General features: G+C 43.7%; 2 protein-coding genes, 1 long non-coding RNA gene, 1 other non-coding gene and 1 pseudogene across 7 annotated transcripts; 3 read left to right on the top strand and 2 right to left on the bottom strand.

Annotated features, from left to right (window-relative positions):
• Window positions 1–28919: 28919 nt before the first annotated feature.
• On the top strand, window positions 28920–83796 carry Cep68 (centrosomal protein 68). 4 transcript variants are annotated; one of them, XM_060365201.1, is made up of 7 exons: window positions 28920–29389; window positions 44767–45121; window positions 46652–48160; window positions 48835–48957; window positions 51537–51633; window positions 56370–56539; window positions 83041–83796. In XM_060365201.1, exons 2-6 carry the CDS (start codon window positions 44810–44812, stop codon window positions 56537–56539), a joined length of 2211 nt encoding a protein of 736 aa, XP_060221184.1. In that variant the 5' UTR covers window positions 28920–29389; window positions 44767–44809; the 3' UTR covers window positions 83041–83796. The 4 variants fall into 4 exon arrangements, with proteins under 4 accessions (XP_060221184.1, XP_060221183.1, XP_021504137.1 ...); XM_060365200.1 differs by lacking the exon at window positions 83041–83796 and adding an exon at window positions 73385–73606; XM_021648462.2 differs by lacking the exon at window positions 83041–83796 and adding an exon at window positions 57499–60389 and having other exon boundaries at window positions 28921–29389.
• Rab1a (RAB1A, member RAS oncogene family) lies at window positions 60216–88764 on the bottom strand. Its single transcript, XM_021648463.2, has 6 exons — window positions 88532–88764; window positions 72775–72847; window positions 69826–69921; window positions 64020–64115; window positions 62624–62755; window positions 60216–62444 (listed from the first exon to the last, which is right to left on the bottom strand). The coding sequence occupies exons 1-6, from the start codon at window positions 88552–88554 to the stop codon at window positions 62247–62249; spliced, it is 618 nt and encodes a 205-aa protein (XP_021504138.1). The 5' UTR covers window positions 88555–88764; the 3' UTR covers window positions 60216–62246.
• A 5871-nt stretch (window positions 88765–94635) lies between these two features.
• On the top strand, window positions 94636–94742 carry LOC132646964 (U6 spliceosomal RNA). Its single transcript, XR_009585286.1, has one exon. It is a non-coding gene; the product is annotated as a U6 spliceosomal RNA (small nuclear RNA).
• Window positions 94743–102229: 7487 nt separating this feature from the next.
• Window positions 102230–102783, top strand: LOC110565702 (small ribosomal subunit protein eS7-like; annotated as a pseudogene).
• Window positions 102784–119976: 17193 nt separating this feature from the next.
• On the bottom strand, window positions 119977–124424 carry LOC132646771 (uncharacterized). Its single transcript, XR_009585016.1, has 3 exons — window positions 124342–124424; window positions 121745–121924; window positions 119977–120326 (listed from the first exon to the last, which is right to left on the bottom strand). It is a non-coding gene; the product is annotated as an uncharacterized LOC132646771 (long non-coding RNA).
• Between the last annotated feature and the right edge of the window lie 19755 nt (window positions 124425–144179).

Raw genomic sequence — 144179 nt, forward strand, 5'->3', positions numbered from 1 at the left:
TGACTAATCAAACCAAATCATCACGTTTTCTGGGTGTAGGACCCAAATCCTTGTGTTTTCCAAGCTACCAGGATTCCCATGTGTATCTAAGGTTGAACACTGCTGGGTCAGTAGCCATGTGGGTAGGCTGGTGAGCTCTGCATTCTACAAGCTCTCCTCTGATTCTTGGACATGTGACTATTTGGGCACCACAGATCCAGAAGCTTCAGCACCTATAGGTGCTCCCGGCTCATGGTCTTTGCTAGAAAACTCCATCCCACACAATCCTCCAAAGGCTCCTAACTAGGGTAGCCAGGAGTGGGCTCATTTGTGGAGGCTCTGCTTGTTTTGCACCTGGCCACCAAGCAGTGGTTCTTGCTGGAGAATGGAGATAACACTATGGCGCAATTCTACCCTGTTTTTTTGTTGTTGTTTTGCTTTTTGTTTGTTTGTTGTTTTTTTAAGACAAGGTTTTTCTCAGCCCTGGAGCTGGCCAGGCTGGCCTCGAACTCAGAGATCTGCCTGCCTCTGCCTGTTACCTCCACACGCAGCTTTCTACCCTAGTTTTTAATCGTAGGATAATTATGTGCTCATTTTCACTTCTCATCTTGACTGCCTATGGTTCTGTGAAGAATCAGAAGGTCCCCAGCCTGCCATTGTGTAAAAGCATCTGACCTCTTTCCAGAAAAACTCTTTGGCTAAGAAGCTGCCCTCTTGCTACAGATGGTACTAACTAGGAAAACCTATGCAGCTGCTTCCTCTGAAAGTCTCAAAAGACACCTGTGAAGAGAAAAGAAAAAGCCACATGCACAGAGATTTAAAAAAGGACAGGACAGAAAGCTCCAGCCAGAAGTTCTCTGCCTTGAAGACCCATTAGAATAACCCAGGCTCAATGGCTGCCAGTGCCTGCACATAAAGATTCCAGTCCAATGAAGTTAGGCTTGAGACTGAGCACTAGCATTCCAAGAAATGTTCTGGGTGGCCCTACCATGCAAACCACGGGGCAGGCCACTCTAAAGCGGCTTTGCAGCTCACACAGGGGTCTTCTCTCACTGGCCAGTCAGTGCTACTTGCTGTGGAAGCTCCCAGGAGTTTTCAGCACCCACACAGCTGCATTTCCAGCCATCTGCCCCCTTTGTGTGTCAGTGCAGTAAGTATTGTCCTGGGCCAGTGGTTTTCAACCTAATGTTTGTGACCCTTTAATACAGTTCCTCGTGCTGTGGTGACCCCAACCATAAAATTATTTTTGTTCCTTCATAACTGTAATTTTGCTACTGTTATGAGTCATCGTGTAAATATTTTTGGAGACAGAGGCTTGCCAAAGGGGCCACAACCCATAGGTTGAGAGCCACTGTTCTATCCCAACCCGGCAGTGGTGTTCACCTGAGACATTACAGTATTAAATAACAAGTTTAGCATAATTTTTAATACTATCCAGCAGCTAGTATAACAAGCATTACTGAGATCTCTGACCAAGGCTCACTCGCAGGTGGTTTCATTGTGATTCATGCGACTTGGTATGTTTACTTCCCCATGATTTTTGTTTCTGTGGTAATGGCTATAAAACAACAATCACACCGAAAACAAAACATACAGATGGCAGTCCCACGAAGGGCCAAGTAGACATGTCAGGCAGATGTCAAGATGACAGCCTCCAAAAAACTGCATAAAAGAAACAGAGGATAAGAACCAGCAGTCTAATAAAAAATAAATTTAAAAAAAGAAAAAAAAAATGAACCAGCAGTCAGGAGGAATTCAGGAAACTGATAAACATCTGGGCAAGGAGGAAGAGGTCTCTTCTGGGAGGCAGAACTCAGGGCAGTGGGCTGCAGTGGGCCGGGTGACTCATCGCAGCTCAGAGACTGAAGGAGAAGGAAAAGCTACGCAGTGGGTTCTCTCTGGTGCCTTCTCCCAGGCTCAGAATGACGTAACTGGTGAGACCCAAAGTGGACCTTGAGCAGTAGCTGCAGCATCTGGTGTCCTTCTATCTACGGGGCACATTCCCTTTTCTAGACAAGCCCTGGGCTCCCTTGAACACTACTGTGTGGCAAATGTAGCTTTTCATGAATGCACCATGACTGCTTCAGCCTCTGCCGATGTGCTGTGGTATTGCCACCATGTTTGGTGAAGATGTTTGTATTACAGCTCTTTGGTATCTTAGTACATATGCCACACACACACCCCCTACTTCAAATGATTGAGGAACAGGGAAGTGAAGTAATAGCATTTATAATGGAGACCATAGGTCACACACACTTAACAGAACTCCAGCCAAGATAATTGTAGTCAGTGCCTAACTCGGGTGATCTCAACAGCCTCAACTACAGTGATGCTGGGAAAAGGATTTCCTCACATGCCAAGAATGTGCTTCCGATGCTCTGACTGTCCCTGGAGAATGTGGCTGCTAGACACAGAGCCCTGAGGAGTCTTATAAGGAAAGCTATTTATAACTTCTGTATAGTCTCACTTGGATGCCATTTCCCAGGTTTCATTAATGCTTCAGGCTTCACTCTATTCTGTAAAGTAAGAAAACAGAACAGGTCCAGATTTGGGAGAGGAAGGCTTGGAGCTTGGGTCAGTCTGTGTTGCTTCACCAGGGTTCCTAGCACTCACTATTTGGGCCGAGCAGCTCAGCTCCATCTTCTGGATATCAACACAATGGTAGTGTGACAGCCCCAGACTGTGGCCCTTAGGGCCACTGTTCCTCCATCTTTGTTCACCCTTGTTTAGCTGGGTAAACATAGCAGAGAAGAGCAGCTGGAAGCTGAAGGGAAGGCTTCTTGTCAGTGTGGGGCTGAAGGTATCATTCCAATGGTGTGTGATCAGTACTTGCACAGTGCCCACTGTGTAGAGGGACCCTGGACTGCTTGTGGATGGATGTTTGTCCCAGGTCTGGGTCCACCTTTGGGATTTCGATGAAGGCCGGGGTTCTGTGTCTTAACTTACAAACTTATTTTCACATATCGTTTCCAACCAACCGCAGAGACTTCCATCCAAGCACAGACTCACATTGCCAAGGAAAATGCGAACATGACCCATTATCATGTTGGCCTGTGACAAACAGTATGCCCATCTGGGATGAGGAGGTTGCTGAGTAAGAGTGCTTGCTCTCTAAGCTTGAAGACCTGAGTTCAAATCCCTCAGCACCCATGTAAAAGTCTGGCATGGTTCCTTATGTCTGTAACCTCAGCATTTGGAGGTAGAGAGTCGAGGACTCACGGACTAGCCAAATGGCAAGTTTAGGGGCTAGTGAGAAAGCTCAGCCCAGCCAGGGCAGCAAGGCAGAATGACAGAGCATGATGCCTGATGTCCTGCTCTGAAACTGTATAACACAGTGGTTTTTCAGCCTTGCCTGGAATAATCCATTCTTCAAAGAGCTTTTGATGCCTATTCCTGTGCAAACACAGACCCAAGATAACTCTGTACCTTGCTGGGTACCAACAGTGTCTGTGTAGCACCACACACATGGCACAGATCATAAAAGCCCATTCCTAAAAGTAAAAAGGGTGCTTCCCTAGAAATTTATCAAAATGCAGTGAAACGAACGTATGAGTACCTGGACTTATTAAAATTTTGTCAGGGGCCTGGAGAGATGGCTCAGTGATAAAGAGCACTGGCTTCTCTTCCAGAGGTCCTGAGTTCAATTCCCAGCATCGACATGGTAGCTCACAACTATCTATACTGGGATCTGATGCCCTCCTCTGGCGTGCAGGCGTACATGCAGATAGAACATTCATATGCCTAAGATAAATAAATAAATAAATACATACATACATCTTTAAAAATTAATTCTATCAGGAAGCTGGATGTGGTGGCTCATGCCTTTAATCCCAGTGGAGGCAGGCAGGTCTTTGTGTGTTCCAGGCCAGCCAGAGTGACCTAGTGAGACCCTGTCGAAACAAAACAAAACAAAACAGACTGAAACAAAAAGGCTGTGCTTTCCTCAGCTAGCTGGCAAGGGAAATTGAGATTACTTTGCAAATTGCTGTCAATAAATCCAAAGTAGTATTTTTTTTAACAAATGTTTTAATAGGAAAACCAATAAAATTAAGATTATAGGTTGTTTTAGCCTTCCATACAATTCACCAAGTTGTGTGTGTGTGTGTGTGTGTGTGTGTGTGTGTGTACATGTTCATGTGTGAGGATGTAGGTGGGAACCACAGATCTCATCCTTTCTCCTCAGGCACTATCTACCCTGTTTTTTAAGACCAGGCCTCTCACTGGGATCTGGGGCTCACTGATTAGGCTAGGCTGGTGGGCCTGAAAGTATCAGGGACCCACCCATCTGGGGCCCCCAACACTGGTGTTGTGAGTTCAGCTACACACTTCTCACATGGGAGCCAGAGACTGAACTCAAGGACTTTACAGACTGAGCCAATTGTTTCTCCACCCCTCAAATGCCTTGTTTTTGTTTTAGACAAAACATTTTATCCTTTTGTTGTTTTAGACTTATTTTTATTATTTGTGTGTGTGTCTGTGTCTTTGTGTAAGTATATGCATGTGTGTGCCAGTGTCCACAGAGGCCTAGGAAGAAAGGCATCAGCTACCCTGTACCTGCAGTTTTAGGCATCGTGAGCTGCCTGATATGAGTGCTGGGATCTGAACTCTGGTCCTCATGGTAGAGCAGCAGCTCTCTTAACCACTAAGCCGGCTCCCATCCCCTTAACTTCCTTTTACCGCAACACATTGGAACTTTTCAGTGTTGGATTCCAATGACAATACTTTTCTATACTGTTACCTATCATGAAACAGCGGCTATTCTTAAGGTGGTTGGGGCTGGAGAGAGGCTCTTGCAGAAGCCTGCAGCTGGGTTCCCAGCACCCACATGGGTGGTTCACAACCACCTACAACTTCAGTTCCAGGGGATCTGATACCTCTGGCCTCCAGGGGCACCTGCTCGAGCACCCCGCCTCCTCCCCACACACACACAGAGGCACGCATGCCCACAAAATTAAAAATAAATGTTTGAGATGATTGAGAGCTACTCTTCATGACACATGTAGATATGAGATTCTTTTTTGGTTTTTCGAGACAAGGTTCTCTGTGTAGCCCTGGCTGTCCTGGATTCACTTCGTAGGCCAGGCTGGCTTCAAACTCACAGAGATCCGACTGTCTCTGCCTCCTGAGAGCTGGGATTAAATGTGTGCAGCACCAATGCCCTCTGAAACAGGATTCTTTCATCAACATCTACTTTTATTTCCCTGCGTACAAACCAGCAGCAATTATGTCTGTGTGCAAGCACATTTAACATAGGATAGAGCCTTACTGCCATTCAGTGGTCAGTCTCAACCATTTACTACGCAGGTATGTGTGGATTCCCAAGCCACACTCAAGGGCTTCAGGCATGTGTGTAAAATTAAGGTTAATGATTTAACAAGTTTAATTATACAGCTTCCTCTGGCAATCACCCAGGCTTATCTAATTCAGTGAATGCCTGAGTGCAGAGAGCGCCCTGTTAGACTTTGATGATGAACGGGGAGAGAGACAGAGCACAGATTGTAATTCCATGGCAGGCAAGGGAAGCAGACACACTATTGCAGCCAGGAAGGAAGCAGCAAATTCTCCAGAGAAGTCTGAGCACTGAAGTGTTTGTGACAATTCCAGATAATGAAATGGCGCCCTCTACTGGATCACAACTGGGATGGTTGCCTGAGGTTTCATAACAATGACTGAGCCATTGTAAAAAAAAAAAAAAAAAGAAAGAAAAGAAAAAGGAAACAAGTAAGATGACTCAGTGAGTAAAAGTGCTTGTCATGCCACCCAAGCCCGAGCTCAATACACAAAACCTTCTGTGGAAGAAGAAACCAACTCTGGAAAGGTGCTAACCTACACACACACACAATATTTAACATTAAAAAGTGAAACTGTAGTGACTTGGGTTTCCTTTTTTCTTTTCCTTTTTGTTGTTGTTGGTGGTGGTGGTAGTGTAGTCTGGAACTTGCTCTGTAGAGCAGGCTGGACTTGAACTCACAGAGACCTGCTTACCTCTGCTGAGTGCTGAGATTAAAGGCATGCGCCACCACCGCCTAGCTATTGGCCCAGTTTTCTATGACGGGCAAATATAAAACACTTTAGGAAAAGCAATAAAAACAAGCAGCATTTAACTTAAGGGGAGCATTTTTAGTGACCTAAAATTACTTACATCTAAGCTATCTCATTCACGGTAGGCTGTCATTGTAAATATGTCTAGAAAGTTCTATAAAATATGGCTCAGAAGCACCTGGACCTGGTAGTGCATTCCTTTACTTCTCAGCACTCAGGAAACAAAGGCAGGGAGATCTCTGTGGGTTCCAGGCCAGCCACAGCTACACAGTAAGACCCTGTCTTAAAATCACAGAGAGAGATGGAGAGACCACTCATTGATAGCATGCTTACTTAGTGTGTACATCCCAAGCCTGATTCCCCAAGCCAGCCCTGACAAAGAACAACAACAGTGGTGCAGTGGTATTCGAGAGTTATCCTCAATGGCTTAGCTCAGTGTGGCGGCTCACACCTATAACGCCAGCAACTGGAGTTCTCAAAAAAAAAAAAGCAACAACTTTCTGTGAGTTCAAGGCTAGCCTGAGCTATAGAGTGAGACCCTGTCTCAACAATAACAATTGATAGTCCAGTGTGCTGGAACACACCTGTTATCCCAGCCCCCAAGATGCTGAGGCAGGAAGATCACAAGTTTAAGGCCACCTGGGCTACATAGTAAAAACTTGTCTCAAAAGTAAAAATTGAGATCGGCAACTGGCTGCTGTGTCTTCCAGTCTAGTGTTTCCACTTGGCTAGAGCGCATCCTGCAACTGCATTTTGTATGTTACAGCTCCTTAGTGACATCACTGGGGATTCCCCTCTCCTTGCCTTCAATCTCTATAAACCACTGGTGGAAACTAGAGGCTCACTTAGATGTGGGCCTGCTATCTCTGCAAAGGTACTTCATGAGTAGTGTGATGTGTTCTGTCAGAGGATCCTCAAGCCTGGCAGTGTTCCTTGCTTCTTAAGATGACAAAACAAACATCCTGTAATACATGATGGCCCATGAAATGATGACAGTTTAACATCATCTCTTACACATCGTTAAGTAGAAAGCGCCATGAACTATTTATACCCAGTGGTACACTCCACAGAGAAAAACAGGTAGGGACAATCACATGCAATCCCAGCACTTCAAAGGTGGAAGGAAGAGGCTTCAAAGTTACAAGCCAGCCCAGGCTAACATAGTGTGAACCTGTCTGAGAGAAAGAGAGAGAAGAGAAGAGAAGAGAAGAGAAGAGAAGAGAAGAGAAGAGAAGAGAAGAGAAGAGAAGAGAAGAGAAGAGAAGAGAAGAGAAGAGAAGAGAAGACAATAACCAGGATAAATGCTTAGATTTTCATCTATTAGTTTTCTGAATAACGAGTTGGTTTCTCAGCATACTCTAGGAAAGAACAATACATCTGTTCTAGTTAGGACTGCTATTGTTGTCATGAAACACCATGACTAAAACAACCTAGGGAGGAAAGAGTTTATTTGATTTAGGCTTCCATATCTGAAGTCCATCACTGAAGGAAGTCAGAATAGAAATTCAAACAGGGCAGAAACTTGGAGGCAGAAGCTGATGCAGAGGCCATGGAGGAGTGCTGCTTACTGGCTTCACATGACTTGCTCCGCCTCTTCTTTTATAGCACCTAAGGCCAAGGGTGGCTCCACCCACAATGGGCTGGGCCCTCCTCCATTAATCACGAATTAAGAAAATTACTCTGGGCAGTGTTGGCACATGCCTTTAATTCCAGCACTTGGGAAGCAGAGGCAAATGATCTCTGAGTTTGAGGCCAGCATGGTCCACAAAGCAAGTTCCAAGGCTACACAGAGAAAACTCCGTCTTGAAAAACAAAAACAAACAAAAAGTGGAGAGCAACAGAAGCAGACATCCATGTCAACTATGGCCTCTATGTGTACACATGCACACACACATGGGTATGTACCTACACACATGTGTACACCACATACAAACATGTATACATAGAGAGCATCCATTGTCCAAAAATGGGATGATTTTAAAATCAATAAGGGCAAAAAGTGCAATCAATTAAGTCACCAAGTATATTTAAAGCTTCAAATTAATACTATTCCTAAAAAGAAATGTTGTCCTGGCTAGTTTTATGTCAACTTGACATGTGCTAGAGTCGTCAGAAAAAAGGGATCCTCAACTGAAAAAATACCTTTCTAAGACTGGGGCAGACTAGCCTGGACGGCATTTTTGTTTTGTTTTGTTTTGTTTGTTTGTTTTTGTTTTTTGAGACAGGGCTTCTCCGTGTAGCCCTGGCTGTCCTGGAACTTGCTCTGTAGACCATGCTGGCCTCAAACTCACAGATCCTCCTGCCTCTGCCTCCACAGCCCGGCTGCCACTTTTTTGAGACAAGGTCTTTCTCTGAACCTGGAGCTCATCATCTGTTGACTCACCTGGAATTCTGAGGATCTGCTGTCTGTCTCTGCTTTCCCTAATATGGGAATTACAGGCATGCATCACCACACCCTGCTTGCTTTTTTTTTTATTTTATTTTTTTACCTGGGTTCTGGGATCCCAACTTGAGTTCTCGTGTTTGGATGGCAGACTCTTTATTGAGCTGTTTCCTCAGCACCAGTGAAGTTTTTCATGTTGGCTCACAAATCCTTTTTGGATGGATAGCCCCATCATCTTGGCAAGCTTTCACACTCAGGCCTAACAAAAATTCCTCCAGAATCATCTTCCTTCCCAAGATCTAGATGCAGTGATGTCTCCAAAGGTTCCTGGTTCCCTTTGGTGAGAAACAGTCATTTCAGCCCATGATCTGGAGGCTAGGATATTGCTTTAGGCTTGATCTTTTTTTCTCTTTCTCTTTCTTTCTTTCTTTCTTTCTTTCTTTCTTTCTTTCTTCCTTTCTTTCTTTTCTTCCTTTCTTTCTTTCTTTTCTTTCTTTTCTTTCTTTTTTCTTTCTTTCTCTTTCTTCTTTCCTTTCTTTTATGGAGACAGGATGTCATGTAGCCCACGCTGGACCCTGAACTCCTGATCCTCCCTCCTCCATCTCCTGAGTGCTAGGATTACAGATGTTTGCTACCTTGCCTAGTTTTTACGTGGTTCTGGGATTGAACCATACACCTCCATGTGCTAGAGAAGCACAACACCAACTGAAACCTCTATCTCTTCATCCCTAGAGTTCTAGTTTTCATTGTGTTAGGAATGGCAGAATTATCAGATTACATGTCACATTGCTTTATCATACCATAACAGATAGCTAACAAACACAAAATGCAATTCTGCTAGCAAAATTATGATTGTTTCTTCAAATGATCTTTTTAAAAAAAATGTTCTACATACCCTTTTCTATATTATTTTTTTAATCTCATAATAAACTTTAGAAATTGCCCCTGGTAGCACTTATAGACGTTTTTCATACATTGTTACTTAGCTAGCTGCCAACTGTGACCAAGTGTTTGCCTGGTGACAGCCACGGCAGTAAGTGGCTTATGCTGATGACCCCATCTACTCCTCAGAACAACTAAATGAGGCAGCCACTCTCATAGTTACCCTTTTACAAATGAGCTGTTGATGGCTTCATAATTGTCCATGTTCATCAATGTGCTACTTTACCTCTAGTCAGGCATACAGAGACACTAGGAAATTGGTAAATTATTCTGGGACATCAGTGTTACAGAATACTCAGAATTCTCAGGGATTCATGATGAAGTTTCCATGGGTGCAGGTGGTACACCCAGCAGGCAGAAAGCTTAAATAGAGACAGGTAAGATAATCTGGGAGATATTTTAAAGAGCTGTTCTAGTGAGATGAAAAGCTGTTTATGCCATACAGGTGGCGAGATGACTTGAGTTGAGGGCAGAGCAGGTGCAGCCACTTTGGGGTGGTCAGCTTCAGGGGTGCTGAGCCAGGTGTCCTGCCTCTTACTTCCTGTTTTGTTTCGGTCACTGGAACTCCACCACTTCCTGCAGCTGCCCCTGCCCCTGGGTGGGTGGAACCACTTCTTGAGAGAGGAAATGGCATGTAGGCCAGACTTCCAAGCTTCACCTTTTGCTTTCTAACTACCTAGCTCCTACCACCTCAGCCAGGTCATGGATAGGTGGCCACCAACCAACCCGGGGGAGCCTTTCAGACTCCTGGAATGTGCTGTTAGGACCCAGAAGTGATCTTTCTGGCCAGTAACCCCCTGCCTTTCCCCATAACTTAGCATGCAGGCATGCAAGCCAGCTACTGAGGAGCCCATCTCTGTGCTTTCACCTCTGTCCTCCATGCACCACCACTTCATCCACCTCTGCCTCAAAGTGTTAAGATTGTTAGGGCTCCTCCATGTGCACAGCTGCTGCCCTGTCTGGGTTCCTGCCCCACCTGTTACCTGGACAGCACAGTGTCTTCCTCCTGAGAGCCCATACAAACAGAGTGATTTTAGTATGTTCTTCTTAATTTAAAAATTATGCATACTTGTGCTTGTGTGTGTACATGGGTGGAGTGGGGGCCTGCCTGTAAGTACAGGTGACTGGAAACCGGAAAGCAGAGACTCCCCTGGAGCTGGGGTTACAGGCAGTTGTGGGCCACACCACATTGATGCTGGGAATTGAACTTGGGACCTTAACCACCGAGTCACCCCTCCAGCATAACATAAACCAGATTATCTCACTCCTGCTTCCGATCTTCAGATTTTTCTCTGCACTGGAAGGGAATCCAGATCCTCATTCTGGAAGCCCTTGCCTTCCCCTCCTGCCTCATCGAGGTGGCTCTTCCCTTTGCCCACCTCAGTCCAGCCACTACTGCCTTGAGTTGGGCCCATTCTTGAGGCTCTGTGTAGCAGGATGCCTAGAATTCCTGCCCTCCCTCTTCACCTGTGGGTCCCTTTTCCTCTTTCTAACCCCAGCTAAACATGGTCACCTCAAGAAAGCCTCCCCAGGCCACAAGATCTAAGTATTTTCACCCTTGCAACTTCATTGGTTTGCCTTCCTAACAAATAACATGTGTGCTTATTCTTCATGTACTTACTTGTACATGCACTATTCTAGAAGGAGACTTTCCTGGTCAGGTATTAGGCTAAAAGAGCAAATGATGAAAACATTTCCTTTGAAAAAAAAAAAAAAAAAGTTTCATGTAACCCTGGCTGGCCTGGAACTCACAACATAGCTAAGGCTGTCCTTGAAATCCTGCCTCAGCCTCCACAATAGTGGAAATACAAGCTTCAGTTTGGCCATTTGGGTTGGTGGCCTTTTACTCCATCTGCTGGGCTTAACAGTATAAAAGGATAACAAACAGAAAAGTTTAAAACTGTCTGCTTTGCTCTCTTAGCCTTAGCACCAGCTTTCTTGAAACTGCTGCCATGAGAGGAAGTGACAGAAAAAGCACATGCACAGGCCGAAGCACAAGAGAAGAAAAAAAGAGGCAGGATAAGTTAGCTTGTGCACGCAAAAGGTCTGCAGGAGCAGGAATAAGGGATGCTGAAGAATGGGATGCTGAAGAATGAGATGCTGGTACAGCATGCTGGGCTGTGTGTTGTTAGAAATAAGTCTCAGTGGACATGAAACACCGTTTCGCCGAGACCACCTGAGAAACTACACAAGCAAAACAGTCCCACTGGCCCTCTGCCCTGGACCCGTGGCTTTCTGGACTAGCTCTGTTCTCACTTGTGGCCACATGTGACTTGTGTAAAATAAATCATCTTTCTCCCCACCTCAGCTGAAGGGGGAAAAATGCCTACTTCAAGCTGGGTGTGGTGATGTACTCCTATCATCCCAACATTTAGCTATGTGAGATGTAGTCCCAACGAACCAACCAACCAACAAAGTAACAAGCAAAAATAAAAGAAAAAAAAATCTCTAAATCCAACTGAGATGCAGTCTCAGACAAGTCAGGGAACCTCCATGTAACATGGCCCCAAACCATAGCACAACTGACTCCATTATGGAAGTACCATTCAGGCCGTAAAACTCAGCACATGGACAGCAACACCTGCCAAAAATGAAAACAAAGACCTAATCTGTCAAAGTTCACATAGATCTGGGAAACCTTGCTTTTTAGCCTCTGCAGTTCCAATTCTAGCTAACTGCTCTTGTTAACTGAATTATGACAACCCAGAACATGGTTTTTATGCTTAAAAGCTCATCCCGAGAAAAGCTCAGTGCTACACCCAGTGCAGTCACTAGCTGGCTAATAAAGACTAACTACTGGCTAAAACCCATGTCCGAGCAGCCTTCTCTGGCAAATACAACAACCACATTTTTTGAAGGTTCCACTGAGATTTCGGAGATCAGACCTTGAAACACCGGGGTTCTCAAAGCCCCTTTGAAGCCAGAGAGAGTGTGGTGGTCAGGGGAATCCTTGTGGGTGAGCAACCTGAGGTGTTTCAGGTCCCCAGGAATGCTTCCAGGGGTCTGATACCTCCACCCAGAAAGGAAACAAAGTAGGAAGTCCCTTGGTCTGCTGCCTCCAGAGCTAAGCCTGGTGAAGGCGCCTTCTGTTTGGGTACATGGGTCAGACATAGCTGCTGCTCCTGTGTTGGGGATCCTTGTGAGGTGTCAGTGGATTCCTCTGTCTGTTCAGGTGTGTGACTGTATGGTGGCCACGTGGTTGTCTCTACTCTGTCTTCTGTGCATGTGTGTGTACCTTTTTATATGTTTCTGTCAGTTTTGTTTCCCTGTATTGACCAGTGGCTTTCTCCCTGTACTGACCAGATGTCTTTGCTTGTTCTGTTGCTTGACTCCTGCTCATGGCCAGGGTTGGTCCCTGTGTGGAGGTAGGAAGAGGCCAGGCCTCTCATCCAGGGCCCCTGACACCTAAGTGGAATGCACACAGGGAGTGGAAAATAGTTCCCCCAGGTGAGCGTTCCTTCTGCCCTGTGCCTGCTCTAAGCAGCCTGGGGAAGGGGAAAAGTTCCCCTGGGCTGAGCTTGAAGGAAAAGAGAACATTACACTCCACTCTCTTGCATGATTGATGTCTTTTCCAGCCAGTAGTCTGTAAAACCCACCATTCTCTGAAAAAAAAGGTAGGAAAAAAACAAAAAAACAACCAACCAACAAAAAACCACCCCTGGCCAGGCACAGTGGCGCATGCTTGTGATCCCAGCAATTGGGAGGCAGGGGCAGGTTGTTTTCTTCGAGTTCGAGGCCAACCTAGTCTACAAAGCAAGTCCAGGACAGCCAAGGCCACACAGAGAAACCCTGTCTCAAAAAAACAAAAAAACAACCAAACAAAAAAGCCACACCTGGGCTGGGAGGAGCCTTGCTGCCAGACAACACAGCCTGGACAAAACAGATGTTCCCTTTTCTCCAGCACTGACCAAGGAGACTTTAAACAACTTTTGCTAGGTCTTATTTAGAGGATTAAAGACAGCTGCTAAAAAGATTCCCTTTTTTGTTACCCCATTGGCCCCAGATATTAGAAAAAAGTTATAAAAAAGTTATAAAAAATTTAAAATTTAAAGATATAAGTAGATCCTAGTTGTTGGAGGTAGCTCAAAGGTGTTTAACAACAGATAACAAGACCTGTTACATACAGTGAAGTCTCTGTCACCTTCTCTGATGATGAGGCGCAGCAAAGTTTTGGTGTCTTGCCCTCTGTCATAAGACTATCTTCTAGCTGAAGGTTCTGTCTCCAATCAAAAGATACAGTTGGACTACCTCTTGGATGGACAGCAAAGATTCCTGGGGTACAGGTAGAAACCCCCTCCCAGGACTGGCCCAACACCACACTCCTGTAATTGCTCAACTAACCAGTTCAGCTGCCTCCTTGCAGACTAAGCAAAAGGAGGAACAACAACAAAAGGGAAAAGTGCGGTCTGTACTGCCTGGCTTGAAGAGACAGCGCCCTGGTGTCCCGCCAGTCACCCTGGAAGATGCCTCTCCTGCCTGTGAAGAAACCTAAGACCTCTGATTCTCATGAGTCTTATTCTTCCAAAGAGGCAGATGTACACTGTCTTGGACCCAAAATATCTATTCTTCAGCCTCTCGTTAGCAGAGGTGAGTCAACCCATCTTTACATTTAAAAGGACACACCCAAAAAGTAAACAATACCTGGACCACTAGGTTGCCCCAGGATTGAAAACACTAAATGCTGACTCCTGCCCTTCCATCAGAGATTTCCTGAGAAAACAGATTATAACAAGGTCACTGAGGGACTGCTGTAAGAGCTACAGACCTTGGGCTACAGAATGCCCGATAAGAAAGCCCAGTTTTATAGAAGGCCACGTATCTTGGCTGACAGGAAGTAAAAGGGGCCTGTCTCAGAGTAGGACTGCTGCCATCCTTCAGATCCCAAGAGTAAGAGACAGGTTCCTAGGTGCCTCTGGATAGTACTGCCTCTGGATACCAGAGTTTATGGAGATAGCAAGAGCCTCTATACACCAGCACAAAGGGGTACACGAGCCCCTAATCTGCACTGAGATGAAGCAAACAACATTACATTGGGGTCATGGAAATGCCCATGACATACCTGTCCAAATGATTGGACCCTGTAGCCCCAGGATGGCTCACCTGTCTAAGAACTGTGGTAGCTACTGCTAGTTCAATGGGGAGGAAAAATGCAAACAAGTTAACTCTGGGTCAAGATCTTAAACTCATAGCACCCCATGATATGGTCAAGGCCCTCCTCAGAGGAACATTAGAATGCTGGCTGTCTAATGACTGTGTGACCCAGTACCAGACCTTACTCTTGGCCCCCACACTTGAGTCCCATTTGAGAAACCTACCAACATCAATTTGGCTACCCTCTTGCCTGATGACGCAGGTGATGACGCAGGTGCTCATCCAAATGACTGTCAGGAGATGAAAGATGAAACCAGGTATGTGGGAGCTGCAGTTGTTACTTTAACAGAAACAGTTTGGGCCGAAGCCAGGTATCTCAGCCCAGAGAGCAGAACTGATTGATCTCACCCAGGCTCTCAGATGGGAAGTCTGCTAACATATCCACAGACCACCAGTCAGTATGCTTTTACTAGCAGGCATGTCCAGGATATGGTCTACAGGAAAAGAGGGCTTACCACTGTTGGGGAAAAAAAGGACATTGAAAAATCTTGGCTGTCCTAGAGGTTATTTAGCTTCTCCTACAAATTTCTGTCCTCTAATGCAGGGCTTCTGACCTCTCTGCCTGACAAACAGCCCAAAGACCAGTGGGGCCTATAGATATCCTAATGATATACCATCACTGGGTGCTGCCTGAGACTCCAGGAAATAGAAATAGATGTCTCAAACCCACAGGCTGATGGAAGACACCAAAGGAAAATATCATTCTCCCAGAAACAACTGCCAGAACTGTTGGTAACTAACCTATGCCAGGCTACTTGTAATGAGCATAGAAAAAAAAAATTTTAAACATGTTAAAAGAGCTTAGTCAGGATCACCACTATACCAAAGGCTGCACTGATAGCCAGAACACAGTGACATCACTCACTCAATATAACCACAATCCTAGAACCCCATGACTCTCACTGCACAGTATATAAGCAGAAACCACAAGCAACACTCTGCTCTGCACATCTGGAGACATGCCTCCTTGATCTGCCTGGTGCCTAGAGAGTCTCCCCTGAGGATCCTGACCCTCAAATCAAAGATTTCTGTTAGAGACTGGGGGCCCAAAATTCAGCTAAGACATGGTGAACAGGTGAGCAGCCTGGGGAGACAGACTTAGGAGCATACATAGTTGGGAATTTAGAGTGTGAGCCCTGTGTGATGACCCTCTGCATAATAAAACATAACTTTTGTTATACTAACTACAGGTATCTACCCTCTTGCTTGTGCCATCTGGGGTCCACAAAACTTTCTGAGTTGCTCAGACAAGGTAATGTTATACCTAGACTAAACAGCCTAGCATGGATGTCTCAGCCAGATGCCAGGTTTGTGCTCAAGTAGATCTAAAACAGCTCTTACCTAGGAAGGGGTCCAAGTAAGAAAGCAACACTCCGGCAAACTCAGAGAAAACTGACATCACAGAGATTGGCCTGCTGGGGGAGGATAAAAGTACTTGCTAGTTTCTATAGATATCTTTTCCAGGTAGGTAGAAGTGTTCTCCATCCAGACTGAAACTGCTTAAATAGTAGCTAAAATGCTCATCCAGGAACTGGTCTTCTGATTTGGCCTCCCCTAACAATGTGGTCCGACAATGACCTGGCTTTCATAGCCCAAATCTCTCAATTAATAGCTAAAGTTTTAGACATAGACTGAAAACATTAAACATATAGACCTCAAAGTTCTGGCCAGGTGAAAAGAATAAACAAAACACTGAAGGAAAAAAAAAAAAAAACTCAAATAAAACTCTCATTCAAGTCCAGCAAACAGTGGCTAGAGCTCCTTCCGTTGCTTTGCTTCAGGCTGCTGCACCATATAGGGAGGGCTTTCCCCACTATGAGATTATGTGTGGAAGACTTCCCCAACTGCAGCTCAGGCCCAGAGACCAGCAGTTGGCAAAGCTATTTCTTTCTCAAGTCACTTCAGGCCCTCCAGTCCCCTATACAGGCTATTCACTGGACTATCAGAGAGAGCCGGCCGACCTCCAACTCCACCACTGGCTTCAGCTTGTTCCAGTCTGGTGATACTGTCTGGTTCAAGCAGTTAGTCAAAGGAGTACTATAACCACCTTGAAAAAGACCTACATGGTGATTCTGTTCACTCCTGTGGCTGTGAAAGTAGCTGACGTTACACCACGAATCTACCTCCTGCCGTTCAAGAAAGCAGAAGTCACAGACACAGCTGCCAAATGGACTGTCTCCTGGACTACGGACACATTAAAATTAAAGTTTCATTGAGCTCCTTCCACTCCTTTGTCCCTCTACCTCCTACTGAGTCTTGTGTTTTGCACCATGGGTGTGAATACAGGGTCATGGTCCAACCCACACTGCCCTCAGGCCTGGACTAGGAAGACAGATAGAGGGAAAGTAATAGCTACCATGACTACAGACCAGCAACCCATCTTGGCCTATACCTACTGATGCCCACTCAGTGTCCGGTTATATGAAAAAAAAAAAAAAAAAGATATGGAAATTTCTCTTTTGAAATAAGAATACAGACTTTACAATTCTATGCATTCCTTGCTGCTGAGACCCCTAGTTACCAGGAACAAGGGAGTTTCCAATGCAAAATCTGGGGTTGTAAAACTGAGACTTCCTGAACATTTCTGTTAAGAGTCTGGTATTTGGGAACAGGAAAAACCTGGGGGAATCGGACTGTATAACACCAGAAGGGACCCTGGGGATAGAGTTAATCATTCCAAGCTAAAAATCAGCCAGGTTTGTTGGTTGTGCTTATACACCGAGCCCCTGTACTACACAGGAATAGGAACTAACCAGATTGCTAGCGCATTGACTAACAAAACTCACTGTGACTAGGGGCAGCCCAAATTAACCTCAGAGGACTTGTAAGGGGCTAAAACTTGTTTACGATCCAACACTTTAAGCCCAGGCACTTCCCCTAATTTTGATGCCTGCTCTTCTACCTTATGGGTCAGTTTTCTGGACAACAGCAATATAACCAAGTACCTGAGATTGTGTGGCGGGCATGGACGAATGGTCTGACTAAATGCGACTTTTCTGAGGCTTTCCAAACTAAGCAGACAGGTTGGTCAGGACCTAGAGATAGCAAAATGACAGTCATCAAATCCCTTACAGAAATGACCTACAAAACTGGAGGGGCTTAGACGAAAAACAACAACAAAACACCTATGTCTGGCTTTGGGAAAAATCTGTTGCTTCTTTACTAAATGATTAAGGGTAATTTTAAAAATCTTGCCATAATTGGTGCCAATCTCTGTTTTCTCGGCCTCCCTGCTAATGATTCTGATATCAAGCACTGGCTGAGCTCTAATTCTCATTCTGATTAGGTTAACAGTAGAGCCCTGCATCTTAAACCAAAACAGTATAAGTCCATGATTTGACTCATTTACTAAAGCCAATTGGGAATGTAACAGGGACCCAGACCTTAGCACAACTTATCCCGTGATGGAGGTGCCATTCAGGCTGTAAAACTCATCACATATGCAGCACCCCCTGCCAAATATGAAAACAAAGACCTAATCTGTCAAAGTCCATAGTTCTGAGAAAGTCTCTGTCTCAAAATGGACTGACCTTGCTTTTTGGCATCTGTAGTTCTGCCTCTGGCTAACTATTCTTGTTAACTGAAGTATGTCAATTCAGATCATAGTATTTGTGCTTAAAAGTTCACTCTGAGAAAGGTTGGGCCTACAGTGGTGTCCCAAACACCCAGTGTAGTTGCTGGCTGGCTAATAAAGACTGTGTATTGGCTTAAACCCATGGGTCTGAGTAGTCTTCTCTGGGGAATAGCCCACAACATTTTGGAAGGCTGAGTGTAATACAGGTAATCTTCCAGGTCCAGGTGTCTTGCACTCGTGTACTGAAATTGGTTGCCAATGTAAACTTTTTTTAATTAATTTTAATTTTTTTCACAATTTATTCATTATATATCTCGATTGAAGCCTCGTCCCTCAACTCTCCCTACTGCCACCCTCCCTTCCTCTCCCCCCAATGCCCTTCCTCTAGTCCACTAAAAGGGGGAGTTCTCCTCCGCTGCCATTTGCCCATAGCTTGTTAAGTCTCATTAGGACTGCTTGGTTCCCCATCCTCCGTGGCCTAGTGAGGATGCATCACCAGGGGTGAGTGATCAAAGAGCAGTCAACCAAGTTCATGATAGAGGCAGCCCCTGCTCCCCTCACTCGGAGATCCACACGGAGTCTGAGCTGCCAATAAGCCACATCTGAGCAAGGGATCTAGGTCTTCTCCATGCATGGTCCTCCCATTGGTGCATCAGTCTCTGCAGGACCCCCTGGGCTCAAATTCTTTCACTTTGTTGGTCTCCTTGTGGGGCTCCTGTCCCCTCCATGTCCCTCTATCCCCACCTCTTTTCTTCCTCCCTAAGATTCCCTGCGCTTTGCCCAAAACAAAGTTTGGTCTTGAGTCTCAGCATCTGCTCTCTTTAGGATACAATGGACTCCATCTTGTGGTCATATTGTAGGACTGCACCATGTTCTTATATCCCAAAGAACAGCAGGTTCTAGCTGTCCTATATGCTAGTCCTGCATCCCTCATACCTTCAAGTCTCTTAAAAAAAATAAAGAAAAGAAAAAACCTATTTCACAGAATTTCATGCACCTTAAACAGAACTGACTCAGAACCAAATGTGTACACACATAGATAGATAGATACATAGATACATAGATATCCCAGACTAGCCACAAATTCTCAGCAATCTTTTTGCCTCAGCCTCCTTGGTGTTGGAATTATAGGCATCCACCCAACTCTAAGTTCTATACATCTTCTAATAATACTACACTTTCGTTAACTTCTTCAACACCCCATGGACTGCTGCCACATTGCTGTGACAAACACCATGACCAAAAAGCAATCTACAGAGGAAAGGGCTTGTTTGGCTTACAGGTTACAGTCCATCTCTGAGGAAAGCCAGAGCTAGAAACCTGGAGGGATCATGAAAGAGTGCTCCTTACTGGCTAGCTTAGAGAGCTTTAATATCCAACCGAGGACCACTTACCAGGAGATGCCCTGCCCACAATGGGCTGGACCCGCCTCCATTAATTACTAAAGGAAAAACTGCCTCACAGACATGCCCTGCAGCCCAAGCTGATGGAGGCAAGTCATCAATTGAAGGTCTTTCTTCGCAGGAGACTCCAGTTGTGTCAAGTGGACAGAACCTTACCAGAACAGCCAGTTTCTTAAACAGTTTCAACACAATCCTATCTGTAACCTGGAGATGATGTTCCTATCCCCATTTAGGCCCACAGACTCTGAGTGTCAGCAGCGGAGCCACGACCACGTGTCCAATTAGTGGGGAGGTTGCTATTTGAGTAAGGCGTTTTAAATTCGCATGCATTTATGTGTGGGCTGGGGCTGCCTGTGCACGTGCCATGGCACGCACATGGTAGTCAAGGATGCTGTTCAGGGGCCTGTTCTCTCCTTCCACCATGTAAGCCCCTGCAACAGAACTCAGGTCAGCAGGTGTGACACCAAGTGCCTTTGCCTGCTGAGCCATCTCACAAGCCCAAGAGGTATCAACCAGAGCCATAAAATAGGGTCTACCAACCACAGTGCCTTTTAATTAGTGGGCTTTTCCTCTGCTCTGATTTACATGCAGGATATTACAAAATGGGACTTTGATTGTCGCCTGTTTCATTCATCTGCAGAAATGGCTTCATGATATTACCTCCTGGAAGACAGTGGGATCTCTCTTTCCCCACAGCCATAACCTCACTTTGACCCTGTCTATCTCACTTGAAAAGGGGAGAAGGGATCTGTGTGAAGTTTTAAACTTAGAAATTACATTTATTTTATTCAGTTTGTGTATGTGTGTGAGTATAGACCAGGGGACAACTTGAGGGAAGAGAGTTCTCTGCTTCAACCACATGGATCCTGGAGATTGCTGTGGTTGGTTTTAAGGTCAACTGACCACAAATTAGAATCATCTGACTAGGGTCCCTCATCTGAAGAATTGAACTGACTGCCTTGATGCTGTGGGCAGCATCTTCAGATAGCATCCTAGATTAAAAAAAAAGGGGGGGGGTATTTCAGAGAGAGAAGTTTATTCTGACCTTTCACTGCTTAGGTCTTTCCTCCTGCGGATGAGTCAGTTCACCCTGTTGTTGATGGCCCTGCTGATTCCTTTGCTGATTGCAGAATCAGCATTTCTGAGTTTTCCTCATGTAATAGGCACCAGTTGCTCTCTAAGAACTTTATGGGCTGGGACTCCAGAGGCCTTTCGCCCTCCCACCACACCTCCCCCCATGACAGGCAGCTAGCTATTCTGGGACTAGCCATGAGTGTTGAGACACCAAACTCAAGGACTGAGTACCAGTTTCTCAACATCCCAGGTGTTATTCATTATCATTTTAAAGCACTTAATAAAATTATATTTACATTACACACACATGTATATACATACATATACACAGACATACATACACACATATATATGAATATAAATTCATCCCCTTGATTCTGTTCCACCAAATGCTAAAACAAATTGGTACCAAGAGTGGTTCTGGAGAAACAGAATTTTAAGGCTGAGTTTCTCCAGTGGCCTTAGTGGTACCTGGAACTGGGTCTTTAGCTGGATATATAGAACCTATGATCACAGAAGACTCCATAAATAGTGTTTGGAGCACTGAAAATGCAGTGTTCACTATTTAAAGAACCTATCTAAGTCAGGCGTGGTGGTGTACCTTTGATCTCAGCACACAGGGGGTAGTGGTAGGCAGATCCCTGTGAATTCAAGGCTAGCCTGGTCCACAAAGCTAATCTAGAACAGTCAGGACTGTAACACAGAGAAACCCTGTCTCAAAAAAAAAAAAAAAAAAAAAAGTACACAGAACTTATCTAGATAGATGTGCTTGATCCCAATCTGCCTCTTGTGAGGTGTGAAGAACTTGAAGGTCTGTGGAAAATGCTGATTGGCTCTTTTTTTTAGCATCTTTGAACAAAGCTACAAAAGACAATGAGCTGAGTAATGAAACTGACTGGCTCCAGATGCCCATAGTCTAAAGGTTTCTAAGTGTGCCCTGGAAGAGAATCTTTTCTCCTGCAGTCACAGAGCTCAAGTTTCAGAAAACCAAACCCAAACCCTCATTATACAATTAGCAGAGTTACAACATATCTAACTGCCAGCTTCACTGAGTGTCAGCAGTTAAAGAAAGGACACTGCTTTTTTTTTTTTTTTTTTAAAGAATGGGATCTTTCAGATAGTGACATATGGGAGCACCCTAACGTGGCTGAAAGTGCTGACTCCACAGATTCTGAGGGCTCCACTCTGCCTGAGGAAACAGTCTCTCCACCATTAGCAGGAGATGCATCTGTGTCCTCAGGTGGTGCTGGCCCTCTGCCTTTGCCTGAGATAATTAATCCTGTTCCCTAGGTAGAGCAGACAACAGCCTTCCCTGAAGATGTCAGACACAATGCCGATGTCTCTCAGAATCACCTGCCATCACCTCTAGACCTGTAACTAGACTCAGGGGTAAGCAAGCCCAGGGGTGGAATACAAAATGTGACCCTTGAGGCTGCACTACACCACAAAGAACCTAATGCTTTTGCTAATTCATCCAAGCAGGAGTCTGGGTGATATGAGTGGCAATAGATTTTAAGGGCATGGGATAATGTTGAAAAGAACATAAATCTGGATCAGCTGAGTTTATCATCAACAAGGGGCCATTGAGCAGAGATTCCAAGTTTGATCTTGAAATTGGCACAGTTAAAAAAAAAGGTACCAAGAGTTTGAAGTATTTGTGAAAAGATGGCCTACTGAAAATGAGCTAAAGATGGCTATTATGCCTTGATGGAGGGATTTTTAAGGCTTATAGAAATTAGAATTCTGGGGTGAATTCTCTGCATAAAACCTAATCCTCAGGGCTGGAGATATGGCTCAGCAGTTAATAGCACTAGATGCTCTTCCTAGAGGACCTGGGTTCAATTCCCAGTACCCACATGGCTGCTCATTACTGTCTATAACTCCAGTTTGAGGGGTTCCAACACCCTCACACAGGCATGCCTGCAGGCAACATACCGAAGTATGTAAAATTAAAATTAACAAAATATTTAGAAAAACAATGGGAGGGTCCAGAAGACAAACCTTCTACTAAAAATAATGAGAGAGGAGCCAGCACATTTGAAGAGCTTTGTTGTCACCTTTTTCCTTGTGCCAGACCTTAGGGTGGGAGATGCTAATGCCCAAACTGGATGAATTAATTGTGCCCCAGAGTAGTCAGAGCCAGATGGCAACACCAAGTTCCCAAAGGTAAGGTGAGCAGTTACCATCATGGGCAGTACATGCAAAAAGACGTTTATAATGTCATGATTCATATGGAACTTTGAAACTGGTTAATCAATCATGGTTTTCTGGAATGAAATAGATAAGATTACTTGTTTTTTGTTTGATCTATATATGTGGAAAAACTCAGAACAAATGAAAGGCTACATTGGATCATAGTAACTAAAAACCACAGCCAAATAATTTCCAGACTGGATCCAGTTTAAGGGCAGTCCCCCAGAGGAAGGACCTTGCTAATGGCCTTTCTCCATGCCACTGAAGGATCTATAGTGTTTTACTAGAGTAACTGTACAGTGGGAAAAAGGATTGGGGGGGCTTATTGGATACTGATTCTGAGTTGTCACTCTTCCAGGAGCCAAAACATTGTGGCCCTCCAGTTAATGCCAGCCACAAGTAGCACTGTTCCATGAATTCTGTTTCAATTCACACCTCCAGATTCCTGCAAGAGTTCCTGCTCTGACTTCTCTGGATAATGGACCTCAAGCTGGAAGATGAAAAAAAGCCTTTACTACCCAAGTCAGTTGCTTTAGGCCATGGTGTTTTATTACAATAAAAAACCTAACTAAGACAGAGATCAAACTCAGGTTGTCTTGGCAAGAAGCATCTCTACCCGCTTAGCCATCTTGCTATCACACTCATGAGTGTGAAGACTTTTGAGATAAAGTCATATATAGCCCAAGTTGACCTTGCTCTCACTACTCAGCTGAGGCTGTCCTTGAACTCTTTCCTAATCCTCTCGCCTTTCCCTCCCAGTGCTGAAATTACAGGCAAGTGTGATAACTCCAGATTCATATGAGACATGAAATAGCTCTTGACAGGTTCCCTGTCCCCCTGCATGACATGATTCCCGCAAAGAGAACATTCTAGTTTTATTTATATTTATTGTTTTAGCTTTCGGAGCCTGGATTGTAACAAGTAGTTCAGACTTGTCATAAACTCCAGGTATGGGGCTTACTGACTATGCTAGGTTAGCTGGCCAGTGAGCTCTAGGGACTGTCTCTGTCTCACCAGTGCAGAAATTGCAAGCATGTACCGCCAAGTTTGGCTTTATTTTTAACTTTTTTAGAGTGTGGGTTCTGGAGGATTGTACTCAGGTCCTCATGCTTTCACAGTAGGCACTTTACTCACTAAGCCCACAATGGTCAGTCTTCATTGTCAACCTGGCTGGACTTAGAATCCCTTACAAGATATTGAGACATGCCTTTAGGTGCCTCCATGAGGACAGTTCCAGAAAGGATTAACTGAAGGGAAGACCTGCCCTGAATGGGGGCTCATAGTGAACAGAGGGGGGAAAGAAGAAACCCAGCTGGTCACCACAAAAGGGGGAAAGAAACCCAGCTGGTCACCACCAACCCTTTCCTCCTTCCTGGCTGCCAGGATGTGAATTGTCCATGTCCAAGGCTCTGACATGCCCTTCATGCCATGATGGACTGACACTTCTAAAAGCATTAGCCAAAATAAACCCTCTCTTTGAGAGAGAGGGAGAAAGCAGCCACAGCCAGGAAGTTGTTTTGCATGGACCTTCAGCTTTTAGCCTTCCATAAAGATCTCCTGAAGAAAGTAAAGCAAACCTGCAGTCTGCTGGAGTTAGGGAAAGGGAAAACTTGGGGAAGGGAGAATTCCAGATTTGTAGCTCAAAACATTGCTCAACCTCAAGAAGCTTAATAACATGATATTGTGAAACGTGGATGTTAAGACATGCAATCTGTGGGCTGTACACGAATTCTGACAGTCTGATACCATACATTCAGCAAAACCAATTCCATTTGTTCCAGATTTAAATTTCTAAAGTTATTATAAAAATGGTTGAATAAGTACAACTCAGCAGGTAAAGGTGCTTGCTGCCAAGTCTAATGACTGGAGTTCAGTCCCTAGGACCCAACTCTGGTCTCCACACGTGTGTCATGGCACACATGCACACACACACACACACACGTTTTAGGAAAAAAGTTTTGACTATACCACATATATATGTGTGTGTGTGTATATATATATATATATACTTTTTTTTTTTAACTGTACTACAGCACCTGCTCATGGCTTTTTCCGCTTTACATTCTTCTCTATCCCTATGGGGTCTCTTTCCTGACTACAGTTCTGTTGTATCGACATGACAGATTGCTCACCTTCATTTCTCCAGCCATGACTTCTAACTTCACCTTTGTGTCTGTGGTGCAGACACCACAACATCTGAGCACCCCACTCCCCCTTTGTATCCTAACCCCCTCACCTTCTTTCCTCAGCTTTCTCCAGTCACGACCTTGCCAGTGAGACAGCAGAGTGAAGTTCATGCCAAGTTTGTTCCACCGTGCTCACAACTTTGAGAGGTGTCAGAATACCTGCTAAAGTCCCCAACACAGGGCTACTTTGCAGAAGTCAACTCTATTGGAGGGAGCACTAATTCCAAGGGATCCAAGCTGTCAGCCAACCTGAGCCTGAAGTAGCTCAGAATGAAAACTACCAGTCAAAGGGGAACAGCCCAACATTCAGATCTTCCTTGGGACTTTAAGGAGAGAAGGAGGTTGACTTGAGCTGGGAACAGAAGGACAGATAACAGCTGAACTTCCACTAGGAACTCTTGATCTTCCTCTTCACAAGGCAGAAGGGCTTTCCATGTAGGTGGAGGAGAAAGTACAGCAAATACAGATGTTTCTCCTTTTCCTTCCCTTCTTTTTTTCATCTTTACTTCATCTATTATTTGGGTGATTTTCCCAGTGTTTACAGAATGCCCATTGCATGAATCTGGCACGTTGCAGGGCCAGAATTCCTACTGTGGAAGCGTAGGGGACCAGATACTTTATGTCTCTCTCCACACCCCAGAGCCTGAGCACATACTGAGCTGAGATTCAAGTCAAGAAGGATGGAATTTACTCTGGCAGCATCAAATGTCAGCAACAGCAGCACTTAGTGTCTAGTAGTCATGGTGCCAATGGCTGTCACCGGCCAGGTTGTCCCTGTAGCAGTAAAAAAAACCTGCAAATTTATATAAGGTGAGTTCAGATTTAAGGAAATAAGTGACTTCTGAAATCGGATAAGGATCAATGAAATAATGTTTCCATTATAAATAACTCTTAATTCTCTGACATTTCATTCACAAAGTTGCTAGAATATGTGACATAATAAAAATGTTATTGATCTGCAGGGCAGTGGTACTCACACCTTTAATCTTGGAAGGCAGAAGCAGGTGGATCTCTGAGTTCAAGGCCAACCTGGTCTACAGAGTGAGTTCTAGGACAGCCACAGCTACACAGAAAAACTCTGTCCAAAAAAAAAAAAAAGCAATTGACCCATTTGGTCTAAAAAGCAAGTTCCAGGGGCTGGAGAGATGGCTCAGAGGTTAAGAGCACTGGCTCTTCCAGAGGATCCCAGTTCAATTCCCAGCACCCATATGGCAGCTCACAACTGTCTGTAATTACAGTTCCAGGGGATCTGACAGCCTCACACAGACACACAAACAGGCAAAACACTAATGCATGTAAAATAAAAATAAATGAATTATTTTAAAAAATAAAAATAAAAAGTGAGTTCCAGGTCAGTCAGGGCTCCACAGTGAGATCCTGTTTTAACAAATAAATAAACATGTAGTTGATATAAAATAGTGACTGTGGGATTAAGACTTGGAAGGCAGGGACTGGGGAGATGGCTAAGAGGTTAAGAGCACTGGCTGCTCTTCCAGAAGTCCTGAGTTCAATTCCCAGCAACCACGTGATGGCTCAACTATCTATGAGATCTGGTGCCTTCTTGTGGCATTCAGGTATACATGATGACAGAACATTGTATACATAATAAATAATCTTCAAGATTTGGAAGACAGGACTAACAAAATGGCTCAGAGAAGAAAGACCACTGCTCCAATCCTGACGGCATGAGTTTAATGCCTGGGACCCACACCATGAAGGAGAGAATGGACTCCTGAAAGTAGTCCTCCGCCACCTATACTCACATTGTGGTGTGTGCCCCACACAGATAGTACGTGTCATCAAAAAGAAAACTTTAAAAGACTTGGAAGACAGTGTGAAATATTACTTGTACCTATACTCAGCAAATATCAATGAATAAAACAAATAAGAGATCAAGATGAATATAGCATAGGAAAAAATGTTTCACTAAAAATTGCAACTTTCTGTTTTGGAGAATGTTCAAGTTTCATTCATTGGTTTACTCGACTGTTTTGGCCTTGATCATGTATAAATCCTGGTAATCATTAACATACTCCGCAGTAATGTCTGAAAGGCTCAGAAAGTCAACTTACCTTATTAAGACAACCAACAAAACTCTAATAGATTATTTTTATGCCAAGATTTAATAGAGGGTCTGGTGATGTAGCTCAGGTGTCTGAGTGCTTTCTGAGCGTACATGAGGCTCTGGGTTCACTGTCCACCAGCACATCAACCAAGTGCGGAGGGTTAAATGGCAGGAGGACCTCGGACGTTCAAAAATGATTTCAGACTAGCCTAGGATATATGAGACCTTGTCCCAATAACAACAACAACTTTGAGTAGAGCATACTGAGTAGAAGGTAAGAGAAGGGCCACGAGCAAAGGTCAAAGAAGGGACTAGAACACATCTGGTTGAGGCTATTTAGACGCTCAATTGCACTTACTGTATTTACTGCTAACCCCATTCATCGGTCCTTCATTTTTTCCTTTAAACAGGTAGCTGGATGCATGCTGGTAAGTGCTAACTACCCATTTTACATGTTTCCGTTCTGAATTCCTTTTTAACTTTTTCCTTCTGGGCTGAGACGTGAACTCATGGCTTGGCATACACTTTTACTTAGTGTAGCCCAGTACTACGGAGACAGAGACAAAGGATCAAGAGTTCAAATTCTGCCTGGGCTACGATGAAATTTACTCTCAACAAAAAACAAAGCCAAATAAAAAGCTGGGTGTGATGGGGCTGTTAGGGTCTGAGAATCATTCAAGAAGGACCCTAGACTCAAGTAGTATGCAAAAGCAAGGAGCGTTTATTCTGCAGAAATTTACCAGCATGCTGGGACCACCATTCCTTAGAAAGGGGCCTAGAAGAGAGCACACATGCTCAATTTAAAGGCAATTAGGGAGATTTCCAGGAGTGAGGTAACCTTTCATTTGATTGGTTATAGTAGTGACTGGGGGGGGGGGGGGTACGGGGATTAGGGTTGGCTAAACATTGTGGAACTTTCCAGAGTTGCTAAGGTCTTTTCATCAGGTTTGCTAAATCTTAGCTCAAGCCCATATGCTAACCTTTAAGTTGATTGGCTGCTTCAAGAGCTGTGGGTTTTAGCCAGATTAGCCAAACAGATTGGGGCCTTCTGGGGTCTTTCAGGGGCTTTGGAGTTATCAGACCTCTCATTTCCTCCTTAAGAAGTAGTCCATCTCAGATCGTTGAGACGTGACTTTGGGTTGGTATTGTTGCTTTAAAATTATTAGCTGCACAGGAGAAACACGCTCCTTAACTGACTAAAGCATTGATAATACATGGGCCACAAGTGAGAGGAAGCAATAGGATAACAGGTCCAGGAAGAGCTGTGACCAGAGTGGTTAACTAAGGTGACCAATTTAAAACATTGATTCATACCAGCTTTGGGATTGTTCCCGTTCTATCTTTTTTTTCCTGTAACACCAACGTCCCAGTTCCTATGGCTCCTACCATCCCAACGCCTATAAGGGACAATAAGAGTACAGCTGTAATAGGGTTTTTTGTTTTGTTTTTTTTTTAACCTTATTGCTGACCGGCTCTAGATGAGAACAGACCTCACTGTCAGGGTAATAGGTTACTTTAGGGAACTAGAACACAGAAATCCTTGGTACCATTTAGGATCGCGGTGTGCACACAAGGAGTTTATTCCAGAAGCACAAGCCCACCAGCAAGGGAACGTCGAGGTAAGCCTTTTGGAGACCCATGGGGAATGGCAAGCGACTCCTACGACTCCAGGAAAGGCCGAGGCAAGAGAACCACCAGTCTCCGAGCAGTCGAGGCAGATTCAGCCCAGCTCCTTCTCTCCCAGTTCTGTCCTGGGAACCGACTGTGGCAGTCGCTTCTCCGACTACTGGTGTGACAGGCTGAGCCTCCTACGCCTCAAGGTCTCCGCACCGCAGCAACGTGCGCCGGGACGCACGACCCACACCTCATCCTCCCGGGGCTCCCACGCGCCGCACGGATTCCCCGCCTCCCGCTCGCGCGGCGGCCACGCCTCCGGGGAAGCTAAAAGGAAGCACACAAAGCCTGGGACCGTCCTCCCTGCCTCCGCGAGCGCGTCGGACCGAACGTAAGACCGAGCCCGCGGCGACCCCCGCAGACAACCCGCGGAGAATTCGCCTGCCCACCCGCGAGGGCGCCGGCGCCGCGAACCACCCAGCTGGCACGAGCATCAGGGTGGTGGAGAAAGAAGGTCCGGTCTCCTATAGGCCAGGACGCCGCCGGAGGCGGGCTCTCGTGGCAGGAGCGGGCTGAGGATTGGCGAATCCTCCTCGCCGAGGGCTCGGATTGGCGGCTTCGTCGGGCGTCCTCCGCGGAGAAGCGGCACGCGCGAAGGGCGTGGCGGTCGCTCGGCCCTCCCTCCCTTGGAGTGCGGGCGCCAGCAGGAGCCCCGCGGTTGGCGCTTGGGAGCCCCGGCCCAGCTACCCGGGCAGCTCGGGACGTGCGACGGTTCAGAGTGAGGTAACGAGACCGTAGCGGGCGCGAGTGCGCGGCGCCGAGACTCCGGGGCGGCCGGGAAGCCCGTGCGTGCCTGGGGCTCCTCGAGGCCCCCCACCGTGGGAGGCCCGCGGCCCCGAGGGCACAAAGGCTGGCCGCGGCGGGGGCGCCTCGTGCCTTCGCCTCCATCTTGCGGAGGCGAGCAGCGGGCCAGGCCGTGGAGGGCGGGCGCGGCCTGCAGGGCGCGCGGGCCCGCACATCTGGCTGTGCGCGCGTCGACCCTGGTCGTGGGGAGTCGGCGGGTCACGGCCGCCGCTTCCCTGGCGCGCTGGACGCCGCCGAGGGGGAAAGCAGAGCGCCTCGCTTTTCATCTTGAAGATTTACCCTTGTCAGCTGTCACCTGTTAACCAGTCTCCGCCGCCCGGGGACGCATGGCCCAAACTTGGTAGAAGCCCTTTGAAATGACCACGCTTAATTCAGCGTGATGTCCCTAATAAAAACGAGCGGGGAACGGCCAGAGCAGAGCAGACTTCGCTGGGGATTGATGAGATCCAAAACACGGAAGGAGGCCCTTACCTCCTGACAGCTTGCGACACTTTCTGGTTTGGTCTTGGTTAAAATAAACCCAAGCCACTACTTCTCATCTTGTTCTCTCTAGCGGGGTGGGTTAAATTCTGCACCACTTAGGAATGGGTTATGGACCTCGACTTCACATCACCAGAAGAGCTTTTAAAAAAAGTTTTTCCCTACTCCCACAACTGAAAAACATACCCTTCTCTGGGCAGCCTTTATGGGCCTCTGTTTTGACACATGGCACTGTATTGTGGATTTCCCCAGCCCCTAGAAGGATGAGAGGTCCGTAAGGGAAGGAAGCCAAAAGAAAACAAGAACAGTAAGTGAAGCCAAAAGTTGAGAAAACAGGAATTTCTAAAAGCCTTTAAATTGTATTATTTTTACAGGTTAGGGGAACAGCTGGGCCCTCCAGACTTCAATCCCTTCCATACTCCTAATTCAGAAGAAGTTAACTTCTCTTTACCTTAGTTTTCTCATCTATAAAGTGGAATTCAGGCCCAAAAATGATGAGGAAAAAAAAATCTTGATTATTCATGGTCTCTGCCTTACCTGAGGCAATCCTTCAAGCCTTTTATCGTTGCTGCTCCAACCTGCCAAAGTGTTCATAGAGTTAAGTTTCTAAAGTCTTACCAACCATTCAAGATCAGTTAAGTTGAAATAATTTCAAGTTTTACAGTAATGTCTTATTCTGAGGCAGAGGCTTCCAGGGTAGCCCAAGCTGGCCTGTCTGGGCCTCTTCCTGCCTCAGTCTCTCTAGTGCTGGGGTTGTAAGCATAGATTATCATGCCTGGTTTGGTGCATGATGTAGCCCAGTCATGTCTGGAACTTGGGAATCCTCCTGCCTCAGCTTCCCAAGTCCTGGGATAATAGGCCTAATGCCCAGCTTGATTCCCTCGTAATTGGTCTTTTACTTGGTCATCATGTAACAACAGAGGGATGGTATATATCACTTGTCTGTCTTCTGCCTAACATTGAGTATAGGAGCATAAAGAATGTAATTTGACTTAAAAAAATCATGAGGATGAGAACACACAAAAAAAGAGAACCAACACGTGAAATTGAGCTCTGAGTAGTTTCCTGCCTTATATTAGTATATTCATATGAAGAAACTGTCTTTTTCTCTTCAAAGTTCCTTACAGACGCCATGAAAAGTGGAAAAAACTTTCTCTTTGCTAGGCAGTAATCCCTGGGGATTCCTTTTGGTACTCTTGTGTCACAGGAAACAGAATGAAACATGTATTTCCTTCCAGCTGTAATTCCCTTTGACATGTCCTTCCTTGGCAAGATGGCTCAGTGGGAAATAGCACTTGCCATGCAGGCCTGAATCCCAGAAACTCATGGTAGAAGGAGATGTCCTCTGCCTTCTTCACTTGCACTGTAGTACACTCAGAATGCAGTTCTGGTTTTATTGCACCAAATTTTACCTTGACTCCTTTCTAAGGAATCTTACTGTTTCTGGGGATTCCCTTTTAACAATCTGTAGTTAACCATGAAAAACCTGCCATAATGTGTGAGCATTTTCAGGTGTCCATTGCAAAGGGCATATACTTCTTTCTATGTCCTGTCCTGTGCTAGTCATACAGTCCATAGTCATAAAGCCATCACAGTAAATCTTTCTACGAGGCTGAACCAGCCCTACTTACCACCCTGGTGTTTCAGAAGCAGAACTCTGTTTAGCAGCTCCTCTGAAGATCCTGCTAAAATACGGGTTCCCAGCAAGCTCTGAGGTGATATGGATACCTTGTCCTAGATCACACTGTTTTAATTTTTCACTTTACAGCTGAGTCTGGCTTCAAACTCATAATAATCCTACCTCAGCCTCGAGATGCCAGAATTAATAAACATGAGCCACTGTGCCTGGCTGTAGCTGACACTTGATCAGGAGATACCTACCTAAGGGTCTGCATTTGCCTTATTTAAAGTTGTGGTTCAGTTTTATTTTCTGGTATTGAAAGATGCTTCATTCCATAAGCCATATTCCTTTTGTGTTTAGCTTTAAGAATTATCCTGGTAAACAGGATAATTAATTATTGTTGTTGTTGTGGGTATTAAGCATGTATTCTACCACTGAGCTATACTAAAAATTTGTTTTATTGTGTCTGTGTATGATTATGTGGACCACAGTGCATGTGTGGCAAGTAGAGGGCAGCTTTTGAGAGTCATTCTCCTTCCACTTTGAGTTCCTGGGATTCAGGCCTGGGATTCAACCACTATTACCTACCTAGCCATCTTTCCAGTGTTGTTTTTGTAAGACAGGTTCCATTTTTTAGATCAGACTGGCCTGTACTTGAGTTTCAACTACTTCTCTGCCCTTAGTTTACTTAATTCTGGGGTGTGGTCCCACACCTGGCTTATGTTTTTAATTTTTAATTTTTCATTTTTGAGACAGGTTTGTTTTTTTTTTTTTTGTAGCCCTGGCTGTCCTGGAAATCAATCTGTATACCAGCCTGGTCTGGTCTCGAACTCACAGAGATCTGTCCTCTTCCTGAATTCTGGGATTAAAGGCTGTGCCATTATGCTCAGCTAGGTTCTTTGTCTTATTCCTAAAAACTATTTGAGCAATCTAAGGTACTGGCAAAACTGACCACGCTGGCTTTCAAGTCTCCTCCTGTATCAGCCTTCTAAGTGCTGGGATTATAGGTATAACTATAGGCACTACCACCCAAAGTCCCTTTAAGTCTTACTTCTTAAAAACATATAAGGTCTGGAAAGATGACTAGGTAGTTAAGAGTGCTTTTAGAAAACTGGTGTTTGGTTCCCAGTGTCCAAGTCAAGTGAACAAGTGGACAACCTCTTGAACCTTGCTCCAAGGGGCTCCTCTAGCTTTTGCAGGCACACACACATTTGTACACATACACATAAATAAAAAGTAAAGCTTGAATATGTATTCATTTGTGTTTATGCTCTGTGTGTCCGTGTGTGTGCGCGCGCGTGCGCCCTGGTGTTCATGTGGAGATCAGAGGACATCCTTGAATGTTGCTTCTTGCCTTCTACCTTGCTTTCAAGATGGAGTGTCTCTTGTTTGATGCATTCATACACCAGACTTACTTGCCCATAAGCTCTGAGGAGATTCTCCTGTCTGTTTTTCTCATCACAGAACTGCTGGAATTACAGACATGCACTATCATGTCCTGCTTTTACATGGGCTCCAAGGGTCCAGTGTCTGGTGGTCAGGCTTGTGCAGCAAGTACCTTTACTTGTTGTTCAGCTGTTTCTCTGGCTTTTGTGGCAAGAATTTTTGTTTTTATGTGTATGTACTTGTCTGTATGAATATCACGTGGATGCAGGAGTACACAGGAGGTCAGCAGAATTCACAGCTCACTGTGAGATGCCCAAGGTGGTGCTGGAAACCAAGCCCAGGTCCTATTGCAAGAGCAGCAGATTCTCTTAAGAGCTGAGCCATCTCTCCAGTCCCTGTAACAAGATTTCATTTAGAAGATTTTCCTTTATGTGTATGAGTGTTTTGCCTGCATGTATATAAGTTTGCCATGTGTGTGCAGTGCCCATGGAGGCTAGAAGAGGGTATTGTATCCTCTGGAATGGGTTTCAGATCACAACTGGATGGTTATGAGCCACCATGAGATGCTGAGAATGGAAGACAATTCTTAGAAAGGGAGAAATGACATAATTTGTCATTTGAGACAGGGTTTCTCTGGGTTTTTTTCTGTTTCTCTGTGTAGGCTTGGCTGTCCTAGACTCAACTTTGTAAACCAGGCTGACCTTGAACTCACAGAGATCTGCCTGCCTCTGCCTCTGCTGGGATCACAGGCATGTGCTACCACTCCCAGCTGAAATGACGTAATACTATAATCTCAAAAAAAAAAAAAAAAAAAAACGAAAGAAATTTAAAGGGGTTTGGGGCCAGAGAGATGGCTGAGTGATTAAGGGCACTGGACCCAGATTTAGTACCCAGCATCGACAGGAGCTCGCTACCAAGGGCAGCAGGTGCTCCTGGCCACTGAGCCACCTCTTCAGCACTCCAGTGACAGGAGTTTTAATAAAAGCAACTGGGGCAAAAGGGTTGAAAGGAAACATGTAGTTAAGTTAATAGACACAAAGGGGGGGGGAGGTTTCTGCCTTCTGTTTTTTTTTAGGTAGGACTGTCTGTTGAGCACTAAGCTTCCTGGAAGTAAAGCAAAGAGGGATTTTGTTTGGTTGGTTGGTTTGGGTTTTTTTCTGTTTTTTGTTTTGTTTTGTTTTGTTTTGTTTTGTTTTTGAGAAAGGGTCTTACTATGTAGCCATGGCTGTCCTGGAACTCACAGAAATCTATCTGCCTCTGTCTCTTGAGTGCTGGGATAAAAGGTGTATACTACCACCACACCCAACTCAAAGAGGGACTTAAAATAAAAAACAAAAAACAGGCATTCTACAGACTGGGCAGGTTTTGTGTGTGTGTGTGTGTGTGTGTGTGTGTGTGTGTGTGTGTGGTATGGTATGTTTAGGAATGTATGTAAATATGTCTACATATATGTATGTAGTAACTTTTTTTATGTAGCAACAATGAAAAAAAGAGGCCATTAATTTGAAAGAGAGCAAAGAAGGATATATGGGAGGATTTGTAGGGAAAAGAAATGATGTAATATTATAATCTCAAAAAAAAAAATCAAAGAAATTTAAAAGGTCTTGGAGCTAGAGAGATGGCTCAGCGGTTATGGTACAGACTGAATTTCCAGAGGACCAGATTCATGTCCACAACCCACAGCTCACAGCCATCTGTAACTCCAGGAGATCTGATACCCTCTTCCTATTTCCCTCTTCCCACCATGTGGGTACCAGGTACACACATGGTGCACAGACATACAGGCAAGCAAAACACTTACATAAAATGAAAAATCTTGAAAAACAAAAATAGAAAGTGATGGCTGCCCAGGAGAAACATTTTCTGTCAACAGTCTCCAATCGGGTCTGAAGACAGGTGCCGATGTACCATGAGTGCCATTTTAATATTACCTCTTGAAAAGCGCTTTTCTGCTTCAAAGGCATTTCACAGATTTATTCAGGCATACACACCTTTAATCCCAGCAGCAGAGGTAGGTGGATCTCTGGTTCATGACTAGCCTGACCCACAGAGTGATTTCCCAGGCCTCCATAGGCTGCATACTGAGACCCTTTCTGGAAAAATAAGCCGGGAGATAGGGAGGAGGGAGAAGGGGTATACTTTTGCCACTGAGTCAATGTGAAAACAAAATGTCCTATCCCTTTGATAGTGGTTTAAATAAAGGAAAACTAAGGGGCCAGAGAAAGAAGCTGGTAGCTCAGGGACATGGAAAGCCCTCCTTGTGGAACCAGGTCTGGCCACAGGGTGCCCATTGTTATTCCTGCAATGATATTGCTGGGGGAGCAGTTGTCCTGCGGGAGCCAATGGTCACCTGGGTCAGGACCCTTACTTCTTGGATGTGCTCTGTCAGCTTTTGCATGCCCCAGATCTTGTCTAGTGGGCCTAGATGAAGGCCCTGTGATCCAGGGAGCCTGTCACTCCTCCACATCAGTCTCCAGCTCTGGGATCTTCTCTTCTGGAAGTTGTGGAGTCCCATGAGCTGTCTAAGCTTAACTCCTGCAAACACTTGTTTCTGTAGCCGTCTTACTTGGTAGTCACCTTCCCTTGCCGTCTCACCCTGCAGCTTTCCTTGTGTGCTGCCCAGGCCTTGCCTGCTGTGGCAGGAAAAGGCTCTGAAAGTATATACCAGGCCTGGACCACCACTGCCTGCCCCGTTGTCAGGGCAGCACAGTGCTCCACCACCATCCACCCCACAGGGCCACTGGACCACAAGGTTGGAACTTTTTTTTTTTAATTTTTTGAACATTTCCTGTGGGGGCTGAAGAGATGACTTAGCAGTTATGTGCACTGGCTGCTCTTCTAGAGGGCCCAGGTTCGATTCTTGACACCTGCATGGCCTCTCATAACTGTTTACAACTCCAGTCCCAAGGGATCCAACCCTCTTTTGGCTTCTGTAGGTACTGCACACATGTGGTAAGACAGATATACATCCAAGCAAAACACTCATAAAACAGAACAAAACAAACTTAAAAAATCAATTCTAAAATGGAAAATTTCATGTGTATACAATGTATGTTGATTGTATCCATTCCTCACTGCAGCTTTCTCCAGGAATCCCCATCACATCAACCATTTATTTTGTGTGGGGGTCAGAGGCAACACACATGCTTGTGGTGGTGAGAGGACAGTTTGTGAGAACATTTCTCTCCTTCCTGTTTGGGTCCTGGGGATTAAACTCAGGTCAGGCCTGGTGACAGGTGCCCTTACCAGTTGAATCATCTTGCCCCACCCCCCTTGCTGGCCTTTAACTTAGTGCTGTGACTACAGAAGCCTGATAGAGTACAAGTGGGTCCTATGAACTACAACCCATGGTCTGCGGAAACAGCTCCAGCTAACCAGAGCAGCTTGTGTTCAAGGAGAGCAGTTTTTCTGCTCTGCCCTGGTGGCCAACTGAACAGGTTGATCACGTGTTCAGCCCTCTGCATCACTGTGTTTGAGCCTTGCTGGACAGTCTGCTGATTGGTGAGGAGGCTGGAGAGCTGAGGCTTGAGGGGAGTCTTAGAGCTTAGCCCAGCTCCTTACAGACTGGCAGTTTCATATCCCAAAAGCCATCTGTGGAGTTCTAATGAATTAGGAGATTGACCTGCTATGAAACTGGTAATTCTATTCTTCCAGCCAAGGTGTCTGACAGGCTCTCAAGTAACCTGACTTCTGACCTTGCCAGTAGTGCTTTGTAGAGATCCACAGGTTCCCCTAGGGCTCTGGAAATTCTTCCATTCTCTCTTCTTTAAGAAAAACTTGAAGCAGCCCCTGGAGAGAGTGTGACCCATTGTTGTGCTGCAGGAGACATAGTCATACTGTGACTTTATTTGCAGGGTCCCAGATCACTTCCCCCATAGGGAATGACCTAAGGGTTCTAGGACCTTCCGTAGTTAGGAGAGGAACAGTGGGAGGGACAGCAGCTGCTCTTGACCACTGATTATCTTAAGGCTATGACCGTACTTCTCCTGGTGTCCACCCTGCATGCAGCCAGCTTCAGTACCATCTCAAACCTGTTTTCTCTTTTGTCATTCTGGATTTTACCACCTTTTGTGTTGCCATCTTGCCTCGCTTGGCCTCTACTTTGACTCTCCCAGAAACCTCAAAGCCACATGCCCTGCTGAGGTCCATCTTTTCACTCATTCCTTTTTTTCTTCTTTGCTTGTTAGACATGATCTGCCACTGAGTATTTATGGCATTTCTCTCTGTACCTATGAGTCCTATGAAGTTTCACTGTTGAGGCCCCAAACTGAAAGAGGCATCTGTGCCAGCATAGGTGGCTGTCAGTGGCCATGGGTACTGGGATAGCCCTTGTCAGAACAGAACTGTTGACAGATGGGGTAAATGCAGTTGTTTCCAGGGGAGTTGTGATTTTAATCATGGAGGGGATTTTTCTTTTCCAGTTTTTGTTGTTGTTGTTGTTGTTGTTGTTGTTCAGAATTGCTTCTTGGTGAATCATTCATCTATTTGAATGAGTTAGACAGAAATGAAACAGTGCCCTTACCCCACTTGCCAGTCCTCTCCTCTTTGGTCTAAACAGGAATGTGTGGGAAGAAGCCAGACAGCTGGGACAAGCTTGCTTGAGGGTGACTCAACAGATACCAGAAAAGGTCAGGTGTCCCCTGGTGTTAACATGCACATGGTGCTGAACACGGTTTTATTATGAGACAAGAGAAAGCCACTTGGTCGCTCCTAGTGCTTTCTGATGGCTCATATAACCTTTGCAGGTTCTGGAAACTAATTGAGGGGTTTAATAGTGAATTCAGGTGGGCCCTGGAAGATGCTAACGAATGGGTAATCCCTCGATTAGCAGTTCTGTGTACAGACCTTTCTCAAAGAAAGGGGCAGATTTCATTATTTTCTATGCTAGCAATGGCTAAGACCATGGTACGTCCACAAATGTGTATATTGTTATAAAAAACTAAAATCCCAAATCATTTGATTTGAAGCCAGATGCTGGGGTGAAGACCTGCTAGCCCTGAGGGGCAAAGAAAGCACCCAGCTGACTTTCCTACTCAGTTCACACCCCAAAGGAAAAAGCCAAAAGCTTGCTAGATCATAGCCCAGGAGCAAAAAGCTAAAAGCCAAAGAGCGCCTCCTCCACGCTCTCTTAAATACCCCTCTCTCAAAGTCCCTCCTTTCTGCTTAATCCCTGTCAGCTGGTTGCTTGCCACTTCTTGACCTATGGTTAACTTTATTAAATCCTTAGTACAGAAAGTTCTTGGATTAAAGGCTTGTGTTGGGGCTGAACCACACCAAACAAGAAACAGGTTTTTACAGTTCACAGTCTTGGGGTTCACAGTGGGATTAAATATCCAGCAACAGGTGTGGACTGGAGCTTACTCAAGAAAGGTTGTGAAGCCAAGCATGGTGATGAACGCCTTTCATCTCTTGGAAGGCAGAGGCAGGCAGATCTCTGAATTCGAGGCCGGCCTGGTCTACAAAGTGAGCTCCAGTACAGCCAAGGCTGTGTTGAGAAACCTTGTCTGGAAAAACCGAAAAGGAAAAGAGAGAGAAAAAAGAAGAGGGGGTTCATCTGGAAGGGCAGGGCTTCCCAAGCCCTTTGCAACCCAGAGTATTCCATGATGTGTCCCATGGAGCTGCAATCTTTCATGTTTGTCCTGCTATGTTTGGTCTTGCTTTGATCTTATTCCTTGCTATCAACCTCATTTCCTCCCTTTGGCAATGGGACTGTATATTCTATACCATTTTATACTAAAGTATGTAACTTTGTTTTTTGTTTGTTTTGATGGTACAGGAGCTCACAGTTCAGAGATTTCCTGAGTTTCAAAAGAGACTTGGTGGCTACACATTATATATGTGAGTGAGTGGTTTACCTGCATGTGTGTGTGTGTCTATACATACATGCCTGATGCCTGTGGAGGCCAGCGGAGATAATCAGATCCCTGGGACTGGAGTTTTAGATTGTCGTGAGCCATCATGTAGGTGCTGGGAATCAAATCTGAGTCCCCTGGAAGAGCAGTCAGTGCTCTTCACCTCAGAGCCATCTCTCCAGTTCCCATGTTTAAACATTGTTGGAACTGTTAAAGAGTGTTTTTTTTTTCTTATGTTGAATGTATTTTGCATTATGAGCTGGCCATGAACCTATTAGTGGGTGGGGGATGAAGGAAGGAAAGTCATGGCTAACAGTGGTTAAGTGTGTTTGGGTGTCGAGTTGGCAAGTAATGGGTTATGATGGTTACTCTTGTCAGCCTGCTAGGGTGTGGGATCACGCAGGAGGCAGTCTTCTGGGTGTGCCTATTGTGAATTATCAGACTAGGTTAATTGAGGTGGGATGCCCCACCTTAACTGTGGCTGGGGTCCCAGAATGGATGAAAAGGGAAGAGGTGTAAGTAAGCAGTATCAGTCATCACTTTCTAATCCTGCTGCACGTGCAGTATAACCAGCAGCCCAAGTTTCTCCTACCAAGATTCCTGACTGTGATGCCAAAATAATCCAACTTCCTTAGTTGTTTTTTTATCAGGCAGATTAACAAATTAGATTGTAAAGGATTTGATTATCCAAACTGGGAGAATAACCACCCATATGCTATCTTCAGAAGTACGATTTCTGGCTGGCAAGATGGTTCAGAGGTTAAGAGTTGTTCTTCTAAAGGTCCTGAGTTCAATTCCCAGCAACCACATGTTGGCTCATAAAAATTTATAATGAGATCTGGTGCCATCTTTTGTTGTATAGGCACACATGCAGGCAGAATACTGTATAAATAATAAATCTTTAATAAATAAAAAGAAGTACTATTTCAGTGAAACTCACTGAATTTCAGGCATTTAAAAAAAAACTTTATTACATTTATTTTTGTGCAGCCAGATCACCCTCAAATCTGGAACCTAGAATTGTGCATGCAAAGGAGTGACTCCAGAACCAAGCAATCAGTAAGAAAACCAAAAGACATACAAAGATGAAGAGAGCGGAGGAAGAATGGGGGAAGGAGATTGGCCAAGTTTTGATGAGCTATTTTCATGGAGCCACATCCTCACCTGTGGCTCCTTAAAAAAATACCTATACATATTATTTTTTGTGTCTGTGTATGCACACACATATGCATACATGCATGTGGACGCACACATATGTCCACAGAAGACATGAGTTCTCCTGATGTAGACCTAGAGGCAGTTGTGAGCTGCCTGCCATGGGTGTTGGAAGATGAGACAGCACTAACTGCTGAAGTGGGTGCACTGTGAGTGCAGGTGCTCACATGCCATGGCTCAGAGGCCCGAGGACAGCTTGACATTGGGCCTTTTCCTTTCACCATGTACCTTCTGGGGCTTGAACTCAGCTGAATTTCAGCCTTTGCCTGATGTCTTCTTTACTGTTCTATTGCTGAAGAGACACTATGACCAGGGCAATTTATAAAAGAAAGTATTCAATTGGGGGCTTGTTTACTGTTTCAGAGGGTGTCTCTATGACTGTCATGGTGGGAAGCTTGGTAGCAGGCAGGCATGGCTGACATGGAATTGGAGCAGTAATGAGAGCTTACATCTGAACAACAAGTTGGAGGCAGAGAAAAAGTGAGACTGGGCCTGGCATGGGCTTTTGAAACCTCAAGTCTACTTCCACTGACACTCCTCTTTAACAAGACCACACCTCTTTATTTAATTTTTTTAGATTGATTATTTATTTATTTATTTATTTATTGTGTATTCTGTATTCTGCCCCCATGTGGGCCTGCACACCCGAAGATGGTACCAGATCTCATTATAGATGGTTGTGAGCCACCATGTGGTTTCTGGGAATGAACTCATGCCCTTTGGAAGAACAGCCAATGCTCTTAACCTCTGAGCCATCTCTCCAGCCCCCAAGACCACACCTCTTAATCCTTCCCAAAACAGTTAAGCCAACTAGGGACCAAGCATTCAGATATATCTGTGAGGGCCATTCTCATTCAGACCACACCTGGTTACTGAAGGGCCTTGGGCCATGGAGTAAACCTAGTTCAGGATTGTATGTGTCCTTGCAGGCTACTTAGGAGCTACAGCAGCTCTCCATACTGCCCTCCCTAGGACAAGGTGGAAACCTTTTGTGAATAATGGCCTCCAGGCAAGACAGAATTTTTAAAAACTTGTCACTTAAAAAAGTAGGGCCATTGAGATGGCTCATCAGGTAAAGAAAGGCATTTGCTGCCAAGCCTGATGACCTGAAAGGCCACCTGGTAGGAGAGAACAGACTCTTACATCTGCACACATCCATACATGCAGAAATAAATATAAATACTTACACTATTTTTGAAGCATTTGATCCTGTGTTGCTCAGCTTCATTTTACTACAGGACTAAGTCTTAACACCATACTTGATAGGGGCATAAGGAAGCTGTGGCCATTGAGAGTTTCTAGAAATGGAGGAAGTAGCAGCAATTACCAATTGAGAGGTAAACTGAGCGCGGTGGCGCACACTTTAATCTCAGCGCTCAGGGAGGCAAAGGCAGGCAGATCTCTGTGAGTTCCAGGCCAGCCTGGTCTACAAAGTGAGGCCAGGACAGACAGCTACACAGAGAAACCCTGTCTCCGGAAAAAAAATAAAAACAAAGTGAGAGGTAAGTTGTCTTCACCCTAATTCTCCAGCTGAGGTCATCTGTAGTTATCAAAAACTAGTGCAGGGGCTGGAGAGATAGTTCAGCACCTAGTGCTGTCTGATCTTCAGAGGACCCAGGTTCAGTTCCCAGCACCCATGTCAGGCAGCTCACAACTACCTGTAAGTCGACATCCAGAGATCTCATGTCTTCTGTGGGTGTGAGGGGAGGGGTTAGGGGAGGAAGAGTCTGTCTCTTGTGTCTCTGTGCACTTAAGTAATATGTGCAGTTTTTAAAGGAGCCCCAAGGTGAGGATGTGGCTCCATGAAAACAACCTCATCAGAATTCAGCCACCCTTCCTCCCCCATTCTTCTCCTGCCATCTTAGGCTTTGTGTGCCCTTTGGTTTTTTCACTGATCCTTGTTTGGTTCATCAAGAGCTTGGGTTCTGGAGTCACACAGCTCTGGACTTGATTCCTTAGCTTGCACAAGATTCTAGGTTTGGGGTGTGAGGGTGATCTGGCTGCATATGTCACCCCCTTAAATAACCAGAGTTGATTTAGTGGATATGACTGAAGAGGCAGATATCCCTTTTTTCTTCACTGCCTTGTGTGTCCATTCTGGTTGGATATAGAGGTGAAAAAAGGCCTTGAACATACAGATAAGCACTGTGTGAGAAACTGGAAAAGTTAAACACACATCTATCTTACCTCTTCCTGGAATGCCAGGAATGATGTAGTTTTACATCCTGATGATTATTTGCTGTCTGATGAGACATGCTGCCCATATCTTAGAGAACTTTGGTTTTTACTTACCCCAGACCTTTTCCTCTAAATCTTGAGTGTTGCTTTTAGGCCATAAAGCCCATGCTTATGAGTGATGTCACTTGTGCTTTACCACAGCCTAAGTACTTCTTTGTTATTTTAGGGCCAGGCCAATCCTGACTCCCACGGGTGTTGTTTGCCCCAGTCATTCTCCCTAGACCCTGATCCTGAGCATTGTGTCTGAGTGAACAGAAACCGTCTCACAGGTGAAGCCATATGCATTTTGCAAGGAATGTGAATACTTTTTTTTCCAAATTGTGCTGTGCTTAAATATGCCTAATGTAAAATGATCTGGGCCAGACTCTAGAAGTTCTGGTCTAATGCCAGCTATAATAAAAATAGGCTGAGCCAAGTTTCATTCTTCCCTTCCCTTCCCTTCCCTTCCCTGATCATTTGTTCCCAGCTTGCTGTAAAGCCTGCAGGGGGATCACCACAGTCAACTGAAGAGAATGGCTTTCTTCTTAACTGGGATGGACTGGTTTATCAAGGATAACCAGTAGCTGTGGTGCCTTAGATCTACAGCTCCAAGGTTCAATCTACAGCTCCAACTTCAATCCCTATCTTTTTTTTAGGCTGGGGTGACTAGTTTTGAATAGTATGCCCTGCCCTGTTCAACACTTCTAAATAAAGGTATATATGTGGGAAAATATTTGTGTTTGTATATGTATCATGTGAAAGGAGTCATACACAAAACCTGACAACACTGCTTGCCTGTGGACTGTTTATTGGTAAGTACTTGGCTTGTTATATGAAAGGTTAAGTGCTGTTTCTACCAAAAAAGAAAACAGGGTGGGCTCTGATTACCCTGAAGGATCTGGTGCTTCCAGGAGTGCGCTAGTTGCATTTAAAGTTCATGGTTTTCTCTGAAGTCACCGCAGAATGGCCTGGAACCCCGTGTGCCCAGTTAGGGAAGAATAGGAATTTCATATTTTACCTGGTTGCATTTCCTGGCAGGAAAGCCAAGAAGGGTGAACCTGACAAGGCCACTCCTGCCCCCCTTGGCAGCTCCCTGTGTTGCCACCAGCAACCTCATTTTCCACACTTTGCCTCTAGTCCCTGAGGAAAATAAGGCTGTTCCTGTCCAGGTTTTGGTCTTGAGGTTAGTCCAGTGCTCCGTAGGCAGCTGCAGACACTCTGAGTGCTCGCTGTTCCCTTGTGCACGCTTACATGTCCTTTCAGGTAAGACTTCCTCCTGTCACTCCCTAGTGCCAGGAGGGTCACTGGCTGCCTTTTTAGGACAACCTGGTTTCCCTCTGTCGTCTGGAGCTCTTCTGTAGATCCAGCGGATTCTTTTTTTCCCCCAGGTCCTCCCTCACCAGTCTGCCTGGATTGTTCTCCTTTCTCACATAAACTCACACATTATCACCCAGCTTTCCATGGCTTCTCAGGCTGCCAAGGTTAGCATACACCAAGGCAGCCTGAGAAGCGGGTGCTGATCTGTGTCTGGTCCTTAGTCATCACTGAATGAGAGGCCCCATCTGGTCCACAGTCTGGTTGTGGTTCCTATTCCAGCAGTCTTCTCACACCAAGAAGAGTTAGAAGCATCCTTTTGAACCTAGTGAAGGCCCGGGCATGCCTAAACTTGCTATGCTCTGGGATTGAAGGGACAGAACCAGACTCAGGCTGCTAGCCAACAAGCCATTGGTGTAAGAAGAACCACTGTGGGGCTATGCCTGACAGAGGCCATCTGGACATCTTAATGAGGTTGGGGTAAAGAGGCAATGCACACAGGGCCCAAGCCTTGTCCCTAAATTGCGTCTGTGGAGCTGCACACTGAAGCAAGGCCTTGTAGTCAACTCCCATTTTGTTTCACATGAGTGAGTTCAGTAATCACAAGAAGATTTTGGGCAGCCATCTTTCCAGTCTGTCCATGTGTGAAGTCCAGGAGAGCACGTGGGAAATTAACCAGTGAGAATAGTGGCCCTAGGAAACAGTGGTCTGTTCTGAGAGGTATAGACTGAGAAGCACCTCATGAGCAGGCAGTTAGGATCAGCTGTGTCTTATCACAGACCTCTACCTGTGGGAAGGCACCCAGGAGCCTGTGCTTACCTTCCGTGTAAGGCTCCTCTCCCTTCAGCTTCCAGGCAAGGAAGATGGCCTTGGAATGGGGCTCTTCCACCCAGATCAGCTCGCTCATAGTACTTTCCTTTCTTCTTCCATTGCCTTGTTTTTTGACCTTGTGTAGCAGGCCAGCCAAGCTTTTTGCTTGGTCATACCTCTCCTGACTCTTGGGAGACAATACAACGATAGAGGACAAAGCCGTACTTAGGCATCCCCTTTGAAAGGGTCTGGGGCTGAGGAAGAGCCAGACCTTTGTATTCCCCCCAAAGGCATGGTTACTGTTTCTTTGGCCAGAAAAGTTTGCCTTTCACTTAAAATCAAGATTTTGCTGCACACATGAAGAAAATCTATTTTTTCTCTTTTCTTCCCTTGTTTTGTAGGTTCCTGAAGGCTTCAAGAGAAACCAGATTTAGGGAAGGCTCGATGGCCCTTGGTGAAGATGAGGCTGAGGCAGAAGCATCTGTCAACACAAAGGTCCCACCTTGTAGCAGGTGGAATTCTGGGGAACTGCTGTCCCCAGGACTAGAACCAGAGCAGCCCCCACATCTGGAAGTCGAGGGAGGGCCACTGTGGAGGGCTGAGGCCAACCCTGGCTGCATCTCTGGAGTTTTTTTATCACAGGTCCACCCTGCCAGTAGAGAACCTGTAGCAGACAGGTCTAAGCCTACCCTCAACAGCCCACTGCCTTCTGCCAGCGTGGGGACTGAAGAGCGTTTACCCTCTATGGAAAGCCAAGTAAGTACTGAGGCTGTTGAGGGCTGGAGCTGAGCCAGGGCTCTCCTTTGGAATGTGCTAATTTCCTTGATCTTTACCCCACCACAGTCCCTCTAAGGTGGGAGCTGTTTTACAGGCTCACCTAGAGACCTGGACCTTGAAGTCAGCAAAGGGCTCTGTGCAGTATCTCCTGTTCGCAAAGAGTCACTGGGGACCTCTTAAAGACAGTGAAAGGTTCATCAGGAGCCTACTGTCCAGAGGACTAGGATCAAAGGTCTCTTAACAAGGGGACCCCATCCTATAGCTGATTTATGAAAGCTTCTAGGGACTCTAGTAAGGCTTGGTATAGGACTATGGGTTCCCAGGCCAAATCCTGTTGAGACTGGTCAGAAACTGAAGCTCCTTTCATGGGCAGCAGTGTCTCTGACTTCCATGGGTGTAGACTATGCGTAGCTTTCTCTCTAGTGGAAACCACATGGGGCAGGGAATCCTCCCAAGTTCTAAGGCAGAAGCAAAGCTCTGAATCTTCTAAGCCCTTGAAATGTGAGAATGACCCAATGATCTGTTTCTCCTGGCTCTGGCAACCTATTATGTTCAGCCTCCCAAGAACAGGAACAACTTTGGTTTGAGCTTTGTTGCTTTGGCTGCCGCTTTGGAGCCTCATCCTGTGAGAAGGCTCTGAGTGTGACTTGGAGAGAATAGCACCTGCGCCATCTGGCTGAAAGCAAGGATCAAGGAAGGCTCTGGCACCTCTAAGTCAAGACGCCAACCAGAAAGCCCAGAAGTGGCTGCTTCTCAAAGGAGGCTATGGTTTCTGTTCTCAGGCCTACTAGTGAGAGACTCTTAGTGCTTTCTCAGTGAGTCCCTAGGGAGGCTTTGCTTACTCCACAGGGCAAAGAAGTAAGGCTCACAGTTGTACTTATGGAAGGTAGTAGAAATAGGAGGTCATAACCGGATTAGCCTAGTTCCGAAGTCCTTAGGTTAGCTACCCTGTCTTCCAATGGGGTGAGTTACTCACTGAAGATTAAAACTCCAGAGTAAAGCAGATGAGGGTCCCATTTTGTCAGAGTGTACTGGCACGTGAACTGAACAGGGTGCCCCCTAGTGGAGCCTGCTGGATAGCTGGTTAATGGTGATGATGGGCTTGTTTTACTTGCCAAGACCCATAATCAAAGAGGCATTGGTTTCCAGAGTCTATATGCAGAACTGCTTTGAGTTCTCATAAAGTGAATGAGTGACTTTTGAAAAGATGGGTTAGGGCTCAGTTGCAGGAAACTTTCCAAGGTAGGATGAGTTTTGATGCTAACCACTAGAAGCAAGCACCTTGAGATCTTCCCTGAATACTTCTGGGCACATAAGCAAATCTATCTTCCTTTCTTGTTTTTCATTTTATTAGTATACATCCTTAGACCTACGTTGTTTTCATTGATATTCTTCCCCCCAAGTCCTCTGCCTCAACCTTATAAAGAAAACAGGTCTTTAAAAAAATAAATAAATAAAATAAAAAGTCTGCTTATTTTCACCAGTGTCTTTTTTCCGTTGTTATTGTAGATGGAGGAAAACAGGCTTCCTGCCTCCCAGGAGCTAATTCAGACTGTTAAAGTCCTTGGAACTATAACTGTTTGCTCAGGACATGATGCTGACAGTGAAGTTGACCAGTCTGCAGTTGATTCATCTCAGGTGCTAGGCCTTAGCCAGCAGCCTCATATCTCAGGTCTCCCTCTTCTAGCACAGTGGAAGTGCACAGGGAACCCCGTTGCTCCTCAGCTCTCTAGCAGAAGCATCTCTGCCTCTTCAGTGGGCAGTAGTCTCCAGGATCACCAGGAGAAGGCAGAGCCTCAGAGTGGCTCCTTTGCTAACACGTCCTCTCAGGAGTTGACTGTACCACAGGCAGCCCCTTCCGTGATGGAGATAGGGCCTCAGCTCCAGTGGTCATCACAGCCTGTAGCCTCTGGCAGTGATGTTGCAGGCCTGGGTAAGAGACAACTCTCCTTTCAAGCAGAGTACTGGGCCTGTGTACTGCCAGATTCTCTGCCTCCTTCCCCTAACCGCCAGTCCCCACTCTGGAACCCGAATAAGGAGTATGAAGATCTACTTGACTATACTTACCCACTGAGGCCTGGGCCTCAGCTCCCAAAGCAACTTGCAAGTCATGTGCAGACTGACCCTGTGATGCAAGACTCAGGTGTAGATCTGGACAGTTTCTCTGTCTCCCCAGCAAGTACTCTCAAGTCACTCACTAATGTCTCCCACAGTTGCTCATCAGCAGAAGTGCCTGCTCTGCCATTTTCTGGAGCCAGAGAGCCATGTCTTAAGCGCTGTCCCTTGGGAGTATCCCAGAAACAGGGTGGCATAAGCTTGGCATCCTGGAACCAGCTTGCATCGACTCCTAGAGCCCCAGGGACTGAGGATGCTTCTTGGGGGAACAGAGAAGCAGCCATGAGGGGCACAAAGGACTGTCCACCAGTAGGCAAGAACCTCAGTGTTGGCTCTCCTCAGCTGAGGACAAAGGAGAGAGAGCAGTCCTTTCCCACACTGGCGAGGGAGAAGAAAGCCAGCCAGAACACTGGGCATCCCACCTATGTGAAGCCTGGATGGACAGCAGAAGAGGAGATGGAAAGTGATGATGAGTACCTTGCTCTGCCCACAAGACTGACTCAGGTTTCTAGTTTGGTATCCTACTTAGGTGCCATTCCGACATTTGTGAACCTACCCACTGGGGCTGCTGAGGAGCACAGTTCATTGGAAGTCTCAGACAGTGATAGACCAGCTTCCCCTACAGTGGATTCCAGCCAAACACAGCATCCTTCTGGGGCTGCCTTTCAAGGCCCTGCAGGCCAGAAACACTGCTTCATGCACTCTATCGCGCCCCAGGACTCCACAGGCAAAAGTAGTCTGATGGGTAGTCAAGCCCTCAGGGTCTCTTCTGGACTGCTGAAAACTCAACCCTCCTTGCAAGCTGCGCAGGACAGGTGGTCATTCTCAGAGCAAATTGCTGGAGGGAAGCTTCCCAGGAAAGCAGGAGAGTGGGAAAAAGCTTCCCTGGTGCAGTGTGTGCAGGTAAAGATGCTCAGCATGGAGAAGCTTCTGGAAGAAGAGGTCTTTCCCCAGCCTACCAACAGCATGTCTGAGCACCCCCAGCACACATGACCCCAAAATAAGGGCATTCTCCTTTAATGATGGCAAGAAAATGGCATAGAAATTGAGTAATGTGTAGCACCAATATCCTGTGTGCTTTGGTGACACAAAGTTGATATACACGGGGGTTTGTTTTTGTTTTTACTTTTACTGTAGCTCAGGTAGTTCTAATTCACTCGTTCATCAAGTATCTGCTTTTCTGCACAGAAAGTTTAGTGGTTGGTAATGGTCTTAGTTCCTTTCGTAGCTCCATTCTCACCTTCAGGACTGTGTATTCTAAGCCTGTTTTTGGTATTACATCTGGCTGAGGGGAGACACAACCAAGTATGACATTCATTGTTCTGGCAGAGGAAGGTCTGGAGTTACAGGGTAGAGGTGGAAACAAATGACCCTATGAATGAAATGAAAGAAAACTTTAGAAAGATACCTATATGCCAAAATGCTGATATTTTTAGCCTCCAGACAAGGAATATAGCTGTTCATTCAGTGGTACCATGTGGATTTGTTGTTTTTGTTGTTGTACTGGGCTCTGAGCATGCTAGGCAGACTTCATCACTGAGCTCAGCCCAGCCCACCATGTGTTCTTGTCTCCACAGACATTTTGCTGTCAGCTAGAAGAGCTGATCTGCTGGTTGTATAATGTCACGGATGTTGCTGAGCTCAGTACTCCATCGAGGTCCAGTCTTACAGGCCTCAAGTCCTCTCTGCAGCTTTACCGGGTAATATGTGGTCCTGGCTTGTTCACCCACAGAAACTGTAACTAAATTTCACTTTTACAAAATAAAGTCTCAAGTAACTGGAATCTTGTAGCTCAGTTGACTATCTGAATATAATCAAGATGCCCTTTTCAACTTCTCGGTGTTGAACACTGTAAAATATGAGTTAACTTTCAAGCAAGATAGAAGAGAATTGTGTTTGTTTAGAATCAGAAATACTTTAGAGTTTGCATGGTACTTTGGCAGATATCTCAGGGTTAGGCTTATAGGCTGTGATTTATAGATACTAGTCACATATGATAATTCAGTTAAGGCAGTTGTGCCACAATGTGCAGCAGCTACTACACCATGCAGTGCAGACACAGAGCATATCACCTTCGCCAAAAAGTTCTTCTGAACTGTATTGGTGTTTATGGAACTGAGCTGAAACTACTCAGTCAAGGCACAGATGGGGCCATGTGATAGAACAGTTATGCTAAATTTACCTCAAAATCTGACACCATTTTGTGTCTGTGTTTAGAATGGAGGGTTTGATTTTATATTTGTTATTAAGGTCTTGTTTCACATCTGTGTGTTTTAGTTAACTTGATACTGAAAGTATACTGAGTTAGAGGCTACCTTGGTGAACTTTGGCTGATTTTAGTCATGTGTTGGTGGGCAGTGGTGGCCCAGGCTTGCTGCTAGTGTGCTGGGAAGGGAGGGACACAGGTCTTTGTCATCTAACCTTCAGCAGCAGAGGGTCAGACTCACTTCTGCTTACTCAGTCTGCCACCTAGTTCTGACTCAGCATCATGGGGACGGGCCTCATCTGGAGGGGAGGGCTTTTGTTTTCTGCTTGGAATAAACTAAAATATAGTGCGCGTTAGCTAGCTGTCCTGCCCTGGTAGGAATGCTGTTAGATACAGTGTAGAGACAGAGTCGAGCTTAAGTTTGGAGAGGGAGGCTGAATCTGAAGTTTCTCTCTGTTCAGCCACAGTGTGCCTAGGGAGTGCACCCAGGGAGTCCCAGGGAGAGAAAGCGCTCTGTCTGACTTACTTCAGCAGCCTTTCCTGACCTTGCTGAACACGTCAGATAGATTTACTCCACTCTCCATTTTAGCCCTCATAACACCCTCTCTGTGACTCAAGTTCAGGCTAGCCAGCTGCAACCATCTTACATTGTGGATAGCTAAGATCTGAGCCAGGAGTTATTCCTGCATATTTGTCAAGCTTAGGCCTCTTGTGTGGACACAGCTACATCAGTGAGAAGACACTTCTGACACTTTCCTCAGAATGCTGCATGGCTTATGAGTTCTCCTCGCTCTAAGACTTGAGTGCTCAGATTCATGTGTGCTCACATTTTAGCTGTGAGCATCCTGTGTAGAATACAGAAGAATTAAAAAAAAAAAAAAGTGTTGGCAAAGGAATACTTTGTTGAAGACAGGAAAACAAATCCAAGAGTAAAATTAGTACCATCAAAATATTATACAGAAGTTTGTCCCATATCATGGGTTTAATTTTATACAATACTTTCTTTCTCATCCTAGAACTCACTTTGTAGACCAGGCTTGCCTTGAACTCACAGAAATCCACCTGCCTCTGTCTCTAAAGTGCTAGGATTAAAGGGCATGTGCCACCATCTTTCAGCCAATTTTATACATTTTTTTTTTTTAATTCTTAATGGCTAAAGAAGGATTTTTAAAAAGCAGTTTACAACTGAAAGTGATGGTACTTTCCTTTAATCTCAGCACTGAAGAAACAGGCAGGCAAAGCTCTGTGAGTTTGTGGCCAGCCCCAGTCTAAATAGTGAGTTTAAGAGCAGCCAGGACTACATAATGAGACCCTAATTTTAAAGAAAATAAGAATAAAAATTAAAAAAGTGGGCTGGATAGATGGCTCAGAGGTTAGCACTGTCTGCTCTTCCAGAGGTCCTCAGTGTAATTCCCAGCAAACGCATGGCTGTCGCAACCATCAAATGAGATCTGGTGCCCTCTTCTGGCATGCAGGTAACATTCAGACAGGACACTATGCATAATAAATAGTAGCTGTGAGGGGAAACCTGCTTGGCATGAGTTCTTGGGAAAATAGCAGCTACCCTGATGACAAGGTGTTGCATAGAGGCCTGCAAAGGGACATAAAGGTGGAGGCCACAACTCTGCTTAGTGCTATAGTGACAAACTGCTACTTGTCATTCTTACCTACCATGTTCATTGTAACGGTGTAATTTATCTTATCCCATACCTCTGAATCGCAGAACACCACAAAGTATACAAAATGGAATCCCCTGCTCCAACCTGTTCAAAGCCAGCCACTTCTGGGGGAAAAAAAATCTTCTGTTGAACTGGGCTTGATCCTAGCACTAGGAAGGATATAAGGAGGACACTATAAGACCAGCCTGAGCTAAACAAGACGACCCTGTCACAAAAAAACAAAAACAATGAGTGTATTTTCTATGGGCTCAAAGAAGCTGCCACTAAACTAGAACACTGAGGAGTCTTCTATGTCAGAGAAGACATAGAATAACACAGTGTATAGTGTTGGTTTTAGATGGATGGCGTCTACAGGCAATATATTGAAACTTCTTTTCTTTTCCTGATGTCTAAGCAATTTAAGAAAGATGTGGATGAACATCAGTCCCTGACAGACAGTGTCTTGGAGAAGGGAGAGATTCTTCTTCAGTGCCTGTTGGATAATACCCCAGGTGGGTAACCGAGAGCAGCCTTGTTTGGTTATGTTTACTAACATATAATGTACTTCCCTGTAGGTCCAGTGTGATACAGATGTTCACTGTATGTGGCTATGAACTGGAACATGTCTTTCCACTGAGTGTGTTAAAGCAGCCCTTAGGAATTCAACCCATTTACCTACTAGTGAATTTTAATATGAAATCTGAATTAGTCAACATAGAATTAAAGATGAAGAGCCTGACACGTTTAATCCCAGCACTTGGATGTGGATGGTGTCTTAAATTTCTGGCTAGCCTGGTCTAATAGTTCCAGGCCCGCTTCCACTTGGGCTACATAGTGTGAGACCCTAACTTAAAAAAAAAAAGGAATAAATAAATAAGGGTGGCAACCAAATAGAACTACCCAGGAGCTGGAGAGTAGGCTTAGCTGCTGTGAGCACTGTAACGTCAGCCCCAGGGCACCAAGTGGGAAGGAATGTGCACATGCGCACACACACACACACAACTAAAAATAAGCTACTTTAAACCAGCCAGTATTAACAGCAGTTGAATTTAAATGTGGTGGCACTCTTTATTTTCTCAGTGTAGAGTTCTTATCAGCTTCAACTGACAGGAGTTTTCAGATTGTTTTAATTTAGAATCCCATTTCCCACTTGAATTCCATCTCACCTAGAGATGTGATTACAGCACCTACAGAGATGAGAGTGCAACTGCCTCTTCAACACACTGCTTTCGTTCTCCTTGACACAGCAGTAGTGGGGTTTCTAGGTCATCCTGTCACTTGTAGTCTTGTGAGGACCTCCATACTGCTTCCTACCTACCAGCAATGTGTAAGACTTCCCTTTTCTGTCATCTTTGCTGTCATTTTTGTCTGTTTCATACTGGCCATTTTGCTCCACCCCTCACACCCCTAAGACAGGGTTTCTCTGTATATCCCTGGCTGCCTTAGAACTCATTATGTAGACTAGGCTGACCTTAAACCCAGAGATCCACCTGCCTATGCCTTCCAAATTCTGGGACTAAAGGTGTGCGCCACTGCCACCACCACCACCACCCAGCTTTATACCAGCCACTTTAACCGAGATCACTTATCACTGTAGTTTTCTCTCCCTCGTGGTTAACAATACTGAGTATTTTTCATAGATTTGTTGGCCTTTTCTAATGTCTTCTGAAGTATCAAGGTCATTCAACCATTTTTTTTTCATCAGATGGCTATTAATAGTAACACTAGTAGTTGTTTTTGTTTTTTTGCCCAGAATGGGCAATTTTCATATTTATTTAATTTTATTGTTTGTTTTGGTTTTCAAGATAGGGTTTTCCTATGTAACCGAGCCCTGACTGCCCTGAAACATGCTCTGTAGACCACCGCCTGCCTCTGCCTGGGATTAAAGGCATGTGCCACCATGCCCGGAAGTTTTGTTTTTTGTTGCTTGGCTCATTATATAGGTCAGGCTGGCCTTACCTGCAAGGGTTCTCCTGCCTTTACTTTCAGTCCTGGGATTACAGGCTTATGCCACCACACCTGTAATTTGATTTTGTGAGACAGGGTCTCCTAGCTCCTGGTAGCATTGTGTTTATTTGCATTTGTATTTATTATGTAGGTTCCAGAAATCAAAGTTCGGTCATCAGGCTTGGCAACAACACCTCAGATGGTTGTGCTGCCTATAATGCCTTTTGTTTGAGACAGGGTCTCACTATGTAGCTCTTACTGTCCTGGAACTCACTAGGTAGACCAGATTGGTCTTGAACTCAAGAGATCCACCTGCCTCTGCCTCCCATGTGCTAGGATTAAAGGTGTATGCCACCATGCCTGATGCCCTTTTTTTTTTTTTTTAAGATTTATTTTAAGTATATACATATCTGTGTGAGGGTGTAAGGCTTATGAGCACAGGTGCCCTTGGAGGCTAGGACATCAGATCACCTAGAGCTAAAGCTGGATATAAGTAGCCCAATGCTACTCAGATCCTCTGGAAGAGCTGTATGTGATCCTAATCACTGATCCGCCTCCAGCCCTCTGCATATCTGTCTATATTTTCTTGAGGTGTTTTCTTCTAAATGTGTATGTTCGTGTGTCTGAATGTGTATATGTGTACCACATGCAAGCAAGAACGTGTGGAAGTCAGAAGAGGCTTTTGGATCCCCAGGAGCTGGAGTTAAAGGTTGTGAACCTCCAGGTAGGTGTTAGGAACCAAAGCTGAGCATTCTCCAAGAGCAGTAAGTGTTCTCCAGGCTTGAGGTTTTTTTGTTGTTGTTTGTTTGTTTGAATACACTGCTGAGAGACCAAATCCAGGGCCTTGAGCATATAAGATAGATGGCTACCACTCTGCCTTGCTCTTCCAGTTTCAAATGTAGCCAGTGCTTTGCTCTTCTGTTGCAAGAAAACATGCACACTGCCTAGGAGAGTCCCACGAAAGAACACTTGCTGGCTCCTTACATCACTGTTCCTCCAGACCCATGTAGGAGAGCTGTGGGCATAAAAGCCTGTTATAAGTCAGGCACCAAACCTACAAGAAATACATTCTCTTCTAAAAAAATTTTTTTTTTCTAATGTAGCATGGGAGTCTCCTTCCATGCTCAGTGCCGCATATCCTTAAAGTCTTGAATTAATGGGCACCCAAAGTGGCCACTAATGGCTTGAAGAGTCCAGTTATATTATGCCTCAGTTCCAGAGAAAGATAGGATTTTCACAGGAATTAAATGGTGTAAACACAGCCATGATGAACCTTTTGAGACGTGATGGCCAGACACCACCTAAAAAAGTGTTATAAAACAAGGTTTTTCAGGCTTGGTGGCACCTCTTTGTTGTAGGGGTGTTCCTTGCATTACAAGATGTTTTGTAACACAAAAGCCCTCAAACCGCAACAATGCTGACACCCTAAAACATTTCCAGGCAGTGCCGGTTGTATCTTGGGGAAAGTGAACACATGGAAAGGTTTCAATGGAAAGCAACCACTCACAGGTCTCCACAGCAGTGTGGACTGGTGAGCTCTATGATTCCCCTGCTTCTCTGAAGGCCTGTTTAGAAACTCCTCCACTGTTCTCTTACATCGGATTTTAGGGGTTGCTTTTGTGGGTAAGCCTTAATGGTTTTGTTTTTGTTGTTCTGTGTGTGTGCACCTGTGCCATACCATGTGTGTGGAGGTCAGGTGATAACCTGTGGAGGTAGTTCTCTCCCACCCTCACACGTTTTAAAGATTGAATTCAGGTTGCCAAGCTTGCATACCTTAACTCACTAAGCCATCTCACCAGCCCAGAGTTTTAGGTTTTATATTAGGGCAGAAACTTGGAGTAGCAAGCTTTACTGCTTCTGAATAGACTGGCGTTTACCAAACATGTTTAGCATGGGGCTCCGGAAACTTCCAGCTGCTGTCCTAGCGTCTGAAGGTACAGGGCAGGAGCAGGAAAAACTCAGTGTAGGCCCTCTCTTTTCAGAAGCCTCCTAAATCGGTTTTGACTTTCTCTTGGAAATAAATCCATTAATATTTAAATGAGTAAGCCAGCAAGAATACTCCACTTTGTCCTACTCTAAGAGACTCAGTTTACTGGCCAGACAAGGCTTTTGGTTTGCTTTGAGTCTCAGACTTTTTCAGATTGGTACTCTAACCCCTCCCAGCCTCCTGGAATAATTGGAGAGTTTAGCAGTTTTGTTCAAGTCTCAGGTTCACTACCCCCTACTTCCTCTTCCCAGAAGCATCCTGCTTTCTCAGAGCCTGCCTTTTCGCTTGGCTACAAATGTAACTTAGGAGTGTGACTGAGGCTTGCCCTTATGTCAGCACCATGCCAAAAGCATTTTGACAGGCTGGCTTTTTTTTTTTTTTACACCCAACTGCTTATAAGTCTTGTGCCTAAAATTCATGGGAATTAAACCAAATGAGGCCCCATATGTATATGTTAATTAAAGCATACAAAAATCACACCAGGAAAACAAACCCATCTCACTCCCTTTCTAGCATGACCTGTTGACAGTAAAGTTTCACGTAAAGGGCCCCCAGAATTCCACCAAAACACAGGAACAGAGCTTGGCTCAGCCACCCTGACAGTATTCCTCTGCCACCAGCTCTCAAGAGTTGTTAGGACAGCACTTTGCCCTGATGTGGCTTCCTAACAGGCTGCACTCAACACACCCAGCCTGGTGTTCCTTCCTTCCCTTCCTGCCCCATCTAGTCCACATTGTGAGCAGAACAAAGGCTTCCCCTTTCTTATCCTCTGCTGGCAGATGTTGCCCTCTGGCAGGAAGTTAGGGAGCATTTAGCGCAGCTGATAAAGCATAGGAAGCAAGCAGCTTTTGTGTTTAACAAAAGAAAACAGCCTGCCATTTGTGAGTACTCTAACCCTAACACATCTTTTCTGATCTGTAGGACTGACTGAATCTTAACCTAGTCTCATTCCATTTCTCTAATTTGGACCCTAATCTCCCTTACTCCCCAAAGTCCACAAGCTTCCCCAAAACACTATTTAAGCCCTTGGGAGCATCACTGTTTAAAAAAAAAGTGTAGATGGACTGGGAACATGGTTCAGTTGGTAAAAAGCTTGCCTAGCTTGCATAAAAATTTGGCTTCAGTCCCCAGAACTGCATAAATGAGTGTAGTGTGGTGGTGTATACTGTAGCAAAAGTTCAAGGTCATACTCAGCTAGGAAGCAGGTGAGAGGTCAGCCTGAGCTACTCTGAGACCCTGCTGGGGTAGGGGAGGAGGCACTGTGATAACACTGTGGTCCTATCTGAGCAAACCTTTTTATAACTTGACCATTAGTTTTAAAGGATGTCCTTGAGAGGATCGCAAAACAGTCTGGAGAGCTGGAGAACCATGCAGATCACCTCTATGACTCTATCTTAGCCTCTTTGGACATGCTGGCTGGCTGCACCCTCATCCCTGACAACAGGCCTACAGCAGCAAAAGAACACCCTCATGAACAACTTTAAGTAAGTAGAAAAACCCAAGAAAACAACTTGTCCAACCAGTGTGCTAATTAGGGCACAACACTGTCCTAGTAAATGGTTATTTCTTAAGACACTTAGCTGGAGTAATAGTCATTGAGCCAAATGTAATGCTGAAGGAAGATTGCCCATGGTACTGAAGGAGTCACTGTGCCTGTCAGGAATATGGGTCTTCCTGTGGTGAAACTCACTTTGGCTCCACTGTCTGTTTTCAAGTCCTTGCTGAGGAGCATCTGTGTTCTCTTTACCTCTGCTGACACACACAGACAACAGCAGTAATCCTTACCGTGCTATTTTCACACAGGTACACTTCCAGTGTAGGGCCATGATCAGACTGCCCCTGTCCTGTAGGCTCTTCTCACCCAACTCATTTAGCACCTATCTCCTATCTTTTACAAAAACCCTGCTACCTGCCAGCTCTCTTACTCCCCACAGAGGTTCTTTGCAAGTCTCCCATACCACATCATTCCTCAAAGACTGGGGGATGGCACATGTTAGAGACTTAACAAGTACTACTTGTTACGCACAACTTTCATCTTACCTCATAGAAAGTCAAACTGGGAATGAATGATAGGAAAGAGGCCAAGAGAAAAGGAGGGTTACTGCCTACCCTAGGATCTCTGCTACCTAGCACTTCAGAATCCCACAATTCTACTGTACTGTTCTAGAACTTGTTCTTATAAAATGTTTATCACGTAAGATAACTCAGCATATGCTGGAAACTAGTCAAGAGCAGGGACTCCAGGAGGGTGAAGGCAGTGGTGGTGCAGACCTGTATCTCAGCCCTCTGGAGGCTGAAGCAAGAGGGTTCAAACCTAGAAGCCAGCCGAGGCCATGTACCAAGACCATCTTTAGCGACTAGTAAGAGCAGTAGTGAATGGGCATTGGCGTTTGCGTCATCACTCTTCTGCAGCCGCCTGTAACCCTGCTGCTTTCCATTTCAGGTGTCACCCCGGGCAGAGTGGATTATCACCACCTAAGTTGGCCTTGGGAAGAAAACTCAAGAACCCCTTGTAAGGGCCATTTAATAGTTAAGGCAGGGGAGGAAAACTCAACTGTAACATATTTGCTTTACTTGCCTTCTCACTCTGAAGGCTTCTTGAGTTACAATGAATCCTTCCAAACAAAGGCTTTCCTTCTGGTGCTTCCCTACCAAAAATAAGTGGCTTTATAATTTTTGGGGGTGGGTTTATGTACCCCTTCTGTTTAAAAAAATAGCAGATAAAATGTGTTGAGGCCATTTACAGAAAGCTGCTCAAGAAAGAAGGTTCCAAGTACTTGGGATTCTCAGGCATACACAGGGATGGTATCTGAGAGAGTGAAAAAGTTAGTGGCCAAACCTGTGGATCTTTTCCTAAACTGAAGTTGAGTTTTTTGAAGACCTATTAGCCCTTAGTCTACAGTAGGTCAGTAGAACCTCTAGAGTCCTTTGGACAGCACTAGATCAGTTAGTTGCCATCTTTAGTGGTTAGTCTCTGCTTTCTTCATTAACTATTTCATCAGAAGTTGGAGGTCTGCCATCATGTTCTGAAGTGCAAACTTTTGCTTATCTCTGGGCCACTCAATCCTCTTTCCCCTGGAAAACTAGTGAGAGGAAGGGAATGGAACAGCCACACAGTCTGATCTTTACAGAAATTAAAGCAGCCTATGGTGATGAAAAAAGGGACATTCTTTGTTGCTTGGGAGTTAAAAGTAGTGCCTTGTCAGGAAGAAAATTCTATGGATCAGTTGCTCAAAATACCATTTACAGATATTGAAGGAAAGTGATTGTATGCTGGTTACCACAAATTCCACAAAGTATCAAAGATAGGTTTTTCAGCTTAAGAACAGAAAAAAATAAAGATTTGCTATTTAGATAAGCATGGTATAATCCTAGCATTAATCCTAGCATTTGGGATTATATCTTTGAGTTTGAGGCTAGCCTGGTTTATAATGATTAGAGTTCCAGGCTGCCAGGGCTAGATGATGAGAAATATTAGCTGATTGGTAAGTATATATAAAATACATAAAATAAAAGTATTTTCACATGCCTGCTGCTATACAGTATGACTTAATGTAATGTTTATGAGCATGATCCAAAATAAAGGATTTTGGTTTGATTTGGTTTTTAAAGACAGGGTTTCTCTGTGTAGCCCTGGCTGTCCTGAAACTCCCTCTGTAGACCAGGCTGGCCTCAAACTCAGAGATCCACCTGCCACTGCATCCTGAGTGCTGGGATTAAAGATATGTGCCACGGGTGCCCAGTTCAAATTAAAGTTTCCTGATTCTGACATCTCTAAGCTTATTGTACACCGTGCATAATGTGCTTTCAAAAGGGAAAAAAAATGCTTTTCTACCAAATGATTAACAGTTTTATATGTAAAAAATCCTATAAAACAGAGTTAGTTAAAAGTTAGTACATCTTACCTCTTTGATGTGGCTTTAAACTGCCTTCCCACCAGTATGCTAGAGGAACCCTCAAGGAATAAAACCCATTTAATAGGCATGGAAGTCAGTTAACACAAAACCTGAACATGGCAGAACCTTACAGAAAAGAGCTAGCCAGCTGCACCAACTGAATGCAGAATAGGGCACACATGTTCTTCTTCATGTGTAATTACAATCGCTTCAACTGACAAATGTTTTGGAATTCACTGTTTCCCAACTTGCTGAACATGGTCTATGCTTTTGTTCATCCTCTTTGTAACAAAAAGATACTCTTTTGTAACTAAAGAATGCAAACTCTGACCTTGACTGTGAATGCCATTTAGGAATACCAACACAATTGTTCATTACATTTTCTGCCATGTGTTAAGAAGTTTGAGTTGAAATTGTCATCAACCTAGGATGACACCAGCATTTCTATGTGCAAATGTGGCCAGGGTGGATTCAAATAGCCATATCAGAATTTATAAATGGTCCCTTAAAGCTCGTTGAGTTCACAGTGAAGTAGCACTATCACTAAACTCTGGCACAAAACAAGAGGTTTCAAACACAGGCTGTTTTGAAACTTAGATGGAACCCAAAAGAAGCATGATGGTGACAGGTATGCTGGAATCGCCACTTATATGTCTGGGGAGACTTCAAGTGTGCACTGGAAATCAGCAGTGAGCCTGGTGTCTATTCGTTAGGGATTCCCAGCCATGGTCACTGAGTAGGATGCTCTTCATTATGCAAGTTACTGTATGGCAGTCATTCTTCTTAAAAAAAAATATATCAAGGGACAGTTTTCTATTATGTGAACAAATTAGAACTCCCAAAACTCTTGAAATGTTTTTACTTGAAAAATAGGATACTTTTCCCTCCAAAACTGCAATTAATTGGCACATGCATAAAAGGAAATAGTGAAGTATACTGAAATGGTGTGGTAAGCCCTAATCTTGCTGCTGGTGGGGAAAGAACACTAGAATTTTACAAAGTCTGTAAATATGTTCATATTAAAAATAAATTCATATAATGTTTTCCGCTAACAAAGAATAAGCTGACAGCTTGAACGTTTGCTGTGTAAATGTAAAGTACATGGCATCACTTCGTCTATATCATTTAGTTATGATAGAAAAGTTTACAAACCAACAGCAACAAAAGGTAAAAAAAAAAAAAAAAGTTGACCCATTACTGGTGACTTCAGGAATTTCCAGTTGCCTTATTTTATAGAAGGATGAATAGACCCAACAAGCACATCTATAATACAAAGTAAACTATGATTTTTATTGTGAAATTCTCATAGATGGAAAATTAAATTGAATATTTATTCTGTCCATTTTTCATTTTACAATTATCTCACCACTTATTTTTGTACCATGTATTTCAATTGTCTGTTTAGTGAAAAATAAAGAAACCTGTAATTTTTGGCTTACTTTTAGTTTAATATTTTATCATTAAAGAGCCCATAATAAAATGTGTTGTCAACAGCCACATCCTAAGCCCCCAATTGAAGAATGTTTGCTGCTTAAACCAAAGGAAACAATCTCTGACCTTTGTCACCTTAAAATGCTAGTGTCTGCAAGAGACTTTACTTCCCACAGCAAGACAAAAGCAAAGTCTAGGATCTCAAAGGTCCTAGTTAACAAAACTTTCACACATGCAAAATTTTCACCGAAATAAATATATTATTTCCTCTCATCATTCCCATCTAGCGTTAATGTATTCAGTTAATTGGGGGAGGGGGGTATAATTTCTACAATTAGGGCAATCAACATTTCCTGCTTTCTATTCTAATGCTTAAAACTCTTCCTCCAACATGAGTTATACAATTGGAAAGAATAAAAAGTTGACACCTGGAAGTAGAGGCAGGAGGATCACAAGTTCAAGGCCATCCTTAATTACAAGAGAATTTGAGGCCTCTTGAGTTATGTGAGACACTGTCTCAAAAAAATGGGTGCAGTCTGAGTAGCACATGCCTTTAAGCCCAGCACTTGGTAGGAAAAGGCAGGTGATTTCTGTGAGGGGCCAGCCTGTACTACATATTTAAGTTTCAGGCCAGCCAGGGCTACGTAGTGAGACCCTGCCTCAAAGAAAAAAAAAAAAGCCAAGCATGGTGGTGCACGCCTTTAATCTCAGCGCTGAGGCAGAGACAGGCGAGTCCCTGAGTTCAAGGCCAGCCTGGTCTACAGAGCAAGTTCCAGGGCAGCCAGGGTTACACAGAGAATCCCTGTCTCCAAAAGCAAAATAGGGGGGGAGGGTTGAAAAGGGATGTGTCTGACTCACAGCATGGAAGAAACACCAGCACGTATTACCAGATGACTGCCTGTGAGGAAGCATGTACTGCTGTCTCTACCACAGATGCATGAAAAAAGTGTTGCCAGTGAAGCCACTTAATGTTTTTGGGGCTGGAGATGAAACGCTAGGAAGCAGACATTCTAATCATAGTTTGAGCTCCTTCAACCAATGAAGTTGGTTAAGTCTACACAGCACAGAGCTTCTCTAGGTCACTCATAAGATCTATTACTAGAAAGCAAATACTGGGTGCTGTGCTGTAAGATAGGTCTATAGTGCCCTTGCTGCACACACAAATGGCTGTTGAGTATAATAATGCAAAGCTCTATTTCCCTTTAACCATAAGAATTAAAACAATACTTATCACCATACAGTTTGATATTACTTCCAATAAGTACAATATTTATTAAACATATCTTCAGTTTTGTTACATAGTGTGCAACAAATTACAATATTCTGCAGCCACAAATTATATGCAGAGTATGAAGAAACTATTAATCAGATAGTGTAATCTTTCCATTTATAACTCTACAAGGAAGAACTAGCAAATCAGATCTTACATATAACATCTCACTAAACTTTATGCATGGAAACTTGACAGACACTGGTTGTGCTGTTTGATACAAAATGGCTGAACTTCATCTTCAGAAGACTAAACCCAACATCTAAACATGCCAATATAAACATCAAAACAAAATATATTCTAACCAACCACGGGAAACAATCTGGTATCAGGAAAGCAACAAGGATTACACACATTATTTTATAAACCAGCACACAAAGGTTTAAAACAGTTCTGAAAATGAAGTTAGCTGTCTTGAGTCAAGGGAATAAAAAAAAAAGTCAGTATTGACCATTTACAATCTCTGACCTTTGTGGAAACGGTAAGAATCTGTTGTAGTGCAGCTACATACAGTACAATTCAGGCAATTTTGTTTTTTTTCACTTGGGTTCAGATTGCGAATTCATTGCTGTGAGAAAAGGACGGAGGCAAATTTTAGCAGCAACCTCCACCTGATTGCTTGACTGGAGTGCTCTGGATTTTAACATTGGACTTCTCTGCACCACCAGCTGTTGCTCCAGGGCCCATTCGCTTTTTAATCTCAGCTGCCATCGTCATGAAAGACTGTTCTACATTCGTTGCATTCTTAGCACTGGTTTCCAAAAATGGAATTCCAAGGGAATCTGCAAATTCCTGAGAGAGTAATAGGGCACAATGAACACTAGAAAATTTTTCTTAGTATGTTACTGCCTTTTGAGATGGAAATGAAAGACTAAGTTTACTGGCTTTTAGAGGTTGAGGCAGTCTTGACCACTGTATATCTCCTATTCCCATAACTAACATTCAGTTTCAAAGTCAAACCCCATACATACCTTTGCTGTTGTGTAGTCTACTACTTTCTTTGTGGTCAGGTCACATTTGTTCCCTACCAACAACTTGTTGACATTTTCACTGGCATAGCGATCTATCTCCTGCAGCCACTGTTTAACATTATTGAAGGACTCCTAAAAAAACATATATATATATATATATGATGATGTAAGTCTGGATACTCAACTGATAAACAGCTTCTGAGGCAACTGTGGCCATAACTACAGTGCAAGAAAAGAAACTAATATATGACAATGTACATCTAATGAATGATATGGAGGACTGGAAAGCTTGAAGTAAAAATAGCCTATTTGGAAGGGGAAATAGTTTAATGACAGGCAAATCCAATTTTAAATTGAAATTTTAAAATATTGACAAGACCTAGTTTCTGAAATTTGATACAGTTCTGGTTTATGAGCTGGTTACAGTTGCACAGCTTTAATCCCAGCACTAGGGAGGCAGCGGCAAACTTGGGTTCCCAGCCAGCTCAGTCTAAAAAGCCAGTTGTAGGTCAGCCAGGACTACATAGTAAGATCCTGACTTAAAAAGCAAAACAAAAACCTGAAGAACAGCAGTAAGTTCTACTACTATCAAAAAGATACTGTTTGGCCTGGGGTGCAGCTCAGTGGCTGACAATTGGCCTGGTATGCAAAAAGCCCCAAGCTTAAACCTCCTACAAGATACGGGGTAGGGAGAAAGGTAGTAAATATAATGATTTGGTGAGGTTTATTTTCCCCCTTTTGTTGTTGTTGCTTGGTTTTTCATCTAAAAATTTTACAGTAGGCCAGTCATGGTGGCAAAGAATACCTTTAGTCCTAGTGCTTGGGGATAGAGGCAGTGGGATCTCTTGAGTTCAAGGTCAGCTTTGTGCAGGACAGGCAGGGCTACACAGAGAGAGAGAGACTGTCCCAAAAAAAAAAAAAATTAAGGTAGCAGACTTGGCATGTTTAAAATTAACAAGTTCTGTCTGATTTGGGTATCTGCTTTTTTGAGGTGAGATCCTGTCTGAGCCTCCTAAGTAGCTGAACTACAAGCACATGACATCATGGTAATATAGCTTTTTTTCCCCCATATTCATATTCACCCATCTTTTACTAATAATGGCATTAATTTAAATGCCTTAAGTTATCTCCAAATTAACTATAATTCAGGTAATTGGATTTAACATTTGCTACAAAAAAAAAAACTAAATTCAACTTTTTTTTCCTCTAATAGTAAAAATAGATCTGCTCAAAAGAAGTTACAAGGCGATCAAAAGCATTCAAGAGCAGCCTGTCTACAAAGCAAGTTCCAGGTCAGCCAGAACTACACAATGAGAATGAGTCAAAAATCTACACATATACATAAAAAGTAACTTCCTGCTTTGTTTATAACACACAGTGTTCTCTAGGAACTTACCTGATCTGTCACATCATACACAACTATGATGCCATGGGCTCCTCTGTAGTAACTGGAAGTGATTGTTCGAAATCTTTCCTGGCCTGCTGTGTCCCACTATTATAGAAAACAATCAGGGGAGGCAAACATCCATTAAAACAGGCTTGGGGGAAGTACAGGAGAAAACTGTAGATTATTAGGATTTGAAACGCCAATAGTATTTAATGCTTACATTATTAAATTGCATTGCAACTATCATATGTTAAAGTCCAGAAGAGAAGATAATGCTTACAGTGTATAGCAGGTGATACTGATACCCAAATTCTAGATTCTCTGAGAACGGAAGCTATGCTAGGCAGTTGGTGAAAAATAAGAGTCCAGAGCCCACAGCCTATCCTTCCTGGCTGCAGCCACTCATCCCAGACCAGGCTCTGCCATGCTCTCATGTGACAAGGAGGTGTACTTCATTAAGTGAGAGACCTCACTGGGCAAGAACCAGCACTGACCTGCCTGAACTCTTAGGAATAGGAAAAGGGGCCATGAGCTGCATTCAGGCTAGCCCTACTGCTGTGACTTAGCCATGTTTGACCCAAAGGCTTTGGCAAGGTAGAGCAGCAAGCCACCTTTTCCAGTAGACCCAGGTTTTGGAAAACCTCCCCACCCACCTACCCCCCCCCCCGAGAATACAGGGACCAGTTGACAGGGTTGGGAAAAGTGATCCAAAGACCTATGAACAGAAAATACATAACGCAAAACACACTGTCTACTGTATTTCACAACACCAAACAGCAATATCTGTCAGAATAGCATTTATCCATTCCAAGTAGGTACTATCTTAAATCTGAGCAAAAATAATGTAATTAAAGAAGTTTCTAAACACCTTTAAAATAAAACTCAGCCAGGTGTAGTGGTGCATGCCTTTAGTCCCAGCACTCAGGGAAGCAGAGACAGGTGAATTGCTGTGAGTTCAAAGCCTGGTCTACAAAGCAAGAACAGGATAGCCAAGAATACACAGAGAAACCCTGTCTTAAAAACAACAAAACACCCCCTTTTTTTTTTTTTAAGTGGGGAAGGGGCCTAAAGAGATGGCTTAATGGTTAAGAGTATATACTGGTCTTCCAGAGGACCACATTAAGTGGTTTATGACTGCCTATAACTCCAGCTTCAAAGGCATCCCATGCCTCTGGTTTCTTCAGGCACATGCATTCATATACCCATATTTAATAATTTAAAATGGTTTTTTTTTTTATGGGAAAAGGCAGGCAAGATAGCTCAGCACAAGCTTTGCAAACCTCACAACCTGAGATTGATCCCTGAAATCCATGATAAAAGGGAAAAAAACTATCAAAAGTTGACCTATGGCCAAGTGTGGTGGTTCATGCCTATAATCCCAGCACAGGGGAGGCAAAGGCAGGTGGAGCTCTCTGGGCTCAAGAATAGCCTTATCTATAGAGCAAGTTCCAGGACATCTAGGCTAGACAATGAGAGATCCTCTTTCAAAACTAAAAGAAGTTGCCCTCCACAGATGTGCAATGTAAGAGCCCAAACTCAGACATCACACACATGATAATAAGGCTTTTTAATTTTGTTTTTATTCTTTTGGTTTTTCAGGAGAGGGTTTCTGTATAGTCCTGGCTGTCCTGAAACTCATTTTGTAGAGCAGGTGGCCTCAAAATGCTGGGATCAAAGGCATTTGTCATGATGCCTGGCTGGTAATTCTTTTTTTCAAGACAGGGTTTTTCTGTGTAGCCTTGACTATCCTGGACTCACTTTGTAGACCAAGTTGGACTCAAACTCACAGAGATCCACCTGCCTCTACCTCCCGGAGTGCTGGGATTACAGGCGTGTGCCACTGTGCCCAACTTGTGATAATTCTTAATAAGTTTTTTAAAGACAAAAAATATGTAACTCATTTTAAGGACACCTTACCGTTTAGGGACACACACAAACTGTGCATTTGGAGACATGTGAGGACTTGTATTGGACATTAATGTTAACTCTTTTTAGGTATGTTAATGTGTAATAGAGAATAAAATGCACATGTATTATTCTCTAGTAAATGTCAGGTTTTTGTAAAACTGGGCATGGCAGTACATAACTGTAGTCCCAGCAGCAGTCAGAAAACAGAAGCAGAATTACCACAAGTTCAAAGCCAGTCAAGGCTACCAGTAAGCCTGTCTCAAAACAACCCTGGAAGAAAGCATCCAGGTGTGGTGGCAAACTTAACCCCAGCACTTGGGAGGTGGAGGCAGGTAGATCTCTGTGATATTAAGGCCAGCCTGGTCTACAAAGCAGGTTCCGGGACAGCCAGGGCTACACAGAGAAACCCAATCTTGGAAAAGCAAAAAAAAAAAAAGAAAAAAAATACAACCAATGCTGGCTTCATTCCTTTTTTTTTGGTCTAAAATGAGACTGGAACCTAAGACTCTGACATCTACTCTTACCACTAAGGAACTTGATGATGTCCTCTAGAATCTTCCAACCTTATCAGTATGCCCCAATTGCTCAATGCTACAATCGCTAATTTTGATGAGCACCCACCCATCACTACTAAACATAAAAAGTGAAAGGAAAAGAGCATTTAGGAGAATACACAAAGCCCAGCAAGTTGAAATGCAGTAAGATAAAAACACAATTTTGCATTTGAATTTTTATGACATCAATTCACAGAAGTCAGTCTGTCTTTCCCCATCTCTGTCCCTTCCTCTCCCGCAGGAAGCACACACATGTGCATCTTTTCTTTTGTTGTGTATGAATAGTATGTACATGTGGAGATGAGGCGGAAGTCTTCCTGGATTACACCCCACCTTATTCACTGAGGCAAGATCTTTCAGTTGAACCCAGAGCTCACTAATGTGGCTCTCAGAGCTATTTATCCCTTGCTCCAGGGATCCACTGTCTCTGCCTTCCACAGACTGAAATTACAGGTGGGTCTCCACACCTATATAAGCATTTTCATGGATGAATTCTGGTCCTCACATTTACAAGTACTTTACCTACTGAACCATTTCCCCCAGCCCATATATACCCTTTACACACATGTTCCCCAAATTAAAAACAAGCAAAGTTAAATGTTAATACATTGACTACTAAAGAATGCAGTTACTGCAACAGCAAATCTAAACTCATCTATTCTTTTATATTCTTCAGTAGACTAACAATAAGCATAAGTCCCTGAGGTCCAAGAAAGGAATTTTATTTTATTTTATGTATCTGAGTGTTTTGCCTGCATGTATACATGCATACCTGTGGCCACAAACAAGAAGAAGGTATTGGCTCTCATGGAGCTGAAATTACAGTGTGTTGCAGCATGGGTGCTAGGAATTGAACCCCCAGTACTCTTAACACTGCACTGAGCTATCTCTTTACACCCAAAGGGACAAAATTTTAAATAAATTAATTTAGAGGGAGGGCTGAAGAGATGACTCAGCAGTTAAGAGAACTGGCTGCAGTTCCAGAGGGCCCAGGTTCAATTCCCAGCACCAACATGGCAGCTTACAACTGCCTTGGATCCAAACTCCTCATATAGACATACAGAATCCAAAATCCTCACATAGACATACAGATAAAAGACCAATAAAAATAAATTAAAAAAAAGAGATTAATTCAGAGAAGTTTATCTTGCATATTGTATTGTACTGTATTTTAGGAATCCCTTTTTAGAAAAGGTACTTGAAAATGCAAGACTAACACAAACCCAAAAGGTTCTAAAAACAATCCCAAAAAGGAATGATCAACTATACAGGAGGAAGGCTGTGATCATATCAATACGAAGGGCAGATGCCAACAGAGAAGGAATTAACCTGATTCACACAGCTTCAAAATGCAGAGGAATTTGATAGAAGGTACCAGCCCAACATAAAAAATGGATAGCTAGAAGCATTTGTAAATGGAAGCTGCTTTTTAAAATGGTGAATTTCCCAAATATGTTTACATAACAATACCTGATAAGGAAGGAAATTCCTGTTTTTCAACAGACCAACTGAGAACAACCTGCAAGATCCTTTCTAAAGGAAGTGACAAAATTAAAATATTTCAAATACATAAATCCTGTAGAGACAAATTACCATATATGCCATTGATACCTAGGCGGCAGGGTTGAGTGGATCTTTTCGACAATAGTGTTTACTCCTTGCCTGCATTGGGCATATCACAGAACCCGTGGATATATTGTCTCCAAGGTCACAAAGGTAAACGCACACAGCAAGAACCATGTGATTCTCAAAACTACCTCATAAACTAGTAAAGCAGGAAACAGGGCTGGGGCTGGGGCTGAGCAAACTGTTAATTCTTCTAAGACAACATCAAAAGGCCTGGCACACCCCAGTAACCCCAGAACAAGAGAGGCAGAGGCTGGCAAATCTCTCGAGTTCAAGGCCAGACTAGTCTACAGATAGAGTTCTAGGATAGCCAGGGCTATACAAAGAAACCCTGCCTCAAAAAAAAAAAAAAAAGAGAGAGAGAGAAAAAAAGAAAAGAAACACCAAAACCAAAATAGTAATTTTGACTCAAAATTCAGAACTTCAACTAAAATCCACACCCAATTCCATGAAAAGAGCAATGATTAGTCTTCAATATTACTTCACGCTAAGCCTGTTCTATATAATACATTTGACCTTTTAAAAGTAAAACCTAACTTAAAAAAAGCAAAAATAAAACAAAAAACTACTTACTGTCTGTGTCTGCCTGTCTGTGTACATGCCTGTGTGTCCTGTGAGTGTATGATGATACTCATACTTGGCATAAACATGGAGGTAAGAGGATATCTTGTATGAGCTGTTCTCTCCTATGACCACACAAGTCTTGGGAATGGAACTCAGGTCATCAGCCTTAATTGACACTGAGCACCTTTACCTGCTGATCGATCATACTGACCCCATGATTACTTTTTTTTAATATATATATATATATATATATATATATATATATATATATATATATATATTTTATTTTTAGATCACAGACAAGCTGAAAGAACCCAGACCCATACTAAAGAGATTTATAAACATTTAATTGGAGGTGGGGAGAAAGATAGATAAGGTGCTTAAGGGACACATGTTGAAGATGGAGAACTATAGATCACTTTAAGCAAATAATGAATTTAATCAGCATCCATTTTTTAAGAACAAAACAAGCATATTAGAGCTTCCAATAAAATTCTGTGCTTCTACAGGTGAATACAGTTAGAAAGAAAGAAAGAAATGCCTGTAAGACTAAACAGTAAACAGCTGTCTTTAAAGCATGTGATAAGAGCCTCCACTCAGTACAGTTGGAGACAAACAGAAGATGCCAAGTAAACACACTGTGAGGCAAGTAAAGCTCAAACTTCTGACTTAACTGGAAAAAGGGACCAGGCCAAAGTCTGACTTAATATGATTATTAAGTCTGTTTTAATTAATAGTTAAGTCTATTTTACAAATAGATTTCAACAAGAAAGATCTGGAACACAGGTCCATGTTAACAGGGCAGACTTAGCACATGGAAGACCTTGGGTTCAATCCATGACACAGGTGATGAACAAGAGGAAAAAAAAAAAAGGGAATTTCAGTAAGCAAACCTGGGAAATGGCTTTCAGTCTAAAAACTATCATCAATGTATGACTTTTAAGAAACTTTATGTTTAGCGGGGCAGTGGTAGCACATGCCATTAATCCCATCACTTGGGAGGCAAAAGCAGGCAATCTCTCTGAGTTTGAGGCCAGCCAGGTCTACAAAGGGAGTCCAGGACAGCCAAAGCTACAGAGAAACTTTATGTTCAACTTTGTTAGCATAGTAAATAGATATAAATACACTGTACATTTACCAAAACAATTTCCAAGGTCACTTACGATCTGAAGCTTGATTGTTTTCCCATCTAACTCTATAGTTCGTATCTTGAAATCCACACCAATTGTGCTGATGTAGCTTTCCGTGTACGTATCATCCTGAAGGAACAGTTAATGAAATCAATATTCACAGAATATAAAGTTTACTTGCATTATAGTCAAAGATTATAAACGAAGTTTTTAACATCTGACCCCATCTTGCTCTCTGCTCTGATTCCAAAGTAACAATCAGTTAGAAAGTTTCTTTTTACTTTGAGATATTTTTCAAGTGTTTAATTTTTGCATACATCTCTTGGTAAATTCTTCACATATGTCAGGAAAAGATGTTGTAATCATCAGAGCTTCCTCACCCAGATACATAAGTCTTCCTAACTGTCAGTCAGCTCTTGCTCTTCAAACATCCAATTCATTGACAAAACAATGCTCATTTCCTTTTCCTCTAAGGAATGTATTTCTAAATTTGTTTTACATCCTGGTTAAGATTTTAAATTGAAATTTAATGCATATAAGAATCCCTCTTTTAGCCTTTAATCCCAGAGGCAGAGGCAGGCAGATTGTTGTGAATTGGAGGCTAGCCTGGTCTAGCAAGTCCAGGATAGCCAGGGCTACACAGAGAAACTCTTGCCTTGAAGAAAAAAAAAAAAAAAAAGAACCCTTTTAGTGCACAGCTCAGTGGTTTTTAGTAAACACACACACTTGTACAATTATCAGCATTATTTAATTCCAGAATATTTCACTACCCCAAAAGGACTCTGTACTCATTGACGGTTACCACTTCCTTCTCCTTCTGAGTATGCACCACCAAACTACTGACTCTCCCTGGAACTTTGTATGGGAACATTTCACAGTCATGAAGTTATTAGAAGTGGTTTTCTTTCACTTATATTTTTCAGTGCTCAACTATATTGCAGCATGTATGAGCATTTCATTCTTTTCTTTTTAACAGGGTCTTGCCAGGTAGCTCATGCTAGCCTCAAACATGAGCCTCCTACCTCAGACTTTAGAACACTGGGATTACAGGCATGCCCCATTTTACTCAGATTAATACTTGTTTATTTGTTTGTTTTTTAAAATATTGCTTTGTTAAGTTGGGCATGGCAGCACACATTTTTAATTGCAGTACCCAGAAAGGGATAGGCAGGTCTCTGAGAATTCAAGGCCAGCCTGGTCTACAATAGTGAATTCAACAAAAGGTACGTAACTAGTGAGAACCTGTCTGAAACAAAGAAAAAAAGAAGTATGTATGTAGACATGTACATGCCATAGTACACCCACATGGAAGCCAAATGACAATCTCTGACAGTCAGCTTTCTCCTTTCACCATGTCAGTCCTGGGGACAAGCTCAGGTCATCAGGCTTGGCAGCAGGCACTTTTACCTCTGATTCATTTCACCAATCCTACTTCATTTTTTCAAAACTACATCCTTTTTCACAGCTAAATAAAATCCCATTGACACACTTTATTAATAAAAGAATTGGGTAGTTTCCACTTGGGAGTCATTATAATCATGCATGGTCATTTCGTATCATGTTTCACTTTGGTACATGCCAGCAGTCTCAGTACTTGGGAGGCCCAGGGAGAAAGATCACTGAAAATCTGAGGCCATCCTGGTCTAGGGAATTAAAGGCCAGACAGGGATACATAGTGGGGCTCTACCTCAAATAAAACAACTCATGAGGACCCTTAAGATGACTCAGAGAATAAAAGTGCCTGCCACCAAGCCTAATGGCTTGAGTTCAACCCCTGGAACTCAAAAGGAAAAGAAGGGAACCAACTCCTGCCAGTTGTCTGCTGATCTTCACAAGTGCTATTGTGTTCATGTACACTCCCACCCCATGAAAACATACACATAAAAACAAGTAACTGTTTTCAAAGAAGCTCTCATAAAAAAAAAAAAAAAAAAAAAAAGAAGGAAGGATGGAGGGAGGGAGGAAGAAGGAAGGAAGGAAGGAAAAGAGAGAGAGAAAGAAGAGAAAGAAAGAAAGAAAGAAAGAAAGAAAGAAAGAAAGAGAAAGAAAGAAAGAAAGAAAAGAAAGAAAGAAAAAAGAAAGAAAGAAAAAGAAAGAAAGAAAGAGAGAATTCAGGAATGGAGAAACTAATCATCACCAACTGTAGAGCAACACCTAGAACGTATTCATCAAACAAAGATGGACCTCTATTTAGTCAAGCCACACCTAGTAAGAGCAGCACTGACAAACTCAACTGTCTGTGACAAACTGTTAGCCAATATGGTGGCCACTAGGCCCAAGTGGCTTATTAAATGAGGAACTACAATTTAAAAATCTTTTTCAATTTTTGGTTAATTTAAAGTAAAAAAGCTACAGACAGCTAGGTTACCACAGCTCTAGAGCTTAATCTGAGTTCCAGAATGTATGTGTCACCATGAACACACATAACATGAAAATGTGACAGCATTTCTGCCTGATGATAACATTTCTCTTTACTCTTTTAAAACATGGCTTGAGTATTTCTTCTCATCTCACTTTCAATACATGCCAAATACCCCACCTTACTCTCCACCTACATCAGAATCAATCAGATTTCTCCAAAGAACATTAGACACTAACTTTATCATCACACTTCACTGCTTCACTCAGTCTCTTTCTTGCCCTTCTTTTCTTTCTTTCTTACTGTTTATCTTTTGAACTGACTTCAAGGCAAAAGTGATGCCCCTCGTTTACCTCCCAAGTAGAGAGATTACAGGCATGTACTACCACAACAAGCTTTCCCTTCAATTTTTTTTAAAAACAACATTTATTTAATAGTCTAAGATACCACTGCAGAGGGGTGTTGTTTGGGAGCCCTTAGATATGTAACTCTGAAAGAAGTAACTCATTCTACATAAAATTGTTTTATTTTTGTCAAACTAAAAACAACAACAAAGAAATCACTGTACTAATTGCACAACTAAGCATACCATTGTTTGTAACAAGTATTTTAATTCAACTTACTGCAAACCTAAGGAGGAGGCAAGACTTTCCAACCCCAGAGTCACCAATCAGAAGTAACTTGAATAAATAATCACTGTAAAAAGAGAAGGAAAATCACATTAATAAAAAGCATGTTGTAAGTTCCACAAGAAAACAGAGCTAACAACCAATGGCTTGTTATGAAGACTAGAGCTCCTAAGGAGGCCAACAGCAGTTCCTGATGCCCAGGGCCGAGCATGTGCATTACCCACCCAAGTAGAGTAGACAGTCTCTTAGATGATTGCCCTTCCTCTTCCAAGGAAAGAATGACAGTAAACACTTCTGATTCCCGTTCTGAAAAGGCTGAAGAGACTCACGCTAATTAAATCCCAGTCCTCTCCCCTATCAGACTAGAAAAGGTTATGCCACCCAGAAAAAATATCCTCTCCTGTAATCTCAGCAAGCACTTGAGAGGTGGAGACTGGAGAACCATAAGTTTAAGGCCAGCCCCGGCTACACAAGTTCTAGGGCCAGTCTGGAATACATGAGACCCTCTCTCAACAAAAACAAAAGCGTCTCCAAATTTGAAGACCAAATTACTCACTACACAGAGCAATCCTTCAATGAAATAATTTCTATGGTTCTTTCCTAGATCTAGGTCTCATCCCTCTTGTGGGCTGGAAAGATGGCTGGATGGTGAAGAGTGCTGGCTTCTCTGGCAGAGAAACCAGGTTTGATCCTAACACTCCCAAGATGCTCACAACCATCTGTACTCCATTCAGTTCCCTCTTCTGGCCTCCCAGGGCACTGCATCACATGGTACACAGGCATACATGCAAGCAAAACACCCACAGATATATTTAAAGCATCATTGACTTCTGAAAGCCTATATTTTGAATGTTGAACACTAGAAACATAATAAAAAATGTTACCAACATTTTAAGCCTGTGAAAATATTCTTCAGGGCTAGAAACATGGCTCAGCAGTTAAGAGCGCTGCTCTTCCAAAGGTCCTGAGTTCAATTCCCAGCAACTACATGGGGGCTCACAACCATCTATATGTGATCTGATGCCCTCTTCTGGCATGAAGGTGTACACTCAGATAGAGCACTCATAAATAAGTATTTTTTAAATTAAAGAAAAATTCTTCAGAGACATGGGAAAATAGGTTCTAGGGGTAGAGATAATAGCTAGGTACATGCTGGCTCTGAAGCTAGTCATGTGAAATGCCTATAAAGGGCCAAGACAAGATTGCCAAGATAAGACATGGAGAGTTCCAGGACAGCCTTGGCTATAAGGTTGTGGTCCTATTAAAAAGGAGGGAAACTGGCTAGACTCTGATTACATATATATTCATCAGAGGTGCTGTTCTGTTTGTTTTTTGATTACTATGTATCCCTGGAACTTGCTATGTAGATCAGGCTGTCTTCCAACTCAAAGGTATCCATCTGATTCCTAAGTACTAGGATGAAAGACATGGGACACTACATCCAGCTGTTTGTAAATTAGGATTTATTTTACATTTACTGTGTGTTCATGTATTTATGTGTGCGTGCACACACAAATCAGAGGACAATTTGCAGGGGTCAGTCTTTTCTACCATGTAGGTCCTAGGAAGTAAACTGAGGTTGTCAGGCTTGATGAACCAACTTCCTGGCCCAGGAATGAGAATGAGAAACTTTAGCTTCCCTTTAACTATCACACTACTGGAAACAACTGAACCCAGGGAATTGAAATATCCCCCAGGAATCTCATGCTGGGAAAAGAAGCACTGAAGCCATGGGCCAGCACACAGTTCTAGCAACTTCTCAGACCACCTTGTAGGATGAGACTGAAGCCAGACAAAGAAAGGCAAGACTATACCTTGACAGAGACTGATTAGTTGCACAGAGAACTCTGGACCCCTACTCACTCTCATGTCAGGGCCCTAGAGATGAGCTTAATTTAAGGTGTTGCTGGATCTCTTTGTGCCTCTTCCCAATGTGGTTACATTGAATAAATGGCCCCCTTTCTGCTTTCTACTATTAATTTAGCTCTTTTAACCGGTTTACCAAAGATGAATGGCCTAACCTGGCTTGTTGGGGCCACCCAAGGCATGGACTTTGATTTTTATTCTAATAACACCACTGCTAGGACTAACTCAAAAAACATCACTAAAGATGTCTTCAACAACTTGAAGACAACAGATTATCTGTTCACTGTCTCCCAAAGGAATCTCTCAGTCCCTCCTAATTCTGACTACTTCCATAGTGTAATTAAGCACTTTCAAAAAGTGCACCCCCATAAAAGAAAACCAAGATTTTACATTTTCAGAAGGTTCAACTGATTAAAATTTTTATTGTAGAAAGTATAATTTCTTTTTTCTTTCTTTCTTTTATTTTATTTTATTGCTTTATTTTTGAGACAGGGTTTTTCTGTATAACCTGGCTGTCCTGGACTCTCTTTGACCAGGCTGACCTCAAACTCACAAAAATCTGCCTGCCTCTGCCTCCCAAGTACTGGGATTAAAGGAGTATGCAAAGATATACAACTTTTAGAAATAATTACAATTATTCATAAATTATTGCCAGGCAGTAGCGGCACACACACCCCCAGCACGCTGGAGGTAGAGACAGACAGATCTCTGTGAATTCAAGGCCAACCTATTCTACAGAGTTAGTTCCAGGACAGCCAAGGCTACACAGAAAAACCCTGCCTCAAAAAACCTAGATAGATAGATAGATAGATAGATAGATAGATAGATAGATGCCTAGTTCTATTTGCAGCGTGGTATGTATTATTACTTAAACATCTTTTTGGTTTTACCAAATTACCACAGTATACTTACTCCCAAATATATCTGAGCAAAAGAATTAAAAAGATAAATCCAAACTGTTAGTCATAAGTAATACAGAGGCCAAAGAAAAAGATAAAAAGCTTTTTAAACAAATAAATCAGGACTGGAAGCATTATAGCTCAATGGCAAAACACATCTATCACATGATACTCTACATTCACATCATATATAGCACATCATACACACTTGCACACGCCCATAATCCCTATACTTGGGGAATAGAAGCAGGAAGATCAGAATACACTAAATCAGCCTGAGATACCCTGCCTTAAAAAAAAACAAAAAAAACAAAACAGGGCTAAAGACAGCTCAGCAGTTCAGAGCACTGGTTGCTGTTCCAGAGGACCTACATTAAATGCCCAGCACCCATGGCAGCTCACAACCACCTATGACTCTAGCCCCACAGGATCTGACACCTTTTTCTGGACTCTAGGACACTGCATCCACAGTAAATAGGCATACATGTAAACAAAACACCCATCTACATAAAAATAATAAAGTTTTTTCATCAGTAAAAGAGGGCTGGACATTTATAGCTCAATACAGTACTTGCCTACCACAAGCCAGCCCCTAAGTTTCATGGCCAGGCCTTTTACACACAAAAAGAAAGAAACACAAACAAGTTGCTAAATTTGAGATTTAGTAACTTGAGATTTCCAACCTGACACTGTCTGAACAAGCACACCCTCGACCACTGAGTCCTGTTATAATAGAGGACTGAACTGACCACAAATGATGACAGAGGTGTCACTGCTATAAAGGTCAGCTACTCTGTTTCATTTCAGCACAATTACAAGGTTGGAAGAGACACAAACATTCCTGTGTTATTGGTTGTAGCATCCACCTTTAAAAAAAAATCATTTAACTTAGTATATCCTAAAGTTTTTGCAAATGTTATTTTTGAGTTGGTGGTGCATGCGGTGGCGCATGCCTATAATCCTGCACTCTGTAGGCTGAGGTAGCCAAGACTGCCACCAGTTCAAGGCCAGCTGGGGTTACCTTGGAGACCCTGTTGTCTCAAGACAACAAAATAAAAACCAACCAGGCAACCAACCAAAACTGGAGGTAACATTAAAGAGCCTAGCTCCTAAACCATCAGCTTTACTAGCAAAACAGTTGCATGAAAAAAAAAAAAATTATAATCATCTTTACTCTTGTTTAAAAAAGACAAAAAACGCAAGTACTGACTTTAAGGCTCTCTCAAAGACAAAACCAAAAGAAAATATGAGCCACAAAGTATACTTAATCACACTTTGGATTATAACTCAAATAATAAAATATAAGCTGTTCATTGTGGTATAAATGGTTAAACTGGAGAAATAGCTCTTCCTTATAGGATTTCCATGCATACACAGAAGAAAAACAGAAAATAAGTAGATCATCGAGAGAAGAAAACCTGCTGATGAAGTTAAAATTGGTAGGTAGAACTTAGGAGAAAAATTAGGTATCTGTGCAACTTCAAATTATATTCTCCCAAGTACTTATTGCACTGGTGAGTTTTGTTGTTGTTTGGAACAAACGTCTATGAAAAAGAGTCTCACGTAACCCAGGCTGGCCTCTGACTTCATATGAAGCAAAGGCTGCCCAAGGACTCTTGATCACCCATGCACCACATCTGGCTTTACAGTGCTGGTTATAATTTACTTATTTTATGTACATTGATGTTTAGCATGCAGTTATGTCTGTGTGAAGGTATCAGCTCTCACTGACAGTTCTGAGCTGACATGTAGGTGCTGGGAACTGAACCTGGGTCCTCTGGAAGACAGTCACTGCTCCCAACTGCTGAACCATCTCTGCAGCCCCTATATTGATGACTTTAACATACTCCATCCAGTAAGTGCTTTAAATCTTTCTTCTCCTGGGAGATGGAGCTGGGCTATACATTAAAAATTTGGTGGTTATTACCTAATAAAGTAGAGAAAGGGAGAAGGACTTCAGAAGAGCACTAGTATCTATCAAAGGACACTAGTAATTCTTCCAAAGCCAACGCCAGTGTAGCCACTTATAAATACAGCAACAATGTTCCAGTAATAGCATCACCAGAATGACAATAACATACCATACTGATATCATATGCCTTCTGATAAAATGCGATGAATAGAGCACTGACTTCTGTGGTATTTTTCCCCAAATCTGTAACTCTAACCCAATCATCCATTGACTAGATGAATTAATTACACTTGTAATTCAAACACCTGAGAGGCAGTGCCAAGGATCAGTGTAAGTTAAAGGCAACCTGGTCTACATAGTGACCTTCCAGATCAGCAAGGGCTATATAATGAGACCCTATCTCAAAAAAAGGGGAGGAGGGTGGCTGGAAGGTGGCCCAGCAGTTAAGAGCACTGACTACAGAGGACTGAGGTTCTGTTCCCAGCCCCCACATGGGTGGCTCACAGTGAACTATAACTCTACTTCTAGGGGATCCAACACTGTCTTTTGGCCTGTGCTGACACCAAGAACACGTGTGGTACATTTATATACATGAAGGTGAAACACATACACATAATATAAAAAAGAAAAATAAATTTTAAAAAAGAAAAATAAAGCACCAGACAAAAGTAATGTAAGAGACAGTCTAAGCACGCTTCAAAGATATACAAATCAGGGTTGAGGATAGCTTAGTAGGAAGAACGCTTGCTTAGCATGCATGAAGCTTTGGGTTTAACCATCAGTACCACATAAACCCAAGCCTAACTATAGGCACATGCCCATACTATAATCCTAGCCTATAGAAAATGGACATATTCAGCTACACAGTGAGCATATAAGACCTGCCCTACGTACAAGAAACCTGTCTTCAGGCAGGAGAAGGCTCAGGGATTAACAGCACATACCGCTCTTTCAGAGGATGTGAATTTGGATCTCAGCACCCGTATCAGGTGGATCACAGGCATTTGTACCTCCAGCTCCAGGGAGATCCCAGGCCTCAGTCCTCTGTGGGCACATGCATTCACATACAAACACCCACACACAGATATACGGATAAACATATTATATACAGATAATCCAAACAAACAAACTTATGTGGCTGGAGAGATGGCTTAGTGGTTAAAAGCCCTATCTGCTCTTCCAGGGTTCAATTCCCAGTACTTACAAAGCAGCTCACAACTAGCTATAACCCTACTTCTAGAGGATCTGATTCTTCTGGCCTTCATGGGCACCAGCCACACACATGACATAGAGACATACATGCAGGCAACACACCCATCCACATAAAAAAAAAAAGATAAATAAGTTAAAAAAATTTTTAAAGAGGAACCTGTCTCAAGAAATAATAATTGCCAAAACCATTAAGCCAAGTAGTACTCTGGAGTCAGCAACAGAATGGTCTCCTCCTACAAGTTTCCAGTCTGGTCAATATAGCAAACTCCAGGCCAACAATGGCTACATAAGCAAGATCCTGCCTTTAAAAAAAAAAAAAAAAAAAAAAAAAAAAAAAAAAAAAAAAGCTAAAACAAGTGCCAAGACCATGAAAAAGGAGAGACCTCAGGGAACAAAGGTAACTAATATGATATTAACATAACATGGTAATTTGGATTGGATCCTAGACCAGATAAAGGACATTAGAGGAAACATTAAAGAATCAGAATAGTCTACTGTACCAGTATGACTGGGGAGGGGGCTGGGTTTTTTGCTTGTTTATCTAAACACAGGGTCTTACTATGTGGCCCTAGCAGGCCTGAAACTCAGAGACCTGCCTACCTCTGCCTCCACACTGCTGCACCACCATCTCTGGCCCAAGATTTTAAGGTGATGAATGTCATGAATGCAAGGCATTAGTATCTGAGAAAGCAGAATGAAGAGTACAATGGAATTTGGTACACTATTTTTCCAACTTTTCAGTAAGTCTAAATTTAGTCCAAATTTTACAAAAAAAATAGAAGCTTAAACAAATACTAATGAAGAAACCAGCAAAATGGAAGAGATCAATCCTTTTATTAAAAAAAAAATTTTCTAGGCCAGCCAGTACTACCCTTAAAAAAAACAACAAAAACCCATCATTTTAAGAGAGATGGCAAGAGCACGAGTTACTCTTCTAAAGGACCAGGGTTCAATTTCCAGCATCTATGTAGCAACTCACAACCATGTGTAATGTCAGTTCCAAAGGATCCTATGCCCTCTTCTAGCCTCTGTAGGTCCCAAGCAAGCACATGGTGCACACGCAGGCAAAACATCTACACACATAAAATAACATGCTCTTTAAAAAATGTAAAAAGAAGCTGGGCGTGGTGGCACACATCTTTGACCCTAGCACTCAGGGAGGCAGAGGCAGGCAGATCTCTGTGAGTTCCAGGCCAGTCTGCTCCACAAAGTCTCTGTGAGTCCAAGATAGCCAATGCTAGACAAAGAAACCCTGTCTAGAAAAAAAAAAAAAAAGTAAAAAGAACTAAATCCTAGTTAGATATAAGTAGCACACAGCTATAATGCACCAACCAGGAAGCTGAGGCAGGAGAACCAAACATTTAAGGCTACCTGAGAGGAGGAGGGGAAGGAGAGAAGGAAAGAGAAGGGAGGAGCTAGAGTTTCAGGTTGTAAGTACTGGGAACTAAACAAGCCCTCTGGAAAATCAGTGAGCACCCTCCTGAGCCACTTCTCCAGACCCTGTTCACAGCAATATATTATATTTTATTTAAAAAGTAAAGACACATTCAGGTTGGGGCTGTGGCTCAATGGGACACTGTTTGCCTCGCATGCTGGATTCAAGCCTGAGTCCAGCCAGAAAGTAGATTAGGAAGAGATGGCTCAGCCAGTGAAGTGCTTGCTGTGCACACACGGGAAGCTGAGTTCAGATCCCCAGCACCCCCAAAACAGCTGGTACAAATACAAAACCAACTCAGTGGTGTTTCTGTGGACTTTTCATCTCAAATGCTGTTTGGGCATTTTCTGTCTTCTTGATCTTTTGTTTGTATATTTTGGTTTCCTGTGTGGAGAGGTGAGAAAGACAAGGAAAGGACATTGGGTGGGTGGGAAGGTGGAGAAGACCTGAAAGGAGTTGGAAGAAAAATGAATAATCAGAATACATTTTATGAAAAAAAAAATTCTATTAAAAAAAAAGTCAGGCGGTTGGTAGCACACACCTTTTTCTTGGTACTTGGGAGGCAGAGGCAGGCAGATCTCTGAATTTGAGGCCAGCCTGATCTACATAGCAAGTTCAGGACACCAGTCTTGAAAAACCAGATTTAAAACAAACAAACAAGCTGGGCACAGCAAAGGACACTTGTGATTCCCAACACTGGAGTGCCAGACAGAAGGATCTCTGGGGCTTTCTCCAGCCAATCTAGTCAATCAGTTCTTTTCTTTACATGAAACTCTGAATATAAGCTTGACACTATGTTTATGAAACTGAGACCAGTTCTTTCAAAAACACTTATTAGCATATGTTAAGAATACCTAATGGATTTTTAGTATGGTATTTCATACAAGTATGCATACTTACATTAACCTCTCTTGTCCTATTCCCAAGTATTACTGACTCCTTTCTTCTTCACCTAATCCCCTTTAATTTCATGAGGCATGGCAATGAATTTTATTAGGGCTATTTGCAGGAGCATGGAACCTCCTTAACAATGGCTACACCACCAAGGAAAATATCTCCCTCCCCCAGCAACCATCAGCTGCCTGTAGATCCTTAGAGAAGGTTGTGTTGGAGAGCCCCTCCCTAATCTTGACAGGATATCAACGGGTTCAACCTTGTGAAGGTCATGTACAAGCGCTCCCAACTACCCTGAGTTCAACAGTGTAATGGCTTGCTTCCATGGCCTTTCATTCTCAGGAAGATGTTCTCAACTTCTAAGGCCTCAACAAAAAATACCCAAGAGCAGATAAGAAAGAGAAAAAACAAGATAGATATATTTAACTTAAACATTTGAACCAACTCAGTAAAGTCAAACTCAGAGAAAGTCAAAGGCCACTAAGACCTAACTATATATATTTCATATTTTTGTTGCTGCTGCTGTCATAAAGAAGGGTGTCTCTAAATTTTAAGACTTAGAACTGATCTTGCAAAAATTCTCCTGCCTCAGCCTTCTCAATAGCTAGAATTGCAGGCATGGACCACCATGCAAATTTCACAAGCCCTTCTTTTTCGGAACTCATCATGTATCTGAGACTCCCAAACTTCCTCAGCCTTTTCTAAGAGTAGAGGATATGTCATTAGTCCCTGCTCAGCATACCTCTTTCCTGTTTTTAAATCTCCCCATTGGAGCCTTTAATCTTTAAGTTACTTGGAAAGCAGAAACTGGAGGATCACAAGTTCAAGGCCTACCCAGCTACAGAAGAAATTCAAGGCCAGCCTGAACTCCTGTTCCAAAATAAAAAGTAAAAGGCTGGGAAAAGCCGGTCCAGGTGTCACACGCCTGTGATCCCACACTCTGGGAGGCAGAGACACGGAGACCTCTTTGAGGCCAGCCTGGTCCAGGACAGCCAAGGCAAAAAAAAAAAAAAAAAAATGCTGGGGACAAAGCTCAGTGGTAGAGTATATGCATAACATGAAGAATGACAGAGTCAAATCCCCAGTACAAAAAGTGTGTAGAGGCTGAGCCAAAAAACGGCCTACCACTGCCTATAAGTCCAGCTCCAGGAGATCTGACACCATCACACAGACATGAATATACCAATGCACATAAAATACAAATAAATCATTTTTTTTTAGAAAGTGTATATGTGTATGTAATAAAAATCTCTCCATGAATAGTTAAAAGTGTCTATTCAAATGTTATCTGGTTTAAATTTAAGGGTTGGGGGGATGTACTTTGAGGGCATAAATTCAATCCCTGGTGGCATAAAAAGCAGGGGGTTCCCCCCTTTATATCATATTCTAGGGGTGCTGGAGAAATAGCCCAGCATTTAAGAGCATTGGCTGTAGAATGTTCCAAAGGATCTAAGTTCAATTCCCATAATTCCAGTTCCAAGGGATTACCTTTTCTGGCTTCCTCTGACACCAGGCATGCATTAGGTGCACAGACATACATGAAGGCAAAACACCCACAAACATAAATACTAATTTTAAAAAATTCAATCATATTATAGGTATCAAAGCAGCAATTTCAGCCCCAACTTCTATAGGAAAACAGGAATAGGCTGACCATTCCCTTCTCCTTAAAAGGGAAAGGGGGCAATCTGCCAATGTCTCTTACTCAAAAGTGAAATTCAGAGAGTAATAAAAAAGCTAAGTCACATCTAAAATAGCTCATGTAATCGCTCCCACGTTTTTGTTTTTTGTTTTTGTTTTTTAATCCTCTCTCCCTTCCTCCCTTCCACTTTCTGAGACAAGTCTGTAGGCCATGCTGCCCTGGAGCCAAGACTAGCTTAATTGCCTGAGGCTCCTGGGTACTGGGATTTGCAAGCCTAATCATTTTGTTAAGATTCTATACAGCTGCCTGTATACCTGACAATTACAGATGCTGATGCTCTATACACTTCAAAGTCAAAGTCAAAGTAATGTTCTAACTACTTCTTCCAATTTTCCTACAGTGGTTGGAGTACAGAGTGACAGAGGACATGTAGTATGTGCAAGTCCTGGATTTACCAGCAACACACACAACAGAAAACAAAACCCTAATGAAAAAAACTACATGAAAACCATGACAGTAATAAAACACTGTCGGACAGATAACTGGTTAATATGGCTTTATTTCCTGCACTTGGGGGAGGAGAACTTATCTGAAACATTACAGAAAAGCAAAGTATGAAAGACTGCTAACAATTTTGGAGAATTAGAAGTCTCATGAAGGAGGGAGGGCAAGAGAAGATCATCACTGAACTGCTCTGCAGAAGCCCAGGAAAGGTGCTACTCACTTTTAATCTGCGCATCTAGGAAATGGACGCTCGAAGACCAGGGATTCAATCATGGCCATCTACACAATGAGTTTTGTTTTGGTTTAGCTTTTTGAAACAAAGCCTTATGTAGCCCAAACTATTCAAGAATTCACTATGTAGCCTGGGCTGGCCTCAAACTTCAGGCAATCAATCCTTCTGCTTCCATCTCCCCAAGAATTGGAATCACATTTAGGAGCCACCATGCTATGCTATTTTGTCACTTTAATTAATTAATAAATAAGCCTGATGACTTGAGATCAATCCTTGGGACCCACATGGTATAAGAAGAACTTTCTCTCACAGGCTATCTATCCGTCCTCAACACACATGCTATGACACACACACATCCATGTGTTCTCTCTCCCTCACACATGAACACATCAAAACAGGATTTCTCTGTGTAGCCCTTGCTGCCCTGGAGCTCACTCTGTTGAACAGGCTGGCCTCAAACTCAGAGATCCACTGTCCCTGACTCCAAGTGCTGGGATTAAAGACCCAGCAGCAGCCCCACCTGGCTCTATTTAAAAAAAAAAAAAAAAAAAAAAGAAAAATTTAACTTTGGTGGGTGGGAGATGCTTCATCAGTAAGTGTTTATCTAACAAACATGGAGACCATAGTTAGATTTCAAGCACCCACCTAAAAACATAAACAAAAAACCAAGTGTGGTGTCCCATACCGATAATCTCAGCAGGAGAAGGAAGTAGAGATAGGAAGATCCCTGGGGCTAGTTGGCCAGACAACCTAGCCATTTCTATGAACCCCAGGTCCCAGTGAGAAACCTTGTCTTAAAGAATAAGTAAATAAGGGCTGGAGAGGTGGCTCAATGTTTAAGCGCACTGGTTATCTTTCCAGAGAACCCAAGTTTAGTTCCTAGCAACCACAGGACAGCCCACAGCTCAAGATGGCCTCTTCTGATCTTAGGGCACTGCATGCACCATATACATGGTACAAAGACACAGTAAGAGCAAACACAGATAAAGGCAATAAGTAAATAGGTAGATAAACACACAGAGAGAGAGATAGGATGGCTCCCAAAGAATGACCTTTGACCACCAAATGCATGCACACAGATGTGCAAATACACACAACACTCATACATATACACCTTCAAGTACACCTATGCACACAAAAAGTTCAAGGCTAGTGATAGAGTTCAGCTGGTAGAATGCTGGACAGTAACACACAAAGCTACAGGTTCAATCCCCATCACCTCATACCTCAGCACTCAGCAGGTAGAGACAGAGGATCAGAAGTTGAAGGTCATCCTCAGTTATAAAATGAGCTTAAGGCCAACTTGGGATCCTTGAAACACTGTCTCAAAATCAAAATAAAAAATGAATAAAAGTTCCCTAGAAACTAATAGATTATGACAATTATTCCTTCCTTCCTTTCTTTCTTTTGTTTGTTTTTGTTTGTTTGTTTTTCAAGACAGGGTTTCTCTGTGTGGCCCTGGCTGTCCTGGACTCAGTTTGTTGACCAGGCTGACCTCAAACTCACAGAGATCCACCTGCCTCTGCCTCCTGGAGTGCTGGGAATACAGGTGTGCGCCACTACACCCAGTGACAACTTGTTGAAGATATTAACTCTGTGTCTGGTTCTGTCTGTCTCTCTCTGAAGACAAAGTCCCTATGGAGCCCTTGACAGTCTGACATTCACTAATGTAGACCAGGGAGGCCTGGAACTTTCAGCGACTCTCAGCCTCAAGCGCTCAGACTACAGGCTCCCACACCCCTGGCACTGTTAGGTATTTTCAATCAGTATACTAGAATAATCACTGCCTGCTTCACTACCTACCTCTGAAAATCAAATCTTGGGCCAGCAACATAGCTCAGTGCTTACAACAAGACTAAAGACAGTTCAATCCCCAGGACCTGCATGAGAGAAGGACAGAACTGATTTCTGCAAGTTGCCCTCTGACCTCAAGTTCACTGTAGCATGTGACCCCTCTCCAAATGCACAGTAAGTGTAGAAAGCCAAATCTTTCTTCAGATCTCCAAGAAAAGAAAAAGCTTTCTTTCACCCTTTCCATGTACTTTTCCAACTGTTAAGATCACATTTTCAGTTGTTTTTGTTTGTAGTTGAAATGAATGTGACTCAGACATTACCCTTAATTCCTGTCAGAAGGATAACAGGTTCTTTGCTTCTCCCAAATCAGCCTAAAATTGGTTTTTCTTCAGATCATATACACACAGTCCCCACACACACACAAAGCAATGAGACAGATTATAACTTAAATCATTTTTGATATACTGGTTGCACTTACAGTTTTCAGTAATAAAATATCATTACCTCTAAACTTAAGCAAGTTTCATAAATCCTTTTCTCAAACACCTGAACTACTTTATTACATAGTCTAGAATGGAAATATAAGCCAGATATTAGTATACTTGAGAACTCAAAATAATATATAAATGACTGGCCATGTAGGGCATAGTGACTTAATCTGTAATCTGCACTTGGGAGGCAGAGACAGGAAGACTGCTACAAACACAAAGCCAGCCTCAGCCAGGCTTGGTGGCACACCTTTAATTCCAGCCCTCTGGGAGGCAGAGGCAGGTGGATCATTGTGAGTTCCAGGCCAGCCTGTCTACAAAGCAAGTCCAGGACAGCCAAGGCTCTTGAAAAATCTTCCCTGGCTCACTTCTGTGCTAATAATTCTCTTATGTAGCTTATTGGGGGGGGGGGGGGGGGGGGAACCAGAGGTAGTTCTTTCCTTCCACCATGTGGGTCCCAGGGACAGAACTCATCTAAGTGGCAGATGCTGAGCTATCTCACTGGTGTACTTGTAGTTTTCTTAATTGTCTCTTCAATAACAGTCTTCCAAAACCCAACAGGCAACCAGTACAAGTGATTATACCTGAAATCATACTGCTCTGACCCACTCTGCACATCTGCATGCTCTATCTACTAGGATTTGACATGTATAAGAAACTATTTTGTATATTATGTCACAGGACCCTTGAGGTTAAGCTTACATTCTTAAGTCTTAGCTCACTTAAAAATGACTTACACCACTCACAGCATGCTCTGGACAGCTGTCCAAGTTGTGTACATTACAGGGGCTGGAGAGGTCGCTTAGTGGCTAAGAATATCTACTGTTAGAGAACTCGAGTTCAAGTCCCAGCACCCACATCAGCTGGTCACAGCTGCTTATAGCTCCAACTCCAGGGATGCCTCTATGCCAGCAGTTCTCAATCTGTCAAGACCCCTTTGAGGGTTGAAGGACCCTTTCACTGAGGTCACATTATCAGATATCCTGCATATCAGATATTTACATTACGATTCATATTGGTAGCAAAATTACAGTTATGAAGAAGCAACGAAAATGTTATGGTTGGGGTCAGCACAACATGAAGGTATTGAAGGGTCATAGCATTGGGAAGTTTGAGGACCATAATAAAAATACTTAAGTATTTATGAAACAAATACAGGAAACTTCTCAAATAGTATTGGTTTACAAACCTTCCTAATATAGCAAATCAATATTATTTACTGTTGCTAGAAGAACTAACTAGGAACCCAAATTCAACTTTGCTTAACTAAACTAATTTTGTCCTGGAGAGTCCTTGACTGGGGGGGTGAGGGCTGCCAACACAGCAAGTATGTCACTATATGAACTGTTCCCAACTTCTTAAAGAAGTATGAAAGCCTGGGCCAACGACATAGCTCTGGGGATACAGTGCCTGAGTTCAACACCCAGAAGCAAAAAGGCAGGAAGAACAAGCTCACAAAATGTGTCCCATGACCTCTCACACAAGCATTGTGGCCCCTATGCACCTGCACTCACATGCATCACGAACACACATACACACAAGAAAACTAAAGCATATAAAATAAAACTTCTGCTTAACACAAATGAAAAAGAACATTTCAGCATTAAACCACAGTCTTACAAAACTTGAACTTAGAGTGCATTTTGCAAGAGCCATGTGACACACACATGACAAGTCAGCTAAACTGATGGATGGACCTTTCATGGGGAAATACTTAGTGGTAACTGACCAAAGCAACAAAAAGTTAGTTTTTGGGGGCAATACTGACTTCTTTTATTAAAAAACAAAACAACAACAAAATTCCTCTCCCTTAAAGATTTCTGGCACTAAAGAGGAATAAAAATGACATCTCTTCAAGTTATGAAAACCATAGAAAGATTTTTGCTGCCAGTCAAGAGAGCACAAGAAAGTCTACCCAAGAGAACACCAGTTCCCATGCAAGGTGTGTCATGTCACATCTCCCATAGTGACTTCTTGAGTAAGCAAGAAAAAGGAATGCATTAACTTTTCATGACACGTCATGGAACCTCATTCCCTATCTACAGGCATTCAACTAGGTAATCTAAAACCTACAGCTCTACCAGAGGTCCCAACTCGTTTTGTTTCCTTGTTTTTTCAAATTTATTAGCAAACTCGTACTTTAATTTGGTAATACCAGAAAGACATTTTTAGTTTTAGTTCAGATTTTTGTTGTTGCTGCTGTTGTTGACCTACTGAAGACAAAAGGTGACTGGGAGACTTTAGGTGTCCTCTAAAACAAAAACTTCACAAATGCCCAGGATTTTAGAAGGGCCATGGTTCATAGTTCTTACAAAACTCTTCCAGGAGACAAGCTCCAGAAGCTATTGAAACACTGTAAATAGCTTCTCACCGTCTCCTCATTCCCCTCAAACCCACGCAGTCCCGAGAAGCATCCATATTACCTGAAACCTGACAGAGCTCTAACAAGCTCGGGATTTACAAGTAAAGCTGGTTTCCTCCCTGCCGACACTGACAGCTCCGCAGAGCCGGCGCAGGCTCTGACAGTGCCCTCTAGCAGAACTCTCCCACCTACCTCCCCTTAAAAACAAGTCCTCCTCCAGCCGTCACTGCCTCCAGAGACGCGCCCCTCCTGGCCGCTGTCCGAGGCCGATTCCCCAACGCCGGGCCGCGGCACCTAGCTCCCCGCCGGCTGCGCCCCGGCCCCGGCCGCGGCCCGGAGGCCCGACCCCTCCCCGCCGCGGCCCTCGGCGGTCAGACAATGGGGGCCTCGGGCTGCTCGGTCCCGCTCGCCTGGCCCACCTCCCACACTGCTGCGCAGTGAAAATCCCAGTCGCCCTCACCCCCGGCCGGACGCCCTCACCCCCGGCCTGCCCCGGGTCTCCTGCACTCACTATTCGGGATTCATGCTGGACATGTCACTGCAGCTGCCGCCGCCGCCACCGCCCTTGCTGACGCAGCCGCCGCCCCAACTCTCCACGCCACGGGTAATGGAAGGGAAGGAATGAGCTAAGCTGTTCCGGCAGAGCAAACGTCGACCCCACTCCGACCCTTAGAACACAATCAGCAGCCGCCGCCACTCAGTGATCGCTTCCACCCAAAATGGCCGCTGACGAACCAGGAACTAGGGAAGCCTAGGCCAAGGGGCCTGTCGCGGCCCAGAGGGCGGCCGCGCCGCGAGGCACGCCGGGAAACAGAGTCCGTGAACGAGGCACGCGCAGGGCAGCCTGACGGGGCCGAGGACAGCATGCACTCAGTTTCCCACTAGGCCCTGCGCTTTGTACGCATGCGCGCCGGCGAGCTTGTCGCCCGCCCCGTCCGGATTCCCTCACCCCACACCCTGCCCTTCCTGCTCCCCTCCCTGCTAGCTTGCTGGCTAGGACTTTGCTCGGACTCCCCCTAGCGGATTGGCTAAGGCCGAGCGGACTGTGTTGATGTCATCAGTGAGACGTGGCAGCTGGGCGAGTCGGCGCCTCACGGGGAAGGGAGGAGGAAGGAACCCGGAGGAGGGCGGTGCCGCAGCCGAGGGGGTGGGGGCTCCTGGGGACCGCAGGGCAGAGTGGGGAGGGGGAAAGGGAACTGGAGGGGAGGGGTGGGGACAGCCAGCTCTGGCAGGACAACCGGGCCAACACCCTTAGAGCCTCAGGGCTGCTTTAAGGACAGAAGGAAAGTCAGGCAGCCTCTGTAGACCTTGAGCTTTCTCCCTCACCGGACCCCTCCTGTTCTTTTCTGGCCTTTTTTTTTTTTTTTTAACCATTTACTCTAGCAACTTGACATTGCAATAGCTTCAAATGGACCCTGCTTCAATCTGTTTTCTAGCCCCATCCATTTGCACACACAGCCAAATTTATCTGTATTACACCTGCATCTCGACCTCCCAACCTTCAACCTTCTAGCTTGTTGAGACACAAGCTAGAGTCAGCCAAACCAGCCTTCTTACTTGAGGCCTAGACTTAAAGTTGAATTGTGTTTGTTTGTTTGTTTGTTTGTTAGTACTAATTCTGTATCGCTTTGCAGAATTAGACAGTAAAAAGTGTTTTTTTTAAGACATGCAATTTTTCACTATATACTCCAGAACTAATATTAATACATTTTTTTTTTAGATCTTATGGTCTTAACTTTAATCAGCTCAGGAATTTAAATCTCCACTAAACTTTAACACATTATCTTGGGTTATTCATTACAAAGGACATAGAATAATTCACTGTCCAAAGTTTATCTTCCAACTTGTTCTAAGCAAGAATATCATCTCCTGAGGCTGACTGCAGAATTACTGTAAATTTCTGTAACAACAAATATTCAAAAGAGGCTGTTCTCAGTTCTAACTATATCCTCAGTACATCTTTAAACATTCCCCTGGAGTTCCTTCATGTACCTTGATTGACAACCTCATCAGATGGTACATAAGTTTTAGGTTTTTGTCTTGGTGGTTTTTTGAGACAAGTTTTCTCTATGTAGTCCTGGCTGTCCAGGAACCCACTCTGTAGACCAGGCTGGCCTTGACCTCACAGAGATTCACATGTTTCTGCCTCCCAAGTGCTGGAATCAAAGGCATGCACCACTACTTTTCAGCTCTTAGATGTATCCTAAAATAACATTCTCTCTCCTTCCCTCTCTTTCTTTCTCCCTCTCCCTCTTTTCCTCTCTCACTTTCTTCCCCTCATCTCTGATATATGTGTGTATGTGCATATGTAGAGACTATGCTTGACCACGTTTCCCTTTATAAAGGATAAAAATCAACCTCCAGTGTCTTCCCTGTCACTCTCTGCCTTACTTTTTTGAGACAAGCTCTCTCACAGAACCTGGAGCTTACTCTGCAGTTGGCTAGACTGGCTGACAGTGGACTCCTGGATCCTTCTGTCTGGACTTCTAGCACAAGTGCTTTGAATGTGTGCCGCCACTGTTCCATGAGACCACAGACCCTCAGATCTTCCTGCATAGGCAACACTTTACCCGCCAAGCCATCTCCTCAGCCCCTAAACATACCTTTAACAAGTTTTGCTGGCTTAAACTTTAATATATGTCATGTTTAAGTTTTTACCAATAGTTCAAATTAATAACTCAAAACAATCCAAGCATTGGTGGCTCACACTTATAATCCTAGCACTGGAAAGGCTAAGACAGGTAGATTGATGGAAATTTGAGGAGAGTCTGAGCTACATAGTGAGTTCTAACCTAAGCTACATATGAAACTCACTCAAAAAACAACTTGTTTAAAAATCTGAGAATAATTCATTAAAAGGCTGTATTAAGTGCCCCAGTGTTAAATGAGAACATCTCTAGAGAGTGGAAGTGTGTGTCAGCAGCAGGGCACTGACACATTGTGGGTGAGGCTTGGCTTTGACTCTCAGTATCCTAGTAATGCCTCGCCTGGAGCTGTTAGCCCTTTCCTTAAAACAAAGAAAAGGAAAAAAAGATTTACTTTTCTATGTATGTGTCTGTGTCTGTATGAATGTATTTGCACATGTGTGCTAGCACCTGAGGGAGACTAAAGAGTGCATTGGATTCCCTGGAGCTAAAGTTACGGAGGGTTTATGCCTGACATGGGTGCTAGGAATACAATTCTGGTCCTCTGTAAGAGCAGTGGTTATGTTTAATCACTGAACTATCTCTTCAGAGCCTCCTCCCTTCTTCCTCCTTCTTCACATTTATGTACTTTGTATGTGAGTGTATATGTCAGGGCACACGTGGGGTCAGCGATGTGTGAGTGTATGGGGTACATGTCAAGGTACACGTGAAGGTAGAGATGTAGGTGTGTGGAGTACATGTCAAGGAACACATGAGAAGGCAAAGATGTTTGGGTGCATGGGAGTACATGTCAGGGCATACATGTGAGGTCAGAGAACAAGTTTTAGAACTTGAATGTCTCACCAAGTGGGTTCTGGGATTTAACTCAGCGTACTAGTCTTGGCAGCAAGCACCTTTACCTACTAAGTCATCTCTCTTTTGTTATTTCCCTTCTTTCCTTTTTTTTCTTTTCTCCTTTATTGTCACTCCCTATTTCAGATACATATTACATGGTACTTAACAAATGCATGTGGACCTTGTTCTGGGTTTCGAGGAAAAGGAGTAGATTTGTTTTGCTATTTTGAGATAGGTTCTCATGTAACCCAAGCTGGCCTCAAGTTCACTATTTAGTTGAGGATAGCTTTGAACTCCTCTCAGCTGCCTGGTCTGTGATTTCTAGCACACCTTATCATGCCCAGCAGCACTTGGAACGTATGTTTAAGCAGTACAAAATTGATATTACCATTCAGTTAGAAAGATCTGAGAATACAGATATGGTGCTTGTATAAAAAGCTGACAACCTGAGTTTGTTCCCCCAAACCATCTAAAGGTGGAAAGAGAGATCTGCCTCCTCAGAGTGGACCTCTGACAGCCACAGGTGTGCTATGACATGTACACACATACAAACACACACATACCAGTACCACCACCACCACAACAACAACAACAACAAACACAACAAGATTTAATTTAAAAAATCAAAACTGAGCCAGGTAGGTGGTGCATGCCTATAATGCCAGCACTTGGGGAGGCAGAGACAGGAGGATCTCTGCCTGCTTTATAGCTGGACTTCTTGACTGTGTGACTTCCCTCCATGCATGGAGAGACAGGGAGGGCCATGGACTCTAGCCTAAGTATCCAGGCACTCTCCAACTATATGAATCCAATTTTGTCCTAATGCATGTGGCCTGGGTGATCTCAGACAGGGCCCAAAGTGTATAAGCTGGGGAAGACTAGAGTAGGGGACTCCATCCATGTGGCTAGTGGGGAGCCATCATTTATGCCAGGTGAAGACTTGCTGGCACAGCATCTACCATCCTGTAAGTACCCACTCAACCGTGCTCAGTAAGTAAGTAAATAGAATCAGACTTCAGTTTGTCACTGGGACCTTAGAGGTGGGCGGGGTGGACATTACCCAGTTTCCCCACAGGAGAAAATTTGTGTAATATAAATCAATTGTCAGTTGTGAATCAGGCATTTAGAAAATGGTAAGAGGTGAGTGAAGGCACAGAAAACGGTTTCAGCATTTCCAGCTATATCACTGTTATGAACGAGGTTGGCCAAAAAAAAAAAAAAAAAAAAAAAAAAAAAAACAGACTGAAATTTGGATCATTGACAGAAACTACGGAGAAGCCACTTAACTTGGAATGTGCACACTGATTTGAGGATTACTGGTCACAGGGTTTGGGGGAGTTAAGGCGGCAGACGTCTGGGCTTAGGTGAGATCATGAGGAGCCCCTGGGCGCCTACTGAGAAGTTTAGACTAGTCAGCAACAAGCAAAGCAATGCCAAGTGGAAGAATGGGAGTTGGTGAGCTCAGCACTGGGGAGCTATGTGTGCCTGCAGGTAGGAAGATCAGTTTAGCTGTTAAAAAGTAATTAGATTCCTTAAGGTAAGGGCTTGTGTGTCCAGTCTGAGGGCAATCTACCCAGAATAGAAAGGAGGGGAGATTCCTGAAGGAGATAGAATCTGCCTGTTTGCAGGGAAGGGAGGAGCTAAAAATAACAGAAATAGCCAGTTCACCTGCCAACAGGGAAGCAAGGCCCCAGCAAAGTGAGAGAACAGAAGAAAATAGGGTAGAGAAGAGGAAGGCTGAGTGGTCTATGCCTTGAGGACAAGCAGAGCTCGCTGCTAGGGAATGCTAGAACTGCTAGAAACCATCATCCTAATTTGGCAGGCACACACGCACACAGAAGAATACACACATACTTATACAGGGACGTGTGTGTGTGTGTGTGTGTGTGTGTATGCTCACACATAGACACACACACACACAGCCTGGGTGCTAGAGATGAGATTCGTTGGAAGAGAAAGCTCGTAATAGTATGTGCAAGGCTCTGTTCTATTCTCCATGTGCTTGCGCACACACATACATACTCACACAAAAGCCTGCAAAATAGAACTGTGTCAGAGGTGAGCAAATCTAGACTTGGGCTTTGGAACCACCTTCCAGGAAACATGTGGTAGGAAGTGTTTTAAAGCTAATGTATGGTCTTGGGAAAGACTTTGGGGAGCTAGGGTTGGCTCATTTAACTGGACCAACTGAGTTTGTACATCCAGGTTTATTTGGAGTAGAAACAAACTATTATTATTGTTACTATTAATGTTTTTATTTTTAATTTTCTGAATGTGTTTGTGAGTACATAACTCAGGTGTACAGATGTTGCTGAGGCCAGAAGAGGGTGATGGACCCCTTGGGGCTGGAGTTATAAGCAGTTATAAGCTGCCTATCAGGGGTGTAGGATAAAAGGACCAAGGCAAAAGGAAAAACACCCTGACCGTGACATGACACCAAGCCTAAGACCAGGGATAGGAAACAGGGTCCCACTAATTCCTGAGCACAGAATCCTATCAACCCTGAAGCTTGCTCCCAATCCCAAGCCACCATCAACCCCCACCCACCCACCCAGGAAACCCTATATAAACCCTATCTTCTGCTCAGTTGCTTCTTGCTTCTTGTCTCCTCCCGGACACCCCAGCAGAAGCAGCCACACTCCTGGGTTTTTCCTCCCAATAGATCTCTTGAGCGGGATTTGCCATGCTGAGTGACCTTGTGGTATTCCTTGGCTCCTGACTGTCAGGTACCTCTTGGAGCAGAGCTGTAACACTTATAATAGGGGCTAAGAACCAAACTTGAGTCCTCTTCAAGAGCAGCAAGTGCTCTTAACTGCTGAGCCGTCTCTCTAGCCCCCAAAGCAAACTCTGAGTCTGCATGACCAAAGCCAGTGATAGAAGTTAAGGCAAGGCACACAGTAGTCTGGGAGTGAGAGCAAGAGTGAGTTCCCTACGTGTCTCATTGTGTTTCCGGGAGAAGCTTTCAGGCTGGGGCGTACTTCAGTGGAGGGTTTGCCCAGCTTGTGAGAGGCCTTTGAGGTTAATCCTCCATTAAGATTGATAGCTCCAAGAAGCAGGTTGATAGTGGGCTCATAAACCTGTAAGTCTCCCAACTTGAGAGGTGAGGCAGAAGGATTAGAAGTTCAAGGTCCTATGCTTGCTTTAGGACAAGGCAGCACATCAATTAAAATTGAGAAGATACAGATATTAGCAAGGCCCCTGCACAAGGACAACATGAAAATCTGTAAAGCTTCCCATATATTTTTTTGTCTGTATAATTTTGTTCAAATAACTGCAGAACCCAGGAAAGCTGTTGCTGGGATAAGTTCAGAACATAATGCTGTTATTAGCCCTACATATATTTATCTATGCATATGTAAATGCATGTATATAATCACATACTACATATATGCTCTAAGATTTTGGAAACATTCACTGTGCTGTCAGCTTTGGTGACTGAACCCTGCGGTGGCAATAGTGGCCATCAACAGGACTGGGGTGGCATAATACTACCTGTTCCCTCCAGCTGAGTTATTTCTGCCATCCATGGACTGTGTGTTTGTGGACTAGAGAGGTGGCTCACTGGTCAAGGACACAAGTTGTTCTTACAGAGGACCTGGTTCAATTCCCAGAACCCACAAGGTAGTTCACAACCATCCATAATTTCAGCTCTAGTGGGTATGACATCTTCTGATCTCCAAGGGCATCAGGCACAGACATGATGCACAGGCACACATGGGGACAAAACTTTCTCACATAAAATAAATCTAATTTTAAAAAGTAAAAAGAAATCTGTCCAGAAAAAAAAAGTCTTTGGACCAAAGGCTGGCCCTTTCTCTTCTAGCTCACATTGATTGCATCATAAAGTCATTTTATTTCAGTAACTCTAAGGTACGATATTTGATTTGTGAATAGTAAATAACAGGAATGAACGGTCTCAGGGCATTGAAGTTGAAAGATGTTCTCAGGACTCAAATGTCTTAGTCACCACCACCCAGTTTCTCAAATAGTCCCTCCAGATCTTTAGCCTTGCCCCAACCACCTCTAACTACTACCCACTTCCTTTTAAGGTGTTTCCCACCACTGTACTGCCCTTCACCTCCTCTCCAAACTTGGAGATACTCTCCTATTGCCCTAGAGAGGTAGGGGAATTCTCTATCTTTCACCTCAGCTTCCTACAAGATGGAAAAGCAGAGGCCTTGTGGTTCTGACATCCCTATACCCCCTCAGCTGAGACCTCTTCACATGAAGCAAGGATGGGCTGCACTAGCCTGTGTCCCCAAATCCCGATGAGAGGACAGAATACTGGCATGGCACAGAACCTTGGAAAGCATCAATTCTTTTTAGACAGGAAGCCAAGCCCAGTGATCTTGTCTCCTGACTGCCAGGCCCTCCCCTTTGCTTTATAAAACAAGTATCAGAGGACACTAAGGGGAAAGGATTTGCCAGATGTGGTGGCAGGTACTGGGAGCCAATACCTGGGAGACTGAGGCAGGAGTATTGTCGGGAGCCGCTCCCACCATTACAAGATGGCGCCGGTTTCCTGCTTCCTGGTTCTTCTTGCCAAACGTTGTCTTGCGATGTACGCATGCGCCACTTTATGCTAATGTAGGTTTGGTTGTTCTCCCTATTGGAGAACACATGCTAATTGGGTTTTGTGTAGAGCACCAATCACAGACGAGCAAGTCACCCTGCTGGCTATTTAAGCAGAGCACGCACAGGGTTTGGGGTCCTTCTCCATCTACTTTCAAGAGCTTCGCAATAAAACTGCTGCTTGACAAATCCTCTGTTGCCGCGTCATCCTTATCGGCAAAGGCTGCGCGCGACAGAGTATCACTGCAGGTTTGAGGCCAACATAGACCACATAGAGTTCCAAGCCAGGAAAGGCTTTCCTAGAACTTGCTCTATAGACCAGGCTGGTCTCAAACTCACCAGAAATCCACCTGCCTCTATCTCCCTAGCACTGGGATTAAAGGCGTACTTCACCAGGACCAGCTGGCCACAAAGGTGGAAATTCTTTTTCTTACTTTTTTTTCTTAAGACAGGATCTTACTATGTAGACCAAGCTGGCCTCAAACTCACAGAAATGTGCTTGCATCTGCCTCTGCTTCTGTTTCCACCTTAACTTCCAAAGAGCTGAGATTAATGGCTTTTCCACCCTTTGCTTCAAGAAGCTCTGCCAAAAAAAGAAAAAAAAATCTTATCAGGAAGAGCTAGAACTGCTTTTTTCATCCCCCAAGGACTTAGTTTCGTCTGTTCATTGATCCACCCTACCACCCATCAATTGTATACTGAGCATATTTTCTTCATAACATTGAAATATGTCAGTGATTGAAGCTGACCAGGTCTATGTTCTCCTAGAGAACATAAATTGATGAGAGAGAACTGTCTATCAGCTTCAATTATTTCCTCAAATCTGAAGTATCACTGATTTCCACCATGGGTTCAGATGCAGCTTCCCAAGAAGGGCAAAGAGGAGGAGCAGGAGGAAGAAGAGGAAAAGGAGGAGGAGAAGGAAGAAGACTAAATATGCATATTGGTTATATGTATATAACCAGCCCTATGGGCTAGGTGTGATCATGCATGATTTAATCCTAGCACTTGGGAGGCAGAGGTAGGTGAATCCAAGTTCAAGGACATTCTGGTCTACATGGTGAGTTCCAGGCATGTTAGAAAAACATGTGAGACCCTGTATCAAGAAAGAAAGAGGGCTCAAGAGAGATGGCTCAGCAGCTAAGAGCACAGTCTGTTCTTCCAGAGGTCCTGAGTTTAATTCCCAGCAACTACATGGTGGCTCACAGCCATCTATACTAGGATCTGTTGCCTTCTTCTGGCACACAGATGTTCATGCAGATAGAGCAATCATATACATTAAATAAAAAATAAATAAGAAATACAAAACAAAGAAAAACAAAAAAAATTAGTAAAAAAAAAAGAAAGAAAGAAAAAAGAAAGAAAGAAAGAAAGAAAGAAAGAAAGAAAGAAAGAAAGAAAGAAAGAGGGGCTGGAAACTGGTTCAGCAGTTAAGAGCACTGGTTACTTCTCCAGAGAATCTGGGTTCAATTCCCAGCACCCACATGGCATTTCACAACTGTCTGTAACTTCAGTTCCAGAGGATCTGACACCCTCATACAGACATACACGCAGGCCAAACACCAAATGTACATAAAATTAAATAAATTATTTAAAAAAGAACGAAAGAAACAAAGAATGAAAGAAAGATATTTCCCTAGACTTCAACAAAGCAGCTTGTTGGATAAAATTCAATTTATTGCTTATGTGGCAAGACAGAACTGTGTCTAGACAGTCTTTGCAGCAGCTCAGAGCAGGTAGGGGCAAGACTGGGCTATTCTTCAAACCTAAACTTTAAGGTGAGTGTTTTAATGAGGGTAGTGAAGACAGGCAGTGTGGTAGTGCATGCTTTTAATCTCAGCACTTGGAAAGCAGAGGGAGAAGGATCATGGCTAGAGACCAACCTGGCTTTACAGTCAGCATAAGGATGACCTGTACTATAAGAGAAAGCATATCTCAAAAAACAACACATACACACACACACACACACAGAGAGAGAGAGAGAGAGAGAGGGAGGGGAGAGAGAGAAGCCAGAAAAGCCTTGGTTAGCATTTCATGAGGGTTGCTTGGGGACTGGTAGGACTAAGTAGAGAGTGAGTGAAGGGATTCTAAGGATCTTGGTAAACTGTCATCTTAATGCTTTATTTTGAAGAGTTAGCAGGTCTTCCTGGACGTCACTGGAATCAACAATAAAGTTATTCACAACTTTTATCTTCCTGGGTCAGAGTTTCCTAGAATAGTGTTTATCTTGATGAAAGCATCAGATAATAGATTCATGTTAAACTAACCACGAAGATGGGGCTCATGAGAATATGAAGAAATGCTCTCCTTGAGAGAAATGAAGTAACTGCCCAGATGAAGATATGTAGTTATGATTACAAAATACGCTATGAAAAAAATAAAGTGTTGCAGAAATATGTAACTAGGGCATCTCATGTCCTCTGCAGAGGCCAACAAAAACAACTTGTGTTAGAACTGAGGGAAAAACAATGTTCGCTTAGATGAAGGAATGGAAAAGTGGAGTGGGAGGATGAGAGACCATGTGCAAAGGTCCTGTGGCAGAAATGAACCTTGTTAGCATGTTTGAGAATTTATTGACAGATCAGCAAGATAAGAAAGGGAACAGATACACTATGAGGGTTAATGGAGGGGAGAGCCTTATTGCTGATTATTTACAGTGACTGAGCAACCTCCCTTCCTTCCCCTCTCTTTCCTTCTTCTTTTATTTCTTTCTTGACAGGTTCTCCTGTAGCTGAGGTTGCCCTTGAACTTCTGAACTTCCTGCCGAAGCCTCTTGAATGCTGGCATTACAAGTGTGTACCACCATGCCTGAAGCAGGAGGATCACCACAGGTTTAAAGCAAGCCAGGACTACAGGACTACAAAACTACATAGCAAGACCATCTCAAAACCAAAACCAACCAACCAGACAACAAGCAACAACAACAACACACACACACCTATATGTTCTGCTCTGAGATCTGACTATTTTATTCCCAAGAACATGACCAAACCCTTAAAAGTTTGTAATAGGCAGACAGTATTCTTTTTATAAGCCTGCTTTCTTCTTAAATAAATAAAATTTTAAAAAACAGGACAAATGAGCCCAGCTAACTTCACATCAGATTAAAATTCTTGCCCAACAACAGTGAAACCAGTTCCAGAATGTCCTCTTGCCTGAGCTCACCAGTGGCCCAAACAGGTTGTCTGGATTCTGGTTCGTTGATGTGGCTGTGCCCAAGAGAAAACAAGGCATCCACAGCGCCCAGCTTAGTTTAAAAAGAGCAAGGCTGTGCTTTGACTTGGGGTTTAAGTGTGCTTTGCGTTGATTAGTTTGCTATACAGTCTTTCATTAGCTCCTACAAGCGCCCTCCTGATGCCCCTGAGGTTAAAGCTGCTGTGATCAAACTTTGGGTAAAACTGTGTCGGAGGCCTTAAGTACAATGAAGTTTAATCTTGTTAGCTTTATGTCCCCCGCATCTTCCCCAAACACCTGGACAGAAAAGGGGTGAAGAAGACAGAAACAAGAGACAAAGAGAACTGACTTTACCTTCTTGCCAAGAGCAGGGGGAAACCGCTGACTTCTAGTCTTTTCAGGTGTGGCCTTCTTTTGAGAGGATTAGGGGTATGGGGTGTGATTCATTATCATGCCAATTAAAGTGTGTCTGTTTGGGAAATTCAGTTATCTGGTTGATTTCTCACATAAAGAGCTTCAGTTGGCAGTAGGCACTGCAGCTTGAAAACTTTGGTTTTCTAAATCAATTTAGACCACGGGTTCTCAACTCATGGATGAAATGACCCCTTTTATTTGTTTTGTTTTGTTTGTTTTCAAGGCCGCCTTTGAACTCACAGAGATCCGCCTGCCTTTGCCTCCTCAAATGCTGGGCTTACAACCATCAAATGACCACCAGAAAACACAGGTATTTACATTACTATTCATGACAGTAGCAAACTTATAGTTATGAAGTAGCTTCAGAAATAATTTTAAGTTTGGGACTCACCACAACATGAGGAACTGTATTAAAGGGTCAGAACATTAGAAAGGTTGATGATCACTAAGTTAGGCAGGCATGGTGACACACACCTGCAATCCCAGCACTCAGGGAGGCAGAGGCAGGTAGATTGCTGTGAGTTTGAGGCCAGCCTGGTCTACAAAGCAGGCCAGGACAGCCAAGGCTACACAGAGAAACCCTGTCTCGAAGAACAAAAACAAAAAGAGAGAAAGAGAACCACTGAGTTAAGACCTAGTACAAGAGTCAGCCCAAACAGTTGCCTCCTGTAATGTTTTTCCAACATAATGTTTTTATTGATTTTTTTTTTTTGTGGATTTCACATCATACAACCCTATCAAATTCATATGCCAGTCCTTCCCTGTCTACCACTCCCCATCCCCTTATGACCTCTCCCCAGGCAAAAGCAAAGTCCAATTTGTGTTATCTATATATTCACTGGGGTGTAGTCAAACTCTCATCCTGACCCTTAAATAGAGCTGAATCTTCCCCTCCCCAATCCCTGCTGGGTAATGCTCCCTCCAGCATTCTATCTGTTGGGGGGGGGGTTGTTCTGTTTTTGTTTGTTTTTTAGTTTTTCAAGACAAGTTTTTCTCTGTGTAGCCTTGGCTGTCCTGAAGTTGCTTTGTAGACCATTCTGGCCCCAAACTCTCAGAGATCCGCCTGCCTCTGCCTCCCTGAGTTCTGGAATTACAGGCGTGTACCACTGTGCACTGTGCACAGGCTTCTCCCACAGTCTTGGTGGAGCCAAGAGCAGAGCACAAAGAGAAGAGGACCAAGAGAGTTCAAGGCCAAAAGTGCAGGGTTATATAGGAAAGAGAAGAGAAGCGGGGGACGGGGTCCCTAGGCTGGAGAGGTTTAGGGTAGTGGACAAGGTGAGAAGAACCAAGAGGAGCCATAGGTACTGAGTGAGCCTGCAAATCAAGTGTGTGCTTTGGCACGCTAATAGACACCACAGTTAGCCAGTAGTCCTCAGATTGAGCCCTGACATTTCAGCCTTTGCGTAGATGATGAAGGGTGACAGAATCTATTCTGTAACTGCTTTGTAGAGACATTTCAATTCAGAACAAGGCTGCTCTGGCAAGAGATCACATCCAAAGACCTTCTAGGTCTATGTGATCTGGCTGAAATACAAACACACCTTTAACCCAGGAGAGAGAGGCAAGCAGATCTGAATTCAAGGTCAGCCTGGTACAGAGCAAGTTTCAGGTAAAGCTTAGGTCCAGGTGTGGTAGTACAGGTCTTTAATCCCAAACGATGAAGGTAAAGACAGTTTGTAGAAGGAAGCACCCATGTTTGAAAGTGATCTCTGTTGGGTGGCAGAAAAAAAATGACAAATCAGAGAAAGATTTGACAGAATAGGATACACCCAACTCTCAGGAGAAGAGAGGAAAGGGAAGCTACTTAAGGGGCATTGTGGGGAGACGGGGTGCAGTTTTACTAGGACAGTAATAGAGAGATAGGTTGCAGAGAAAGAACACAGCTGAAGATGGAACAAGCCAGAGAATTTGAAGGAGCCAGAAGATTAGAAAAGATTGTTGGAGTTACTTTGAGACCAAGCGAGCAATTCAGAGGCTAAGAGAAAGGCCAGATTGAGTAAATTAGCTGGGAGAGGAGTTTGAGCCTGAACAGCTGGGTTGAACCAACAAGCCCAGAGGACAGTAAGAACAAATAAGGGTGAGCTTATGAAACAGTAAGTCTCAGAGGCTGAAAACATTCTAGGCCTAGGTTATTGTATGGAAGCCAGACGCTTCCAGAACTAGGCCTAGGTTAGCAGACAGGCAATAAGCCTCCGAGACAACAATTGAACCAGGTGAATAAAAAGTTTCTTTTACACTGTTTCTTAACTGAAATTGGGGCATCATTGTGAGGGTGAGCAAGAAGGCTGGAATGTTGCTTGAAGGCTAAGAAGAGAGAGAGGAGTGCAGGTTGGGGGACATCTGTTTCACGTGCTGCCAGAGTTCTGTGGGGCCACCGTGGGGCGAGGGAAGCCACTTTGGAGCCTCTGGGATGCAGGTTTTGAAGGATCACCTGAGGCTGACACATTGCATGTAGTTTTGGAGCAGTTTGCACTCTTCAGTTGATCGGAAATCTACTGCGACAGATAAAGACTAGGGACACTTAGTGGAGGTTCTCGCGAGAGCTGTGCTAGCACTCTAAGGATGAAGCCATGCTCAGCTCCAGCGCTAAGCAGTGAAGCCAAATGGCGAGAAGCTAGAGGAGTTCGAGTCTGGCATCTCTCAGGCTGGAGATGAACTCGGAGCTCATGCCACAGCTGCGGGGACTCAACATCACTGCGGCCAAGGACACTGAAGTTGGTGGTGGTCGGAAAGCTATCATAATTTCTGTACCAGTTCCTCAACTGAAATCTTTCCAGAAAATCCACATCCGGCTCTGTGAGTTGGAGAAGTTCAGCGGGAAGCATGTGGTCTTAATTGCTCAGAGGAGGATTCTGCCCAAGCCAACCCAGAGAAGCCGCACGAAAAATAAGCAGAAACCCCAGAAGCCCGCACCCTGACAGCAGTCTTCCCAAGTGAAATTGTGGGTAAGAGGGTCCATGTGAAACTGGATGGCAGCCGGCTCATAAGTCTCAATTTAGGCGAAGCACAGCAGAACAACATGGTGCACAAGGTCGAAACCTTTTCTGGTGTGTATAAGAAGCTCACGGGCAAGGATGGTAATTTTGAATTCCCAGTTTCAGTTGTAAAGACAATGACTGGATAAAGTGTCATTCGTGGCTAAAGAAACTTAGTGGGAAAGTCTTTATCTTGGGTTGTACTGTTATGATCTAAGCGATGGACGCCACAAAGTCACACCATGTGAGAGATCTCACATGGGAGGTATACTGGGGAGCGGGTATACAGAGGCCACCTCTGGGCAAGGGTGGAGGGAACAAGAGAGTGGAGAGAAAAATAACTGGCCTTTTATAAGAGGCAGGGGGAGGATAAGGGACTCTCAACAGTGGGAATGTGTCAGAATCCCAACAGATACCATCTGTTTGTGCAGTGGCAGAAGTTTTTACCACATGTGAGAATTTGGAAATCGAGTGAGCCATCTTTGGTGATTGTGCTGTACTGAGACCAAGCCTTTTGCAGTAAGACATCGAGGCCTTAATAAAATCTCTGAGGAGGAAGAGAGGAAGGATCATGTTTGGCCCAGGTGGGAATAGAGAAGCTGTGGGACTTAGGAGGCAGCTACTAGGGATAGTCCAGAGAAATCCAGGGGGGGCGCTCAGGACACCTGAAGGGAAAAAGGCTGAGAAAAGGGGTAAGCGTCCTGATGACAAGAATTTAATCTGGGGGCATCCCCAAATGGACTGAGAGAGTTGTCAGAGAGAAAGATCGCAAATGACAGAGAAAAGGCACCCCTGAGCCAGATGGCAAAGAGAGTATACTCAAGTTTGACTTCTCTGTGTAGTGTGGGCTTTTCCATAGGCAAGCTGAGTGTGGAGAGCATTGACAGGGAGCGTTCCAAGAGACAGGCGAAGAAGGTGCCCAGCCAGCAAGGAGGTTAAGAACATCCATTGTTCCATTGGTCAGAGCAGCCACAGGGTCCTCCCGGATTCAAGAGAAGGAGAAGCAGGCTTTAGCTGTTTGTTTATTTTCAGTTGAGATGGGGATCACCTGACCTTATCTCTTTCTTTCCTCAGATAGCCCAGGCTAGGCTTGAATCTCTGATCCTTCTTCCTCCACTTTCCAAATGCTGGGCTTACAGGCCGGGGCCACTATACCTGGCTTTAGGCATGCTGGGCAACTGCTCTACAGCTGAGCTGCATCCCAGCTCTAGGTATTGTTCAGATGAAAACAGAGACAGGGATTGCTCCTGCCAACTGCAGACAAGTAAAGGCTCCTGAGAAGACCATTGAAGATGGTTTTGTTGTTATTGTTTTGGTGCTAGAGATTAGTTGGCCTCAAACTCACTAAGCCAGTGCCTTACCTCTGAGTTACATTTTTTTTTTTAGCCCAAAAGCCAAGTCTTTCCATTTACACAGCTATCTGAGGAAAGAAAGAGATAAGGCCACATTTGTAGATTTGAAATTTTGTTTTGAGACAGGTTTTCTCACTGTAGCCCTGGTTGACCTTGAACTCATTATGCAGTCCAGGCTGGCCTCAAATGCTCAGAGATCCTTCTATTCTACTTAGTCTCCAGAGAGCTAGGATTAATGACATTTGTAATCCAGTCTGGCCTGGGTTTGAAATTTTGTAAATAGTACCACGAAACAGACAAACGTCTTTAAATGAAAGCACTCTAGTCAGTTGTTCAGATCTATGCCTCTGGCTAGAAGAGCCCTGGATAAGTGAGAAGCTCTCCTGAGGAGGAAGGAGGGCCTGAGGACCAAGGCCATCATCTCAGAGGTCAAGGACACACCTAGGTGAGTACTGTGCCTTCCTGTTACACAGGAAGGTCAGCTCCTATCATATCTCAACCAACCTGACTCACCTCTGATGCAAGAATGATAATAATATATTATGTCCGGGAATGGTAGGCAGGAATGTGGAAGCACCAGAGAAGGGAGATCCTCCTTAGCCCCTTCTAAATGCAAAGACCAGCAAGAGTATGGCTGACACCTCATGTAGTGCCCAAGATCCGAATGGAAATAAGTCCTACCTGAAAAGGGAACACAAGCAGAAGGAAGTCAGGTACAAAGACAGAGTGGCTCTGTGTGTGTCCTGACACTTTGAAGCAAAGCAACTGAGGACAGACAGTATCACCATCTACTGCTAAAAAGTTTGCTAGGACAGAAGGCAGGTGCTGTGGTTGTCACTAGAACATCCCTGCTCAAACTAACACAGCCATGGGCAGCTTCCAACCCAACAGGAACTAACAATTTTTGCTGAATAAAATGGAAGGAAAGAGCTAAAAAAAAATCACGTGTTGACAGGCGTGGTGGCACACGCTTGTAATCCCAGCGTTGGGGAGGCAGAGGCCAGCCTGGTCTACTGATCGAGTCCAGGACAGACTAGGCTACAGAAAAACCTTGTCTCAAAAAAACAAAGACAAAACAAAACAAAACAATCACATGCTTGAATTGCTACAGAGCTTCCCAGAAGGGTAGTGTCAATTTCTGTGCCTTTATGGTCATGGTCGGTTACTGTTTGCTGAATGGGGGTAATTAGTGGGCAGCAGCTTGAGCAGTGCTGTTCTGTGAGTCTCTGAGGAAAACAAGCATCTCACTACCTGTGTGTTCTGTAAATGACACCTACAAAAAGAGGGGGATTCCTTATTGAATAAAATGAGGACATGACCTTCCCAGGTATGGTAGAGAAGGTTTTTATTGTAGATATAAGGGAGACAATAGTCAGAGAGGCATCCGGAAGGAAGAGTCCAGACTGAAAATGGCCAGCAGAATAGACCAGGTCATGAGAGGGAGGAGAGAAACAAAGAAAGAAAGAAAGAAAGAAAGAAAGAAAGAAAGAAAGAAAGAAAGAAAGAAAGAGAAAGAAAGACAAGAGAAGAGAAGAGAAGCAAGTAGACCAAGAGAGGAGAAAAAGAACTAAGCGATTGTGTGGCCAAAATGCCTGGCTTATATAGGGATCAGAAGCTGCGAGTGCTCCGGCCAGCGGAGCTTGTTATTCCGGGGGATAGAAAGGAATCCGATCCTGTGAAAAGATGAGCTGAGAGAAAGAAATGAGTCCAAGCAAACAGGTGCTTGTCAAGGACCAACTTTACTGAGCAGAATCAGCTTTTATATAGGGTTCAGGATGAGGAAGTAGGGTGGGTGAAAAATTACAAATTCTTCTTGGCCAGGGGCCTTGTGATAAGCCACAGTTCTATGAGCACATCTCTGCTGTTACCAAGCAGTATGTTTACCGCAGGTAAGGAAACGGGCAAGTTGAGGCAGGTTGATGAGTTTCTACAGGTGGTCTCTGACATCTCCAAGCAGTATGTTTACTGCAGGTAAGGGAACAGGCAAGTTGAGGCAAATTGGTGAGCTCCTTCAGGTGGTCTCTGAAGTTGGCGAGTTCCCTCAGGTGTTCCCTGACATGGGAGAATGGAAGCAAAGCTTGGGGGCTGGAGAGGTTGTGTGTGTGTGTGAGGGGGGGAAGCGTGTGTGAGAAGTGCTGAGAGGAGCCAAGTCTCTATGACAAGTACTTACGATGCTGAGAGCCTGGCAGCCAGAATCCACTTTGCTATGTTAATAGGCACTACAGTCAGTCATTCGTCCTGAGTTTTTTTGAGACCTAACACTTATTCCATTAGCTAGTATTAAAAGAAAAGCTGTTCGTCTCCTATGATTCACATTCTATTACTCCATCAGAAAGGACTGGCTCATCTGAAATCAATACACTTAGGTGATTTTGGTGGAATAAATTAGGACAGGTGCCTTATATAGAGAGTAAAATGGAGTGTCTCAAACCTCAGAAACCAAGCTCTTTTTCTTAAGGGATAATTTTTATTAACTGATAATTAAGTCGTATAAATTAATTTGGAGCATGGATTATCAAAACCTATGAACAGTGATCTAGTGATCAGTGCTCTAGTGATCTGGCACCTGCTGAACACTGAGCCAGGTGTGCCTGTTTCCCAAGACACAACTGCAAAGACAGGTATCTAGCCAGGCTGGCTAGGGCAAGAATCAATTTTGAAGGGCATTTTGGGTTTAATGAGGCACGAAGGATCTTGAGGTATAGCACAGTCAACAGGCAATTTATGAAGTCATTAAATCTTATCCCCAAAAGAATTCACATGGATCCCAGCTAAGATGACCCAATTGTTTAATTTTCTTTGCTGGCATAATCTGCTCTCCAGAGACTACAAAAGGATTTAACTACTCAGATAAAATTCAAGGACCTAATGACCTCTGTTCCCCTCTTCCTTCCCTCTAATTACCTGGGAGCACAAACAAATAGAAATAGAGACAGCCTTGGTGGTTCACACCTTTAATACCAGCACTGGGAAAGCAGAGGCAGACAGCTCTGTGAATTCAAGGCCAGCCGGGGCTACACAGGGAGACATTGTTTCAAACAAACCAAACCAAAAGGAATTTGACTTGAGCACCAGTCAGTCCAAAAGCAGCAACCAGTAGGGAGCTCCCAATGAAGCCTGGGCAGTCTACGATGAAAACTGCCCCATGGGAATTCTCCACCAGTGGCCAATATTCTCTAACCTCAGGGTGGTAGGACTGGTTCCTGGCTGCCTTATCTTTACACACTTTATGGTGTAACTCCATCTAGGCAGCACTTGGGATGCAGAGGCAAGCAAATCTCTGAGTCTGAGGTCAGCCTGGTGTACAGAGCAAGTTCCTGGACAGCCAGGGCTACACAGAGAAACCCTGCCTTGAATAACCAGAAAAAGGAAGAACAAAAGAGAAAAGATGTAACTCCAAAGTGGGTGGAGAAGTTTGTTTTTTGTTTTTTGTTTTTTTTTTATCAGATCAAAACAAAAAGAAGAATGAAGAAGAGGAACAAGTCCCAGAGTCAGCATCGTTTTCAGATTCCAGTGCTAGTTAGTTTGTGTTTATTTTTTCCAGACAGGATCTCAGTCTGTAGAGCAGACTGGCCTTGAACTCATGGCAATTCTACCTCAGCTTTAAGAGCTGAGCATGAGTTGCTATGCCTACCTTCAAATGCCAACAAATCTTAGGCAGAGGCAAGTGGATCTCTGTGAGTTCAAGGCCAGCCTGAACAATGTATCAAGAGTCAGGACAGCAAGAAAAACATAGAAAAACATTGTCTCAAAAAAAAAAAAAAAAGACAGAAAGAAAGAAATGCTAACTTTTTTTTCTGGGTTGAATATACACTGGTACATTTGTTCTTTTCCTTCAGGGTTTCTTGGACTGAGTCTTGGTTTTTTGAGACAGAATTTCAGTCAGCAACCTTGATCTGATTTCCCTGCCTCCAGCTCCAGTGTCCTCTGATTACCAGTGTACACAGCCACACCAGCTTCTCTCTCTCTCTCAACTAAAAAAGAATCTTTAGACAGAGTCTCACTATGAAGCGTGAGCTAGCTTGTAACTCACTCTGTAGACTAGGCTGGCCTTGAGCTTGCTGAATCTACCTGCCTCTGTCTCCAAAATGCTAGGGTTTTTGGCTTTTTGAGACAGGGTTTTGTTGTATTCCCCGGGCTTAGTCTAGAACTCACTATGTAGACCAGGCTAGCCTCAAACTTACAACAATCTTCTTTTGTCTGCTTCCTGAGTGCTGGGATTGTAGGTGTGTGTCACCATACCCAGCTTCTTGTAATTGTTTTAGAAGTATAATGTTCAATTTTTTTTTTTTTTTACTTATAATAACTATACACTATTTTAGAAAATTTACTTAAATTACTTTGATTCTTTTTTCCCCATACACAAGTTAATTTCAGGGACTGGAGAAATGTGTCAGTGGTCAAGAACACTGGCTACTCTTCCAGAGGACCCAGGTTCAATTCCCACTGGAGGCTCACAACCATCTGTAACTCCATTTCCTCCCTTGGCCTCTGAGGGTCACCAGGCAGGAATGAGGACACAGACATACATGCAGGCAGAACACCATATACAAAGTAAAAGTTAATTCAAGGTGTTTAGACAATTGGGAAGTACTCTATGAATCAATGTACCTTGCACCAGGCAGGGTTGCATACAGTTCTGATGCCAGCAGGGGATGCCATTCAGAACTAGAGTGCTTAGTTACATGCTCCTAAGTTCAGTCCACAGCACTGAAAGCAAACACAAAACTTCTTTTGCTAATCATGATGGGATGATTCTCTTTCCTCTGACTGTGGGATATTCCTGGACTTGCCCACAGATCCTTGGAATTTGGCTGAGTTGTTCACAGAAGTCCTCCTGGAATGCCATCCTGGCCAACCGAAGTATGTTCCCTGCCCTCCTACTGCAGAGCTCAGTCCGTTTCATAGACATTCTCATGGTCAGAAGACCATTCGGTTTCTCAGAGTCCCAACGTTGATTTCACTTCGTTAGTCTCAAACCTCATTCAGGTCCATCTGTAAGATGGCTCACTGGTAAGACTGGGGCCCAAGTCCAATGAGAAAACCTACACCCTAAAGTCATCCTTTGACTTCCATGTGCATCCATACACACACACCATCATCATACCCCCACACAAATATTCAAAACTGTAATCATTCAGATTGAAAACAAAGCATTTACTCATGTATTCATTAATTTCTAGAGACAGGCTCTCATGTATCTCAGGTTGGCTTTTTTTTTTTTTTTTTTTCCCAATCGACACAAGTTAAAGTTATCTGGGAAAAGGGAAAGTCAACTGAGAAATCTGAGAAATGCTTTCACCAGTTTACCTATAGGCAAGCCTTGATTAATGATGGATGCAGAGCCCACTGTGGATAGGTAAGCTGAGCAAGCTACAGGGAGCAAGCCAGTAAGCAGCACTCCTCCATGGCCTCTGTTAGCTCCTGCCCTGACTTCCCTGGATGATGGACTTCCCTGGATGTGCTGTGAGATGATAAACCCCTTTCTCTCTGAGTTGCTTCTGGCTTTTGACCCTTCTGCTTCCACCTTCCAAATGCTGGAATTGCAAGTGTGTGCCACCATAACACAGGAACCAAGGTAAAAGCAGCTTCCTTATCCTCCCCCTTTCCTATTTCTTTTCTTTACACAAAACTGTGAACACAAATTTGACACTGTATCTATGAAGTTGGCTGTTTTTATTAGTGCTTGTAAACAAAATCCAACATTGAACAAAAAATTTACTCTACCCGGATGCAGTGGCACACACCTTTAATCCCAGCATTTGGGAGGCGGAGGCAGGCTGATCTCTCTGAGTTCAAGGCCAACCTGATCTACAAAGGGAGTTCAGGACAGCCAACACTACACAGAGAAACCCTGTATTAAAAAAAAAATCTATACCATACAACTGAATTAAAAGTTGACAAGCAATTGTCCTGTGTCAGATGAAATACAAACAATACAAATAAACAAGAATATTTGATATCCAGTTGCTGTGGACAGTTCAGAAACCCATCTGGCACCGCATAACCTAAAACCAGACCAGAATAAGCCAGTATGGACTTCTCTATATTATCTATATATAAAGCAGCTTTTATATTGTAACTGAGAGTCAAGAGAGGACATCTAGAGAAAAGGAGAATTAGCTGGGGCTAAGGAAGGAGATGGAAGGGACCCCAGCACTCTTCTCATTCATTGAACTGTTTTGAGCTCATCTGCGTGAGCAGAACTCGATGGTATAGCAGGACTTTCTCTGGACCCACCAGTGGATAATAAAGACATGGGGACATTACTATTTATAAAATCTTAGGCAGTATAGCTGGACAGATTCTCAGCTATTCTAAGCCAAGAAACCCTGGCATACTCCCCCCCCCAACACACACTACATCAGTCCTGGCACCTGTTCCTTCCCATGTCTCCTCCCAATCTCCCCCTACCTTGTATAGAGAAGGTTAGCCTTGAACTCTTAGAGATCTGACTGCCTCTGCCTCCCTGGTGCTGGCATTAAAGGTGTCCACCACTGTGTCTGACAGACTTTAAAAGATTTATGTTTCTATGTATATCAATGCTTTGCTCCTGTGTGTCTGAGTATGCCATGTACGTCCCAGTGCTGAGGTCAAAAGAGGCTGTCAGATTCCCCAGAACTAGAGTAACGGTTGTGAGCCATCATACATGCACTGTGAGTAGAACTGAACCCTCTACCAGAAAAAGTGTGAGTGTGTGTGCATTTGTGTGAGTGTGCAAGTGTTCAAGCCTTTGAGTGAAAACCAAGAGGCCAGACACAGATGTCTGCCATCCTCTTCTTGTGCCCTCCCTTTACCCTATTGCCTTGAGCCTGTCCCATGCTTTTTTTTCTCTTAAACTGTAATAAAACAGTCCTTGAGCTTTCTTTCGAGTCCGTTTTTAAATTATTTTATTAAGAAGATTCATAATCCAAAATTATGAACCCTGTTTTCCCCTGCTGACCTGGTTCCTAATGTGGGGCTCCCCAGTCTCCGATTACACCTGCACTTCCCAAGTGCTGGGATTACAGGCATGCGACACCATAGCTGATAATTCTTTGGAAATTTCATCCATATACACAATGTATCTTGGTCATGTCCACCTCCCACTGCCTCCCTCCAATTTCCCCAGGGTCGTCCAACATATCTCCCTCCCACTTTTGTTTTGTTTTGTTTTGTTTTGTTTTTAATATAACTCACCAAGCTCAATGAGTACTTCCCATACATAGATTGGTGTAGAGTGACACATTAGAGTGTGAGCAACCTACAAATGACCACTTCAACCTCCCTCTGCCACTGGACAACTGAAAAGGAGATGATTCTCACATCAACTTTAACCCACACTGACTCTCATAAATTTTGCCATGTTCTTTCCCTTTAAGGAAGTGGTAAGTGAAATCAAAATCACTGAAGCAGGGAAACTGATATGAGGTGTAAGAATTGCAACACACGAAGTGAAAAAAAGAGAACCACAATGCAATCATTCGCAGAAGAGGCTCTTCAGGATCCAGCTGCTTAGGAACTAAATAAAAAGCTGAGCCAGGCAGTGATGGCATGTGTCTTTAATCCCAGCACTTGGGAGGCAGAGGCAGGAGGATCTCTGAGTTGTCTACAGAGTGAGTACAAGACAGCCAGGGATACACAGAGAAACCCTGTCTTCAAACAAACAAAAACAGCAACAAGGGCTGGAGAGATGGCTCCAAGGTTAAGAGCACTGGTTGCTCTTCCAAAGGTACTGATTTTAATTCCCAGCACCCACATGCTAGCTCACAACTGTCTATAATGAAATCTGGTGCCCTCTTCTGGCATGCAGGTGTACATGCACACAGAATGCTGTATACAATATAAATCAGTCTTTTAAAAAACAGCAACAAAAATAAATAAATAAATTGAAAGAAAGACGATGCTAGAGAGTGAAGAAAAAAGTGCAGTTCTAAGAATCAAAATGTCTATTTTGTGGTACAAGCTGTTACTTTACATACAGTATGCAGTTTCTACACTGGCAGGAAGATAGCAAGTTCTTTTTATCTTGGCTACAAAGTAAGTTCAAAGCCAGGATGGGCAACTTAATAAGATCTTGTCTCAAAATAAAAGGTAGGCAGACAGTTTTGTTACTGACATGTGACATGAGGTCACTGGCATGTATTAAATAAACACATCAATAACATAAAAATATAAATAGCTCTGTGAGTTCGAGGCCAGCCTGGTCTACAAAGCGAGTCTGTGACAGCCAAGGCTTCAAAGAGAAACCCTGTCTCTAAAAACAACAACAATAACATGAAAAGCAAAAAGAGACTGGGGCCATAGTTCAGGGCCAGAGCACTTGCCTAGTGTGTGAGGTTCTACATTCAATCCTCAGTACTGCAACAAAAAGATGGGAAGAAGTAGAACTGAAGTTCCTTCATTTACGTTTGGTTTTGATTTGTTTTTTGAGACAAGGTTTCTCTATATACTCCTGGATGTCCTGGAACTCACTCTATAGACCAGGCTGGCCTTGAACTCACAGAGACCACTCTGCTTCTGCTGGGACTGAAAGTGTGTGCCACCACTGCGGCTTCTGCAAATATTTATTGCCTCAGTGAAACATAAGTGTAAGTATAGAGCACATAACAGGAAGCTGACAGGCAAGTAAGGAAAGCAGTAAGTAAGGAATAACAAACGCACGTATCTGGAACCTAGATAGTATGTTAGAAGGTAACAGAAATGTGAAAGAAAGAGTGAGATTAGGGGGAGCCAACACATGAAAACTGCCATCTCGAGGGTAGGCTTTATTAAGACAACTGTGAGACTTGAAGCCAAGTACAGTGATATGCTCAGCTGAAGGCAGGAGGATCAGCTGAGCATAGGAGTTTGAGATTTGCTTAAGGGAGCCTAGCAAGAACACCCCCCCATCTCAAAACTAAATAATAGAGGCTGGAGAGATGGCTCAGCAGTTAGAGCACATGTTGCTCTTATAGAAGATCTGGGTGCAAGTCCCCACACCAACATGGTGGCTTACAACCATCTGTAACTCCAGTTCCAAGGGTATGACACCCTCTTTTAACTTCCACGAGCAGGTAAAACATTCATATAAAAAATTAAAAAATATTAAAAAAATTAAATGAATTGATTTTTAAAATTCTAGAGAGATTGAGACTGAGAGGAGTTTTTTTTGTGTTTTTTTTTTTTAATGCAAATATTTTGCGTACACGATCTGTAATGCCAGCACCCCTGAGGTGGTGGCAGGGGGAAAAGCAATTTACGTCTTCTCTGACAATATAACAAGTCTGAGGCCAGCCTGGACCATATGACATCTAAAAAAACAAAAACAAAACAACAAAGAACAAACAACAAATGTTTGGGAGAAGGGCATTCCAGGAAGAGTTAACGATTGGTACTGAGTTGAAAGAAAACAGGAACAGTTTTGCTTGTTCCTGAAATATAGAGAGGCCAATGCAAGGAGGAGCAGTGAGCCAGGCCGGAAAGGAACCGGGCTTGGGAGGCAACTGCAGACTGTTTCAGCTTCTGCTTTTCCTCTTCCTGAAAGTCTTGTTCAAGTACAGAGAAGGAATTCATTTTACATGTTAAGAGTCTCTCTAAAAATAAACAGAAGGGGACAGGGGAGCGGTCACTGCCACCCTCCAAGAGAGGAGCCAAGAGAATAGGTGGCCAAAACGGTAAGTTAATGTAGGAATCAGAAGTTGAGGGAGAGCTGGGCTTGGTGGCACACACTCATAATCCCAGCATTTACAGAGGCCGAGGCAGGTGGATCTCTGAGTTTGAGGCCAGCCTGGACTACTGAGAGAGTTCCAGGACAGCCAAGGCTATATAGAGAAATCGTTTCCCAAAAAACAAAACAAACATAAAAAGAGCAGCAAGTGTTCTTAGCTGTTGTGGTGTTCAAGACCACTGCGGAAAGACTCTGAGACTCAATTCAAATTATGATTAGCCAAATTGATTGAAGCTGCTAGTCTCTAACCTGAATCAGAGACATGTCACCCAAAGGTGGGTGACAGAATGGCTTTTAGAAGCCAAAACCAAAAGAGCTCTTCTGCTCTGCCAAGATTAGATGGTCAAAGTAGCCATAAAATAGTCTTTGAATGTCTGCAAGTTCCAAAAGTCCAAATCAGCAGTTAGTCTTAGCATAACAAGCAGATGGTCACAGCTGTACACTCCTGGGTGGGGGTCAACGAGTCAGGGTTGCCGGGAACTTATCTTCCAGGAACTTGAAGTCAGAGACAAATGACCAAGAGTTACCATAGATGGTTACCTAGCACATTAGCCACTAAGCCATGTATAGTGCTCTTCTTCTTGTTCTTCTTTTTTTTTTTTTTAATTGCTTTTGTAGGCATGTGTATGGGATGGATGTGTGACTATATCAGAGGTCAGAGGACAGCTTTTAGGAGTTGATTCTTTCTTGATATCTTGAGTTCTGAGGATTAAACTCGGGCCACCAAGCACAGGTGACAAGCATATACCCACTGAAGCATCTGAATGGGCCTTGATAGTACTGTTGAATGCTCCAAAATTCCTGAATGGAATGGAAAGTCACAAGACTATAAAAAGCAAACATTAGTTGCAGTGCATGGGACCAAGAGAGCAGGTTTAATAATGTCAACAGATACCAGATACTTATTCAAATTGTCCTTCCAACTTCAAAGTTTCTCCTTCACACTTACTGGATAGGTTATAGTTTTGTTTTGTTTTGTTTTTCTTTGTTCTTGAGGTTAGGTTAAAAAGGCTGGGACAGTAGCTTGGCATAAAGTGTTTTCCTAGAATGTTCAAGGTTTAAACTCTGAATTACAAGAAAGAAAAGAAAAATAGAAGAGAGAGAAGATGGGCAATGATATGAAAGAGGCCTACCTCCTTTGATTGCTTTGTTGCTGCTGCTTTTTGTTTATTTGCTTTTGAGATAAGATCTCACTGTGTAGCTCTGACTGGCCTCCTCTCCTCCTGCTTCCTCCTCTTGGGCACTGAGATTGCACATATGCATCCCCATACCTGCCCCTTCTATTGTTTAAGATGATCTGAATTGGAAAAGAATGAAACCAATTTCATTTTTCAAACTAACTCACAAACAACAGTCAAACTCCCAGGCTAATTTGGAAAATCAAGAAGCTGAATGACAATTTTGATTTTGTTTTTTTCAATTGCAAAGCTGACCTTTTTTTTTTTTTTTTAAGATTTATTTATTATTTATACAACATTCTGCCTGCACACCAGATCTTACTATAGATGGTTACAAGCCACCATGTGTTTGCTGGGAATTGAACTCAGGACTTTTGGAAGAACAGTGAGTGTTCTTATCCTCTGAGCCATCACTCCAGCCCCCCCCCCTTTTTTTAAGTGGTACTCATATCTGCCTACATGAAATAAACTGCAGTTGAAAACTGAAAATATTTCCTGCTTCAAGAAATATACTTTGTCGTCAACTGTGCTAAGATGGACATCTTCGGTTGCTGAGCCAGTTTCCACCCTGTGTCTGTTCCTTGGACCAAACTCTGAAAGACTAATTGTTGGAAAAGAATCTCAATGGGTAAACCAAGCTACTCTTGAACTCTGATCCTTCTGCCTCAACCTGCAAAGTGCCAGGATTACAGACATGCTCCAACATAACCAGTTTGGGATTAATTTCTAAACTGGAGGTTGCTAGGCAGTCTAGTCAGGCCAGTCTCATCCATTCTTGGGCTTTCTGACCATTGGAACAGCTCCCTTCATGACTTAAGAAATAACAAACATAGCAAAGCATATGTGGAACCAAGCTCAGACAGGTTCAATAAATAATGAAACGGCTGGTACTGGCTACAGCCAGATGTACAAGGATGAGAAACTCTAGTTAGAAGGCCAAGCAGAGGCCGGGCTCTTGCAGTATGTACTTTTGTTGTGAATGTGAGAGAAGCTGAGTCTAGCTAGGCACTTCCTGAACATTCCATAAGAATGGCTCTGGGAGGAGTCGAGTGCTTTCTTAGGCATACACCTGTGGTCCCATGGTCCAGAAGGCTGAGACAGGAGGTCGGTCCAGCAGCAGCTACACAATGAGATTCCTGTCTGAGAAATCAAGGAAATCAAAGGGCGGTAGGAGAGCCAACTCGCTTGAGGAATGTCTGTAAACCTTCCCCACGGTAAGCTTCACTCTTCACCTTGCTGTCTTAGCCTGTCTCAATTTGCAGCCAGATGTGGGGTTCAAAACGGAAACTCCAGGACCAGTTTCACTGTGGGCCATAGGGAGGGATCTTTTTTTATTGTAAATGTGTATTTACTTTTTTAATTAAAATTTTAATTTTTACATTAATTACATTTTATTTGCTTTGCATCCCAGCTGTAGCCCCCTCCCTCATTCCCTCCCAATCCCACCCTCCTTCCCTCATCTCTTCCCATGCCCCTCTCTAAATCCACTGATAGGGGAGGTCCACCTACAAAGGAATGGATACAGAAATTGTGGTACATTTACACAATGGAATACTACTCAGCAATTAAAAACAAGGAAATCATGAAATTTGCAGGCAAATGGTGGGATCTAGAAAATATTATCCTGAGTGAGGAATTCCAGAAGCACAACGAGACACATGGTATATACTCACTTATAAGTGGATATTAGGCATATAACATAGGATAATCATACTAAAATCTGTACACCTAAAGAAGCTAAATCAGATGGGAGGGATCTTAAAAACAATGAGGAAAAGAGAGGAGCAGGGAGGAGAGGAGACACCGGAGACTGACTGTTAACTGTTTCTCCACTTAGCCCAGTGGACCCTAAGTGTAACAGGACAAAAGAAAGAAGGTCTGGCTTTAAAATACGCTGCTTCCTCCATTCCAGGAGGGCTGCCAAGGGCTGCATCTTGCTGGAAGAACACCAATGGGCTCGGTTATGCAGGGCGGGTCTGTGCAGAAGCAGGAAGCTGTGGAGAGACATGACCTCAGAGTTGAGGACAAACCTTTGGAGAGTTGCTTCTTTGGACACCGGCTTCCTTTCTTTGCCTGTTTTGGGGGACTGTATTTGTTGTGCTTTGTCCATGGACTCCCCAGGGCCACCAGGAACAGAGCTGAAAGAGGGCCCTGCCTTGTCCACCAACCATCCTTGCTTTCTCCAGTCCTGCAGACTGCCTGGCATAACCCCATCTGGATCCTGGAGAATTCAACCTCTGAAGAAGCCAACTGCTCTGCATTGCTGTGTTTCTTCTGTTTTACTTTATTTGGCTTGACTTTTAGAGTAGCCTCACTGTGCAGCTCAGGCTGAACTCAAACCTGTAATCCTTCTGCCTCAGCCCCTCAAATACTAGGGTTTACCAACGTGTCTGGGGATGGAAAGTTATCCTTGCATTTGGGAGGAAGGTATGTTGATAGAAAGTGAGAAAAGTCTGGGTATGGTGGTGCACGCCTGTGATTCCAGCACTCAGAGAAACTCTGTCTCAATACATAAAAAAAAAAAAAAGTGAGAAAAGTACCTGGGAGAACCTGGGAGCAGAAGGTGGAGGCTGGTGACACTGAGAACAGAAAGGAACAGAGCAAGTCCAAGTTAGGGTATAACTGGACTTGATACCTTCCACCTGTAATCCAGCTTCTAGGAGTCATAGATAGGAAAATCAAAAGCTCAAGGCTATCTTGGGCTACAGAGAGAGTTCAAGGTTAGTCTATGAAACTTAAGGAAACACTTTCTCAGAAAAGGATAGAGCCCAAAGGCAAAACACAATGCCTTAGCCTGTGCAGGGCTGCATTCAGTCTGGAGAAAAAAAATAAAAAATAAAAAAATAAAGTTGGCCTAAGCACATGGCTTGTGTGTGAGCAGTCTGGAGCTCCAGAAACTATAAGAATGGTAGTTGTGGCAGCTTGCCCATAACTCCAGCACAGGAGGCTGAGGCAGGGACTCCTAAGATCAAGTTGACAGCAAGCTCCTGGTTCAGCGAGAGATTCTACCTCAATAGATAAAGTGGAACAGCGTTGAGGAGGACCCCCAACATCAACTTTGGACTTCTCTACATGCACACACATGCCCACATACCTGTGAGCATTCATACACACATGCACACCACACAGGTTGACTCAGAAAAAAAAAATGTTGACTCACCCTCCTCAACCTTCCTCTAAAATTGTAGTACCCATCCAGAAGTGGTCCTGGCCTAGAAGGTGGCTTGCTTGGCTTGCTTTGGGTTCTGGGCTGTGTTTACAGGCTTGTGCTTATATCCAATGAGTGTTTAAATAACGACTAACTCTATAACAATGCTGTTCTTCCCCAGTGTTGGTTTTCCCTTGTTTTGGCTATTTAATGAGTCCTCCTTGTTGCAGTTGTGATGGAGATGGTTCCCTTTTCTCAAGCTCTTCCCCAGTAGCCAAGCTTCCAACATAGATGTGGAAATGCCTCTTTCGTGTAAAAGCTCACACATCCACTTTGGAGCCTCTGTGGAGAGACCTGTGCTAGACTGTGAATGAATGACATGGGTTCCATCTCCCTGGTATTTCCCCATCAATCTGGGCACAGGCATTTCCTAACTCAGCATCTCAACCTGTCATGGAAGACTTCCTGATTTCACTAGATTAGGGTCAGGATGTTCATTAGAGAACACATGCATGCTATAACCTGGCAACGTACCCTAGATGGAACTGGGGACGCCTCCTAATCCCTCCCAAGCAGTGCCACTTCTGATGACTACGCATCAAACATAGGAGCTTATGGGGCCATTCTTATTCAAACCGCCACATTCCCAGCCATATCATCATGCAAAAATGCATTCAGTCCAACTTCCAAAGTCCCCATAGTCTATCACAGTCTCACTCAAAACTTCAAATTTCAAACTTCAAAGTCTCTTCTTAGACTCATGGCACTATCTTAACTGTAACCCCAGTAAAATCAAACTCAGAAAGCAGATCCCTTCTGCCACAGCACTCAGTGGGGTGGTGAGGGGATGGAAAACCCCCAGAGACCCACTATCCACGTAGCCCAACCGAAGTAGGAACCACTATGATATGCAAGCACATGGTAGAGGGATGGGAGAGAAAGAGAAGAGGAATGGCTTGAGTGGTATGAAGAAAGGTGGAACTGGAGATTTGAGGGTGGAGAGTAACAGCCTGATGCGAGCAGCCTGCCCCACCTCCTGAGGTCATGGAGAAATCCTGACCCATGCTGTCACTGAGGGCCCGTGGCCGTGCAGCAGCAGGGATCTCTGTCGATTTCAGCACTAAATACTACGTAGAAGTCCCTGGTCTGGGCTGCTGCTTGGGACCATGTTGGTGTCCAAGGACTGTGCAGAGCTGGCCGTGCTCCTCACTGGTGCCCCACTTGTAAGAGTGGGCCCTGCACCTCACCTGGGCAGCACAGTAGAGCTGGCTCTGGTGGTGAAGACACAGGTGAGCTTGCCCCAAGGGCATGAGAGTGGGAGAGCTGCCCCTGTCCCTTCCAAGCTGAGATTCTAGGTGAGTTAGCCAGGCAGTACTGGAGAGCTCACCCTGGTCAGAGAGCTGACCCTGCTCCTTCCAGGCTGAGGCACTGGGTGAGCTAGCCCTGGTGAGCTTGCCTGGTGCTGTGGATGTGGGTGAGCTGGCAGGCTGACCAGCTCAGCTGCCACCCAGGCACAGATCCAGGGCTCTGAGCTGGCCCACCCCAACATCTACATTGATGAACTGCTAGAACTTCTGCAAGGGCTGGTCCAAAGCTGCAGATCCAAAGCTGCAGGGTCTCCATGACACATGGCAATGAGAAGATATCTGAGAGGAGTCCCATGAGGATTCAGTATTGATAGAGTAGCAGAAGCCAGAGGCCTTGAACCAGACCATGACACATTGCAAAGAATAAAGATGTGTAGACAAAAGGGTATATACTATGGTACACTGTGACACACTACAGCTTTCATGATAAGATGTTTTGTTTTGCTCTTTTCTGTTTTTTTTTTTTTTCTTTTCTTTTGGGGAAGGGAAAGTTGCAAGGGTGAAGGGCAGATATGAAGGGACAGGGAGATGAGTAGGATTGGGGTACATGATGTGAAATTCACAAAGAATCAAGAAGTTGTTTTTTTTTTTTATTTAAGCAGATCACATACTTCCAACATACAAAGGCACAGAATATACATTACCATTCCAAAAGGGAGGAAATGGAACATAGTGGAGAAATACTGAACCAAAGCAAAACTAAAAACTAGCTGGGCAAACTCTAAACTCTGCATCTCTGTGTCTGACACCAAAGCCTCTTCAGATCTCCAACACCTTTCAGCTTTGCTGACTGCAACACACTTCTTTCTCTTGGGCTGGTTCCTCTTCCTGTTAGCAGCTCTCCTCAGCAGGTGTCACGTGACTCTGGCATCTCCAGTATCTTGGAGTCTCCAAGGCAATCAGGCTTTCTGTTCACAGCTTCACACACAGCCGCTCCCAAGCAGTGCTACTTCTGATGACTAAGCAGTCAAACATATGAGTGTAATGGGGACCGTTTCTTATTCAAAGCACCACATATATGTATGGTAGTCAGCTTGCATGTATATCTGTTCCCGCTACCCTTGGGGTCAGAAAAGCATTGCAGGATATTTGATCCCATTGTGAACCCTGAGAGAGTGAACTGTAAAAACCTCTCTCTTATTGTGCTGTGGCTCATTATTTGATCCTAGAGCTTTCTGTTTATTGTAAACAAGTACCTGTGGTGTGGCTCAGCCCTAGCACACACCTTTTAATCCAATAGCTAAATAAAGTCAACCATAGGTAGAGAGGTGGAACAAGTTACCAGCTGACAAGGAGTAAACAGAAAGAAAGAACACTAATAGAAGGGTATTTAAGGCAGTGTGGAGAAGGAAAGAGGAAAGAGCTGTTTCCTTCTGGGACTTCAGCTGAGTAAGAAGGTCAGCTGGGTGCTTTCTCTGCCTATCTGAGCTAGCAGGTTTTCACCCCTGCATCTGGCTCCTGAGTCTTTATTAGTAAAATCAAACATTTGGGACTTTCTTTTGTGGGGAAGCTGGAGAGATAAGGTTTCTCTGTATAGCCATGGTTGTCCTTGACTCAATTTGTACCCCAGGCTAACTCCTGCCTCTGCCACCCGTGTACTGGAACTACATGTGTGCATGACCACACCCAGTCGGGGATCTTCTTTTTTTATAACAATAGAAGAGGGCATCAGATGCCCTGGAACTAGAATTACAAACCGTTGTGAGTGACTATATGGGCATTAGGCTCTTCTGGAATACTCAGTACTCTTAATAGTTAAGCCATCTCTTCAGCCTTACCCCCTATGTCTTAATAGAAGAAACAAAGCAATTACATTTGAAGCTCCTTTTGCCCTCCCACCCCCATCCATTAGCTCCATTAGCCACCCTCACGTGTTCACCACTAGTCCCCTAGCCACCCACAAACTGTATGAGTTCTTTCCTTCTTCCTTCTTTCTTTTTCTGTTTTTGGAGACAGGGTCTTGTGTAACCCAGGCTGGCTTTCTGTTGCCTCCAAAGCCCTGAAATTATATGACATATGCCACAGTGTTTGGCTTTTAAGATGATTTTCACTTCAAAAACAAGAAAGAGAGAAATTACTTTTCATGCCTACTTTGCACTTTACAGCTTGTTTGGGTTTTCTGACGTGAGTAGATTCCCCTTGTCCCTATGGTTATGCATATTTTTCCATGTTTTATTCTTCATATTTAGATTGAAAAATAAGTTATAGACCATCCTGACTTCAAACTTTTTCTATACAGGTGACGAAGGAGAAACATAAATATGTGTTGTGTAGCTATTTCCTCCAAATGATAGCATTCCTTCCTTGGGACTGAAAGGAGGCTCATAGATTCCAAGCAGTCACAAACCTGCCAGGCTCTGGAAGCCCAGAAACTTACAGGATTCACAAGGCTCATGGGAATGGTGGGTGAGCAGAAAACCAGTTGCTGGGGACAAGAGCCTCTAGATGTTGCTGGCTGCAGGCTGCGTGGCTGTCTCCAGGGGGCCTTCACCCATGCTGGGCTGGGCTTTCTGGCTTTCTGGTGGGCTTTCTAGCTGCTTTGGTCTCCTGCAGCCCCCTGTAAGGAACCACAGGGAGCTAATTGTGTCCACCCAGCTCGACATGGGTGGTATCCTTTTTCTTTCTTATCTGGAGTCAATAGAAGTTTGTTCATGTCTCCCCAGGAAAAGCTGACATAATACAACTAACAAAAATTAGTTCAGCAGCAAGCCAGTCATTTGGTGTCTTGCTGGCAAGAAGTGGACATTTTTTAAAAACTATTTTAAGATATAAAATAGGGTAAATATTTTTTTTAAGAGCTGGGGTTATAAGCACTTTCCTAAGTATATATGTGGTCCTAGGTTCAATCCCCAGCCCAGCACAAACAATTCAAAACACGTTTAAGGCTAGGTGTGCTGACACAGGACTACAATCCTAGTGCTAAGAATATAAATCATAAGTTCAAGGGCATCCTGGCATCCTGGCTTCATGGTATATTTGAAGCCAGCCTGGACTACATAAAACCCTGTCTCAAAAAAAAAAAAAAAATTTGTTTTAAACTACGGGGTTTTTTTTTCACTATTACTTTAAAATATAGTCTTCAAAAAACATCCTGTATCTCTCCACCTGATGACATGACTTAGAAGCTAGTGTGAAGAATAGCCGAGAGCAGCCAGGTATAGTGGCCCAAGCGTATAACATCACACTTTGAAGTCTGAAGCAGGAAGATCACAAGTTCTAGGCTAGCCTGAGATACATAGACAGTTCCAGGACAATTTGGGCTACAGAGTAAAACCTGGTCTCAAAACAAGCACATAAAAAAGTCAAGGTCTAGGGCTGCGGCTCTGTGGTTACTTTATTTTGTCTAGCATGTACAAGGCCTTAGGAATCAAACAGATACCAAAAAAAGTGCTTGCTCCATATTGAAGCTTTTCCCTTCGTTCTCCCTGCAGTGCAATGTACTCTCTGACAAGTCAGGATTCGGAGGACGAAAGAACAGAAAGTGTGCTGCTCCTACTTCTCTCTCCCACAGTATGCAGTGCCTGACTTCAACACCTTCCACCAGCAGCACCATTACCCGCAAGCTGAAACTCACTTTGGGCAAAGCTTGAATCCTTTTTTGTTAAATTAAGAAAAAAAATTAATTTATCTATTAACTTTGGTTTGTGTGTAGTATGTGGCACACATGCTACAGCACACGTGTGGAAGTCAGAGGGCAGCTTGTGTGTGTTGGTTTTCTCCTATGTGTTGGTGCCTGAGACCGGGCATCAGACTAGGCAGCAAGCATGTGTACTCGCTGACATCATTTCACAGGCCCTGATTTTAAATTCTTGAGCAGAGTTTTCACTGAAGTTGGATGCTGAAGCCACAAATGGACCAGAAGCAAGACAAAGCTTGTGTCTGTTTTTGCTTGCCTGTTTCAGCCAAGGGTGCTCATCACTAAATTACCCATTTAATTACTCACAGCTGTAGAAAAAAAGCTGCCTGTAGAAAAACCTCTGTCACTGGCCATGGTGATGATAGTGGTGAAGAAAGGTAAGGTGGAACTTTTTCTTTTTCTTATATTTTTGAGACAGTGTTTCTCTGTGTAGCCCTGTCTGTCCTGGAACTCCCTCTGTTGACCAGGCTGGTCTTGAACTCAGAGATTTCCCTGCCTCTGCCTCCCAAGTGCTGGGATGAACGACCTGTACCACTACAGATCTTGAAAAATTCAAGATTGAAGTTTCATTAGACTATCATTCAATTTTTGGTAGATGAGCCAACAGCCTGTTTCAAGTGCCCTGAAATGTACTTATGGGTTTGCTAAGGGAACGGGAAAACTCTTTCTTTCTTTCTAAGGTTTGTTTCTTTTTCAAGACAGGGTTTCTCTGTGTAGCCTTGGCTGTCCTGGACTCACTCTGTAAACCAGGCTGGCCTCTAAATCAAAGATCCGCCTGCCTCTGCCTAACATGGTGCTGGGACTACAGGTGTGCGCTACTGTGCCCAGCTAGACTGTGTGTGTGTGTGTGTGTGTGTGTGTGTGTGTGTGTGTGTGTGTCTGCAGAAGTCAGGCTTCATATCCCCTGGATTGGAGTTACAGATGTTGGTGAGCTGCCTGATGTGGGAGGTGGGAACGGAGCTCAGGACCTATGGAAGACCAGCTGCTTTTAACTACTAAGCCATCTCTCCAAGCCTTAAAATCTTTTCTTTCTTTCTTTTTCTTTCTTTCTTTCTTTCTTTCTTTCTTTCTTTCTTTCTTTCTTTCTTTCTGTATACAATGTTCTGTCTGCATGTATAGCTACATACCAGAAGAAGGCACCAGATCTCATCATAGATGACTGTGGGCCACCATGTGGTTGCTGGGAATTGAACTCAGGACCTCTGGAAGAGGCTCTTAACCTCTGAGCCATCTCTCCAGACCCCTAAACTGCTTTCTTAAAGGTGTTGTTTCTCCCGCAGATTTTCAGTGACTAGAACCAAAATCTGGACAGGGAACACAGAGCAATTGGAACTCACCACCAAATATTTTCTCTCCACTGCTCTTTGAGGGATGACAGCAGCCACAGCCTCTTTGCTTTGTGCTTCCCTTACAAGGTTAGTGAAATACTTTGTACAACATGCAATCAGTCCCTAGGTTAATAATTGATCTAACCAGGGTAAAAGCCATGTGCCTTTGCCACGATGCATTTTTTTTTCTATTTTTTGAAAGGACTTAGTTATTGCACACTGATAATGTAGCTCAATGTTGTGTCACCAGACCATTCTAGAACATAAGCATATTGCTCACAGTGCTTCAGGCAGCAGCCGATCAGCTTCTCTGTGCTGACAACACCATAACCTTTCTGATAGACCTGACTAAAAGAAGGGACCAAAGAGACAGGATCACACTTGGGTAGTATTTGAATGACACAGTAGTTATATAGCTCAACATTGAGAACTTTCATGTAGGCTTTCTCCCCCAGGGCTGGGCATGGAGTCCATTCTTGAGTCCAGGCCCTCAAGAATGCTAGGCAAGGCCTGGGGAGCTGGCTCAGCAGTTTAAGAGCACTGGTTGTGGGGCCTGCGGAGATGCCTCAACAGTTAAGATCACCGGCTTCCCTTCTAAAGGACTTGGGTTCAAATCCCAGCACCCACAATATCACAACTGTCTGTAACTCCAGTTTCAAGGGATCTGACACCCTTATACAGACACGAGTGGCGGTAGGACACCTATGTAAATAAGAATTCCAAAAAAAAAAAAAAGCACTGACTGCTCTCTCAGAGTACTTGGAGTTCAATTCTCAGCACCAGTGTGGCAGCTCACAACTGTCTGTAAATCCAGGGAATCTGGCACACGCACACAGATACTCATGCAGGCAAAACATCCAGTGCACACAAAAATAAATAAATTATAAAAAAAGAAGAATGCTAGGCAAACACTGGGGATGGGGCAATTTTAGTGTGCTTTAATGTAGATTCTCAAAAGCACAAGCATTTAATCTCAGCACCTGGCAGGCAGAGGCAGGTAGAACTCAGTGAGTTTGAGGTCAGGCTGTTCTACATAATGAGTTCCAGACAAGACAGAGATACACAGTGAGACCCTGTCACAAAAGACAAAAACACAGCCAGGTGGTGATGGTGCACACCTTTAATCCCAGCATTCCGGAGGCAGAGGCAGTTGGAGCTCTGTGAGTTTGAGGTCAGCCTGGTCTGCAGAGTGAGTTCAAGACCAAATCAGCCAGGGCTACAGAACAAGACTGTGTCTCAAAACCAAACAAAAAATAAAAATAAAAAACAAAAGAAATCAAATCATCCATGCTCAGCCTAATGAATTTCTGAAAAGTACACAAGTTCATAATTTTTAGAGACCATAAAACAGAATGTCATCACTGCCCTGTTGGCCTCCAGACACCCTAGTCACCCACTCCTAGTCATTTCCTCCTCCTCTTCCTTCTCATTGTATATGCTAGGGAGGCACTTTGCCTCTGAGCTGCAGCTCCAGGCCTGCATTTTATGTAATAATATTTATTTATAAAATTTTAAGATTTGTTCAATTATTTTATTTTGTGTATGTGTGTGTGTTTGAGACAGTGTCTGTTGTTTTTAACAAAATCTCAAACATTTGATTTTCCCAATAAAGATTCAGGAGCTGGATGCTGTGGTGAAAGCCTACTAGCTCAGAGAGGCAGAGAAGACATGCCCCAAAGAGAAGCTCTCCTTCTCCTCACCATCTCAAAAACTCTCAAACTGAATGTCCCTCCTTCTACTTCCTGTGTGTCTCTCTATCCATCCCCCTGACTTCCTCTTACTCTCTATGGTTGTTCTCTATATTCACTCCCTGTCAACTGGTTGCTTGTCTGACCTCTTCATTTATGGTTGACTTTATTTAATCCTGTCTTGGATTATAGGTGTGCTAGGGCTGAGCCACACCACAAATAGGAACAGGTTTTCCAGTAAACAACACAATTTCAGGGTTCACAGTATGCTCAAATATCCTGCAACTAGGGTCTCTCTACATATCCCTGACTGTCCTGGAACTCATTATATAGGATCAGGCTATCCTTGAACTCATAGAAATCTGCCTGCCCACAGAGATCTGTGTGCCTCTGCCTCCCAAGTACTGGGAAGAAGGGGGTGTGCCACCATGCCTTGCCTGCTTTATTATTTTATGTGTATGAATGTTTTGTCTGTGTATATGTGTGAGTACCACATACTTGCTCGAAGAGGTCAGAAGGTATGGATAAAGACCCTGGGGCTAGATAAAGACATTGTAAGCTACCATTGTGGGTTCTGGGAATAGAACCTGGGTCCTCTACAAGAACAACAGGTGCTCTTAACCCCTGAGCCAATTCTCCAGCCCTGTAAAATGGTTTTTGTTTTTAAGATTTATTTATTATTTATACAACATTCTGCCTACATGTGTGCTTGTACACCAGAAGAGGGCATCAGATCACATTATAGATGGTTGTGAGCCACCATGTGGTTGCTGGGATTTGAACTCAGGACCTCTGGAAGAGCAGTCAGTGCTCTCAACCCTTGAGCCATCTCTCCAGGCCTGTAATTAAAACAAAACAAAACAAAACAAAACAAAACAAAGAAAACCCTATTTTTAAAAAGATATTTAAAAGTGTGTGTGTGTGTGTGTGTGTGTGTGTGTGTGTGTGTAAGGCAACTGTTTTTTGTTTTGTTTTTGAGACAGATTTTTTTTCTTTGTAGCTTTGGCTGTCCTGGACTTGCTTTGTAGACCAGGCTGCCCTCAAACTCACAGAGCTCCTCCTGCCTCTGCCTTCCTGAGTGCTAGGGATACAGGTATATACCATCTTGCATGGCTCTTAACATAGCTCCATTTTTTTTATGTGATTTTTTTGTGAAATGGACAATAACATTTGTGGAAATAAGCTCACAGAAAGTTATAGGAACAGTGGGGTGTGCCCTAGCCACCTTCCTGGTTTTAAATGACCAATGTTCTTCCCTATGTATTGGTTACTTTTCTCATCACTGTGACAAAATACATGATGCAGAGGAGGAGGAAGCCCTGAGTGAATGTGTGCTGTCGGCGTGTCCATGACCCATGAGTAAGTGGCAAATCCCACTAGGGGTAGGTAAGGTTCAGAGGGACAGCAAAGCCTTCCTCTTGTCCATGTGCAAGTGTTGATAGTATGTGTAGAAAGTACCACCGAAGCTCTCCTTTCCCGGATAGCCTGAAGCCTGCTGCTTCTCTATAGACTGCTCCTACTGAGATTAGCTAAACCTGTCTCCTTCATCCAGATGTACGCAACAACCCTGGCCCCTGGTTTAGCTGATAACTCCACCACCTTGTTCATCTCTGTAAGAAACACCTTGAGCTTCCGGGGCCCTGCAGTTTCTCCATCAGAGTCCAGTTAGCCTGATCCTGCCCTTTCTGTCTGTGTGTTTTGTGTGTGTATCTTCATTCCCTTTGCCATCCTAATCAGGTCTGTCTCTGGATCCCTGCTGGGCTTGGAAACCTGATGAAAAGAATGTGAGGAAAGAAAGAGTTCATTTCAGTTCACAGTTGGAGAGTACAGTTTATCGTGCTGGGGAAGGTACGGTGGCAGGAACGGAGGCAGCTGGCCGCACAGCCAGCACCCACAGTCAGGAAGCAGGGAGTCGGGACTGCTAGTTCATATTTCTCTCTCTCTCTCTCTCTCTCTCTCTCTCTCTCTCTCTCTCTCTCTCTTTCTCCTTCTTTTTCAGCCCAGGACTCCAGCTCATGGAGCAGTGCTACCCACATTCAGAGTAGACCTTCCTACCTCAACCCATTCTAGAACCTTCCTGGCAGACATTCCCAGAGGTTTGTTGCCTAGGTGATTTTAGATCCTGTCAAGTTAGTAGACAATAGTAACCATTAAGCATATAAAAAAGTTTTTTTTTTAAATGTAAACACAGCATATTGTTTTTCTTTTTAAAATGTTACTGCATTTGTTTATTCAGTGTCTGCATGCCTGTGTGCAGAGGTCAGAGGAGACTTGTAGGAGATGGTCTGGACCATGAAGGTTCTAGTGATAAAACACAGGTCATCAGGCTTGCTGATGGCAAGCACCTTTACTGGCTGCTCTCACTGCCCCTGATTCTTTAATACTGTCTCCAAAGTCAGCCATCCACTTACTGAAACTAGTAGCTTGGCAGCTTCTGGTATATAACTGGAAGGTTAGACCTCATTGCTTTGGGTCCTTGAGCATTAGAGAGGAAACTATCTGGTTCCATGCAGATACGAGTTAATTGAATTCTGTAAAACAAATAGAATCAGGCCCAGTGGTGAAGAGCACTGGCTGCCCTCCTAGAGGACTTCACACTCACCTGTAATTCCAGTTCCAGGAGATCCATTGTCCTCTTCTAGCCTCCTTAGAAACTACATGCATGCGGTGACAGACATACAGGCAAGAAAAACACCCATATGTTGGGGATTGGCCTGGTGCTATGTATTCTAATGTTAGTTACTGGCCCCCAAGATCTTGTCCCTGCTCAGAAGAGCACATTTCCACATAAACCTATCCTTGTTGTGTAAACCTGCCTAAGTCCTCATACCTGACTGGTTGATTAAATATCCTATACCTGATTGAAGCAGATGCTGAGACTCACAGCCAAACTTTGGGCAGAGTGCAGGGAGTCTTATGGAAGAGGAGGGGATAGAAGGACAGGGAGGAGACTGGAGCCCCACAAGGAGACCAAACAAAACCAAAAAAATCTGGGCCCAGGGGTCCTGCAAAGACTGATGCATCAACCAAGGACCATGCATGGAAAGAACCTAGAACCCCTGCTCAGATGTAGTCCATACACAGCTCAGTTTCTATGTGGGTTCCTGAGTAAGGAGAGTAGGGGCTACCTCTGTCATGAACTCAGTTGCCTGCTCTTTGATCACTTGCCCTTGGTGATGGGGCCTTGCCAGGCCACAGAGGAAGAGGACCCAGGCAGTCCTGATGACACTTGATAAGCTATGGGCAGATGGAAGGGGAGGAAGACTCCCCCTTTCAGTGGACTAGGAAAGGGAATGGGGGAAGAGGGAGGGTGGGTGGGTGGGACTGGGAGGAGTGGAGGGAGGAGGCTTCAATAAGGATATATAAATAAATTGTAAATAAAATAATAAACATATCACTAAATAAAACAAAACAGCCTATAACCTGGGCAGGGCCGAATAGAGTAGGTGTGGCTAAGGTTCCCTGGCTTTTGGGTTCAAGAGAGAATAAATGGAAACACACAGACAGGAAGAGAGGAGGAAGGAGGATGCCACAATGGGTTGATGTGGAGGAAAAAAACATGTGTGCGAGGAGAAAGGACTCTAAGGATGGTGTGAAAAGGCCCAGATGAAGAATACAAGCAAGTATTTGTAAAATTGTGGATGGAAGGTAGTCCAGATAAAGAGGGTTAAGGTGGATGGCATTGGATGGGGGCTGGAGATGGATGGTGAGGTTATTGAGATGGTGTAAGTGAAATATCTGCCCGGCCCAAGGTAAATAAGGCAATTATAAAATCTAACAGGTGTCTGTGTCTTATTATTTGTGATAGTGGATTAGATAATATTGCCTCAGTAATCACAGGGCAAATAATAAACATTATATAGCCCAACACTCATTTTTATTTATTTACTCCAACACCCATACATATAAAATAAAATAAGTGAAATATAAGAGAGTTCTCTTTTTGTACTTTTAACATTTTTTTGCAGATTCATAATGCAACAGATTCAATATATATGATAAAATAGTGACATAATCCTTACAGACTCATAACCTCAGCCATTAGTGAAAGTTAAATAATGACAACAAAGACAGAAGAGAAGCCTCATCTCACAGAGTAAAACAAAGGATTTTGGTTTGTTCTAACCGCTGTGACCCATTAATCATTTACATTAGTTTTCTGGGGAAACCATTCAAATCTGCACTCTCACCCTGAACTGTAAAAGGAGCTTTTATTGGCCTGCTCCAGTTGTTGTCTCGAGGCTGACTGCCTCCATCTCTGAACCTAGGCCTAGTCCTGGAAGCTTCCAGCTTCCATACAATCTAATCTAGGCCTAGATTGTTTTCACCCTCTGAGACTTACTGCTGAATAAGCTCACCCTTTCTTGTTCCTACTGTGTTCTGGGCTGGTTCAACTCAGCTGTTCTGGCTCAAACTCCTCTCCCAGCTAACTTAGTCAATCTGGCCTTTTTCTCGGCCTCTGAATTGCCCTGTTTGGTCTCAAATTAACTCCAGCAATTTTGTTCTAGTCTCCTGGCTCCTTCTCATTCTCTGGCTCATTCAGAATTCACCTGAGTTCTCCCTCTGCAACTTGTTTCTCTATTATTGTCCTGGTAAACCTACCTCCTCTCTCCCTCATTCTCTGTGTTGCTCCCTTAAGTAGCAAAAGATATGTTTTTAAAGCAAATTGAATAAAATGGTCTGGCCTTGACTTTTATCTTGAGGGTTTTCTTTAAGCTATCACTCCATCCTTCCACAGAGATGTCCAAATGACATTGATTTATTTTTATTCTAATAAGTGTCATCTTGAAGACAATTGTGCTACTTACTTTGTATTCTTCTGGGCTACTTTGTAGAGGTGGATACTTTGTAGAGCTATGTCAGGGTAGTTCACAGTAACTGCCATGGCTATCAAATGCAACCCAACAAGAACACAGGGGATTTGAAGATGAAAGTTTTATCAATTTAGAAATTTGTTTTCAGTTTTATTGTTGTTGTTGTTTGAGACAGAATTTTTCTATATAGCTCTGGTTGGCCTAGAACATGCTGTGTAGATCAGGCTGGTTTCAGACTCACAGAACTCCACCTATCTGTGCCTAAAGGTGAGTGACTAAAGGTAAGTGACTAAAGGTGAGTGCCACCACACCTGGCTTAGAAGTCTGCTTCTAAAGATCAAGTCTTGAAGGAAATCACATCAAGAGTATATGTTATAGGACATACCTTTTTCTCTTTTCTTTTCTCTTCTCTTCTCTTCTTTTCTTTTCTTCATTCCTGAAGGGAAAACAGCATTCATGAATAGGGATAAATGCAAGAAAGTAGCAATTTCATTGTTGCCAGAAAGTACTGTGCAAATCACTAGAATTACAGAAGTGACAATCAATCTCAAGATTTACACACACACACACACACTCACAAAACTTGCTTTCATTGGATACTTCCAACCTCATGATCAGCAGTTCATTGGGTATGCTTCAATAGTAAAAGTACATATAGTTATACTTAAGCATGTATTTATATATAGTAGTACAGTTTTAAGGGTATATCTTTTAAGTATTTAAAGATGGGCAAGTGTATAAAAATGTGTGCACACATGTCTTTAACACCTTGTACAATAATAATAATTGCATATTATTATTCTGACATTTCAGAGACAGAGAGGGTAAAGCTGAAAAGTGAAGTGCCTTGCCCAGGTTCACACGCTAAGCCAGTTAGTGGACTTGATTTTGGAACCTTAGTGCCAGGGCCAGCACTGCAATATTGTTCTTTCTGCTGCAAGTTTGAAAAGTGACAGAAGGTGGACATGTTTTAGTGAGAGATGCAGTGGGAAAAGTAGAGAATATGCTTCAGTCCTAAGTCATTTGATTTTTTTTTTAACTGAAGCAACCGAAAGACCATACCTGTCTTTTGTCTTGATGGGATCAAGGTCTATATTTAAGAGGTTAATTCAATGTGGGCTGGAGGGACGGCATAGTGGTTACAAGCACTGTCTGCTCCTCTACAGGTCCTGAGTTCAATTTCCAGCAACCACATGGTGGCTCACAACCATCTATAGAGAGATCTGGTGCCCTCTTCTGGCAAGCAGGTGTACATACAGATAGCTCATACATACATAAAAAAAATTTTTTTTAAAGAGGTTTATTCAAGCATGAGCTTCTACTTGCACTACTTGCTTGGAACTACTTGCATAAGAAAAAAAAAGGGATGAATAATCAGATACAGTCTGAGCTTGTGTTAATTAAATACACACTCCCAAGTAGGAGACACGTACTAAATGAGCAAGGAGGCAGACATGGGTAATACTTTAAGTTATACCTAAGCAAAGAAGCGTCCTGTTAGGGAAGACTGTGTGTAGAGCTAAGGCAGTGGTTCTAAACCTGGGGGCCATGACCCCTTTGGCCAACCTCTGTCTCTAAAAAGATTTACATTGTGATTCCTAACAGTATCAAGATTACAGTTATTAAAGTAGAAATGAAATAATTCTGTGGTGGGGCTCACCCCAATGTGAAGAACTGTATGAAAGGTTAGAAGCTTTGGAAGGGTGAGAACCATTGACTTGGAGGGGGTGACTTACTGGAGGAGGGCAGAATCAAAGGAATGCACTGGTTAGGTGTGGACATGCCTAAATTGGAGCACTTGGGAAGTAGAGGCAGGAGGGTCGGGAGTTCAAGGCCATTCTTGGCTACATAGCAAGTTCAAGGCCAGCACTGGCTACATGAGACCCTGCTTCAACAGCAACAAAGCCTGGGTTGAAGGTTGTTGTATAGAATGGAGAGATTCCAGCCCCAAACTAGGTAACACAAGGCCTCAGGGGCTCTTCAGTGGGCTTTGAACTTCATCCAAGTACAGTGGGAGATCATTAACAGATTACAAGTGATACCTGGTGTGGAAAAGAGTTCAAGGCACTCGTGAAAGTAATTTCATGGAGGACACATGGTTTCTGGGCTGCATATGAAGACAGTGATGAAGAGAACCTGGCAGCAGGCACTAGGCCGAAAGAGCTGGGAAAGTGAAAGCAATGTTGCTGGAGGGTCTCTGTCATGGAAGGAAGAAGGCAGTGGAGGTTTCATTTTTACGTTGTCAAAGAAGACAGGGCAGAGGGCAATGGTCCTTACATGCGGGTAGTAATGACATGGCTGGGTTTCTACACAGGGATAGAAAGTATTTTGCCCTTTGACTCTGTCATTCCACGTGGGAGGACGCCCTGAGGTTCAAGTACCATGGCGGGTCACTTCTGATTTGCAGAAGCAGTCGGAAAGAAAAGTCTGGTTTCCCCGAAGGCTCCACTTTCAGGTGCTGTACAGCTGCCCCCTGCTGGTACATTCTGGTAGACACCGAAGAAATTAAGCTGCAGAAACTGCAGGCAAAAGCATGTTATAGTAACAAAACACTATAACTAAGGCAGTAAATATATAAATATAAGACATTTAATTACCCTTATGGTTTCAGAGGGGTAGAGTACATGATGGTGGAGCAAAGCTATGTCAGCAGAAACAACTAAACCACAAGCAAGAGGCAGAGAGCCCACCAGAAATGACAAAGCCCACCCCCAGTGACACACCTCTTCCAACAAAGCCATACTTCCTAACCCTGGGGACCAAATATCCAAATCTATGGGCCTCTAGGGCCATTCTCATCCAATCCACCACAGCATGATGCTTCACTTTTGGAAATGACTCTGTCAGATTTGGGCTCTGAATAACGCCCTCACAACTAACACACCCTTTGTAAATAATGCCCAGCTCATGTTATCGAAGAATGAAAACGCAACTTGTGGAAAGCTGAGAGAACACAAACTATTCTGTACAATTGTGTTTTCACTTTCTTAGTAAAGTACTGATATAATTATGTAACAAAACACAGAAACTTTAACTAGATCACTAACTGAAATTTTGGAAAGGGATAAACATTACAAATTAAATCACTCAGATTGAAAAGCAGAATGTTCCAGTAACCTTGAACCCCCTCTCTTACCCATCCTCGACTCACTATTCTGACTTTGTTTGTATTTGTTTGAGACAACTTTGAAATGTGTTCCCTGGGCTGGCCTGCTACTCACTAACTAGCCCAGGCGGACCTTGAACTAAATTCTTCTCTGTCAACCTCCCAAGTAGTGGGATCACAGGCATATGTCACCCCAACCAGCTGCCACCACCATGACTTCTTACAGCAGAGATGAGCCTACCTGGGTACTTGGCTATCATGTCAGCACACTCAGCAGTATGCTCTCTTCTTTTGGGCTTCTCTGGCTTAACATGAGAGATTTCCCAAATTGTATATTGTATTAAATTCCTTTAAAGAAGTTCTTCTGGCTGGAGAGATGGCTCAGTGGTTAAGAGCACAGTCTGCTTTTCCAGAGGTCCTGAGTTCAATCCCCAGCAAACACATGGTAGCTCACAACCACCTATAATGGGATCTGGTGCCCTCTTCTGGTACGCAGATGTACATGCAGCTAGAGCTCTCATATACATTAAATATGTACATACATACATATACACATACATCTTTGGGGGAAAAACTTTCATTTTTTTTGTTTAAGATTTACATGTGTGTGTAGGTGCCCTTGGAAGCCAGAGAGCATAGATCCATGCAGCTAGAGTTACAGATCATTGTATGTGGCCTAACACAAGTGCAGGACCAACTCTGCTCCTCTACAAGAGCAACAAGCTCTTTCAACCTCTGAGCCACCTCTCCCACAGCAGCCAATACTTTAACACAGAACTCTCAGGGATGGAGAAATGGCTTAATGGTTAAGAGCACTATAATGGGAGATTTGGTTTCTTTGTAAATTCAGTTATGTTGTATAAATACATTTTTTTTTCATCCCAAGTGTGGAATTTTAGTTTGTCCACACCTGTTAATTGTCTCGTGCAGGGCATGAATTTTGCCTGCCACAGGCGGCACAGAGAGGTACATGGTCTAGGACTCTGGAGAATATAAATACGAGAGCCCAGAGAGAGAAGTGGCATGGTGTGCAGTGTTGGCGTGTGGCATGTACCAGTGTGGAGAGACTACAGAGATGTACAATGTGGCAGATTGGAGCAGACAGAGGGAGAGAAACACTTTGGAGTGCAGCAACTTGGAAGAGACTGCTGGCTGCATTTGCAGTTAACAGAGGTTGGTATATCCCCCAAAGTCCCATTGACCCTAAACCCCCAGGAGAAGTAAAGGGGTCTATGGCCCCTCTCTTCAGTAACCTTCTCTCTCTCTCCTACTTAGGGTTTGGGGGCTTGGCGGAAGGGAGGTAGAAGCCTAAACACCCCAAATAAAGTAGAGTTTTAAAAAAATGGGTGCTACAGAGCATTGGTTGCTCTTCCAGAAGACCTGGGTTCAATTCCTAGTACCCAAGTGGCAGCTCACAAATGTCTGTAACTCCACTTCCAGAGCCATATCACTCTGCCAGAGGCAAGGAAATGATTCCTTTTGGGGATAAGAAACCTGTTTCACAAGTTCCTGAGGAAATCTGGTTTTTATCTAATCACCAGAAATCCTTCTATAGTTCAGCTAGAACTCATTTCTGAGAACTAATTATTTTTACACAATAGTCTGGCTAGTTTGTATGTCAATTTGACACAAGCTGGAGTCATTTGGAAGAAGTAATCTTAATTGAGGAAATACTTCTATCAGATTGGCCTGTTAACAAGCCTATAGAGAGTTTTCTTGATGAATGATTGATGAGGAAGGGCTCAGCCCACTGTGTGTGGTACCACTTCTAGGCTGGTGATCCTGAGATGTATAAGAAAGCAGTCTGGGGCTGAAGAGATGGTTCAGAGGTTAAAAACACTCCCTGTTCTTCCAAAGGTCCTGAGTTCAGTTCCCAGCAACCACATGGTTGCTCACAACAATCTATAGTGAGATCTGGTGTGCAGGCAAAAGGCCCTATGAATAATAAATAAATCTTAAAAGAAAAAAAAAAGAAAGCAGCTTGAGCAAGCCATGATAAGTCAGTGAGCAGCACTCCTCCACAGCTCTCCATCAGCTCCTAGCTCCAGCTTCCTGAGTTCCTGCACCAACTTCCTTCAGAGATGGACTGTCATATAGAAGTGAAAGCAAATGAACACTTCCCTTTCTTCCCAGATTGCTTTTGGTCATGGTTTTTAATCAAAGTAATAGAAACCAAACTGTGACACACAAAATGTCATCCTTCTGATGTGATGGTGGAAAGAAAAACAGAGAGAGAGAGGGAGAGAGAGAGAGATGGGGAGAGGGAGGTGGAGAGAGGGAGGAGGAGGAAGATGAAGAGGAGGAAGAACATGAGGAGATGAATATACAATGAGAATTGTTTATTAAGTGGTCTTAATAAACACTGTCCATTGTTTTCCAGTAAGGCTTCCCACAGCCCTATGGGAACATTGATTCATTTACATCTATTAACATTTTCTATTGTTAGGTGGGTTTTGTTTTGTTTTACATTCTGGTGTTTATATCCTTTAGTGTTAGCCAAGTGAAAAGAAGGAGTTTCAGGAGATTTTACTTGGAGTCTTCACCAAGTTCATGGAACTTGTGTACTATAGAGAAGATATGAGTGTGACTTCGGTTTTGAAATACCCTCCAGGCTAAAGTGGCTGATAACTCAGCATGGAACTGATAACACAGCATGGAACAGGGTGCACTAAACAGGACTGCACTTCCTCCAAAGGCAGGACAACACAGGCTTCTTATAGACCAGAGTGGTTCCTAGACGCTTCTTTGACCATCCCTATAGAAGCCTTGGAATCCTGAGTGGCCTGGGAAAATGACAAAGAACAGGCAAAACTGACAGTCGGTAGATGGGCAAGTCCACTGTCTGCAGACCTGTCTCCCAGGAGCCCAGCACAGTAGTGTCTGAGACTACAAAAGCCAGCCCAAGGGTCTCTTCCCCAGAGAAGGTACCTGCATGGGTGCCTGTTCATGAGAACTTCCATTCTGTCTTGGAAGAGGAGCCTGACACAAGGTAGGGAACAGAAGAAATGCAGCAGGCAAAGAGACCCTACCCTCACCTTGCCTGGTGGCTTCTCAGCTTTGAAACAGGCCCAAACAAGGCAATGAAGAGAAGGTTAAAGTTAGGCAACAGTGTGGAGTTATGATTGAGACAACCATCTTAACCTTTTAATTACTAAGTTATTTCCAATAAGCCTCACACCCTGAAACTGTTCCTCCTGGAGACACAGTTACTTCATCTGTCTGGAACTCCATCGATTATGTTGCTTAGGCCCAAAGCCATCTCTTTCACCCCACACTATACTGTTATGCCCAGTTTGTGAGACCCCCAAAGACCACCAGGAATTGACACTGCTGCAAAACACACAAGGGTTTACCACAAGCAGGGGGGATCCAAGCCTTAGCATTACATGATTAGGTAAGGGAAATTGACTTTTGAAATGATTGGTTTACTTTAGGTGCCAAGTCCATAAATAGTGCTGGCCTGGGCATCTGGGTGGGTTGCCAGGAGATGCTATCTCTTTAAGTGGTTTTAGCCATGCCATCTGGGCCAGTTTCCCAGCAACTAGGATGGGAAAAGAATGCAGTAAGACTGGTTCCTCCCTGCAGGTGGCTGGACATGTCTCCATCTGGCTGGCTTTTGTTCAGGTTTGTGCTTTAAACTTTAATTCAATAACCCACCCTCCCAAAAAAACCACCCTAATTTTTAATTCTTTAGTCTCTCATTCCTCCTTCCCATAATCATTTGAAGACCCAATCATGGGTCTTTCAGATTTGACACTAGAGTCCTCCAGATTTACTTTTCCACAATGAGATCTGAGTACCATTAACTGTATTGCTCCCAAGCATTCTTTCATGAAAGCCATCAAGGCAATTTAAAATACAAGGCCCACAGGTAAAAATTAAAATGAGTAGAGGTCCCTTCAGGGTGGATATAAGGGTTTTAAGCCAAGGAGAACTATTATACCATGGTTTAAACCATCCTCTGGAATCTTTTCTCTCTAGTGTCTCTCCAGGCTTTTTTGTCCAGTTGCTGCTCCCGCTAAGCAGGTCCCCAAGATAATAGCTAATGTCAGGGAGCCCCTTTTGACCTAGCATTTCAGCCTGTTAGTTGGGATTTGGGGTGGAGGTCTCTTCTTCTGAAATTGTTTCAGTTCTGACAATAGGACCGTTGGCATCAGGGGCTAGAAAGGCCAAAATGCCAGCCAAAGGCTGGGCAATGGGGCAGTCCTCAGAAGTGTCTGATTAGTTGATCCACCTGAAGAGGCAGGGAGCAATCATGTCAGCTTCCAGCAAGTCCAGATTTCAGCTTGCAGTCCACAGCTGATCCCCAAATAGATTCTGTCAACCAGGTGAAAATCTGCTGAGACAAATTCATACTAGAGGCAGAAGTTAATATTTGTCTAGCAAATGGGGAAAGTGAGGAATCCTAAGACCAAGGGGAAAAAAAATCATCTGGTGTCTGTTTGAGCTCTGCCAGATCCAGGTCTCATGACTTTTTGGTTTCTGAAACTCATTAGCATCACTATTGTTTTGAGATCCATACTTCAGAAAAAGCAGTCAACAGGTGTCTACAAGACAACAGAAGTAGACTCATGCCACTAAGACCTAGTAAAAGCTATGGCACATTAGACAAATGTTTTTGGCATGTTGAGATGTACCTTTAAGTCTATTTCCAGAAGACAACCAAAAGGAAATTAAAATCTCAAGCTTGTGACTGGATAATAAGCAGTCAGTGCTCTATCAGCTTACTAGAACTCTATTGATCAATGTCATAACTCTGAGCTTCTAAAACCCTCTAACATAAGCACAATAGCTGAGAGGAGGGAGAAATCTGAAATATCTCCCATTTTCAGTATGCCTTAAATTACTTTCTTAAGTCATTATAACTTACATTCAAATACCTCAAAAAACCTGTTTAGACCCTCCAATATTTCTTGCATTTACCAACTTTGAAACATTTTCCTAGACCCTTAAACAATCCCTATAACTTAAACTTTTATATCCCCATAACTTAAACTTTCATATCCTCAGACCTTACATCTATCCAGTTATTCTCTGTAAGACACAGGCAATTAACATGAAGTCTTGGCTGTCCTGGAACTCACTCTATAGACAAAGCTAGCCTTAAATTCACAGATCTGCCTGCCTCTGCCTCCCAAGTGCTGGGATCAAAGGCACGTGCCACCACGACCTGGCTTTTTTTTTTTTTTTAATTGAAAAAAAATTCTTTTGGAAGAAAGGATCTTCTTATATAGCCTTAGATGGCTTAGGACTTGTTGTGTAGCCTGGGCTGGCCTTGAACTTGCAGTAATCTTTGTCTCTGCCACTTGAGTATTCCTGTGATATGTGTATGCCACCAAGTGTGCGTAGCAGTTTCCTATCAGATTTGAACATTCCATCCTTCAGTAAAGTTCTTTAAGACAAAAGATAAACTACTCAAAATAACTTCAGGAAGTTCCTGAAACTGACAAGATTCTCTAAGTCCCTCCCTCCCAAAAGTAAGCTTAATAAAGATTGCTGAGAGTTACTCTCAAACAAGTCAAGCCATAGCACAGGACTACCCTGGATCTGCCAGCTCCCAAATTATGATACAAAGACATTACTATTTATGAAAGCTTAGGAAATATATCTGGGCATTCTCTCAGCTAGCTGATATCCTGACTAATTCTAGTCCGTGTCCTGCCACGTGGCCTGTTATCTCATGCAGGCCCAGCACTTGTACCTTACACCTCCTCCTTCCCCTTGCCTCTGATTCTTCCCACAGAGACTCTCTTTCTGCCTGAAAGTCTGGTCTTCCCTCTCCTGCCTCAGCTATTGGCCATCAGATCTATTAAACCAATCAGAAGGTGAGGGAGGTGTGTGTTTACAAAATACTGAGGCAGGTGATGAACCATAATAATAATAATACCAAAATCCGGACAGTACTCAGCTCTCTATTGGTGCAAAAATCAACATTTGAATAATACAAAGACAGTCTTTCTTTACACAGTGCACAAAACGATTATCCCAACAAAGCTGCAAAGAAGAATCTCAGAGGAGCCAAGATGTAAATAAGACTCTGAGACCAGAATGACTTTCTGGTGAACCAACTGAGCTGCTTAATAGAGGTTTAGACCAGCCGAATCACTTGGAAAGACTCTCCATCCTTTGAGCTGCCTGCAGGCTGCGCAGTGTGCTCCAGGTTCCCAGTTTTTGTGAGGTTCACCTATACTCCTGTAAGTAACCCAAATAAAACACATTGGTTCGCCAGGTTGGACTTTAATGGTATCTGTTGTTTGTTGTGTTGTGGTCTCCCCATCTGGGGTGAGTAGAGAGTGTGTTGTGTCTCCCCAGGAAGAGTCTTGTCACACGACACCAAGCAGATTTTAGGTTTTCTAAATTTACAAAGGAATACTCTCTCTTTCTCCTCCTTTGTACTTTCAGTACTCTCTTATACTTCCAAAGGCCAAAAACTCCAAAAAACAAGAAAGCCGTAAGGAGAGAACTATTAACCCATTAAAGTGAAGTGACTGTGCTTGCTAATTCATTATTTCCTACATTCCAAGCAACCATGAGGACGTCACAGGGACTTTTGGACAGTACCCTACATATCTGTTCCCCTAACTATTCATTCATCCCCCATACACACACACTCATACACACACACACACACACACACTAAGAAGAATGGGCATCCAATATCATCAGAGTGGCAGAGTAGAACTTTCCAGGGCTTCTTCCCTGTGACTGTGCCCATTTCAACAACTACCCACTTACAAAAGCATCTTCCCAAGAGCTAAGAAACCAGGCGAGAAGCTACAGTACTTGGGTATAGCAAGGAAATATGAGAAGATGTCTTGAAGAAGGCAGGGAGACAATTTTACCTTCTCTGTTGTCCAATCCTGTTTTCTTGGGAACTACAGAGAACTGGGAACCGCTGGGAACCTGCCCAAATTAAACACAATGAGGTATGTGCAAGCAGCAATGAGGTGTGTGCAGACCCAGATGCCAGGTTGCTACTTATGATGGAGCCTCCCAGTAACAGATGAGGCCTCAGCCTCAAGCTCAATTCCTGCTCCTGGTCCAGACCAGCAGAATCAGGTCTGCTCACACAGCAGAAATTATATACATTTCATTTTTAAAGTGTTTTTTGTTTGTTTGTTTGTTTTTAATCATGAGCAATTGTCACAGCTTCAAGACTTCGACCAATGGAATGTGCTGATTTAGGCCTTTTAAAAATTTATTAATTTTGCCAGGTGTTGTGGAACACACCTTTAATTCCAACACATGGGAGGCAGAGGCAGGTGGATCTCTGTGAGTTCAAGGCCAGCCTAGTCTACAGAATCCTAGGACAACTAGGGCTACACAGAGAAACCCTGTCTCATAAAAACCAAAATAAAATTAAAATTTGTAGCATTGAATTTAGTGTGTATGAGTGTTTAGCTTGCATGTCTGAGTACCATGTGAATGCCAGGTACCTGAGGAGGTCAAAAGAGGCATAGGATCCTTTGGAATTTGAGTTATAGACAGTTGTGAGCAGCCTGTGGGTGCTGGGAATTGAACCTGGATCCTCTGCAAGAACAAGTGCTAAACCATCTCCTCAGCTCTTTAGAGCTCACTCCTGTTAGTCCCTGAGGGCACAAGTACTCCAGTTCTTTGTGTCCTGTTTTGTTTCGTGGTGTTTTTTTAAATCTTAAATCAGCAGTTGCATGCCGTTCTGAGCTACCTGTTGTGCATGCTGGGAACCAAACTTAGGACTTTGGAAGAGCAGTACATACTCTTAGCTGCTGAACCATCTGTGCTTTTCTGAGAACGATCTCACTGTGGAGCCCTGTGTAGACCAGGTCGGCCTCAAACTCAGAGATCTGTCTGCCTGCCTCTGCCTCCTGAGGGTGCCATCACACGTGGTATCCATGTGTTCTCTTTCATAATGCATTCTAGAAATCAGAACTCATGAGGAAAAAATTTTTAAAGAGTTGTTGTTGTTATTACTATTATTATTATTATTATTATTATTATTATTATTATTAATGTTTTTCTAGATAGGGTTTCTCATGTAGCCCTGGCTGTCCTGAAACTTGCTCTATAGACCAGGCTGGCTTCAGGCTCACAGAGATCCACCTGCCTCTGCCTCTTTTTATTTTAATTTTTAAGATTTTACTTTCAGATTAAGATGTTCTGCCTGCATGTGGGCCTCCACACCAGAGGAGGGCACCAGGTCTCACTACAGATGTTAATGAGCCACCATGTGGTTTCTGGGAATATGAACTCAGGACCTCTAGAAGAGTGGCCAGTGTTCTCAACCTCTGAGCCATCTCTCTAGCCCACAAGCCTCTGCCTCTTGAGTGCTGGGATTAAACGTGTGCACCACCACTGCCTGGCTAAAAGTTATTATTTTTATTTAATGTGTAAGTGTGTGTGAATGTATGTGCCTCATATGTGTGAATGAATGTGTACCATATGTGTGCAGGTGCCCTCAGAGGCCAGAAGAGTCTTTGAGACAGGGTCTCACTCCTGATCCTCGAACTCACTATGTAGAATAGGCAGGCCTTTGGCTCACAGAGATCCACCTGTGTCTGCCTCCCAAGATTGAAATTAAAGCCTTGTACCACCACACCAAGCCTAATTTCACTTCTTCTTCTTATTCTTCTTCTTATTATTATAATTATTGTCTTTTGAGACAGGGATTCTGTGTGTAACTTCTTATTTTTTAAACTTATTTATTTATGTATTTTTTTTTTAATGTAGGAGTGCTCTGTCTGCATGTACAGCTACATACCAGAAGAGGGTATCAGGTACCTTTATTGATGGTCATCAGTTACCATGTAGTTGCTGGAAATTGGACTCAGAACCTCTGGAAGAGCAGCCAGTGTTCTTAACCACTAAGCCATCTCACTAGCCCACCTAATTCTTAATATTGTTGGTGCCAAGCAAGTACCCTACCACTGAACAATATGCCCCACCCCTAATACTTAAAAATCTTTCTCTCTCTCTAGCCAGCTATTGTTTTTTGAGACAGGGTTCCAGGTTGTCCTGGAACTTGCTCTGTAGATCAGATCTATCCTTGAACTCTGCTGGCCTCTGCCTCTGCCTCCCAAGTGCTGAGATCAAAGGCTCATGCCACTACTGCCTAGCTTTAATTTTGTTGTTTTGTTGGGGTGTTTGTTTATTTGTTTGTTTGTTTGAGACGGAGTTCCTTTGTGTAGCCTTCACTGTCCTGGAGCTCACTCTGTAAACCAGGTTGGTCTTGAACCCACAGAGATCCACCTGTCTCTGCCTCCCAAAGGCTGGGACTACAGGCGTGTGCCACTCAGCAAATTTTTTTTTAAGTGAAATTCAGATACTAGTCTATAGGCACTTGTATAGCCCAGGATGACCTTGATTTTGAAACCCTTTATCTTAGCCTCAGAGAAATAGAATTTATAGGTCTGTGTCTCCATGCCTGGCAATGTTTTAAATTTTTTTTTTTTATGTATTCATGTTTTACCTACATGTATGGATGTGCCACTGTGTGCCTGGTGCTTGCAAAGGCCAAAAAAGGGCATTGGATCCCCTGAGACTGGAGTTAAGGATGATGGTGAGCTGCCATGTGGGTACTGGGACTTGAATTGGGTCCTTTGAAAAAATAACAAGTAGCCATCTCTCTAGAATTTTGATAACACTCTTGGTTGGATTGAAAGTGTGTACATTCTTGTCTAATGTTAAGCAACTTAGCAATAACTAGAAGATAGTAGCTCTCGAGAGCTGACGCATAGGCCAGCACCTGAATTTATGAGCTGCTGTTGTTTGTTTCCTAGCACCCAGCCATCAAGCTTCTGTGGAAATGCATGCTACAGAATTCCTGAGAGGGACCTCTTTCTGTCCCGAATTCTTAGGGATGTTTCCTTAGTAATAAGCAACTCTCTTTGGCTTTGTGAATAGTCTAGTGGTGGGCATGTGGACAAAGCCTAGGTTTTTATTTGGCTGCTAAGAGTTGCCAGGTAAATCTACAGCCCAGTTCAGAGCAGGCATTTTTGTATGGCCTAGATCCAGATGTGCCTAAAATTCATTTCTCTAGACATTCAGTTATGGGAATGAATCAGATCCTTTCTTTTGTTGAAAGGATTGACTCCCCATCCCCAAAAGGGACATGACTCTCCATTGACATGCACAAGAGGCTTCATACCAAAACCTGTGATGGCCTCCAGGCTCCTAGGTCCCTATTCACAAATACTTGTTCCACACTCATAGCTACCACCCTGGTCCCCTAGGCCTTCTCACCCCCTCCTCCACCCTAAATGC

Source organism: Meriones unguiculatus, chromosome 12 (genome assembly GCF_030254825.1).
Source record: "Meriones unguiculatus strain TT.TT164.6M chromosome 12, Bangor_MerUng_6.1, whole genome shotgun sequence".
Lineage (NCBI taxonomy): Eukaryota > Metazoa > Chordata > Mammalia > Rodentia > Muridae > Meriones > Meriones unguiculatus.

Excerpts from the sequence above, each read along its gene's own strand:
- Cep68 (XM_060365201.1), top strand. The coding sequence starts at position 44,810 with ATGGCCCTTGGTGAAGATGAGGCTGAGGCAGAAGCATCTGTCAACACA. Across the intron at positions 48,161-48,834 it reads CCCTGGTGCAGTGTGTGCAG|ACATTTTGCTGTCAGCTAGA; the intron begins GTAAAGATGCTC and ends TTGTCTCCACAG. Across the intron at positions 48,958-51,536 it reads CCTCTCTGCAGCTTTACCGG|CAATTTAAGAAAGATGTGGA; the intron begins GTAATATGTGGT and ends CTGATGTCTAAG.
- Rab1a (XM_021648463.2), bottom strand. The coding sequence starts at position 88,554 with ATGTCCAGCATGAATCCCGAATA. Across the intron at positions 69,922-72,774 it reads GCCTCCTCCTTAGGTTTGCA|GATGATACGTACACGGAAAG; the intron begins GTAAGTTGAATT and ends CTGTTCCTTCAG. Across the intron at positions 62,756-64,019 it reads TGTATGATGTGACAGATCAG|GAGTCCTTCAATAATGTTAA; the intron begins GTAAGTTCCTAG and ends ATGTTTTTTTAG.